We start from the raw sequence: 121896 nt of genomic DNA, 5'->3' as shown, positions 1-121896 counted from the left end.
TGTTACAGTGGGGCATTGCACAGTGCTCTTACATAGTGGAACATTGCAGACTGCTGTACTAAAGTGGAGCATTGCAGACTTCTGGACCTAGTTTAAGCGTTTTAGTTTTCAGCACAAGTGGTGCACTGCATACTCCAGTCCCAGTGGTGCATTGCAGACTGTAATACCAGTGGAACAAAGCATAGTACATAGCCTAGTCCCGGAGCAGAGCACTGGACAACCTCGGGTTCCCCAGAGGCACATTACAGACCGTAGCCCCAGGGCACAGTGGACACGGCTCCAATAATGGAGCCTGGCACAGGCTGGAGTCTTTAAGTTGAATACTATATGGGGCTGAAAACTGGACCACAATCGTGAGATGGAAATCTCTTGGGATGCGTCAACGGCAGAATGCATGGTGAACTTCTTTCGTACCGTACACAGCCAACCGTGTTGCAGACTACTCTGCAGCCAGTGGTCAATGGTTCCCCCCTCATGCTGTGCAGATGAATGCTGCCGTAAGGGCATTTACAATTGAACCAATGAATGGTGCAGATCCGGTAGTGTATATTTTGAATGAGTTGGTGTTCAAATGATCAAACACTCGTTAAAACAAGGTACAAATTACAATGTGCACGTGTCAAATAGGGGACTATACTTTAATATGTAAAATAATGACGAATCACAAGCAATTGTGTTCTACTTTACATGTTTCACCTTTTAAAAAATGGTACACATGCAAAACAAAATAGCTAACTTTTAGAAAGGAAAAAAAGTAGCAGTAATCTGCAAACATAGCACTTGATTTGACTGCTTCAGCCACTACTTTCTCAAGTATATCAACGCATTCAAACAAAATACAATTCACTCTTTTGGGTATTTTCTGTATTTTCTAACAAAACCGGGTTCTCTTCGTTTGGCCCTTGTAGCAGACTGCGACCAAGGGCGAGGAAAAAATGAAATTGTTTGTGAACCTTGAAATGCAGCTTTAGCTCCCAAGTGGCATACACATTTAAATCACAATAAACTGGTGACATTCACGGGTATCTAGATGTGCAGGGTAATTATTAAACAAGCATCAACAGACGCATAACCTTGATCTGTTACCAGCGGCATTTTTAGGGCAAGACCACACGTTTGCATGTGGCACAGCTACCAAACCTCGCGGTGACCTCTAGTGGCTTGATTTCCCGAATTTAAACGTGCATGCAATTTAGTTCTTTACAATCTATGGATATCGCAAAGCTTTCTATTATTGCATGATCGTTTTCGTGTGAGCAGATCGCTCAAACTATATTCCAAATGGCATCCGAACAGAACATTAAATTGTGTTCTTAATTCAGGACTCATCGTTACAGAAGCCAAACGAAGCGACGTCTGAAATTATTTCAGAATAACAATTCTAGTTTAACGCATCATTTAATAGGATGGTTGATCTCGGATGGTACAAACGCTGGACAATTAACCAATCAGTATTACACGCCTGCTAATACTTTCCTTCCGAAATTATTTATATCCATTGTAATTTTGTAGGAACCAGTATTTAACATTGACAAGCAACCAATTATGGTTATGGCCAACAACCAAACGCATATGGCAGTTAGGACTGTCCAGCAACTTAATTCAACCTTAGAAACCAGCACAATTCACAGCCCACATCTACGACATATAATAAAGGATAAGGGGGAGGGAGCGGAGTTATTATTGAGTTTATTTCAGAAACCTGCAACTGCACATTTTGGATATTACCAAAATACAGGCGGCATTTTCGTTACGTTGTCAACAAATTAATAACAATGAGCAACTACAGAAACTCATATTTACAAGTAAAAAAAATAACCACTTAACAAAAAGCACGCACACACAAGTACTTTATATGCAAAGGGACTACAGGAGCAGGCTTCAGGATAAAAATGTTCTAATCACGGCTGCGAGACTCCGTCTCCTGCGCACAAGCACATGTCTCCACCGAGCCAGGCAGGACCGCCTCATGGTGTCTAACGAATCAAATTCCACGTCAGCAACGTCTAATAATTTTTTTAAAGGGGTCCATATGGAGAGCGGGGCAAAAAAATTTATAACGCCATTCATCAGTGACAAAAACATCCACCCTTTGGAACGTGTTATGGCCAGATGCTGCTGTTGGGTTAAGATGCCAATGTATCAGGACTAAAAATTATCAACCCGATGTATCACAATGAACGGTTATTTGGGGCATTTTTTTTACATAAAGCGTGAAACGTCCATTATGATATGCAATTTCAGACAATGAAAAATCTTGAAATGTTTATTTTACAGTAGAATTATGAGCCATAAATGGGCCCATGCAGTATAGCTAAAAACCAGTCAGGATAACCATTTTTTCCCAATATATTCTAAAAGGCACAAATCAATTGAGGCCCTAAGCTTAAATATGGAAAGAGGTTCCCTCCCCCCTTTGGGACTTTTCTAGCAGCCAGATGGTGACAAGGGCTGCGGTGTACTCTTGGTGGTGTGGGGGGGGGCGCATTGAGTGGGATTGTGGGGTGGATGGTTTTGCGTTGGTAGAATGGTGCGTATGACTCCATGCCAGGCCCCAGCATCGTGGCACTGCCAGACCCGAGTCCCCCATCCACCCCTCTCAGTCCTGAGCGCGAGTGTGAGCGCGCAAAATGTCCATTTTATAACTTTTAGCGAAATATGGAGAAAAACATACATTAATTTCAGTTGTCAAAAGTCATCTTCTTGCCCTTGAACTCCTGGATGCCATCCTTCCTTCCTGAAAAACAATGTCAGGGATAATAGGTTTAGTTCAACTGCAGAACCCAATAAACTTAAAATTATTAAATATTTGACATCTCCCTGTTTGCAGCCCTCGGTGACATCCCAAAAAACACCCCAACGAACTCCAGGATCAAGAGCAGTCCAACCCTGCACTAGGATTTTAACTCAATACAACTACGTTAAAACCACTACTAAAGTGCCAGCTGGCTGGACGTATTACAGTAAATTAGAAACGCACATCTAAAAATGGATTGGTTCAACTACATTTCAATCGACTATAGACCAAGACCATGATATACACCAGACTTACCACTGCTACCACCACGACCACCTCTGAAGCCACCGCCTCCACGGCCCCCCCTGAAGCCACCACCACGGCCCCCACCAAATCCACCACCACCACGACCGCCAAAGCCTCCACCGCGACCACCAAAGCCTCCACCACCCCTGCCGCCAAAGCCACCACCACGGCCTCCACCACCACGGCTGGGCGTCGAGCCCTTGGGACGGGCGAAGTCCACGTAGATCTGGCTGCCGTCAATTTCCACACCCTTCATGGCGTTCAGCGCAGACTTGGCCTCGTCCGAAGAGCTGAAGTCCACATAGGCGTACCTAGAGCAGCGACAAACACACACTGGTCAACTCGGATGAAAAGGCCCTCAAAACAAACCAAAAGCAAGATATCCGTGAGCAGACACTTGGATTATAAACATCCTCCTAAAGAATGATGCATTCTAGGTTTGCTCTATGAGGAACCTTTCCAAAACAAAATGTTATGCATGTCAGATATCAGATCAATGATATGTGCAGTTATGCAACGATATGGTATATTAATGCATACCCAAGAACGCAAAAGTAAAACACGGCTAATGGGTCTGTGGCACAGCACCATGGCGGCAGACAGCCACAGGACATTAAGAAAGAGGTCCAACTGACGCTGCCGTGGTGATTTTGTGCTGAGCGTTCGTCTCCTTCTCCTGCGAAACCAGAGCTGCCATCACCAGGCAAGCGGGGTCTCCACGTGCCCAGTTACAGCCCGGTGCTCAAAAAGGAGAAGGGAAGCACACAGGTAATGACTGAATAAAGCACAAAGCTTATTCTGATTTTACTAACTAGAAGGGTGGCATGTAGTGACAATAAAGGTCCCGATTACACAGGGAATCAAGGCCCCACACACCACCAGTGGGGAAAGAGGATAAAAAGAGCAAACAGCAGTGAACACGTACCCCTTGGACTGGCCCGAGTCCCTGTCGGTAACGATACGTGCGGCCGTGGCTCCCTCAAACGAGTCCATGAGCGTGTCCTCAGAGGTGTCCTCGCCCAAGCCTCGCACGAACAGCGTGTTGGTCGCTTCACCTGCATCCCACCCAGCACAGTGTCAACCATTACCAACATGCCTGTGTACAGACGCGTGTGTGTTGATCAGCCTTTGTGGAGGCTGCTCATAATTTGCATTACTAAGCAGCTGGAAAAACTGCTCCTCCAGCAACATCAAGGTGGAGCGACGCTCAAAATGATAAAAGCAGCAAACTACATCAAGTTGGCAGTGCGGAGCAGAGGTAACTGTACATCTGCCAGCCGTTTAGTTAACCCACTACCAAGCAAGCCATTGATACTTTACGACGCTCCATTTCCCAGCATGGAGATTTACATCAATAATGACCTCTGATACTTCTCAAAGTTCAACTCAATACATTTTCTGCCAAGTTACACTCTTGTAGCCAGGGTTTCGGCACAGGGCCTCCCATGGGTAAAGGGGCTCCCTGTTTCCTGCCCTGGTCACTGCTCTTAGCCACCACTGGACAATCTCCGGTCAATGGGACTGACCGGGATCATGGCGGGCGGCTGGCTCGGAGTACACAGCTAGTTTTAGCTACACAGGCATTAAAACGCCCAAAATCTCACCAGTGCTGACAGGCCTAAACAAGCATGTTCATCAATATAGAAAGCCCAAGCCTCAGGATTTTAAAAAAGGGTCTTTTGCAATGAGATGTTTGTCCATTTCCCCTGACACGAAGCCAATAGGAGAAACCAGCCGTCATAATGTATTATAGACCACATGCCAATTTTATGGCCCAGAAGAAAATGAATCAAGTAAACTGCCATACACCATTCTATTAACAAACCTGCCCTCTGCATTGAAATATACATTTCCATTAACATTTTACAAATTATCTCCTGCATTGAGAAAGCAGTGTCCTGTGGTCCGATTGACAGCTTGTGGTCTGAAGAAGAGTGACAGCGCAATAGCCGGTGAGCGAGTTAGGATAGGACTACAACGCTGTGCGGGTTCTCACTGGGGGCGGGGGCGCCACGCGGTGTGCTGAACTCCAGGCGGATGGCACGGCCCTCCACCTCGGCACCGCTGTGCGCCTTCATCGCCGCCTTGGCATCGTCAATGCTCGCAAAGTCCACAAATGCCATCCTGCCACATCACGGGGACACATGCAAGGACCCCGGTCAAGCGGGAAGAACGCCACATCACGCCTGTTGCAGCCTACTGAATACCTCATAACACAATCGCGTTCTAAGGGAAGACATTACGCATCAGTAGCCTACCAACTGGGAAACAAGTGGAATATTTCAAGATATTTGCTTGCATCTTGGAAGGAGACGATTTCACCAACTGGACATGAGAATGACATTTAAAAACAATAAATTACTGGATCAGTACGACTAATTCTCTTTCATAAGATTCAGCTCAAACATTCACAATTTCCAGCCTTCGGCAGACTTGATGCCCTGCGATGCACTCATTTACACACAACGGAATCAGCTCAAGCACAACGGCATAATCTGCATTACACACCTTCAACCACGTGCAATGTGCACCGCATTACTAGTACACAATGCCAGCAGCAGTGCACTAAATATGGGATATTACAATGATGTTGATCAGGAGGGGGATGGATGTCACGACAGGTGTCTGTGAAGGGAGACTCACCCACGGGGTTTGCCAGTTTCGCGGTCCATTAGCACACGCACCGCCTCGGCGTTCTCAAACACCGATCGCAGAGAGTCCTCGTCCGCTTGGAAGGACAGGTTCCGCACCATGAGCGTGTTGCTCTCGGTGCCCTGTGGCTTTGCTGAGAGAGAGGATAGACACAACACCATAGTTATCGCTATGACCAAATAAGGCTTACATAAACGCGAGTGTCTGATGCAGCAAAATGTGGGTCTTTTACACAACACCATCCCTATACTGGGAAACTGGTAGTGTTGATTTAAAGTAATACAATCAACTTGGATAATGCGTTCAGGAAGTTAATTTTGATCTGTAATGAGTTGAGCACTAAAATGGCGAGCTGAGATACAACCTCAAATTCATGAACCTGCGCTTGGAGGCAAATTGCGTCCAAGCATGGAAGCCACTGGGCAACCTTTGCCACAGTAAAAAGACGTTGCTATGATAGACGTACACGTTGTGTAGACGGGGTTTCGGCACAGGGCCTCCCATGGGTAAAGGGGCTCCCTGTTTCCTGCCCCGGACATTGATCTTAGCCACCACTGGACAATCTACAGTCAAGGGTGTGAGACTGTGACTGTGGCGGGTGGCTATCTCAACAATTGTCATTTTCATCAAGTAGTTACAACGTTGTACTAGAGGTTTGTACAGGCCCTATGGCACAGCACCGACCGATTCCGTTTAACAGTGTCTGACATATGCAATGTTTAATGTACTGCGACATTGTCCCTGCAAAGTGCTCCGGAATCAACTGTGAATACATCAAACTCGTGTTGGATGCAACAGTCCAGGTACAACTGCCAAGTATGGGATTTTAATAGTTGTGTATCTTCCTTCCACTCTCCAATAACGGGGTACCCCACAGCTGGGACAGCCGTGACATTTGCATAAACTCTTGAAACGGCTACGTTACAGCGCACTGGACTACGTGACAAGTGTGCGCGTGGCTCCACGCTAGAAGGGGGGGGTTGGCGCATTGCGTTACCTCCGAAGCTGGCCTGCTGCTGCCCCGCACCCTTGTTGCTCTTATCCCCGACATAGTCGAGGAGGACCGCGCGCCCGTCCACGTCGGCACCCTGGTACTCCTTCATGGCCGCCTCGGCATCCTCCTCCGAGGGGAACTCCACGTACGCGATCCTGCGACGGGCAGCCACAAACATGCTCGATCTACTCTCCAAAGTACAACAAGCTATTTTTGTACATCCACTGCTGGATGACCATACATTACCACACTGGTTAGTGGGGGCTGAAGACACATTTTGCTGCATTTGCCTCTCCTACCAACATAGCCCCATACATAGGAGCCTACACTACCTCATGTTTTAGGCATGTGGTCACCCATCCAACTTCCCAGGCTCCACCCTGCTTAGCTTCCAATAAGTGACAATATTGGGTGCATCCCAGCTGAATTGACCATATGGCTTTACGACGCTCCATTTCCCAGCATGGAGATTTACATCAATAATGAGCTCTGATACTTCACAAAGTTCAACTCAATAAATGTTCTGCCAAGTTGCACTCTTGTAGCCGGGGTTTCGGCACAGGGCATCCCATGGGTGAAAGGGGGCTCCCTGTTTCCTGCCCTGGTCGCTGCTCTTAGCCACCACTGGACAATCTCCGGTCAATGGGACTGACCGGGACTGTGGCGGGCGGCTGGCTTGGGAACAATAGTTTGTATCAACGGTCACTGGACTGTGGGTCTGTGCAGGCCCCATGACAGGATTGTTTCACATCCTGCATAACTGTAGCTGCTCAATTGTCCATAACTTATTTTGGCAGGCAGCTGGCTCAGCGAGCCAATGGGCCATGCCTACAAAACCTTGGATTACACCAATGCGTGTTACAGAGCACTGCCTAAAGTGGACTTGAATTAAAAGGTACATTATGCCCGTTCCTTACCCACGGCTCTTCCCGTTGGGGCCCAGTGGAATCCGCACTTCAACAGCTCCCTCAAAAGCCTCCGTCAGACTTTCCACCGTCGAAGTCCATGCGATGTTCTTCACAAATATAGTCTTGGCGTCACGTTCTGTAAACAAAACACATGTGGTTAACTTCCAAGAAAATGATCAAGACAAATTGTCAATAAAAAATGACCAGCTCAATAACCAGTTAAGCACTAATGGCTGAACGCAATTTGCAATCATTTTGATATCAATTACAACTAGGTACATTGGACCAACTAGCCTCCCCCATTCTGTGCCACTCCATGTCATGGTACAAAATGTGTGGAATCTGTGCAGTAATAAGTCACATTCCAATATTTAGAAGTCTCATTCGCACAGTTGCTAAGAGAAAGTCAAGAACACCACAGTATAATACCTTTCTTATCGCCAGTATCAACTTTCTGTTTTTTGGATGCAGAGGCGGTCTTGTCCTCCTCCTTCTTTCGCTTCTCTGCCTTGGCCTTGGGTGGAGGTTCTGTACAGACAGAGCAACAGCAGAAGTGCACTTTACACAACACAATTTGACTTCCACAACTCATTTGGCAATGTGCCCAAGTAATGCGTAATGGAACGACGATAACATCTGTGCTATAAATTCAATGCGGCATCCGTTGCTAAATGTGGCACAGCACCATGGCGGCAGGCAGCCACAGGACATTAAGAAAGAGGTCCGACTGACGCTGCCGTGGTGATTTTGTGCTGAGCGTTCGTCTCCTTCTCCTGCGAAACCAGAGCTGCCATCACCGGGCAAGTGGGGTCTCCACGTGCCCAGTTACAGCCCGGTGCTCAAAAAGGAGAAGGGAATAACCGAATAAAGCGCAAAGCCTATTCTGATCTGCGTAATCGGGAACTGTGGGGCTCAGTAAAAGTTCGTCCAATCCCCAGCATGGCATGCAGCTACCACATGGTTGATACACAAGTTACCCAAAAAAATTGTTAAATATTAAAGCTTCAATGATTTAGCTATTTTTGTACCACTGCAGCATTTAACTCACCATCGGCATCTTCGTCATCCTCTTCATCGTCGTCATCCTCATCATCATCCTCCTCTTCCTCAGACTCTTCCTTTGCCTTAGCACCCTTGGCTTTAGGCGCAGGGGTCACGTCCATCTCCTCCTCGGACTCCTCCTCCGAATCATCTTCATCCTCCTCGTCGTCATCGGATTCTACCGGCTTGCCCTTTGCTGGGGTGGCCTTAGCTGGGGTGGCCTTGCCGGGAGTGGCCTTGCCAGGAGTGGCCTTGGCAGCAGCTACTGCTTTCTTGGCCACTGGCTTCTCATCTTCTTCATCATCTGTGCAAGAGGCACAAAGGTCATACCCATCAGGACCCCGAAGTAACTCTTGGCACAGCTACACGAGTAAAGAGTTTATAAATTAATTACTTGCACTATTCATATTTTATAATACTTTCTAACGCAGTTATTTGTGACCAGAACCATCAACTCACTCCTTACAAGAACTTGGCTCTATTTCGGGGAAGTGTATTTTTTGGAATGTAAATTCAACAAAATACCACCTCTTACTTTCATTAAAACACCACAATACAGGCCAACAGTAAAGCCAACGTAATGCATGAACATCAAGGGTGAGAATAAAGATGCCAAAAGATGCATGCCACGGTCCACCATTTCAGATAGAAGTTCAATGCTTACATTAACCTTGCACGCCATCTAGTGGACAAAGGTAACAGCACAAGCCAAAATTTAGGCGCCATTGCAAAATGTCTTCAACTGCAAGTCCCATATCTTCCTATCCCCCTCTGCACCGATGAGGAATTGCAGTGTTAAGCAAAGTATTCAGCAGTTATTCTACTGCAGTCACACAAATTAAGAATGGCCAACCAGAGATTGTCATGCCCTCCCTTTGCGTGCATTAAGTCGAAACCATCTTTACAAGGCATGTGCGTGCATGCATATACATCTGAAGGCTTGGAACGCACAAAATGGTGTAGTTGGTGCAAGGCTGAGCAGGGAGATGCATAGACTTGCAAATGGACTGATTGCATGCGCATAACTACCTTCAGAGTCCTCATCTTCGTCATCAGCTGGTGCTTTCTTGGCAGGTGTTGCTTTGGCAGGAGTGGCCTTTGCGGGAGTGGCCTTGGCTGCTGTTTTAGCAGGCGTCTTCTTTGGTGGCGGTGGTGCCTCCTCCTCAGATTCCTCATCATCATCCTCCTCCTCCTCATCTGCGGGTGCATATAGGTTGTCAATGGCAGACCAGTCAACAGTAAATGGCCACTACCGTGGAAAAAAGGCACCAATGATGCGAGTACTTTAAGTAAATTCCTAAGGAAGGTGTGATGTCAGATATGCTGATGCACTCATAGCGGGGGAGCATTAACTCTTGCACACTTACCAGACTCCTCTTCGGAGCTCTCGGCCTTCTTGGGTGCTGCCTTCTTGGCAGCCGGCTTGTTGTTTGCCACGGCCTTGCTGTTGGCAGCAGGCTTGCCCTTCTTGGCAGGAACCACCTGAAAGAGCAAGTCATAAAAACACACATCTAATGGTTCTGCCTCCTTGTTATCAGTTCTATTCATCATTTCAAGTGCACGTCAAATTGCCCACTGTAATTACATCACCATTCTTTATGCAATTCCCTTTTGTTAATGCACAAATGAAACCCTCCCCACACAATGCCCTTCACGGAGATGGTTTGATCATTGTAAACCATGCTAGTAAACAGGTTCTAGATATGGGGGTTCACAGGAGCAGTTCATACATCATTTACCACTGACACCAGGAATTTGAACGATTGCTACCAAACAGGCCTCAGCTATGGGAAACGAAAAATAACTTGAGCCAGCAGTGCTCAAAACACCAAATAGATTGGGATTAACATAATTAATTGTGCAATAGCCACAAAGTGATACGTACCACCTCCTCCTCGCTGTCGTCCTCAGACGCCTGCTTCACCGTCACCTTGGCTGCAGCCTTTTTCGGCAGAGGTGTTGCCTTCTTCACAGGGACCTGCACAGCGCAGTGATTTTGTTTGTCAAGGTCGCATTGGTCGTGCTAAAATGTCTGCATATATCAAACCTAGCACCGTCAGTGTAAGAATCGACTAATTGATCAACTCAACCGCTACAAGGTTACATGTTAATGTATAGACAGGCCAGCTTGGTGGCACGGTCACGTGGGCAGCACTTTCACATTTGTGAATGGTAAGCAGGCACATCAGTAAGTTCCATCATCAATAGTCAGAATTAAGTCCCTTGAACTACTCATCACACGTGCCTCCAATTCGATTTGCAAGATACCACCCTGTGTATACTGCACAAGCAGCCAATATGAATTGCCCATGTGATTTAACACCAAAAATGCTAGGTAGGAAATACAAATGCGGAAAATATTACATCTCAAAAGAACACTTACAATCCATTTCACCAACAATGCACCAAGGCTTACATTCATTCGGTTAACTTAAAAAAAACTTTAAATGCAATTTAACACAGACAACTCAAGCTGTGGCATAGGGCTGCTTCCACGTGGGCTCTTACCTCTGGCTCGGAGTCATCCTCCTCCTCGCTCGACTCATCCACCTGTTTGGGCGGAGGTGGCGCCTTCTTCTGAGGTTTGCCATTCTTCACAGCAGTTGCCTGCAAGGCACACGCGCGTAACGGCGGTTAAGTCACTCATTCTACAGGGATGGAACCCCCAGTTATTGGGGACACTATGGGGGACGTACGCTGGGAAAGAAGCCAACGTAGGTGTCTAAATGCAAGTCCCACGTGTCCCTCCCATGCGCCTCAAACAAATTTAAAGCATCTTCTCGGTTCTTTCGGTAAAGTCACGTAGAAGGGAAATAATAAGATAATAAGTAATACATAACAAAATACAATGTTTTTTTTATGTATTATTCTTTTATTTCCCTTCTACGTGACTTTACCGAAAGAAACAAGATGAATGCCTACAGTTACGAAAGTTTGAAATCGAAAAATTTAAAGCAGTATAGTATTTCGGCGATTAGTCACTGTTACAACCGCGTTAAAGAATTGTTACTGTATTCCAAACAATTTACTCTTAAAATAAACAGGCAAGTGCAAATAACGTATTTTTGTGAATGTAAAAAAATAAAAGTTAAGCATCTAGCAACATAAATTTAACTTCAGGCAACTTAACCAGGCCAAAATAGTTTGCCCGTACATAAACTAAAAAAATTAAAGGCTAAACAGTTTTTCGTAAAAACTAAACTTTTTTTACAAAAAAAAATCTAATATTAGTCTTGCTTTTTAGTTTAAAATTAGTAAATACTTATACTGTTAAAACTATACTTGAAAGGTTATCGGCTTTCATGAATGAATACATAGAGGTACAGTACACTTAGCGAGCACATGTTTCGCCAATGCACTGTACAAGCACGTGGCCAAAAAAGTCCAACTTGCGTTAAAACTGCACGAACAGTACAAAGTATCTCCAAAGACAAGCACTAACAATATTTATCAAGCAAGTTCATTAAAAATGTCAGTTACTTAAGATTTAAGCGCTAAAAAGTCTAAGTTCGCAACCGATAACGTGGTGGGGGTCTTCTCCCGTAAGCCGCCATTTGCTCTGCACGTGTTCTTCCAGGGGGGCCGTGCTCGCCACGTGTCCGCCACGCCGCTCATATTTCAACCACGTTTTGTCTAAACTAGCGCCGTAAAGCCAAAAACCAAGGCCGATAACCGTACAAATCGAGCAAATCATCAGCCCCGTCAATGTAGCGTTCGTGTGCCGTTACACCGCCACGTGTCCCAGGATCCGAACCCGCGTTGAGGCCTCACCCACGTGGGGGGTTAGCGCTTAAACGTCGCGAACAGCACAGCCGACGGCTCAAGCCACGTCTAGCACTCTGCAACTGCGCGTGAACAAGAACTCGCTGCGAGGCCGCGTTCAATCAACACGGAGCGAGCGTCGCGATTTCACTTCGCTTGCGCGATGCAGGCCTAGGCCTACCCCCCTCCCAGCCACTCCACCCTTGCCGCCACGCATCAAACTTCCCAACGCCGCCGCCACGACCGAGCACGCGAATACAACGAAAACGTAACAAAACACAACGTCGAACAATTAACATTCATCCCGGCAAACGCGACAGTCTTGAGACAGTCGAACGAAGGCTCCTTTCGTTTGCGCGAAAACAGAAATGGCGGCAATGGCGTCCGTCCGCCCCCCCTCCCCTCGCGGTAGCCCCGCGTCTCTCCGCTCTTCTTCTACAGCAGCAGCACAGCTGCACAGCGGACATCTCACCTTGGCTGCCTTCACCATGTTGGAAGTATTGTGTTGAAGAAGACGACGGGAGAGTTATTCTCTGGGTCTCTTGTGTAGAGGGGAGCGTTGACTAAACGCGCCTACTGCTTCGAGTGCGGGGGGAAAGGAGAGCGTCAGTCCACGTGACGGCCTTATAAAGGGGCGGGTGCAGCAGACGACGATGCGTGATTACGTCACGGGCAGAAATCAACCAATCACAAGCGCGTTGCCTGAGAAAGAGGTGACGTCACCGGGCGTGCGTAATGACGTAGACAGGCGATTACGTACGGATTTTTTTTTTTACGCGCGCGCCAAACGGATGCGTTCGCAGGGGAAAGCGTGCTGCGTGATGACGTCACGTAGTTTTGCGGCAATGGAAATCGGTGGAAAAGTTACGACGTGGTTACGTCACGCGTGCGTAATGACGTCGGCATATATTAGCTTAGCTGTTTTACGCGGGAAAGCCCATTATGAATAATGGGTTACATCACGTAAATATACTGTATTATGTAGAAATATACATATGTGACTTTACCGAAAGAACCAATAAGTATAGCAATTCCTGCAGAAAGTAAAACAAAATAAATTGTAATTTAAATAAAACAAAATAAAATGTGATTTAATTTAAATAAAACAAAATAAATTGCGATTTCATTTTTTTTTTTATACCCACGTGACTTTACCGAATGATCCAAAGAGTAATATTCAGTATATCGATACACCGATTATTGCTGAAATAACAGCAACAGCACTTGCCCCGAAAGTCCTGTTAAGGCGCATATATACGACGGGATCTTAGTCTTAGATCCATCAGCTGTGTCGGGTTTCAATTGATTCAGTGCTGGTGAACTGGCGATCAAACCCACTCTTTACCTTATCAGTGCCCTATCTTATTATCTATCTATCTAATTATCTATCTTGTTACATACCAATGCAGACCTTATTGGTCACCCCGTGCCCCTTATACATCTCAACGTTCATCCTACAAAGTTCCATCACAAGGGAGAAACACAAACAATTAAAAAAAAATGATGTTGCTAAAAAAAAAAGATTTATGTATTAATTTTGATCATTGGTGTCAATTATACTGCTCATGCTATACTGTATGTTGGCATTGCATGCTGATGCTTGCTTGATATGTATGGATTGACATCTATGCTTTACGATGTGCGGAGAGATGAACATATGAAGCAGACACTACTTATTTACTATATTTAAATGTCTCCACAACAACGCTTACGGTTATGTTTCCTTCTACTTATATGACTTAATTTTTCATCCTAACACCTATAGCGTCCCGGCGTAGAAGATACGGGGTGTTGAGGATGCCATTGATTAATATCGACAATCATCAGCTACGCACTGCTAGATGAAGAAATGTCTTTTAACCAAGTCCGAAGAATTGTAAGTGCATATAAGAATGTTTTAACATTTCTGGCAATAAAACAGTTGTGTCAAGATGTTCCAACACAAAACAGAAACCTTGTGCAAGGAATCATGTCTGCATTGACTACAACAATATTGTGGTGAACATGCCAACAAAAACATGCGCTGGTAATATTTGATGCATTGTCTTTAAAACGGATTGGTCTACACCAGAGGCAACCTACTTTAGGGCCTTAGTCTCACTGCCAGTATTAGACCAAATAACCCCTAAGTGGAGATGGAGCGATTAAATGAGCTCGTGTTAGTTGAAGCAGGGTGGATTAGGGCATCGTAAGGCCGTGGGACGATGGGGGAACACCTTCATCCAGCAGTGGATTGGCCATGGCTGATAATGAGCACCTATTAAACAAGTCTGGTCGCTTAGCAAATATAAAGTCCCCTTTTAATGGAAACCTTGTCGATAGTTTTGTTGTTAAGCAAATATATATATCCCCCATGGGGTTCATTGTTTAATTAAATTACCATATAGTATCTTACCTGAGTAAAAGAAAGGGGGAAAAAACTCTTTTACTTGCAAATGTATTTGTTTTCAGAGTGTTACTTCATACGAAACAGCTGCTGCTGGGGTGGCCAGCTATAGATAGGGACATTGTACGGCGCGCAACAGCTGTGAAGGAGATTAAAAGACACCTCCGATTACCCAAAGCCACCCTAACCAGCCTGCTTAAATATGGCCAAACTCCGACATGGCATGGAGAGATATCTTCATGCAGCAGTTGATTGACACAGGACTATCATTTGTTATTATATCGTAAATATTATTTTTAATTTTACCATGTAAGGCCCCCTGAGCTATATAGCTTTTTTCAGAAGTGACCTGGCCACAAATAATAGCTGAACAAAGTGGTTTATCACGTGGAAATGTATAGCAGCCAAATACTCTAAACGCGTGGTGATGTTGATTCTCAATGTGGGGAAAGAGACACCGCAAACTCCAAATATGCAGCAAGCGTCAGGGTCGGGATCAAACCCATGCCCTTCCTGTATACCAGGCGAGGCAGTTAACATCTCGCCCCAACAATCAATTTATAGTACTGTATTGTAAAACGCAAAACAAATTTGGTCAATGGGCCTTCTTTAATAATATATACTGTTGACATACTGCATACTGTAATTCAAACACATTTACAGTCTTTTATATACATCCTGTATACAAAACAGAGCATAATACATACCTAGCTATTACTATCACTCTGCATGTTTACACGGCTATTATAAAGCAAAGGGTAATTGCATATACATAATTACGTCGTTTTCTTTATTGCATCCATAATAATGTCTGGATAATGTGTTTTAGCATATTACACATTCTTTGTGAAAAATCTGAGCAATGTATCATCTTTCATGGTAAATAACAGAGGTAATGCGATAATAAATGATCATGCTTACTCAAAATGCATAAGTAGATTTAAATTGTTAAATAACATTCACCCAACATGTATCATGCCACAGCAGGAATTTATTATATACACTGCATTATGGAAACCATATACGGTATGCAATATAAGTGTACGGTGTATTGTGCACATGCTACAAGGCCTTATTGCCGTATATTTATTCATTTGCATGGGTCGGATAACCACAGGCACATTGTAAGGGTTCATTCCTATTCATAGCCATACATCTACACGACAATTCTTTAGCCCACAATCCCACAGCCAACTCTATCATGTAAACATCCCAAATTAATCGTATTATTGTACAATATCTTAATAATGTGCTCATCAGGTTATATCAAAACGTGGAGGTTTAATACGCCGTATAATATTCGGGATATCAGTGGTGCTTGAAAGGCTGTGAATTTATGTGTGGCTGCAAGTGTATTTCTGCATGGAATGCGGATTTTAACAGCATTGACGAGTCCTCACTTCGCTGTGTCAATAAAATGGCCTCTCTCATAATTGCTTGGAAGCTCATACAATATTTACGAATCGCAACTACATGACAATCTCTCAAAGATGCAATAATTCTGGAAAGTTGTTTAAAAAAAGAGAGCATCAATAGAGCAAGGGTTTACTTATTGGAAGACTGAGCCCATTCTGGCCCTTGCCCCTTCCGATATAACTTAAGAATTGTATACAACTCTTTAAAGTGGGATAATGTATATGATAGGCAGGCTACCACTGCATTTAATCTCACACACAAGTGCTATGTATGTTACGCTTACAGTATATGTGCATCAACTTACTCATGAAACCAGTAACCGTGTCCGAGCAAAATAACAAACGACCTTTAACAGTTAAAACAAATGCCTTCATTGTCACTGCTTGCATAAACACGGTTGGAAGCACAGAGCACGTGGTGCTGTAATTCCTGAATTGAATGTGCTTTCAGAGGGATTAACCTTATCACTGATGGTAATGTCATGAATACATAAGAATAGAAATGCCTTTGCAGTGATGGGGAAATAATGTCCTTGAAACCAAATAATCCAATGAGTTACCTCGACTCTTGTTAAAGAGGGTCCTGCAATGGGATGTTTCAACTTTCTCCCTTTTTAAGCCGTTACTACAGGCAGGCCAATTCAGTGGGGGTTTTTTTATTAACTGGGAGTACCCAGAAAAAGCCACGTGGTTGATCACTTGACAATTACATCTGAACCCATGCAGATGCTTCAGGAGAAGTTAGTAAAGTTACACTAACTTAAATAGTATTACAAATTTGGTTTACAGTGATTACCCAAAGCCTCTTTAGCAAAGAATGATGATGATAAATGGGAAAATATATCACAAATTACATGTTCTCATATTGCGCTGTGTACATATCTTGGTGTTCGTTCAACAGGGAGAGAGTCCTGCCTAGGCACCTCATCAAACCGTTAGCGCCTGTTACGACGCGCTCTAAGCTCACAAATCGTTCAATAGAAAATCGCCCTGGAGCTCTCTGGTTCTCTGCATCCTCCAACCCCTGCATCCGAATAACAGCTTCCATTGCATAGTGAGTGTGGTGTCTTGCTGCCAGAAAGCTAGGTAAGGATCAGCACACCTGTAACAATGGCAACACAGTTCATCCATGCTGACAGCCTTCCCCTAACACAACCCCTCTTGGGGGGGAACGCCGTTGTGACATGTAGCATGCATACTTTGTGACCAGGGCATGATATCAGTAAATAATAGTCAACCTGGTGTATATGTGAGTACTATCATTATGACTGTCCGTCGTGGAGATGTGTTCACACAATATTATTGTATATGAAAAATGTGGCATTTTTTAAATATACAACAATTGTGGCACATTTTTACTGCTTTACGTGTATATGAAAAAGTACACTGTATATGCAGTAACTGCATAGGTGCACAACTTTCTATATCTTGCATACATGTCTATACAGCACTGTGTGTGTGTTCACAGAGAAGGGCAATGTGATATCATTCACAAAAGCAGGCGTTGCTGTACCAGCCGCTATTGTCGGTGTGTAACTTCCCACTACTGGGTAAAGGCCTCCCTCATTGTCGTCCATTATGGTATACCAGCGACATGACCCAAATCACAAATTAAAAAATTATTTGTAAAAAAAAATGGAGACACGTGTAACAGTCCATTCCCTGCATAGCTGCTTCGTCCCCGTTACGGGACATTGTTTCGCACGAGGAAACTAAGGGTCCATGTCGATCCCAAGTCTTCATTACAGCAGGGGGCGGGCGGGGGGTGAACGCCACTCCTGTTCACGGACTTATGTGCGGCTCTCGCGCTTGCTTTCCGGCTTGTTTCCCAGGATGTTGTCGATTTCGGCGACAATGAGGGGGTTCAACTTGGGCAGCACCTGCAGCACACCCACAGACCGACACGGGGCGCCTTCGTCACAGCGCCGGCAGCTCGGAGGGTCTCTTTCAGGAAAGGGGCAATTGCAGCTTGGGCACAGCCCATTTTTAAATGCCAAACAATGCCCATCCACTGATGATACATCGAGTTACGTGCATTGTTGATGCATGTGGTGGGCAGCAAAAGGCAGTGGGCAACACAAGACAAACAAAATCAATTGTTTTACTGTATTTCTATGCTCCAACACCTATGGTCCCCACCTTCACCATCTCGCACTGACCAGATTGGTGAAATATTCAACTTGACTAATTTTTACTTAAAATTTTACCAGGTAAGGTCCACTGAGCTATACGGCTCTTTTTCAGAAGCAACCTGGTCAGAAATGATAGCTCAACGAAGTGGCTTATCACGTGGAAATTTATAGCAGCCAAATACTCTAAACGCATGTTTCTAAATGTGGAGGGAAAACCCGGAGGACCCGGAGAAAAATCTACGCGACCACGGGGTGAACTTGCAAACTCCAAATGTACAGGCGTCAGGGTCCTGATCGAACCCACGACCTCCGTCATACCAGGCGAGGGAGTTAACATCTCACCACCAGACCACTTTGGCGAGATGACCCGCATAATGTGGGGAGGTACTCATACAGCAGTAAAGTTACATGTACACATGTAATTCATCAAGTGCACTGATGAATGACTGGTTTGGTATTTCCCTGAAATCCATGGAGATCTTTTCAAGCTGAACATTTGACTGTATTTTCGTTTTTTTGAACCTCATCTTGTTTGTATTGCCACATGCAATCGCGATAAAATATATATATGATTTAACATTTCAAAATAGATATTTAGCAATGTATATCCGCTCGTGTCAATCCCACCTGCACGGCCCCCAGGTTCTCAAGCAGCTGCTCCACCTTGGAGGCTCCCAGCAGCACGGAGCTAACCCCGTCGCTCCTCAGGCACCAGGCTGAGAGGGTGGGGAGCAAGGCGAGAAGCGATGTGTGCACGGACATAACGGTGGGAATTGCTCAGAGCGAGCGTAGCAATCTGCAGTGGGAAATTTTATGGTACATTCTTTAGTAATTGTTTTGTGAGACGGTGACTGGGTGGCTGGCTCACAGGTCAGTGCACTTCAGCTGGCATTGCTAATATCCTGGCTTCGAATATGAGCCTGTGGCTAAACTGAATAAGATATTATTTTAGCATGATTTTGCATTACATTTCTTACAATGACTATTCAAATTCCGTTCTACACACTCAAGCGCAGTGAATAGACTGCATAACAAAACTACGTTGAATTCAGTTCTGCACTTCATTTGCGTAAATTCTTGCTGATTATTTGAGAAAACTGAGAGACGTGAAGCAGTAAAATAAGAACAGAAATTTAAGATCTTAAATACCTCAAATGTAATAATTACAATGTAAATACAAAAAAATACTGCGTAATTTCACACTTATTAGGTTTAAAGTGTAGCATTGTACACTTCATCCATCTGCTCCCTTGATATAATGTATTGCACAGCAGGTAATGTAATTGGTTATGGGTCTCCCCCAATGTAAGTCACAACAATGGGGACATTCTGGAGAAAGCAGGTTCCCCACGCTTTTCCTGTGGGTGTGTGTCACACGTTTTTATAATGTACATTTATTATAATTAGGAATCTGCTTAAGGTAACACAGAACAGTTGTAAAAAATGTGTACATATTCAGCCAAATATTGCCTTCTTGACTCGTAAACATCAAAACATGATAATGATGCATATCATTATCATCATCAGAGTTGTTTCTTTTTGTTTGCATTTTGACTGCTTGTGTTGTGGTTATTACAAACATGATGTCTTGTATAAAGGTGTCAGTTTTTGTACCAGTTTAAAGGGTAAAAACTTATTACTCTATATTGCCACTGGTAAAGGAGGTCTCATAGTGTAAATGCTTATCCCAGAGCTCTCAATACTCTAATAGTGCGCTGTCTTTGAGTTGTACGCCTTTTGGCGTCATCTGGTCCAACACCAATGGAAACTAGGCTCTAAGAAAAGCTGTCTCGGGTGTGAACCAATCAACTTTAAGGACAGTGCATATCATTATCATCATCAGAGTTGTTTCTTTTTGTTTGCATTTTGACTGCTTGTATTGTGGTTATTGCAGACATGATGCCTTGTATAAAGGTGTCAGTTTTTGTACCAGTTGAAAGGGTAAAACCCTATTACTATACATTGCCACTGGTAAAGGAGGTCTCATAGTGTAAATGCTTACCCCGAGCTCTCAATACTCTGATAGTGCGCTGTCTTTGAGTTGTACGCCTTTTGGTGTCATCTGGTCCAACACCAATGGAAACTAGGCTCTAAGAAAAGCTGTCTCGGGTGTGAACCAATCAACTTCAAGGACAGTGCATATCATTATCATCATCAGAGTTGTTTCTTTTTGTTTGCATTTTGACTGCTTGTATTGTGGTTATTGCAAACATGATGCCTTGTATAAAGGTGTCAGTTTTTGTACCAGTTGAAAGGGTAAAACCCTATTACTATCCAAACATGAGTTGAGTCTCACCGATGGCGAGCTGTGGCAGCGTGCACTCGAGCTGCTCGGTGAGGGTGTGGAGCTCCTTGAGCTGGCCCTGCTGCCGACGGCCCTCCTCGCTGTGCACGCGCTCCTTCAGCCACTGGTAGCCCTGGCACACACAAAGACAAAGATCCCCCCCCCGTATAGCCTTAACATATTGTTGGGGCAAGTGCTGTTAGCGAGCACCCATGAAGGCTGGTACGGCACACGAAGGGGGTGAGCGGTCAACACCACGGCCGGCCGCCTTTGTCTCCCCAGTGGCGATGTTTACACACCGTACTAGGGACTGATTTGAGGCTGAGTCGACCTAGGGGAGGCCCAGGAACAGTTCAGATAATCGTCACTGTTATTGGCTGTGAGCGGGAATGGAATTCGGGTCGCCGGGCTCGTAGCGCAGTGCGCTAACCGCTACCGTACACATCATCACCATCAGCATCATCATGGATAAAAAAAAACCGTGTGCGCCGCGAATGATCAAATAAAATTTAGACTTTTGTGACTGCAGGAATTCATATTCTAGATCGAAAAATAATAATAAAAGTGAATACTTTTTTGTTAAATAATAAAAAAAAACTCGTGTAGACTGTAGCCTGGAGTGAGTGTACACTCACTCCGATTAAGAGTGAGTGTACTGGCAATCTATAATATAGATTGTCACTCCGATTAAGAACGAGGCTTCAGTCTACATCAGTGTTTTTTTTTGTTATTTTATTCTTTTTTTATTTTAGTTAAAAAAAATTATTAACTTTATTTTATTATTATTATATCTACGTGACTTTACCGAAAGAACCAAAGAAAATGATCAAATTACCCGAAATGTGCCCGATCTCATCAGCTCTTGGAAGCTCAGCAGGTTTGAGCTTGGACAGTTGCTTGGTGGGCGACCACCATGAATGTCAAGGTACCGTAGGCTGCTGCGGGGCTACGTTGTGGGCAGCAGACAGCAGTGGAGCAAAATCCATTGCTGTACTATATTGTATTCTAGGATCTTTCGGTAAAGTCACGTAGAAGGGAAATAATAAAATAATAAAAATATAACAATTAAATTCTCACGATGTTTCGATTGCAACACAAGCAATCATCATCAGGTGTGAAAAACACAGCAATACATTTTAAGAAAATACTGGCGGTTTTCACATCTGATGATGATTGCTTGTGTTGCAATCGAAACGTCGTGAGAATTGAATAGTTTATTGATATTATTTAATTATTTCCCTTCTACGTGACTTTACCGAAAGAACCAAGAATATGAATCCCTGCAGTCACGAAAGCTTTAAATCGTACTAGATTTTGTTCCAACGTCCGTGCTTTCCGCCTTCCACCAACCCGCACCGGCCGGCACGATGAAATATGGTAAATTAACACGGCGCGGGGAGGCCCTCATCCAGCAGTGGATTGACAAAAAATGGCTATACAAGTCTCTCATTACAGGTCTCTAGTTTCATTTAAAAAAAGGTATCTTTTACAGGACTAGTGAACTGAATTTGACAGTACAGACATAAGTGGAACTAAATATAAAAAGTATTAATATATGTGTGCAAGCCCTCTAATCATTGGGGGGGGGGGGGCTGGGGGGGGGCTGAGGGGGGCTGAGGTCCCCCCCCTCTAAATTATTACAGCCAATCCAGTGATCCGTGTCGCAACCTTTCCTCATACACATAGGGGGTGGCGGCCAGAGCAGAATGCACGATAAACAAGAGCAGTTCGTATTGCGACCCGTTCTGTTTAACGTTGGAACATTTTCTAAAAATTTGCTTAACACTGTGTTGTCCCCCCATCCCCTTAGTTTTTATTCCCTTTAAACAGGCTCACGCCGCTAGGCAGAAGCGTGCCATCGAATTAGAGAGCGACCAATGACATTAATTCAGGCCCGGATTAACTTCGGGGCAGTTGACGCAGCTGTTACGTACGTATGTATGTTGAACTTATTTTGCACCGTACATAGCCAACCGCACTAACCGGAGGTGTGGGAGAAGGACAACAAACCAGAGGTGGGACAAAGTCATTGTTATGCAAGTCCAAGTCGAGTCGCAAGTCATCAAATTCATGACTCGAGTCTGACTCGAGTCCAAGTCACATGACTCGAGTCCACATCTCATAGGTGGGACAAAGTCATTGTTATCCAAGTCCAAGTCGAGTCGCAAGTCATCAAATTCATGACTCGAGTCTGACTCGAGTCCAAGTCACATGACTCGAGTCCACACCTCTGCAACAAACTCAACACAAAAAGCAGTTCTAAAGAAATTAGTTTTCAAACTAAATTTAAAAGTGCATATCTCCAGCGGCTTCCTAATATCGAAAGGAAGAGCATTCCAGACGGCCGCAGAAGCGCATCTGAAAGCGCACGATGCGGCGACCGCCTTGTTCAATGGCCATCCAAAAGCCGCTGCGAGGTTGACCGGGGTTCACGTGATGGTTTATGCTCCTTGACGAGATCAGCAAGGTATTGTGGTTCATTTGCGGCAAGCACTTTGTGTGTAATGATGACTGTGAGCCCGTGGCTGTTTGGCGAGGGGACGCACTCCCGTTAGGTCTATGCACACGCGTGTGCACGTGGTGGGTGTACGTGTGATGCTGCTGCCACTGTTGCTGGTACAGTCACCTTCAGCCCTGCTCGGCAGGAGTTTGGGATCCCGTCTTCGTACTTCCCAGTCAGGAGCCCACACGCCAACGGGGACCATGTCATGGCACCCACGCCTGTGCCACACACACACAAAGACACAAAGACATATGAACCTCATGCAAACTAACGATGGCTATACAGGGTGCTTAAAAAAATTGTAACACTTCTGAGAATTTGCAACAATACCACAAGAAATGTGCCTCCGGGCTCTGGAGACCACCTGGAGAAGATTCCAGGCACGCGTTGACAATGATGGCGAACAAGTAGAGACTCTTTGAATTTTTGAAACTATTAACATACTTTTGTTATCATGTTACAGTGTATTATCCGTTTTTTTTTTCACTAAAACGATAGTCCCATGTAAGTGTTAAACATTTTTTGAAGCACCCTGTACTTTACAGATGATTCACAACAAGGATGAAACCGTATACATATATCACATTGTCCGACCACTGCTGCCTCAAAATAATATGACCATAAGTGTGTCTGTTTTGAATAGGTGTTCTAAAACAAGGCTGTGTGCATGCACTATATGTGCAGTATTGTCAGAATCTTTATTTATCCCGGAGAAATCGGATGAGCTGTAAAGTTATTCTTTTTTTTCAGATGTCCACTAAGGGCAGATCAGCAAGTTACAACAACAAACAATGCAAACAAATATTGTATTGTGATGTTACTTCAAATGCAGGGTGTGATGGGAGGACCGATCCAATAGAAAAGGAGTTCAACCCCCCAAGTTAAAGAATGACCCACAGAAGCGGACATCACAGAACTATGCATCTGATCTTCATAGTAGGGGGCAAGACCTTCCCAGAAGTTTAACACGTAGGTTTTCGCGATAAATATAATCCATAATAGAGGTTTTTTGGGTTAGATGGCGTAAATATATAAATGTGTTGTTAAAACCCGCCACCACCCGACACAACCAACTAGTAAGGGCTGTCACGTAAACAGAACGTGCAGTCACCTGAAAGTAAATATAGCCACTAGACTTGAAGACCACAATTTAATCGCCAGAGTGTCTGGATTTTAATTCGAGGTCTCCATGGTCAAAGTCTCCAGAATCAGAACATTTATTTATACCGGAGGAATCCGATGAGCTATAAAGCTCTTTTTTCCACAAGATGTCCAGTAAAGCAGCAGTCAGTCACCCGGCCACCTCAGCTGTCCATGAAATGTTCACTGATAATCATAATAATGATCGTAAATGTAGGCCCTCCTGGCACAGGGAGGTCTCTCACCGATCTTGTGGTAGAGCTCTGGCAGCTGCATCTCCACTTTGTCGCGCTGGAAGAGATGGTACTCGGCCTGCTCGCACACCGGTGGCACCAGGTTGAACTGACGCGCCACCGAGTAGGCCTCCTGCAAGAATCGGAATCTTTTTTTGCATTGGAGGAATGCGATGTGCTATAAAATCTCTTTGTGCACGGATGTCCAGTCAGGCCACGTGGTCAGAACGTTACAACAACAACAAACAATATCAAAATAAGAAAGAGGGTGCAGATGAAGACAATATTCACGAAGTGACGACCGCACGGGCCACCCGCTTCCCGGTGAGTTCACCCTCGTCACTATCTGGTATCTGTTTTCAATCAGCAACGATGACCATATACAACTGAGTGAAATCGTGCAGTCTCCTACGTCTCACCCCATGGTCCCGTGATCCCAAGGGACCACTTCCTACGTGGACACGGCTCCAGTGCTGTGTATCGAGGGGTTTTTATTGTTGACCTGCAACACCACCGACCGGCAGTAAAACATCTGTGCTCTTTTTGCACAGATGTCCAGTAGGGACGGGTCAGGATGTCACAGCAGCACACAATACGAACATACGATAGGAGTGCAAAGTGTAGGAAAGGTAATAAAATCACTAAAACAAAATACAAATCGATGTTTATTTTACCAGGTAAAGCCCATTTAACTATTCGCTTCTTTTTCAGAAGTGACCTGGCCACAAACGATGGCTTAACGAAGTGGTTTATGACGTGGAAATATAAAACAGCCAAACATTCTAAATATTCTAAACAGAGATCTCCTGTGTGACCTACACTGATTGTAGGGCCAAGTGCTGTTAACGAGTAGCACCTATGAAGGTCAGCACAGCACACGAGGGAGTTGGTGGCCAACACCACGCCCGGCCACCTTTGTCTCCCCAGTGCATACATACTACGCCAAGCACTTGTACGGAAGGCCCAGGACCAGTTCAGATATCATTTTCCACTGATGTTAACCATGGCCGGGAATTGAACCCAGGTCCCCGGGTTTGGAGTAAAATGCACTACCCACTTTCGCCACTTCCTTCTGAGCCGCCCCGACCGGGCATCAGTGAAAAAGAGCTGCATAGCTAATCGGATTATTCCAGCCTAAATAAAGATTCGAACATACACGCACCACGCACGCTAGTGTGTGCAGTGAGATACAACGCTGTACCGTGCACTAAGTCAACAGGTGTGGGTGCTCATCTCCATCAGTGATTCCGAGCCGAGCCAGCACGGAATCGGACAATTTTCCACTGGCTATGAATATTTGCCGCGCCGAACCAGAACCAAAGCGTCATATACCAGCCTCACAAGGTACGTGAAACCAGCTTGGGGCCAAGCAGGGTCAGGGATGGGGCTGATCGCAATTTAATTGCGTGTGATGTCGGTACACAGCGAGGGCACAGCGTCACCATGTCATCGACGTGCGTCTCGACTCACTGTGCATGCGACATCGGCAGCACGGCTCGGCTTCTGCAGTGGAAACACAATGTGGCGTCTCCTGAGCCGTTTGGCGCAGACCCGGCGTGGCTGGGTTGTGCGGGGGGGGGTAAACCACGATAAGAGACACCGGCTGTTCGCGTGTGCGGCGCTGGGGCCGTACCATGATCTCGGCGCTGCTCCAACGCGACGTGCCCCAGTACATGGCACGGCCCTGCGCGATCACGTGGCTCATGGCACGCACCACCTCCTCCATGGGCGTGTTGGGATCGGGCCGATTCGCGAACACCACGTCCACGTAGTCCAGCTGCAGCCGCTGCAGCGAGCCGGCCAGCCCTGGCAAAGCGCGACGGGTTTGGTGGCAACACGTGGGGGTGGTTGCGGGGCAGAGGGAGAGAGAAATTGAAGGGGGAGTCACGAAGAGTGGCCGCGCAAGGTAGGGGGGGGGGCGCAAGGGACAATGGGGCCGGAGGTGTGAATAAAGCCGACGAGGTGGGGCACGGGGAACAAAGTGGCCGTAGAGGGGGCAGACAGCAAGGGAGGAGACAAGGGGGTGCTAATGGCGTGGGACACGAAGTGATGTGGGATGGTGGTGGTGGCGGCGTAGGTCGCAGAGACGCTTAGGAGCGGGGTTTGCCAACACTCCCGGATTAGCCGGGGAGTCTCTCCCGGAATGGGCGTCGATCTCCCCGTTAACTATTGAAATACAATCCGGGAGATTTTAACAACAGGATCAGTTTTAGAAATTACGTGAATATAATGAACGCACGTGATTCGCACGGAAGTTCATTCATTCTGAATACATCACGGATTCGTTTTTGTGGTCCTTCCCCGCACCTCCGATTAGCATGGTTGGCTACGTACAGTGCGAAAGAAGTTCAACACGATACAAACATACCGTCTGATAGAGTTTATTTTATTTTATTTTCCCTTGCCAGCATAAATGACACAACACGGAATGCATCGTGTCATTGCGTCATGTTTCAAGAGAAGGGAGAGAGAAAAACGTTCCCGGAAAAGCTTCAGTCAATAGTTGTCAATCCCACGGTAAAAGGTGCAATCGTTATCGCTGCTGTCCACGATCTGTCTCGTGACCCAATCGGCCAGAATGCTCCCGATCTCGTCAGGCCTCCAAAGCTAATCAGGGTGTAGCCTGGAGAGTGCTTGGACGGGTGACCACCGTGCACAACAGGTTGTTAGAGGCTGCTGCGAGGCCATCTGATGGGCAGTGCAGCGAAATCATGTGTTTGAACTGTACTCATGTGCTCCCACGTCTATTGATCCCTGCCTTCACCAAATTGCACTGACCAGCCTGGTGTAGTATGGTGAAATATGTGTATGTACACACATTGGACTTCTCTCCCACCGTTACATAGCCAAGCCTGACAATCGGAGGTGCGGGAAAAGACGACAAACTATACACAAAATAACCACTCTGTGACCCACACAACGTCGGCAGGCCTCATCCAGCAGTAGATTGACAAAACAGCTGTGCGTGTACACGTACATACTGTATTGCACGTCGCAAATGTGTAACTAATGTAGAAGTTGCATACACCAAAATAAGAATATTATATACATGTGGACATATTGGCGGTACACCGATGCAGCATAACACAGCGGTCCACATACAACAGTCTAAAATCCAAATTTGAACTGACATTCGTCTTCCGACTGCTTTGACATCGCGATAACTGATTTTGACGCACCACCGCCCCGCAAGATTTTCTGACCGGGGTTTGCGAATCGCGGGGAAATAAGTAATTATTGCGAAAATTTTGCTTCTTTGTTTTTTTTTCTATATCCCACGCCCCACCGGTGTACCGCCAATACGTCCGTACAGAGTACTCAGAGAGGAATGAGAGGAGATCTCAGGCCGCAGAGTCTGCAGCACTGCACGGTGTGGACTCGAAGCGACAGTTCGAAACGCTTCAGGTAAATCACACGGAGTCGCACGACTCCGGCTAGGACGTGATGGGAGAAGCAGCAGCCGTTCATCGAGCAGCGACGGCGGCGGCGGCGTGCCGCGTGCTACTCTCGGCGACTGCGGTGCTGCGGTGTTGCGCGAGCGGGGCTCGTGACGGCGGTGTCACCTTCGATGATGTGCTTCCGCGAGAGGCCTCGCTCCGTCTCCGCTCTGTGCGGCAAAGAGGAGAGGCCAGACGCGTGTCATCATCATCATGCCATCATCATCTGATATCTTCATTCACCATCGTCTTCATTCATCATCATTCAACATCGTCATTCATCATCATCATTCAACATCGTATTCATTGATCATCTTCATTTCAACATCATCTTTATGAGCTTCGACATTCACCTTCATACTCTCTGGTTCTTTCGGTAAAATCACGTAGATAGAAAAAAAAAATAAGACACGACGTTTCGGTCGCAACACAAGCGTCCGTCTTCAGGTGAGAAGAAATGATCTGGCTCTAAATAAAGCCACAACAGCAGATCATTCTTTCTCACCTGAAGACGGACGAGTGTGTTGCGACCGAAACGTCGTGTTTTCTTTCATTAATAAATCAGACAGCAGTCTCCTGACCTGGAGCCAGCAGCCTACTGACGCGATCATTGGGACTCGTCTAACATATTACCAGATGTATTAGAATGTGGGAATGTGTAGGAGATGTAAACTGGTTTTACTTACCTCCCTCCCCAGTAGATTTTGGTCGTGATCACCAGACTTGATCGCCTAGAACACAATAAACAAACAGATTAACATAGCTTGTGACAACCTACCTACCGCAACGATTTTCAAAACCAAACAAAGTCTTTTGGTGATCCGGATATCGTGGTGGAAATTACACATTCCCATGGCAAGGGCCAGTCTATCCGTAGCACACCACACATAGGGCTTGGGCAGAGCTCAATTGGTAGAGAAGCAGCCTGGGTTTTGACTTGGGCACATCATCTCTCCTGGGTTTGGTAAACTAAGTACCATCTCGTAAACAATAACCCTGTGGTAAGTCAACCGAAGTTGTCCCACGGAAAAACTGGTCCCGCCATAAGAACGTGGAACTTCTGCCACTGGATCGGAGCCCCCCGTTGAAGAAGAGCAACGGCCAGTGCTCATTGGAACGCAGAGACACTTTTTTGGCAGCCAGACAAAGCCACGAGCAAAAGTTTACTCGAACATGTTGATGGTTCCGAGGGAATACTCAACATCAGCAAGGTACAAAAAAGTGCACACGAGGTCATCTTCAGCACCTTCCTACTCAGATCAATGACACTCCAAACGCTGCCCTGCCCACTGCCCCTAATGTACGGTTTGCAAGTTTGTCATAAATGTTGATGTTGAATTATTCATTCTGTCCTGGTACATATTTCATGATTCATGTATCGCTGTTTATTGTTGTGTTCCTTAAGCTGCATAGATATGAACAATGATCGCAGTTAACGACTATTATCTGCAATAAAACATTTTAAACGAATATCATGGGTGGCGTTTGCGGGGAGGGGCGGGGGGCACGGGGGAGGGACAACGCCCCTCCCAAACTGTGCACCTTTATTATTTATTTTAAATCATTTACAATTAACATTTGTAAGAAATTACATGCACCCGCGATTCCTAATGTGCGGGACAAAGCGAACCCCTGCCGCCCACTCCCAAAGCCGTAGAAGTCAAACCCGGCCTTTGACAAACATGTATTTTAACTACAAAAGAGAGCACGTGCGTGTGTGTGTGTGTGCCATCAGCAAATGCAATGCCGCTCACTTCCAGCCCTTTTTCTTGATGATATTCCCCATGATCACCTCTGCCCTGCGGAAAAAAAACTTAATGAGGTCAACGGACACTAAGAAAGCAAAGAGGCTAATCAGTACTGTGAAGTGAAATGATGGACAGACAGCGTCTAACGCAACGAGCAGAGATCGAGACACACAATTATATTATATTCTTGCTCATGGCAATGTGATCAGGAGCTAAATGCCAAAGTCGAGGTATGCTGCTAGCCACGAGAAGGCTTCGGGAGAGAGTTTGCGTTACATGTCTACTCCTCAATGAAAGAAGCACAGACTACATTGGCGTAGTGTATGGTCCATGGTTTGGATTGCATGGCCACGATCGCACCGCTGTGGCTTGCGTTTTTAATTTCCCATTCATGAAGGAGATGTGCGCATTGGCCTGCTGATGACGTTCCCATGCGGTTGATGGTGACACCAGTGGTGAGTGGCTGGGTGAATGGCTGTGTAAGTAAGTGCGTGGATGAGGGGTTGATGGTTACACCAGAGTCGTAGAGGATTGCCAAAAACAATTTACAAGCACGTCACTTTCACAACATCTTTTTTTAAAACTACGTGTCTCAGCACCAGCTTAAAAAATGTCCCCATGTAATATCAACTGTCGATTCTATTTATAAGGCATTGTTCATGCGTATAATTAATTTCAACTAAATATATACGGGTAAGCAAGGGGGAGAGGTGGCAGTATGGTGTGCGAGGTGCACAGTGGACCTTAGTTTGATTGCCAGCCACAGCTGATATCAGAATCTTTTATTTCTATTTAAAGCTTTCGTGACTGCAGGGATTCATCTTCTTGGTTCTTTCGGTAAAGTCACGTAGAAGGGAAATAATAAAACAAGTCTGTTCGAAAGACAACGTCTGAAACATTCAGACGCTGTCTTTCCAACAAACTTGTTCTTCACCTGAGGACGGCTGCTTGCGTTGTGGCCGAAACGTCGTGAGAATAATTTTATTATGTTTAATTTTTATTTATTTTATTATTTCCCTTCTACGTGACTTTACCGAAAGAACCAAGAAGAAGAATCTTTTATGTAAACTGGAGGAATCCGATGAGCTGTGAGGCTCTTTTTCACAGATGCCCAATGGAGAGTGAGGTCCCTATTTTTCTTTGGCCTCGCTATCACCAATTTGCAAGAAGCAGGGAATGGTCAATCAGCCTCCTGTGACTATCACGGTCGGAGAAGGGAGGGAAAGCCTTCATCCAGCAGCAGATTGAAGCAAGGGTTGAAAATTGTTATTAAACTATCTTTTTAATTGTTGCGTATGTCACATCTCTGCGTATCTGATGAAATAATGCTGTGGTCACAGCGCTCAAATCACAACCGATTGGATGTCCGTTCAAATAAAAAGTCGGGCGTCCACTCAGCCTGTCATCCCTTTGCGCTGGGTAAGTTGGGTATCACTTTGAGGGGAGTCAAGCCTGATAGTCACATGGAGAGAGTGTAAACGCAGAATTTCCCACTGCGACTCAGGGCCACCAGCAATGATGAGCACCACCACAATTGACGCACCCTACACTCTGACCTCAGCGCTGTCCGCAATAGCGCTGCCATGAATGTGGGGGTATCCGTTGGTGCGTTATTATTTTAATAACATTATTGTTGATAAATATATGACTACCACGTACTTCCCCGCAGCGTACACCTCTGCGGTGTCGAACAGGTTCACGCCGTGGTCGTACGCCGCCGTCATGAGCTGCTCCGCCACCTGCGGAAATCCGCACGCGTAAACACAGCGAGCGGTCCTAGACGTTTCCAGCACCACGGCTACCGTGCGCGCACGCCGCACATATATCACCCCTGCCTGCATGCTTGCTCGTACACGCACTCACTGGCAATCGTGCATGTGAATATATCCTGCGAAGCTGCGCGCGCAGGCACCCGTGGCAGATGCTCATCGCGTGGCACGACGCAGATCTCACAGTCGTGAAGTCAACAGCGGCCGTCTAATAGTGTGACTGGTCCCTGCTGTAAAAGTGACAGAATTTCCGCCACTGGCTTAGGGCCGCCAACAGAGATTAGTGGCACCCCGCTGCTCAAATGGGCACAGTGGTGGCACTAATCCAGTGCGGCGGTAATCCACTGCGGTCCCACGAGTGCATCGGTTTCATTATTCTGCAGTCCCTCTTAGTTCTTGCACCCACCATCTGTGGATCACAGCAGACGTTGGTGCCAGCCGGGAAGCCACAACCTTGGTGACAGCAGTTTATTCATTATCACTTTTACACTTGCTTGGCCAGGAAAGCCTAACTCAAGGGCCTTTATTTTGAAGGGCCCTGTTGCTATGTGAAATCCCAGTTGAGTAATTGGCAGGTCATATTTAAGCATTGGGATGTTTGGCCAATTCCGGTTACATTGTGGGAGTTCTTTTTTTTTAGTGATTAGAAACACTGAGAACCCACAGTAAACTCCCAGAACAATGGGGAGAACATACAGAACTCCACACAATAAATGCGCCCAAGTCGGGATTCGAACCAAGGTCACTCTCGCTCTGAGGCATAAGTAATGCACGAAATAAGTACATTTGTGCAATACGCTCTTTGATAGTAACCAACAGAGGTGTCATTGTTATGCAAGTCCAAGTCGAGTCGCAAGTCATCAAATTCATGACTCGAGTCTGACTTGAGTCCAAGTCACATGACTCGAGTCCACATCTCATAGGTGGGACAAAGTCATTGTTATGCAAGTCCAAGTCGAGTCGCAAGTCATCAAATTCATGACTCGAGTCTGACTCGAGTCCAAGTCACATGACTCGAGTCCACACCTCTGGACTAACCAAACACACGTATCAATGTCTGTTGTCATTTAACAACAGCAACAACGACAACAATAACATGCTAACTTCCACCACCTCATGTGGCACAGAAATGTGCAACACCTGGCCACAGACTCCCTTGCAACATTAATTTTCAGTGTAAGCCTGTCCGTCTCTTCAAGGGACCCGTGCTACGCAAGCCCTCTCTCGTGTATTTAAAGTGAGCGGGACGGGTGATTTGCCTTGTTGGTTATTGGTTGGTCTCTGGTCCACGTTCGGCCCCTTTGTCTCTTGAATATTATTCCAATGGAGTTGTCTCTCCACTGTTGGGCATGATGAGGGAATGAGAGCTGAGCTGGCACCCCGGAGAAGGGGCGCAATTTAAACACAAAGGGTCCTTGGACAGCAGGGGGCAGTACTAATGCAGTCTAACACGGAGGAGGCTTTCGCGACCAATATCATCCATAATAGAGGTTTTTGGGTTAGATCGCGTAAATATATAAATGTGTCGTTAAAACCCGCCACCACCCGACACAGCCAACTAGTAAGGGTTGTCACGTCAACAGAACGTGGCCAATTCGTCACTAGTACAGCACGCCGGTTGTGTGTTGGAGAGCCAAGCCTCAACATTTACAGAGTACGACGTTTTGCATTGTAATTACAACTAGCTTCATCAGGCGACAGCCATATTTGTGGAGAAGTCCACCTGTTTCTGTCCTTATATAGAGGCGTAGATGAAGTGATTAGGTAAAGTGATGGGAGAAAATGTGACGAGAGAAAGTGATGAGAGAAAATTATCAGGTAAAGTGATGAGAGAGAAAGTTATGAGGTAAAGTGATGAGGTAAAGTGATGAGAGGGAAAGTGATGAGGTAAAGTGATGAGGTAAAGTGATGAGATAAAGTGATGAGGTAAAGTGATGGGAGAGAAAGTGATGAGTTAAAGTGATGAGATAAAGTGATGAGAAAGAAACGTTATTTTCATGTATTTATTAGCCTATATTTGTATTTATTTATTGGTTTTCGAAGGCCAATGTCATTGTCCGCGAAATTTGCACTTCACGAGCATCCCCGGAACGTATCCTTCGCGAATTAACGCGGGAACGCCAGCACGTGGCACAAATCCACGGCGTCTCCCTGCGTGGAGCAGAGCAGTCGTGGAAATTCAAAGATCCCCAATGGTGGGGACCCGGTGCCTCATTGGGTCAGCCAAAGCGGACACCCTCATGAAGTTGTACGGACAGTATTTTCTTGACCCACGAGGGAAAATTAGTTCAATAAGCACATTCACCACGTTTCGAACTCGCAAACCTTCCGACAACCGGCCACGTCCTCTGGTCTAGCACCGTTTGAGACGAGGCTCAAAAGAAAGCTGTCTCTGGTGTGGACCAATCAGTTTCAAAACAATGCATATATTATAAGAGTGTGTTTTTTTTGTATTCTGACCACAAGTATTGCGGTTAATGCAGACATGATTCCTTGTAAACAGGTTTCAGTTTGGTTGCCAGAAAAAAGGGGAAAACCCCTATTCTTATATTTTAGTTCTGGCAAAGGAGCTCTCATGATGTAAACACGGAACATATCAAGGTGAATAAAAAAATCTCACAATACTGGTACAGCCACCTCAACAGTTGGCAACCCTGGCTGGAGTGGCCTTAACAGAATGTGGGGAGGCAGTGACTCCAGTCTGAGAACTGGCATTGGCTAATTGAGATTAATGCCAATAACAGAGCAAATCAATTTCCTTAATTGAATTCTAATGTACCCGGTTTAATCAGAACTGATACCACCTGCTAGGCCCTTAACGGAGAGGCTGGCAGGCGGTGGCATTGCAATGGTACGCAGATCGTCTCGTTAGCCTCCTGCATGTGAAAGTCAGCGTGGTACGCTAATTGGGACAATTGGCTGCCCACTCAGCCTGTAAACAAGAGGAGCCTCGCGTCCCTGCCCACCTCTTCACTGATCTGCCCTCCAAATGTCACCCACGTTCCTGCGAAGAAATGCACAAACACGTAATGAATATCTTAATTTTAGAACTTGAATAGACATTGACTCTAACAATGATCATTGAAAGCTTGTAAAAGCGTTGCCCGCTGCACAGTATTCGCTCACCCTGGACGAGAGTGAATGACTCAAGAGGGACGAGGAGGAACCACAAACAGGCGGGAAAGACAGCAACCATACAATGAGCCGGAGACAAACAAGTTCCCAAGCTCTACGGTCCTCTGTTTATTAAGATGTGGTCATTAACGAGTGTTTGTACGTGTGGGAGGAAACCGGAGCACCTGGAGAAAATTCGCGCGTGCGATGGAGCAACACTCAATCCCATTACAGAAGGGGCAGGTGAGATGAGTCTGCACTATTCTGGCACGCCAGGGTACACGGTCCCTTCTCGACCCTCGCGGGAAAGGAGTTTTGAAACGTTTGTGCGAACCACCAACACTCGCTGCCTCCACAGTGCTGGGTAACAGGCACGCGTGTGTAGCGAGCATTGTGACAGAGATTTGCCCACATTTACTTCAGAATGGTTCAATTGCTGAGGTTATTGGGATGAAGTGGTTGAAATGTATAAAAATTAAGTGGTACTCAAACGTTGGTTTTCTCATCAAGACAATAGCACGTCCCTTCATGTTTAACAATCGACATTATTTAGCCGTGTTGCACTGCAGCACAAAGGTTAAGTCAGAGGCATTCATACGGTAAGCACGGTGATTGTCATTATTCTGCCTTTGTTCTCGAGGTTGCCGCGGCGGCGAGAGGTAAACTCCCTCTTCTGGTATAAAGGAGGTCGTGGGTTCGATCCCAATCCCGACCCTGACACCTGCTGTGTATTTGGGTTTGCATATCTCTCTGCCTGTGGTCGCGTGGATTTTTTTTCTCCGGGTCCTCCGGTTTTCAACCTCCATGTTTAGAATCAACATCACGCGTTTAGTGTATTTTAACTGCTATAAATGTCCACGTGATAAGCGACTTCATTGAGATATCATTTGTGGCCGAGGTCGCTTCTAAAAAAGAGCTACATAGCTCAGTGGGCCTTACCCGATAAAATAAATAATAGTTTAGTTTAGAGTATCCCATGGCTGTATGTTCATACAAGTGGATTCTTGTATCATTCGTGTGGAGTTGTTTGCTTGTATGATTGAGAACACTTAATCAATTAGATTTAGAGATATATCTGATAACACGCAATCATCATTGCCTTCGTTTTGGAGAATATAAGTAACAAAATCAATACACAGGGGCATATTTGCAGCTTTTTATTGTACATGCATACCCCCGTTTACGCCCATGATGCGTTCCTGAAAACCAGAAAGTAAATACTTCAATCGAAGCAAAGAGATGGGATGGTGGATCATAACGTGGTATAGTACCTACTAGTAGTAGTAGTGGTACTACTACTTGAAATGTGATGGTAGATCGTACTGTGGTGCAGAACCTAAACAGAGCATGCTCAGTAACCCATAGCGCATCTATCCTGTACAACCATCGGTGTGAAAAGCAAATGCATATTATTAATATATTAAGATATATTACCTTGTGTATTGTATTATGTACATGATTATTATTCGTTGTTGATCACGTAAATATTGTTTTTAGACTTGTGCGTAAAAAAGTAGTCGCCATAAATAGGTAAGTGGGGGGAAATATGAATAGAGTAGCAAGTGTGGGGCCGTCCATAAATGACGTCACGCACCTAGGGGGGGGGTCAGACATTTGTAACGATGTGTGACGAGGGGGGGGGGGGTGAGAAATGTGACGTCACATCAAAATGCTCAACTTTAAATAAATATAGACAACACGTTATACTTATCTAAATAGACTTTTTAATAAATGTTTTCTCCTACAACATCAGAGTGCAGCGCCACATTAAATACGCACTACAATGATAATAGTTTAAAGCGATTTGAAGCATGTTTTATTTTTGGGGGGCAGAGCTTCGTGACATCATATTTGAGGGGGGGTCTGACTTTTTGTGACGCTGTGTGACGATTGGGGGGGGGATCAAAAATCGTCCAAAATCGCGTGACGTCATTTATGGACGGCCCCTAAATAATGTTGGGTCTCAGCAGTAAAGTTCGTAAATGTCTAGTACGTTACGGAGAGGTTACCACCGTACATGGGAACAATAAGCCGAGTACGTGACAGAGAAAATACGTAAATCGGGAGGGCATAAACCGAGGTATTTCTGTACGCAGCATTCCCTCGTTATTCACGAACTTGTTATCCGCGATGTTAGCGATCCGCGAAACGCATCTGGAACTCTGCACCTCTCGTTAATTAAACCTCAATGCGTGCCAGGGCAATATGCCCGGTCTGCCATTGTTACTTTTTAATTAAATTAATCCGAGGCAAAGAAATTATCTTCATGTAAAAGTGTTTTTTTTACTGTATAGTGTGGGAATCCCACCGATTTAACCGCTGAAAAAATGAAATAGATTTTTTTCCTATTAATTTTATCCCGTTTTGTTTTACGATCCACCCATTGTTGGGGGTTTTTTTTAGCACCACAAGACATCTGCCTCTTGCCGTTTCATGTACGCAAGCAAATTATGGCATTGGCAGCCTCGGAAGGTCAATGTTATGTTTGAGCGCTCATAATCACAAGCATAAATATCACAAAGCACATCATACACGCCGACTTTAGATGTAAATGCTACCCGTCACTCACCCAGTCCGAGGCAGGACACACGGAGACCCGATCGCCCCAGGTTTCTGCAGACGCGCGCACATACACACACAGGAACACGTGTGAACACGTTGCGTGTGACATGTGGCGTGTGTATGTGGAGCTCCGTGTAAGCCGTGGGAAGCGGTAGTGCAGCGGTTAGCGCGCTCTGTTACGAACTCGGTGACCAGAGTCCGATTCCTTATCACGGCCAACACCAGCGGTCATTATCTGAAACGGTCCTGGGACTACCCAAGGTTGACTGATCCTAAAATGAGTACATGCAGTGGTGTATAAAGATCACCACTGGGGAGACAAAGGCGGCCCGGCGTGGTACTGGCCACCCACCCACTCGTGTGCCATGTCGGCCTTCATAAATGCTCGCTAACAGCACTTGTCCCAATGGTCTATTAAGGCTATATGAGAGATGTTTGTCTTTATCTTTGTCGTGTCCCTGCAGTGGCGTGTTTGCTGCGTCTCGTGGAGATTCGCAGTTTGTGACCCACGGCCGCCCCGGTTAATATGGAAGGCGAATTAACCACGAAAACTCGCTGTCCGCTTCATCGTGAATGTCGAAGATTGCGCGATGTTATTCGAAAAGGAAACGGCCATTATGTGCCGGTGACACGGTCAACATTTTCCCCAATTTACAATTTAAATTGCAGATCTCAGACTGTAAACGACTTTGAAACATAGCGCCGTTGTGGTAGCCTTGCACTATAAAACAAATACGCGGATACCATATGTACTAACGATTCGATTCGATTTATTTTGCACAAAGTAGTGATCGCTTCATTGATCCTGGAAGTCACTCCCCAACCGAGACTTGAACTCAAAATCTTTAGCTTTTTAGTGAAGAACTCTAACCACATCACCGCCAGCCGGGTGGACATGCAACACCAGATCACGTATAAACATCACAAGTAATGAACGCTATGCAAAACATCTCATGAGACAAAGTTAAACATAGAGCCATAATTACGTACATTTGGGACGCGTTATATCGCTACATGTCATGGAATTGCAAAATACCCTTTGAACTATAAATTTTTAAAAAGGAGCATGTTAGAAATGTAGCAAGGCTCTGTGATGTTTTGAATTGAACATTCATAGCATTTTGCTGATGATAAAAAAATACTTCTAAAATTAATGACTTTGTTGTAAAAAACTGCAACGTGTTTGTTACGTCTCTGTTTGGACGTTTGAAAATTGCTTACACAAAGTTATGCTCGGCTCCATGTAAATGCTGACGTTGATTAATGTTTGGCCCGGTGTGTAATGAGGTTTTTGCGATAAAGCGCTTGCTATCTATTCAGGAAAGTAAATTGGCTCTGGCAGGACACATCGCCAGATGAGACGACGGCCGGTGGACGAGACTGGTGACGGAATGGCAGTCAGAAGGACAGACCTCGCCCAAGAGCAGGAGTAGGCAACCTTTCAAAGAGGAGACATTTTATTTGTATTTGTCTTTGATAAAAAAAAAGTGTTTTAAAGCCGCATCACACGCAGAGTCACTTGCACACAAGCATGGCAACTGGTATACAGCAAATGACGAATACATTCTGACTTAAATAAACAAAATAGGTTATGGAATAAACTGCGTTTATTTTGTTCCCCCCCCGCCCCTTAGTTATTCTTTAACAATAATAATTTGATTGTTGTACATTTTGTTGTCACCAAGACATTCCATAGTGACCCATTCCCCTGCCTTTATTTAATACATTTTATTTTCATTAAATAAGATTTAAATAAGATTTAAGTTTACAAAACATTATAACAACTTCTGTCCCCAAAGAGCCGCCGATTACCAAGCCCTGCCCAAGAGGATGACCACTGCGGATAGGAGCCTGACGAGATCGGCTCGTGTGCGGGAGCGAGATGTACCGTGTGGCATCGCGAGACCGCTTGGGATGGTAACGGTGGGCGGAGGCCTTCAACCCATGGCACCCAGTTCTGTCCCGAGACCCTCCTGCCAGCGGGCGTTCGACACTTCACACTTCACGTGGCCTCGAAGTGCACATAGCCTGGCGCAAGCGCCGTGGTGACGGCACCACCACTTAGTGGCGAACGACGGTTGTTGTTGTTGGGGAGACCTTCAACCAGCAGTGGACGAATCAGGGCTGGTGATTACAATGACTAATTAAAAAGAAAATCAGTTGAAAGGGCAGTGCTGTGATTCAACGAGACACATGAGCACGCAATTTATAAAGGCGCACTTCGAAATGCCACCGACGGTGTAGGCACGATCAGAGAGTGGCGTCATTATTCACAGTGGGAGCCAGTGTGGAGTCTTACGAGAAAAGTGACTCCCACCCAGCCTGGGAAGCCTCCACATAGGGACACCCTCCTCTCGAGCATCAGGCACAGCAGAGAAGCAGAGCGGTTTGGCTGAAAGTACAAGCCAGTGGCTAGCATGCGTGCCAATGAGGTGGGAGACGTACAGGGTTCATTGGATGAGATTCCACCTTTGCCTGCAATTTTCTGAAGGGCTTTGTCTAAGTTCGCTGCCAGTAGTAAAGTGGACGTTACATGTTAAGGTGTTTTCTCAAGAGAAAGGCAATATTTGCCAGGGTCATGTGTACAACTTTACATGAAAAATAAGGGATGTTGCCGTGGTGTCAAGGTTACCATGCTGGACTTGCAATTTAAAGGTCGCCAGTTCGATCTCCCGGCGTGGCAGCTGATCCAACGGTGCAAGTTTCATAAATCCCCCCCACCCCCGCCTCGGCCCACCCAGTAGTATAAATAGATACACTAAGGCCGTAATTATAATAGAAATTAGGGGAAACACATACCCCCCAATAATCAAATATGCTCAAAATGTCCCCCCCAATATATTGCTATCAAACAGATTTCTGTTTAAATGATTGTGGTTATGGTTGTACTTTATTCATCCCTAATCTCTGCCATTACATACAATGAAACAAGAAAATGTTAAAAAGAAAAAACAGAGCAATGTAATACAAAACACTATTAGACATTATTGTAAAAAATAAACTAAAAGTCCATCCTTCGTGTTAGTGAATTTTTTACTATTTTAGGCAGGAAATTAGTTTTCAAATTTAGAATTTTTCTGGGCGGGGGGAACCCCCAGACCCCCTGGAAGATTTGGTCCGCCCCAGTGTTGACTCCATGGCTACGGCCTTGAGAGACACCACGGGTCGTGTGTGGTGGGTACAGTGTGGGGACATCCACCTCTACATTAAAAAAATATGGGACCAGCGTGGAAGAGAAGGCCAAAAACACCTCTCCAGAGCTCCCGACTAGTGCAGGGAGCATTGGCGCGGGCAAGACATTTCATGGCTGCACCTTGATCTCTAACTGTGGAAATCAATTACGTGCAGGGACACCCCGGGTTACGTCGGGGATGCGTTCCTGAAAGGTGCGCCGACGAATATCGAAACGACGTCAATCAAAGCGATTCACAGGGCAGCGGGTGGTGGAGGCGAAGGCTGAGAGGCGGCGATGCCCCTCGGCGACGTGGGTGTGTGTGGGTTGAGGCGACGTGAGTGTGTGTGGGTTGGGGCGACGTGAGTGTGTGTGGGTTGGGGCGACGTGGGTGTGTGTGGGTTGAGGCGACGTGAGTGTGTGTGGGTTGAGGCGACGTGAGTGTGTGTGGGTTGGGGCGACGTGAGTGTGTGTGGGTTGAGGCGACGTGGGTGTGTGTGGGTTGAGGCGACGTGAGTGTGTGTGGGTTGAGGCGACGTGAGTGTGTGTGGGTTGAGGCGACGTGGGTGTGTGTGGGTTGAGGCGACGTGGGTGTGTGTGGGTTGAGGCGACGTGGGTGTGTGTGGGTTGAGGTGACGTGAGTGTGCGTGGGTTGAGGCGACGTGAGTGTGCGTGGGTTGAGGCGACGTGGGTGTGTGTGGGTTGAGGCGACGTGAGTGTGTGTGGGTTGAGGCGACGTGAGTGTGTGTGGGTTGAGGCGACGTGAGTGTGTGTGGGTTGAGGCGACGTGAGTGTGTGTGGGTTGGGGCGACGTGGGTGTGTGTGGGTTGAGGCGACGTGAGTGTGTGTGGGTTGAGGCGACGTGGGTGTGTGTGGGTTGAGGCGACGTGAGTGTGTGTGGGTTGAGGCGACGTGAGTGTGTGTGGGTTGGGGCGACGTGGGTGTGTGTGGGTTGAGGCGACGTGAGTGTGTGTGGGTTGGGGCGACGTGGGTGTGTGTGTGTTGAGGCGACGTGAGTGTGTGTGTGTTGGGGCGACGTGAGTGTGTGTGGGTTGAGGCGACGTGAGTGTGTGTGGGTTGAGGCGACGTGGGTGTGTGTGGGTTGAGGCGACGTGGGTGTGTGTGGGTTGGGGCGACGTGAGTGTGTGTGGGTTGGGGCGACGTGGGTGTGTGTGGGTTGAGGCGACGTGGGTGTGTGTGGGTTGAGGCGACGTGAGTGTGTGTGGGTTGAGGCGACGTGGGTGTGTGTGGGTTGAGGCGACGTGGGTGTGTGTGGGTTGAGGCGACGTGAGTGTGTGTGGGTTGAGGCGACGTGAGTGTGTGTGGGTTGAGGCGACGTGGGTGTGTGTGGGTTGAGGCGACGTGGGTGTGTGTGGGTTGAGGCGACGTGAGTGTGTGTGGGTTGAGGCGACGTGAGTGTGTGTGGGTTGAGGCGACGTGAGTGTGTGTGGGTTGAGGCGACGTGGGTGTGTGTGGGTTGAGGCGACGTGAGTGTGTGTGGGTTGAGGCGACGTGGGTGTGTGTGGGTTGAGGCGACGTGAGTGTGTGTGGGTTGAGGCGACGTGAGTGTGTGTGGGTTGAGGCGACGTGGGTGTGTGTGGGTTGAGGCGACGTGAGTGTGTGTGGGTTGGGGCGACGCTAATCGGGTAGCGGTGTTAATAATAAAGTGACGACGTATTTGCGAAACGAGGTAAACGGGGGAGCCTTACATCGGCTGCTGCTGTATTGCTACATAACAAAAAATCACGAGGACTTTCCTTTACTACGTTCGTCGCACGTCTGCTCGCGCCCGAGGCAATGAGTCAAAACGTCGACCGAGCAGCGTAAGCCAGTGTTTATCTTCGCCGTGATAAAAATGTCCACATTCCCATGGGCAAGGGCGGCAGTCCATTTACAGGACAACCATCGGTGACTCGCGACATTTTGATCGATCCTCGACGGACGATGCGCCGAGGCCAAACCCCAGACCGGCATTTGAACTCTGACCCCCTCAGCGCCACGCGATAGGGTTGCAGTCGAGGACACGTCGCCACCGGTTGGATATTTGCCAAGGCAAAGAAAGTAAAAATATATGCGGACCAAAAATACCCTCATTCGATTCCCTGACCGTTCAGTGAAAGTGTACGCCTCTGCAGGATTTGATTTAAACATATTATTATGTATGCGAAAGGGCACGGTTTGGAGTGTTGAATGGTTAACCCTTGATGCGTAAAGAGTGCATTCTATACGTTCCTGCGTACAGTGTGTATTGCATTGTTCTGAAGGTCAGCCCACAGAAAATGAATAAAGAATGTGTAATTTTAATAAGTTTGCATAACAAGTAAATGCTCATTGACTTGGCTAAACGTATAATTACCATAATCAATTACGCATATACACATTTACCAAATATACCCACGTTGTTTCTCCATGTATAAGATCTCTGTGCCATCCCTAAGGCAGACGTGGCATCTACAGCAACGTGTTCAGTCGCAGTAATGTCAGTTGTTTATCAGCCTGCCCTTTCCGTGTACGAGACGAATAATCATCACTATTTCAAGCGATAACCATTCATCATCGTTTCACGAGTCCAATTAAGAGCCACGCGATGACTATGAGTAAAGGCCGTGGCAGAAAACCATTAGGGCCCCTTTCCGTTACGGGTAACACTGGCAAGTGTGACTGAACAATATGCGTCGGCGTTAAGTGCTTCGATCTATAATTGCCATTGTTGGCGTGAGTCGAGTCACAGTGTCTCTCTGCTCACTGAGAAAAAGGGAGCAGCAATCATCTCAGTTGGTGGCCGAAGCTGGTGCTTTAAATTCACATTCCTGTAGCAGGGGGCAGTCTTTCCGCAGGGCGGCCATTTGTTCACTTCCCCCCCAGGATGGTGATCGCCGTACCGGTCGCTCAGGCGACGGCGAGGATGTTAATCCCCTCGCCTTGTATGCAGGAGGTCGTGGGTACAGGTCCCGACCCTGTCGATGCTTGTTGTATGGGGCGCCAAGGTGGCGAGATGTTAACTACCTCGCCTGGTATGCAGGAGTTCGTAGGATCGATCGCGATCCTGAAGCCAACAGCTATATATTTGGAGTTTGCGTGTTCTCCCTGTGGTCGTGTGGATTTTTCTCGGGGTCCTCTGGTTTTTCCCTCCACACTCAAAATCAACATCACGCGTGTAGAGCATTTAGCTGCTATAAAATTCCAAATGATAAGTGACTTCGTTGAGCTATCATTTATGGCCAGGTTGCTTCTGAAATAGCTCAGAGGGCCTTACTTGGCAAAATAAAAATTGTTTTAGTTTTATTGTTGTTTTTTTATGTCAGGCGTACCAAGACCAGAGGGACCTTGACAACACCGTCCTGCAGGGCCCAATGGAAGGGATGAGGAAGAGAGAGTTTGGCCATGGAGTATAGGCATAAAAATACAAACATAGTTTTGAACGCTAATACACCGCACGGTTTTCACTCCTCGCTCTCGAAGAGAGAGAGAGAGAGGAACGACTGAGAGGCAGCAGCCACGCGATGAGCCGGCACCACATTTTCCCGCAGCTCTGCGGTCCCCTGTGTGTTAAGGTGTTACCAGCCAATGAATGACTGTTTACATGTGGGGAGGAAGCCGGTGAACCTAGATAAAAACCAGCGCGTGCGAGGGTGAAACACTATCTCGTACCGACGGAAACGCGTGTCGTCCACAATTTGCTGTTGCTGCATCCCCCTGGCGAGCCAGGGTCTGGCACCTCGAGCCCCATCAGAGTTAGGCTTAAGTGTATTTTTTACACGGGTGAGCCAGTTACTTGCCTATTTTACAAAGGAGATCTGTGTTGGGTGACTATAGCAACAACAACAACAAAGGGAAAAAAACATCAACATTGCAAACACCGAGTACAGGGTAATTTATATTGCACAGCTAACAAACGAGGTCGTTAACGGCCATAAACAAGACACACGAATACAAAAGTGCAAATATAATGAGCTCAGGAGGTCCCAGAAAACGTGAGGTACAGGTGCAAGGCAGCTCTACATTCTAACCTAACAGTGACACAAGCACACGTAGATAAATAACAATACAGTGTGCAAACTTGTGAGAGCTAAGAGGCACCAAACAAAAAAGTTAGGTACAGGTGCAAATACACCCTGGGTTTGTGTCTAATAGGGACATACAGCGGGGGGTGAAGGGAGGGAACCAAGCTGCAGATGTCCCAGAAACGTGGAGCAGCAACGCAGAAAGACTTGTTGCCAAACAAAGTATTAAGACAATGGAGTTTTTTTTACTAGGAATCAGACGGTCCTTCTGAGATTATGGGAGCTAGAGGAACAAAGTGGTCCTCTTTCGGTAATTTGCTGTGGATTTGTTGAAGAGGACCTTTAGGATAAAGCCCAGTGATGGTCTCCCCAGATATCCATGGGCGACGGATTTGAGTTAATGCACAGGTCGCAGTGGTAAGCGCGATAGGAAATTGCGTTTGTTACGATCCGCCAACTGTCGCCTCCACGCACACGCACAGAGCTGGGCTACAGATTGTGTGCCACGTGGGGCACCAAGAGGGTGCCCCCCCCCTCGTGTCGGAGCGACGTACGAGTCCAGCAACGGAGAGGGTGAGATGGACGCGAGTGTCAGCCAGCGAAGGACAACACGAGAGGGAAACTGGTCCACGTCAGGGATGTTCAGGTACGATATTAAAGTTTAACACGTTGTCGTAGAAGGCTTTCGCGACCAATGTTATCCGTAATAGGGTTTTTCTTTTTGTTGAGGATTTTTTTGTTGGGGTTAGATCGTGTAAATATAAATGTGTCGTTCAACCAGCCACCACCCAACACAGCAAATTTATAAGGTTTGCCACGTAAAAATTCTGGCGATCACCTGATGAGGCTGGTTCTAATAATTACCGGTGAAACGTCACACTCGAATTGTAGATGTAGTGGGTTTACTCTCCAACACACCGGTGTGCTGAACTAGTAACTAATTTTGATTTAAAGCTTTCGTGACTACAGGGATTCATATTCTTGGTTCTTTCGGTAAAGTTACGTAGAAGGGAAACAATAAAATAATGAAAATATAAAAAATAAAAATTCTCACGACGTTTCGACTGCAACACAAGCAATTATCATCAGGTGTGAAATTGTGAATGTTTTGTTGACGTGGCAAACATTGCTATTTGGCTGTGTTGGGTGGTGGCGGGTTTAACGACACATTTATATTTCTGCGATCTAAAAAAAACCTCTATTAGAGACGATATTAAAGTTAGCGCCGTCACGATTCCTTCCACGTGTTCTTCCGACGCAACACCATTCTTCTGCCTTTGAAGAACGCAGCTCACGCGCGTGCATCAACCGCGGGGCGGTCACGGGGCGTTGAGCAGCGCTCATAAGTAACGCCCGTTCACGGGTGAGAGAGTTTGCCGGGGCAGGCCGACTACTGCATTAGGGCACTTTCCACGAGAATGTGTTTCCCAATAACAAAAACCGGCGCCTCGCGGCCCCGGAGGGGACACTGCGATAGAAAGCGGCGTCTGCACCCCCCGCTACGTTGCCCTTGGCATCGCCCCCCCCTGTGGCGGGCTGCGGAGTCTGGTGCACGGGGGTTTGACAGCTTTACACAAACACAACAACTAGGTTGAAGTTTACCGACATCAATATGATATGGCGGGCGTGCGACCCCAGCAATGAGTCTTTAACAAGAGGCTCCCTTCCTCTTATTCACAGGCAGCAGCAACAACAATAACAAATACATCAACGACAACCCCCATTCGCCACGCAGCGGTGATGAGCTCGCCACGGTGCTTCTCCATTCCCTGTGCAACAACGACAACAACAATCGCCATGCGCCACTAAGCGGCAGTGAACTCCCCGCAGCTTCTGAGCCCGGCTAGACGCACTCACTCTGGGGCCACCGCTGCACGCGCGTGCGGGTGCGCATTCGTTTGTTATCTCCAACATTATCACGGACCACCTTACAGGCGACGCTATGTAAGGGGCGGGCACGAGGGAGTGTCTGGCGTTCTCGAAATGCAAATTTGGTCACCACCGCGAAAAGCCTCACCGAGTCGCAAAAGTTTCTTCAGAGATGGATATTTAAGTCGCTTTGATGTTTGGCCGAGGTTGCAACACGGAGAAAGCCCCCACGTAAATGGGGGAGTCGCACACTCAACGCAGAGGGATGTTGGCTTGAGTGAGCAAGCTGGAAGAGCATTCTGGAGGTGGCTCTGTGGGTTTGATGGCTCTTGGCTGCTGTGAGAAGATGAGGGTTCGACCGGGGAAGCATTAGAAACACCTTCGGTCTTGTATTTATTTGTTAACATACAAGTTGCTTTTTTGTGACTCTCCCCTGCTTGTGGTAGTTGTCTAAATTATCGAATGACGATCTGTGATGCAATTGTATGAATGACGCTCTGTAAAAAAAAAATGATCATCCTCTTGAACTTCTTTCACACCGTACATAGCCAACCGTGCTAATGGGAGGTGCGGGGTGGAAGGGCAACACACTGACACACAAAAATCAGCCGCACACTTACAACTAATTGGAGTTATTTGACCATACTTCACTATACTGGTCAGTGCGAATTGGTGAATAAGAGGAGGGAAGAGGGGGGGGGCTCGTAGCGGATCAGATATCGTTCGCTACTGACGTTAGCCGTGGCTGGGAATCGAACTCAGGTCGCCGTGTCTACAGCGTCATTGCGCTAACCGGTGCAGCGCCACTCCACCCACCCCCATTGTACACAAAGGGGGGCACACATTTACACTGAAAGTCACAGGAGTGCGGCTGTAGCCGCGCAGCCCAAAACTCTGCACCAAATAGTAAACAACTGCAGCCTGAGCTCCTTCAACGGAGGGAATAGCAAAGTTGCACAAACTCTCTCCTGAAGCCCTCTCGTCGTGCTTAGCAGCAGACCGCGCGACGCTGCCATGTAGTTTACCTCAACATATTTCCATAATAATAGGGGTTTTCCCCTTTTTTCTGGCAACAAAACTGAAACATTTTTACAAGGATTCACGTCTGCATTAACCACAATACTTGCAGTCAAAATGCAAACAAAAAACACACCAATATATGCATTGTCCTTGAAACTGATTGGTCCACACCAAGGGTCGAGGCTTTCTTTTGAGCCTCGACCCAATTTGTGCTCGACCAGAGGACGCCAAAAGGCGTACGCAAGCATAGAATGGTACTGTAGAGCAAGCGCGTAACGCTTTGTAATATCTTTGTTTCATCCACGCAACAAACACGGATTGGTCACTGCGCACGGCTGGCAATCACCGCTCTGCGTATCCCCCAAACGTTCACATCGTTATCCCAAAGTGGCAAGAGACGAGAAACGCACTACGAATTGAAGCGTCTCCTCCCGCTGGTATTATTGTTGCGTGGCGCTCACCTCTGACGGTGGCCTCGAGGCAGCGGTCAGAATTCCACATTCCCATGGTTGGGGCCCAGTTTGTCCACGGAAAAAAAAAACGAAAACTTACGTTGACTTGGCACTAAAGTGTGTTACAGTATAATGGGTTTTTTTTTATCAACACAACGCTGGAGGATGATGGGCCGAGTTGATCCTCAACCGGCATTTGAATTTAACAACTTTTCAATTGCGCCGTGAGCTCTTACACCGCAGCAGCAGCAGCACCCCACCAGGCATTGTTATTCGTGTGACTTCTCTGCCAATATTGTAAATGAAGCAGTCATTAGTGTGAAGAGAGTTTGGAAAGTTCCACAACTTAGTATTGCTACTCAAATCAGGAGCCCGCCGTTACTTCACGTTCCAAGGTTCCCCTTTTATTTTTCTTGTCAGGCCGACTCGTGCGTTGTGAATGAAAGACGATGGGAGATATACGGTGGCCACAAAGCTGTGTTTGGCTGCCAAGATAACGCGAAGACTTGGGGGGGGGGGTGAGGATTTTGCCTCCCACTCGGGGCAATCCACCACCGTAGGAGCAGCCGCATAAATTATTTTGATTCGCACGAACAGGAATGTATGCGCCCTTTGGCAAACTGGCTTTCCAAAAATTCATAACCAATAGACATTATATCATCCTCTGCTATTCATGCAGTCGCACTCCGGCGTTCACTGAAACTAATTAATGTCGGTCTTAAGCCTTGCCGTAGCTTAGCTCTGGAACCTGCCGTCATCACAAACCGGTGCAGGGTGCCGCCAGGTTGTTGTTCTGTCGCGCCCGCTACACACGGCGACAGGAATGTAACGATGCATCGTCGTCGGTGCATTTATTTAGGATAAGGATTCGCGTTTATCAACACATTTAAAGGTCGGCACGTCACACGAGGGGGTGGGTGGCCACTGGCTAACACCACTCCCGACCGCCTTTGTCTGCCCAGTGGCGATTTTTTCCACCACATCAGGTACTAATTTGAGGCTAAGTCGACCACACACACACACACGTGTATATATGTATGAATACGACGCTGAAACCAAGGATTTCAGAGGCACGACCGCGTAGGTGTTCGTCCCATAATGTTCATGTTCGTTCCGCATCACCCTCCCACGTGGCTTTGGGCTGCACCCTCATCTCGCTTCAAACTGAAGAAGCTCCACCGCACACTCGGGTCAAAACGTCGGACGTCTGACCAAAGCAACACGCGGCGCGGCCCAAAGAAACACGTGGGAAAGAATGTCAGCGGTCTACGCTTCTTCCTCTGATACGCCATCAAGCCATGTAAAAGTGCTGAGCCACCCAGTAATGCAATGTTACTCCCGCCGCTGCGAGGGCCTGCATTGCAAATCTCCAAAACATCTGCTTGAACGATGAGCCCTTGAGTGTGTGAATCTGGGTGAATAAAAACGTAACGGAGGAGGAGCCCCATTCGTAAATGTCACGCGCGTGGAACGCTTTGTGTACCGTCGTCAGACTGAGCCATGCAAAGCGTTCAGCGCTGCGCGTGCAGCCCTCCCGTGCGTTTCCGCGTCCTACCCCACGTGGTCAGCTCCCGGAGAAGTGTCCCGCACAGAGCGCGTGGAGCGAAACGTCGGACGGAGACCCCGAACATATATATACGCAAAACCACGACGGAGAGGCAGCCCAGGGAGTCCACGCGTGTACTGTTCGCCACGGCGTGCTCACGAGATATCAGGTAATTACAGCTCTTGGACAAAGCTGTCATTAACATACAACTCAACTACTTTTTATTTTACCAAGTAAGGTCCCACTGAGCTATGTAACTCTGTTTCAGAAGCGACCTGACCACAAATTATAGCTCAGCGAAGTGGCTTATCATCATCACGTGCAAATGTACAACAGCCACATACTCTGAACGCACGTTTATTCTAAATGCGGAGGGGAAAACGAGAGGACCCCGTGAAAAAAACCCACGCCAATACGGGGAGAGAGACACGAAAACTCCAAATATACAGGCGTCAGGGTCAGGATCGAACTCACGACCTCCTGCATACCAGGTGAGGGAGTTAACATCTCGCCTGCGATCCCAGTATTGTGTGGGCTCGGCTGCTCGAATTCTCTTTCTCCACGAGCTTTTATCCTGCGCCTCTTCTCTGGTCACATCCACTCTCCTCGTATCTCATTTCACCTCGCTCTTCCATTACCCCCTCGGTCTCCCTCCGCTCATTCACAACCCTTCTGTCTCCTCTCAGCGCGTGCCCGAACCAATCGAGCCTCGTCTCCCTTGCCGTCCCGGGAATACAAAGCGAATCCGTATAAACGCGCTGGGGGAGAAACTGCACTCTTGAAGCACGGCAGCATGGCGTGTTATATAAGATGTCCTCAATGCGCTGCTGCCGCTCGGCTGTCTGTGTGTGTTTGTGTGCGTTCACGGCTCACGTTGTACCGGGAGTTCACTGCGAGCCATGCCTCATCTCATTTGTCCACTCGGGAAGCATTGTGCGCACGCCACACGCTGACACGCAAACCGCACATCGCACGCAATGCAGTGGTCAGTTTGAGCGCTTTTAAATCGAGATTGAAAACTCAGACTTAAAAAAAAATGCTTTTTGTGTTCAGCTTGTTGACCTTCCCTCCGCACCTCTAATTAGCGCAGTTGGCTACGTACGGTGCGAAAGAAGTTCAACATATATACAGTTCAACATACATACAAGTCGAAGGATCTCCATGCTCGAACGAGCACGGGAGGTGGCACTCATCCCCATTGGTGGCCATGGGCCAGAGTGAACACTCCACATTCACTTGGCAGGGACCAGTTTATACGATGGATAAACACTGTGTACACTGAGATTCAAAGGGCTGAGTCGTCCACTCCAGTTTGAGCATAGCAGAGAAGAGTGTGAAACTGATTCTGAGCTCTCGTTCACTCAGGGGCACCAAGTGGCGAAATGTTAACTACCTCGCCTGGTATGCAGGAGGTCGTGGGTTGATCCCGACCCTGACGCCTGCTGTATATTTGGAGTTTGCGTCTTCTCCCCGCGGCCACGTGGCTTTTGCTACGGGTCCTTCAATTTTCCCTTCACATTTAGAATCGACGTGTGTTTAGAGTATTTGGCTGCTATAAATGTCCACTCGATAAGCCACTTCGTTGACCTATCATTTGTGGCCAGGTCGCTCCTGAGAAAGAGCCGCATAGCTCAGTGGGCCTTACCTGGTGATAAATAAAACCGTTGAAGAAAGTTTAGTTTTTAGTTTATGTGAGATGGCACCTACTTGGGTAGACCTTCATCCAGCAGTAGATTGTCCACGGCTCGTGATGATGATGGTCATGGAAGAGAACATTTGTCTGATTATAATTTTATTAATACGCTCCGACAGTCAGATTTAAGAGAGCAGCGTTTGTCCCGTGGAGTAAATTGACCCTGCCATGGAAATGTGGAATTTCCACCACTAGCTCGGGGTCACGGACAGAGCCTTCGCATTGTTGATTTGGGCATGGAGATTCTTTCGGGCGTATGACTTGAACACAACGTGAAATCTCTTCACTGGCAATGACTCTCATCGTCCCATATTGGAGGGCGGATGCTTTGTACAATTAAAGTGGAGCGTGTGAGCAAGTCAGCACCCAGTCAGGCACTTCAAGTACCCTGCACTTGGGGTTGCCTTTGCTGCGGGGTAGAAACTCGGTCTCCCGGAACTATCTGAGCTCACAGTCGCTCGCTCGGCGAACGCACTGCGGAGGTGTAATTCGACTCCTCGAAGCAAAATTAATTAATCGCCGACATTAGAGAACTCGCTCGAAAGCGAACTCGCGAGCGAGCGGAGCGTCGCCATGAGGAATCGGCGCGGAACAAATTGTTAACTTCTACAACCGTGGAGGCGGCGAGTGGTCGAGTCAAGAGATGATCGTTGTCCCCCCCCCACACCTCCGACCAACACGGTTGTCTCACGTACACTGTGAAGGAAGTTCAACACACGGACAGGTATCCGACGGCGTGGATGACGATGGCAGCTGGGCCAAGGAGGTGCTCGATGTAGGAGACGCTGTGCAGATGGACGCAGGACGTCCAACAGAGTTGAGATAAACTATTTAAAAAATCAACTCTTTTTTAGTTAACATCTCCTAGCCACCGCTGCGCCAAATAAATAAACTATTCACAGGCAAACGCCATTCCTGCTGTTCCCGCTGTTGCCGATATGTGCCACCGTGGTGCCCCTAAAAAGAGACTACAAAAAAACGATTCAATAAATTGGTGTTCTATCAGCCTGTGGGACTTCTGAACCAGTGCTCCCCAGCAACATTTGTTTAAGCGAATGAGGTTTTATTTTTAACTTTAAAATGTTTCCTAAGCAATGTTCGCAATTTATGTTTTTGCCACTAAATGTGAAGAGTGGGACGGATCCTTTGTGAGGGTCTGCCACGGCCACAGCGAGCGATTTCACATCCACTGATGAGGCCTCGTCACCACGGTCGTCAACGCTGCTCTGGAGGCCCCCGGCGGAAAGAGGGGAAGTATCTATGTCTGTTGTGGAACTTCTTTCGCACCGTACGTAGCCAACCGTGCTAATCGTAGGTGCGGGGGAAGGACAATAAACTACACACACAAAAAGCAGTTCAATAGAAATACGTTTTCCAAATAGATTTAAAAGTGTTTAGGTCCAGTAGCTTCCTAATATCAGAAGGAAGAGCGTTCCAGACGGCCGCAGAAGCGCATCTGAAAGCGCGCGATGCAGTGACCACCGTGTTTGTTCGATGTTTAGCCAAAAGTCGTTGCTGTGAGGATGACCACAGTTCGCGTGACGGCTCATGCTCCTTGACGAGTCCGGCGAGGTATTGTGGCTCATTTGTGGCGAGCTCTTTGGGTTGTAACGAGTGCCACCTTCCAATCGTTCGGCAACCGGAAGCCAATGCAGGGAAGTGTGAACGTTGGAAGGACAGGACTAGGCAGTAGATTAGAGACCACGCGACGTCACCGCAACCCTCGCCGTTTTTGCCGTCGCCGATCGCAATCTTGCCCGTTCTCTGCTCTCAGTGCCCTGAGAGCAGATAACGAACCAGAGCAGAAGGAGCAGCACACGGCCCGCCGCGTTTTGTTCCGTGATTTCCTGTCCAGGTCTTATCCATTGAGCCTACAGCACGTGGGGGACAGCACCACGGTTTCCGCACATACGTTCCGCGCACCGTGTGGATGCGCGCAAAGGCTTTTCGACGTGGGCACAGCATGTCAACCAATTTGCACTGTAATTAGAATAGAATCAATCTGTCCACATCTCTAGATAACGGTGCCGGACGTGCAGCGATGGTTGTAAATGGTGCATTTTACTTAGTTTATCGAGTTGATAGAAAAGAGAAGATAAGCCATATTTTGTAAGACCAAATTTTGTAAGACAAAATATGGACAATAACCTTCCAAATTACACCCCATATTCTTTCAACTTGAAAAAATCCAGGGTCTTCACGGCGTTGGCATATTGGACGTGTTTGCCCAATTTAGCCAAGCATTGAGCCACTGAGCCACTCAAGAGCTTCACACACTTTTGATTTAAAGCTTTCGTGACTGCAGGGATTCATCTTCTTGGTTCTTTCGGTAAAGTCACGTAAAAGGGAAATAATTAAATCATAAAAATCAAACATAATAAAATACAATTCTCACGACGTTTCGGCCACAACGCAAGCAGCCGTCCCCAGGTGAAGAACAGGGCTGTCGGAAAGACACTGTCTTTCCGTACCATGGCCAAGCAATGGGGTTTCCTGTCTCTGGGAAGTTTGATTTAATATTTGGAATAACAACCACCAATAAATTGCCAGATCAGCAACGATGAGAAGTGACATCACCAACCGCTTCTATTGTCGAACCTCTTCGTGTGCCGTGCCCTCTCTCAAAGACGTCAGCGATCGTGGTCTCCATTTAGCTCCATCCAAGATATATTACATTACTCATTTTTTGATATAAGACCGAGACGTTGTCTTACTTTTCAATTAGAAGGTACGTAATTATTTATATAGTCTACTTCGTTATTCACAGCATCCTAGATGCATTTTAAATACATCACTTATGGAGTTGTAAACATTTGCCATGGCCTTGTAAAACCTTTCATGCGCCAAATAAATTGTATTTCTTATTCAAAGAGTGCTTATTTCTGCAAAACAAAATCATGGTGCAAATACGATGAATGTGACATTTTCTGTCCATTAAGCTTAGTTCGAATTGGCCCATTGTTTATTATTTAATGATATGAAATAGTTTCATCATCATCACCAGCTATGAACTATCCACTGCTGCGTCAAGGCCTTCCCAAGCAGTTGCAACGCTCCACGAGCACCTGGGCACGAGCTGATTTAATCGCTCCATCTCCACGGCGCACGTTCCCTGTCGTGCGCGTTTCTCTCCTTTGGTTTCAACTCCATCGTTGGTCTCGACCAGAATCAGAATTTGTATTTATACTGCAGGAGAAATCCGATGAGCTATGAAGCTCTTTTTCACAGATGTCCAGTCGGGGCAGGTCCAAACGTCACAACAACAACAAACAATACAAAGATACGATAGAGGTTGCAACTGAATACAGTATTCATTCTGCGGAGCTTCTTAAACCTACATTAATAAGTGACGACCGCACGGGCCACCCGCCTCCCGGCAGCTCTGCGTTCACCCTCGTCACTAAATGGTTTCCGTTTTCACTCGGCAACGATGACCATATACAACTGTGAGTGAAACCGCGCAGTCTCCTACGTCTCACCCCATGGTCCCGTGATCCCAAGGGACCACTTCCTACGCGAACACCAGCCCCGGCGCTCTCGCCGATTACGTGCGTATCGACGCGTTTTCCCTGCTTGCACGCAACACCACCGAGCGGCAGTAAAATAGGATTTTAATGAAATATTTGCAGCGCGAGTGACACACACCGCAAAAGTGGCTCTCACTGGCACATGGCGCCGGAGAGGACTGTTACGTGGGGGCACGTGCTTCACCGCCCGATTCACTTGTATAATACGTCTCTATTTTTATTATTTGTATTCGATAGCTCCTTGAGAAATCGCACAAAGTGTTGCCTTTCACACGACCGCTACAAAACCCACTTCCAAAATAATCACTCCTCAACCGCTGGATAAACGAACTTGACAACTTTATTTGTGTCGCACGCGCAGTGCCTGATCACACCTCGTCACCACTGCCCGATGGCATCTTTCACCGCATCGCGCGGCGCTTTCGGACGCGCTTTCTGCAGCCGTCTGGAACGCTCTTCCTTCCGATATTCGGAAGCCGCTGTGGAGCAACGCACTTTTGAATCATCTCGATTGAAAGCGAATTTCTTTAGAACTGCTTTTCGTGTCTCGTTTGCTGTCCTTTCCCCTGCACCTCCGATTACCACGGTTGGTAACGAAAGAAGTTCAACATACATACATGTGATAATTGGTTTTTTACCCTTTTATCTGGCAACAAAACTGACACCTTTTTTACAAGGAGTCATGTTTGCATTGACCACAATACCTGCAATCGTAATGCAAACAAAAAACATAACTCTGATAATGTATGCACTGTCCTTGAAGTTGATTGGTCCACACCCGAGACAGCTTTCCTTAGAGCCTAGTCTCACATGGTGTTGGACCAGATGACGCCAAAAGGCGCACAATTCAAAGACAATGCACCATCAGAGTATGAGAGCTCGGGTAAGCATTTACACCATTGGAACCTCATTTGCCAGTGCATACATTATCAGAGTTTAGTTTTTTGTTTGCATTCCGACTGCAGGTATTGTGGTCAATGCAAACATGACTCCTTGTAAAAAAGGTGTCAGTTTTGTTGCCAGAACAAATTGTAAGAAACCAATTACCATACACACATGTGTACGTAGATATATTTCGTCAGTTGCTTTTCAAACGCCATACAAGAGAGAAAGTAATTGTGAAGAAGCTCAATTTCGCTTGGCTGGGAAGTCGGCGTGTAGACTTCTCAAAGCTGCTCTCATCAAAAGCACGGAGAGCCTCAACTAAAAACTATTTAAAAGCTAAACAATGTTTCTTTATTTTACCAGCTAAGTCCCCACTGAGATCTAAATCTCTTTTTCAGATGCGATCCTGGCCATAAATGATAGCTCAACGAAGTGGCTTATCACGTGGAAATCTATAACAGCCAAATACTGTGAACGCGCGTTGATTCTAAATGCGGAGAAGAAAACCGAAGGACCCGGAGACAAAAAAAATCGACACGACCACGGTAGAGAGCGAGACACGCAAACTCCAAATATACAGGAATCGTCAGGGTCGGGATCACGCCCACGACCTCCTTGCATACCAGGCGAGGTCGTGAACGTCTCCTCGCCACCGTGGCGCTTCGCGACAAGTGTACAGCCGGGGCGCGCACGTCACGCTCGCTCGCTCGCACGCTCGCGGGATCCCTTGCAGAGTCAGCACCACAAATCGTTGCCGGTGCAGCTTCGAACGGCCGTTGGTCAGTCACATAAAACATCATGAGATGTGCGTATGTACTTTGGGCTTCTTGTCGCACCTTACGTGGCAAAACGTCGTGCTGATCGAAGGTGCTGGAGGAAGGACAACACACTGGACGCAAAAATTCCTCAAATTTCTATCCGAATCAGAATAATTATGGTAGATATTCTATCTAAAGTGGTTTATGAAAATGGTCGCGGGCTCTCCGAGCTGCCTGGGAGAGCCCTCATAGGCTGCCGGACTGATGAGCACCAACTTCCCTTCACTCTCAATGACAAATTAAGGGGCGCTGGACACAGGAACCTAAGTAACTTCATAAGCCGCTCGCAAACAAAACACAGCTTCACGTGGCCAGGCCCTAGCTGAAAATCAGTGCATGAAATATCTTCAGTGATAAGATAATCTCTATTAGCTTCCCGATGTTACGTCGGTATTAAGGGGAAATTTCACTTCAGGAATTTTATGCAACTGGCTAAAGGCACCTCATGAAGGCAGCGGCTGGTCACATTGAACCCCCCTTGAGTGATTTTTCTTTTTAGCCTAACAATGTTTTAAATGGCAAAGAGAGATGTGGGGGGGGGGATATCTTCATAGTATTCTATGCTACCAGGTAGGCCACCCAGCCTCAAATTTTACATCAAATCCCTTGCTGCCAGCCAGCCAAACGAGCTGGTAGCCAGCTCGGCAAACGAAGCAACCAAACATCCAGCCAGAGAGCGAGCGAGCCTACCCATTGTGCCAAAGCCATCGAATCGCTCCACTTTTGAAAATGCCCTTTAAATCACGGGCAAGCGACACTCCTCCGCCACTTCCCAACGCGGTTGTCTGCCTCAAACCCCCTGCACGTGAAATCGTAGCCGCCGCTCTGCGTCTACACGAAGCGGCCGCACAAACGAGAAAATGAGAACACGACGAAGACGCGTTAGCCCGGCCCTGCATTCGAGCCCAGGATCTCAGCCGGGCCAGCGAGCCGGCCAAGCCGGTCGGAGCGCGCCACGTTGCACCGACCTGTACTTCATGCTGCTGTGCTTCCCTGTCCACTCCCGGGGCGGCCCGGCGCCGTGACCCCCGCCGCCGCCCCCCGTGCCAACGGGGAAGGCGGACGTCACGCTGCGCGCCACCATCGCGATGGCGCGGAACTTTGTGCGCGCGCCGTTCCCCAGGCCGGGGCCCGGGCTGTTCTGCGACGTCTGGCGCCGCTCATCGCCGCCCGAGGACCCGCCGGCGCCCCGGCCCTTCATGGCGTGCTCCGTGCACGCGATGGACACCTGCATCTTCTAGCCGCCCCTCTCCGAGGCTTTGTTGAAACGTTTCCGACGCTCGTATCCCCACACACCCCCACCGCAAGGTTTTAGCGCAGTCCGCACGTTCCGAGCCGATCTACCCGGTCCGGGCCGATGGGCCGACGGTGGCCGATTCAGCAGTTGACGGCTCCGACCGGCTGATGCACGCGCGTTGAACTTCTTTCGCACCGCACGTGGCCAACCCTGATAATCGGAGGCGCGGGCGAAGGACAACAATTTAGTCCGATGCCGAGGCCTGGTGGAGTTTACTCAGGGCCGGAGTGCCTGGCGAGTCGGAGAGTGGTTGCCGCTGTGTGTGTTGCCGATCAGAGGGGTCCGTGTCCCTCCGCGCCGGGTCGCCGTGGTCTTGCCGAGGCCTGCTTGAAATTTGTCTCGAAGCCGTCTTGCGTTGTCAACGAACGATCTCCTCCGGGTGATTCGTTTGAAATTTATTTTCTGACAGGTGTTCCACAATTGCGTCTTCTTAACACGATCATGGTGGATTCCCCCCCACCCCACCCCCCTCTCCGCAATATTTAGCAACTGAAATGTTTACGAATTCAATTACATCCAGCTCTCCATTGAAAGTTACTCTTTCGACCTTTGTAATACCAGCCTATTTCATATCATCCCATTGCATCGGTTCGCTTTCTATCAGTGCTTCATCAAGAGATGCTCTCAACATGGACCTCGAATGCTTCCGAATGTTTTTTTTTCAATCCTCGCATTTCATTGTTTCCTGGAAGCAAATGCCTCTCCAGCCCTGTCAGACCGAGTATCCTCCGGCCAAATTCCGCCGCCTAAAAATAGCAACAACTATAATATTTCTGTGCGTTAGGGAAACGCCTCCCACGCGGCTCGTAGTACTCATGCGTCTCAACGGCAACTAAAATAGAACTCGGCACATTTCACGCACGGTCCCTGTATAATTGCAAGCTCATCTATTGCCCGCTATTGAATGTTATCAAATCTTCCAGCAATGGTGAAGACAACGCGAGTGGTCTCTCGGCTGAATGACAACGCGGCATCCGCAATTGACACAAACGCACGATTCGTACGGCAAATGTAAAACAAGAAGCAAAAATCACGAAACTTCGCGCCCTTGGCTTTTCCGTGCGGGTAACCTGCCTTGGTCAGACGCAAAGATCCCCAACTGTTAAAGAGGCCATCGGAGTGAGAGAACAAAAACAAACTTTGACAGCTGTCCCGCTGTGAGTTTCAGAAGAAAAAAGAAGCACGGCTCCTGCACTCATTCACCCAATGCTTGCGCCCCCTCGACCGGCATCATTTGAAGGCGTTCGCTGGAAAAAAAAAACTGCGTGGGTCCGACACGGGCGCACACTACGAAGACAACGGATTCCCCTCCTCTCCCCCGCCTCCACGTACAGCCTCAACAGACTGTTGGGGTGAGTGCCGCTAGCGAGTAGCAGCACCGATGAAGGCCGACACGGCGCACGAGCGCACGAGCACCACAACTTCCACTCTTCTCAGGCTCCAGCAGAATCCTATTCACGCGCAGCGTTCGCCGCTCGGCAGACGGTGGGGGCCTTTATAGGGAGACACGGCCCCGCGGACGAGTGGTAGCGCGCCAGCACTCTCCCTCCCTCCACCACCCCCCACTCCACACGAAACCCCCACCCCCCAGGACCACCAGGGCATTCATGTGCACGAGTCTCCACCTCCTCCTCCTCCCCTTGCCCGCTCGCCACTCCCCCTGTAAACCCAGCCCCCCCCATCTCTCCCCCATCCAAACCTCACCGCACATCAGCACCCGTTCAATCGGACCCCTCATCCCCACCACCTACAAATCCCCTCTGCCACTCCCCGTCTCTCGCTCACTCCCTCGCTCTCCCCATTCGCTCTCTCGTGCGGCACGCGCAGTCCGCGTGCTTCAAATCGCCTCTGATCGCGTTCCACTGGCGAACCGCCTCCGGCCACCCCTCCTCACACGCATTATGCAATCATTGTGCCGATGGGCTCCATTAATGGCATGTTCACGCAACTCATGCAGCTGCTCGCCGTGTCTGCCGGTGCAATTTGCGGGCACGCGTTTCGCTACGCCGCAGCTTAAAGGGGCAGTCCATAAATGACGTCACGCGATTTTTACTCCCCCCCCCCCTTCGTCACAAGGCGTCACAAAAAGTCAGACCCCCCCCCCTCAAATATGACGTAACAAAGCTCTGCCCCCCCCCCCCAAATAAAACATGCTTCCAATCGCTTTAAACTATTGTCATTGTAGTGCATATTTCATGTGGCTAAAACGCTTCCACGCGAGAACACTTTTGGCACAACGCGGAACGCGCACCATTGTAACGTGTACCATTGTAACGTGTACAATTGTAACGCGCACCATTGTAACGTGCACCATTGTAACGTGTACCATTGTAACGTGCGTCATTGTAACGTGTACCATTGTAACGTGCACCATTGTAACGCGCACCATTGTAACGTGCACCATTGTAACTTGCACTATTGTAACGTGCACCATTGTAACGTGCATCATTGTAACGCGCATCATTGTAACGTTTACCATTGTAACGTGTATCATTGTAACGCGTACCATTGTAACGCGCACCATTGTAACGTGCACCATTGTAACGTGCACCGTTGTAACGTGTACCATTGTAACGCGTGCTATTGTAACGTGTACCATTGTAACGTGTACCATTGTAACGCGCATCATTGTAATTTGTACCATTGTAACGTGTACCATTGTAAGGCGCACCTTTGTAACGTGTAACATTGTAACATGTACCATTGTAACGCGCACCATTGTAACGTGCATCATTGTAACGTGTACCATTGTAACGTGGATCATTGTAACGTGGGTCATTGTAACGTGCACCATTGTAACGTGCACTATTGTAACGTGTACCATTGTAACGCGCACCATTGTAACGTGTACCATTGTTACGCGCACCATTGTAACGTGTACCATTGTAACGCGCACCATTGTAACGTGTACCATTGTAACGTGTACCATTGTAACGTGTACCATTGTAACGCGAACCATTGTAACGTGTACCATTGTAACGTGTACCATTGTAACGCGAACCATTGTAACGTGTACCATTGTAACTTTACCATTGTAACTTGTACTATTGTAACGTGGACCATTGTAACGCGGACCGTTGTAAAGCGGTTTCTGAGCGGTCCATGACGAACTACTGAACGGCACAGCGATACAGTACGCGGAATCACACAAGAACGCAGCGGCGTACCCTCGGTGATGTGTCCATCTTACTGTGTGTGCCTAGCGGTTACATCGTATCTCCACAACGACCCTATCCTGGCATTTATTATCACGGGGAAATTGTCGTCGCTTAACACTGGCGCCTGGGCTGTCGACTTTCCCCTCATTGTCCCGCCTTGATGACCTGACGACGATGCGTCGTGAAGGATCAAAGTGTCGCGGGTGTCTGTTCGGTGAGGTCCCTTTGGTTGTCGTCGAGATCAGAAGACTCAGAGGGCGGAGGTCCGCCTTGTTCCGCCGCGCTCCCGATCCTTGCCTTGGTCCTGGGACTGAAGTCCTGCTCACAGGGCAGCTGTGAGGCCGCGTGCTTGCTGACTCAGCCCACGGACTTGCAGTGGCGTGGCTGACTTGACCCTGCCACGTGCAGTGGAGTGGCTGACTTGGCCCTGCCACGTGCAGTGGAGTGGCCTGACTTGACCCTGCCACGTGCAGTGGAGTGGCTGACTTGGCCCTGCCACGTGCAGTGGAGTGGCCTGACTTGACCCTGCCACGTGCAGTGGAGTGGCCTGACATAGCCCCGTAAGGAACTTTGCTCTTCTCTGAGTGACCGCCTACTTGATTGTGAGCGCAGCCTCTGCAGCACTGTCGCGGGTATGCCCCGTGTGTGCTGGGTGTGAACACCTCAGCTGGTGTGGAGAGGTCTCAGCCATCGGTGGGGGCCTCGTTGTCAGAGAGCCGCTGTTGCCCAACAAGCGTGGGTGGGTGGTTGTCCTCCCTTCCACCCACGTGCCTCTCTACCTCTCTGCCGTGCTCTCGCCTCTCACCCAGTCCCCCCCCCCTACCTTTGCAGTGGCAGCATCGGCGCGGTTAGCCAGCGACCCATGCAGGATTACAGCACAGCCCGTGTGTGTTTTTCTTCTTCTTCTGAGACCGAGACAGGAAGACATCTTCACAATTCCAGCAACTCGCCTGATGATGCTGGTTGTTGTAATCGCCCACGAATTGTAGTACTCGAAGCGCAAATGTTGTGGGTTTACTCTCCAACACACCGGTGTGCTGTACTCGTAACTCATTGCCACGTTTTGTTTAGGTGACAAACCTTGACTAATTGGCTGTGTCGGGTGGTGGCAGGTTTAACGACACATTGATATACTTACGCGATATTGGCCGTGACAGCCCACGTGTTAAAGGGTATAGAAGGTGTGCCCCTCGATGTGGCTACACAGAGGAATAAAACATCCCTAGAGGCACAACGAAAAGAACGATAGTTGCGTTTCGTCATCTCACTGGTGGTGCACCGCTCGCTGTCAGCAGCTGCCAATGGCAAAACAAAATCCTGCGGTCACGAAAGCTTTGTTGTGTTTTCCTTATAAGGCATTGTCACCGCACGAGAAGTTGATAGGCAGGATGAACAAAACGCATGAATCACCCACAAGCCTGTGGGCAGGTGTGATGCCCGCGAGGGAGTAGTGTAATTGTGCGAGCGTTGAGGCATTGGGTCCGCGATGTTGTGAGCCTCAGCTAACGCTGCAGATTTCATTGCCAGGTGCAATTACTTTGCGCGGGGCTCCCAGCGCCACGTCTCTCTTTCTTCATGGAACATGCGCCGTTGAGACAAGAACAAGCCAAACATTGACTCCTAAAATGAATATTCATTACGCCGGAGTGTCGGAAACCTTTTTTGAGTACAAGGTTTTTAATTAAAGGGGTTAACCAAGCACGCCGAAGAGGAATATATGTTTGAAATTACACGCGCAGAAAAAAAAATCCGAACGTCACGCCCACCCGCAATGACAAAGACGCCCCGTGTAGCCTGCGTGACCTGTCGGGGCAAGTGTCGTAAGCGTGCACCGAATGAAGGCCGGCACTGTGGCACACGAGGTGGTTAGGTGGTCAGCACCACGCCGGGCCGCCTTTGCCACCCCAGCGGCGATGTTTACACATCGCACCGGGTACTTGTTTGAGACTGAGACGACCTAGAGGAGGCCCAGGACGGATGTTGGCCGTGAGCGGGAAATCGAACTCAGGTGGCCGGTTTCGCCCCAATAGACTGTTGGGGCAAGTTAGCGAACACCTATTAAGGCCGAGTGAGTGACCAGCACCACGTGTGACGATTTCACGCAACTAACACATTTTCCTGCGGAGGGAGCTGGTAGGAACGTTGGGTTGCTCGGTCAATGGTCAGGGTCAACGGCGGCGTGGTGTATTCCGCAAATATGACCGACTGTGAGGGCGGGCACAAGCCGGCGTGAGTAGGTTAAACGTTGAGTTTTATAAGGGCACCACGGGGTGACCAGCCCCTCCCCACCCAGCCCCACCCCTCCCACCCCCCACCCAGCCCCACCCTCCCCACCCAGACCCTCCCCACCCTCCCCACCCAGCCCCTCCCCACCCTCCCCACCCAGCTCCTTTCCACCCTCCCCTCCCCACCCAGCCCCTCCCTCCCCACCCAGCCCCTCCCTGCACGACGGACGGACGGACACAATAATCCCCTGTAGGCTGGTGTAACCAGGAGGTTCCTACCAGCATTATTCTACTTGTGTAGACGCACATCACACGCACACACATTCGTTGTGTACGTCTTGTGCGTGAGCTCGTCAATACAGGCTCGACCCACGCAGAGAGGCGGGGTGGTGGGGGGGGCGATACGCAGATGTCAGAGTGACCGAGCTGGAGTGATGGCTCATGAATAAGATAACGAGGGATATGCATTCAAGCGGCCCGTGGATGCACTTCATGCGGAATGTGTTCATATCGCAAGAGGAGCGGTCTCAATGAAGCGCGGCTACCAGAGGGTACTTCACGATGGGTTAATCATATTTGCCGTCTCATATCAGCGACGGCACGTGGCCAGTACATTGCTGAGCCATACTTCACCAGACTGGTGGTCAATGCGGGTTGGTGAGGTAGGGGAACGGGGGGGTGGGTGACGACTGATTGCGTTCTCGCTCGCCGCAGACGATAGCCACAACCGGAAATCAAGCTTGTGTCAAACCACCGTGTCACGTCTCCACCCAGAGTTGAGGACATTTGGAAACGATTGCATCCCAAGCGATGACATTGCAGGACCACGGGGGACGGTGATTAATTGGATTGATTATGGCCGCTCATGATGATGAAGATGATGATGATGAAATCCCAAACGAGACTTTTGCTCTGTGTCGCAGGCTGTAATTGCATTTGCCGTGGAATCGACCACAGATGACGAAGCACAACCGTGCGCTCGATTTATTTCATACATTGACCGCATCCTCTGGATTATAATCACACGCTCCGGAAATTAGGCCTCACCGCAAACGTGTGCCCCATGTCAGGTCGCGCAAATCTGGTCACACACGCACACCCATACCGGGAGATGAGGCGCTCCAGCAACTCTTTCTTGATATCGAACCCAAGGGCGCCGCGGTAGGGAGATGTTAACTACCTCGCCTGATACGCAGGAGGTCGTGGGATCGATCCCGACCCTGACGCCTGCTGTATTTTTGGAGTTTGTGTGTCTCTCTCCCCGTGGTCGCGTGGATTTTGACGGGTCCTCCGGTTATTTCCTATACATTTAGAAGCATGCGATCAGAGTATTCGGCTGTACATTTCCACGTGATAAGCCACTTCCTTGAGCTGTATAGCACAGTCGGCCTTACCTGGTAAAATAAAAATATAGTTTAGTCGTTTATTTGGAGTCCACCTGTTCTCTTCCTCCCCATGGTGGTCACGTGGGTATCTCCTCAGGTCCCCAGGTTTTGCCCTCAACATTTAGAATCAACATGATGCGTTCAGATGATTTAGCTGGTGCGATGCATTCCCACGCGTGACGAAAAAGCCACCGCGATGAGCTATTACCACGTGGGGCCAGCTCGTATCTGAATATCGTTCACGGCTCAGTGGGCTTTACTTGGTAAATAAGATAAATGTTATTTCTTTTTTTGAATATTAGAGGGTAAAAAGGTGTGTGTCTTAATGTCCGGGAAATGGTTGTAAAATATGAATCTTTCAAAAGAGAAATATCTCCATGGGCTCTCTCGTGGCTGTGAGGAAATGAAATCCCGTTAATGCAAGAGGCTTACGAAACAGCATTTATGTGTTGCACTCAAGCACTGTCCTTCCTTCGATGGGCACTTAAGGCTCCACAACAGATGATGCCATTCTCACTGCACCAGAATTGCACATTATGAGCTGGTTACAACTAAGTGGTGGAGACAATGGGAAGTGGCTTTGTTGTTAATGGGGGGGGGGGGCACATTAGCTGCTATGGATTATCAATATATCCGCTTGCGTGGATGACGATGGCGGGTCAGATTGGGGAACTGGTACAACAACAACAAGGGATGGACACCTTTGTTAATTTATTTTCAGAAGTTTACAATTAAGATTCATAAAAGCCTATGCACCCGCGATTCCTAATGTCAGGGACAAAGCGAACCCTTGCCCCAACCCCCCCCCCCCCCCAAATATAAAAGTCAAATCTCCACCCATGCCTTCGAAGTTCGATCAGAGGCATCTCGCGTGCTGCTCAGCGTGGTGGTGGTGGTGGTGCCGAGAGGTTTTTTTGTTGTTGTCACCGTTGTCACGAGCGGTGTATCGTTCATCCCCCTGCCTTCGTGCCACGAGACAAACGTCTCCGCTGGGATCTATCGGCGATAAATGCTCCGAGGTCCCCTTCAGGTGACCTCTGTTCCGCAGAGGTGGGGCGGTGGGTTCAGCACTTCCCCGCCCGCTCCGCCACTTAAGAGTTACGTTCGTCGTGCGACGGTCAAAACCGATTTTTTTTTGTTTAATTCTCAAAGCTATAATTTTGAGAGCTTCGCCGTTGTAAGGGGGAGCAATAAACTCGGGAAGGGGGCTGTGTTGGGGTTGCGGGAGGAAGTCGGTCAAAAGGTTGCTCGCATCGGTTAATGCTTTTCGTGTAAAATTGAGGCCGCGCATCGGTGTCACCCCCGTAAAGCATCAATAATGCACGCGTCCCCGACGTGCACACGACGTCGGATTTTAAACCACACTCCCTGCCCCCCCCCCCAGTCACCCACCGGAGCCGAGCGGCAAAATTCACCTGCGGTGGCGCGCAAAGGCCGCCGCATCAATTTTTCAGCACGGCTATTTAAAAAACTCAAAATCCATAGCGCGCCTCTACTTCTTCGCCGTGCCATTGCGCTAACCGCGGAGACGTTCGCGGATTATTCGCAGCCATTGCCCCCTTGACTCAGCGATGCCCCCGTGCGCCAAGCCGAGGGGCGTCGCGTTCGGGTTGGCGGTCGGCACGGACGTCTCTCGTCGAGTGGTGAGCGAGTGCCGCGCTCTGTCCACACTTTCAGTCGACGCTTTCCCAGGACGCTCTTGCAGATGAGACTCGTCCTAGTCTCGCGAGATGCGTTGCCTGCTGCAACAGAATCGACTTGAACTGGAATGTCAATCAGCGTCAAGGTCAAGAGGTCATAGCGGGCAGTACCAGCGATGCCACCAGACCCTCACCATCGCTTCCACCCTTCGGCTAGATCGCGGCGACTGTCAAAAAGAGCTTCATAGCTCATCGGATTCCTCCGGTATAAATACAGATTCTGATTCTGACTGTTGCACAGTTGACACGCAACCCCGAGGTCAACACGTTGATGTTTATTCAAGCGATGATAAATACTTGATCTCGTCTATCATTTACCATGGATACCAATCACTATTCTTACCCTGGTATCGCTTGTTATGCAGGAATACACGTCGCGTAGCTATACTGGTAGGAACCCACTGGTTCCACCAGCCCACAGGAGATTATTGTATCCGTCCGTCGTGCAGGGAGGGGCTGGGTGGGGAGGGTGGGGCTGGGTGGGGAGTGGAGGGTAGGGAGGGGCTGGGTGGGGAGGGTGGGGCTGGGTGGGGAGGGGAGGGTGGGGAGGGGCTGGGTGGGGAGGGTGGGGAGGGGCTGGGAGGGGAGGGTGGGGAGGGGCTGGGAGGGGGGGGAGGGGCTGGGTGGGGAGGGTGGGGCTGGGTGGGGGGTGGGAGGGGTGGGGCTGGGTGGGGAGGGGAGGGGCTGGTCACCCCGTGGTGCCCTTATAAAACTCAACGTTTAACCTACTCACGCCAGCTTGTGCCCGCCCTCACAGTCGGGCATATTTGCGGAATACACCACGCCGCCGTTGACCCTGGCCATTGACCGAGCAACCCAACGTTCCTACCAGCTCCCTCCGCAGAAATGTGTTATCGTTCAGGTGCCTCAGTGGTAGAGTGAGCTGCTCAGCATCAGAAGGTTGCGAGGTCAAATCCTGGTTGGGAGTTGACTCAGCCCATCAACCCTGCAGGGTCAACAAAACAAGAACCACTCTGTGGAGAAGCCATCAGTGGTTATCCTCCCTCGCCATGGGAATGTGGAATTTCCACCACTGGCTCAGGATATGAGAACTGCCTCAATGGCCACTTGAGCAGGGAATCACTTTTGACTTTGTAGCGTATGTACGGCAAGGCGGGTAGTGTGGACTAAATTGAGCAGCGATTATCCCTACATGGGCGGCACGGGTGCACGGCGTGTGTATGTTTAACTTCTATCGCACCGTAAATAGCCAACCGCGATCATTATCATCGGAGGTGCAGGGGAAGGACATCAAACTAAACACTAAAAGCGGTTTTTAAGAATTGAGTTTGCCAATCTAGATGATTTAAAAGTGCTTAGCTCCAATAGCTTCCGAATATCAGAATATAGAGCGTTCCAGACGGCCGCAGAAGCGCATGCTGAAGCGCGCGATGCGGTGACCGTCTTTGTTCGATGGCCAGCCAAAAGCTGCTGCTGCGAGGATGCTTTATGTCCCTTGACACAATCAACACGGTATTGTGGTGCATTTGTGGAAAGCGCTGTGGGTGTGTAACGAGTGCGACCTTGGAACGAATTCGTTTGGCAACCGGAAGCCAACGCAGCTCGGCGAGCACCGGACGGACACATTCGGATCGTGCCGTGACCCCGCCACGACCACGTGCCAGAGAGTTCACGCGCTGCCACCCTGACGCAGTGCAACAGACTCCACTGCGCGGTCTCCGTCAGCAGCTCGCTCGCTGAGACCGGCCTCTTTCTACTTGAACCGAGCCATCGGCCGCACGTTCGCCGGCTCTGCGGCTCCGCATCGTCCTTCCGCAGAAGCACCGAGCGCTAGGACTTGGCGCCGTGGTCGCGCTGTGCAGACACCGCGGATATTCGTTAGATTCAAAATCAAATGACATCGGGTATAGACAACACGTTCTACTTAATTAAATAGACTTCTTAATAAATGTTTTCTCCTACAACATCAGAGTGCAGCGTCACATTAAATACGCACTACAATGAAAATAGTTTTAAGTGATTTGAAGCATGCTTTTGGGGTGGGGGGCAGAGCTTTGTGACGTCATATTTGAGGGGGGGTCTGACTTTTTGTGACGTCGTGTGACGAAGGGGGGGGGTCAAAAATCTTCCAAAATCGCGTGACGTCATTTATAGACGGCCCCATAGACACACAGAGACCCAATGCCTCTGTCGAGGCCTTAAGTCGAGAGAGGGGGGGGCAGAGAGAGAGAGGTGGGTCTGTTGGGGCAGAGATATCAGCATGTCAATGAATCCACCCCGAAGCGACCGAGGGAAAGAAGATCGAATGGCCCTGTGAGAGCCTGGTGAATTTTTAGAGCGATAAATAGTTTGAGAAAACAAAATTTAGCAAATCGTTTGGAAATGTAATGGAATGCAACACAGAGAGCCGGCTAAACAAAAAGTGCCAATTAGTTACGAGTTCAGCACAGCGGTGTGTCGGAGAGTAAACCCCACAACATTTGCAAGCTGATTACGATATTTCGGTGGCGATTAAACGAACATACAATGCACATACGTAGAGCAAGGCACCCGAGCTTTAGACCTGGTCACGGAAAGGTGTCGATAGCTGAACCGGCGCTGGGCTTCCCCGGGGGCCTTTCACCAACCAGCACTGACCAGGGGTCAAGACAACCACGTGGTATGCGGAGGGCCTTCATCCATCAGTGCCACGTGGCCTATGAAAGTTAATGTACCCTTTTAAACGTGGGTGTAGTTTTCTTTTTAATTAAATGATCGGCAACTAATCCGAGACGAATCAGAAACGTAAACAAACACAACTCCCCAATCGCCGTCACCACGTGGACACCTTTGACAATGCGCTGCAGTTGAATTCCAACACAATATTTAATGGCCATAAAACGAATGCATTCGTGCAAAGTGCATTGTGATGAGCTCAAAGCATTCTCGCTTAATGCGTGCGATCGTCACCGCGCTTTCCTTTGTATTTACGTCTCCCTCGCTCTCCTCCCGCCTTCCCATCTCCCCACTGAGCATTGATTAATTCTACTCGAGTCAGAAATCACCGGTTGGGAACTGCAGCGTTCTCCAGCTTCGCCCCTCCACCCCCCCCGGGACCTCCCGCCACTCCGACCGCGCCCTAGACAAATAATTAATCTGCCGCCCTCGTCCGGGGGAAGGAACCTCGTGGTGTGTAGGGGGGGTGGGTGCGCTCGAATAATTGCCTTCGATTGAAAAGGAACAAAAAAAAACTTGTGCTGAAAAACACAACGGATCGTATCGGACGACGTTGGAAATAGAGAGCGTTAGTGAACACGTGCGTTCGTTAGTGGTCACGTGCGTTCGCGCACAACCAACGAGTTACATGACGCCCTGCCGAGCTGCAAAGTGCTTACGTTCGCCGTTGAGGCCATCTGGGCCGACCAAAAGATGTTGTCGATGCAGCCAAAAGTGTAACAAAGTGATGGCGAGGCTCTCCCGCGAAGAGAAGCAGCAGCGCTCTCTGCGTCTCCCCGAGTCAAGGCCCCCGTCTCGTGGCCCACGGCAATACATCAAAACGCACCGCAGCCGTCCGCGCTTAACACACAGCGAGCACTGTGCGTAAGCAATTCACTGTGATAGCCAAAGGAAGGCCGGTGTAGTGGGGAATGGGGGAGCGCTACAATGAACAGGTAAGCGTGGAACCATTTGCCGGATGCGTTTTGCTCTTCGTTTGTGCTGAGTAGCCAGGAGAGTAGTTTACGGAGAAGTCGACGCACCCGTGAATAACACGTTGTGTGTGTGGCCTTAAGAGGATGGCGATATAAGAGCGATATTCTTGGTTCTTTCGGTAAAGTCACGTAGATAAAATGTTTTTTAATACAATAAAAATAAAAGCCTAACATTTTATTTCATGAGTTTTATTTTATATCTACGTGACTTTACCGAAAGAACCAAGAATATGAATTGCTGCGGCCACGAAAGTTTAAAGTCAAGAGATATAAGAGCTCTGATGGGCAACGATTCTCCTGCGCAGTGTTTTGTGTGTGCGTGTGTCCTCCACGCGCGTGTAGGCGCTCCGACGTGGTGCCGGCTTCGTGCCGCGCGTTGTCCGACGTTTCGCTCCACGGGGTGCCACCCGAAAACAAGAGCAAGGGTTAGCGAATCATGGGAAGTAATCGAGACATCGGAGCACTTCGCAGTACTTTTCGCGGCACCGAATGTGGGATTCAAATCGCGAGTGGTCATTAATCGGGTTATGAATCGCTGTACACGACATGTGTCGTTGTTTGTACGGATGTGGAACTTCTTTCACATTGTGAGCAGCCAACCGTGCTGATCGGAGGTGTTTATGCCGTAGAATTATATTATTAAAGTCGCTTAATTTGTGTCTTTGTGCGTGTTAGAAGGGTGTGCGTGCACACCCGCATGCTGGTGAATGCAGCGCGTCAATCTACCGATGGGCGAAGCCCCCCCCCTCCACGCCGCCCCCAGCATGTATCTGGCACCGGCGTGGTTTGACCATACTTCACCCTGCTGGTCAGTAAGAGTTTGGTGGAGCCAAGGATTGGTTCCGGTGTCACTCGCGGCTCACGATAGCCGTGGCTGGCGCTTATCGAGGCGCGTCAGCACTGCCCCCAGCGCGCCTCTTTCGTCGCTTTGACTCAAACTTCCCTGCGTCCGGTTCTTTGGGTCTGTCGGTAAAGTCACGGAGATAGGTTCAAAGAAAATGACAAAACATCTACGACGTTTCGATCGCTTGTCTGGTGATCGAAACGTCGTAGATTTTTTTGTTATTTTCTTTGAACCTATCTACGTGACTTTACCGACAGACCCAAAGAATATGAATTCCTGCGATCTTGATTTGAAGCTTTCGTGACTGCGGGAATCCATACTCTTTGATTCTTTCGGCAAAGTCACGTAGGTAGAAAAAATAATTGATCACGACGTTTCGATCGCAACAACAAGCGACCGTCTTCTTGTTGCGATCGAAACGTCGTGATATATTATTTTTTCTACCTCCGTGACTTTACCGAAATACCCAAAGAGTATGCATTTCTGCGGTCACGAAAGCTTCAAGTCAAGATTTCCCTGCGTCCTATCGAGCATTTTCTGCTCCACTGCCTTTCTGGTCTCTTTCCAGACATCCCTTGCCGAACTTCCTCCGTTGAGATTTCACCTTTAATTTTTTTTCCTTCTGCCCCCCCCCCCCAATCCATATGACTCGAATAAAAAAAATGATAACGAAAATGTCTCTCATCGTTAATCATTCGCCATAATTTTTCCACTTGAGGATAAAGGTCTCCTCCCCAAGCCATTGTCGTTCCCCTACGGCTCCTGCGATGTCGCAATCCACCAAGGGGCTACACAGAGGCGCTGTAATATATCGCGATGCGCTCGTGATTAGTGGCGCTGCGCTTAGGCATTCCGCGCTACGGCGACGGTTATTGTTGAACTTCTTTCGCACCCTACGTAGCCAACCGCGCTAATCGGAGGTGCGAGATAAAGGGAGTAAACTGAATACAAAACGGAAGTTCTAAAGAAATTAGTTTTCAATTCGATGTTCAATGCTCCCGGTGGCTTCCTCACAAGGCCGTAGCCATGGAGTCAACATTGGGGGGGGGCACCAAATCTTCCAGGGGGTCTGTTTTGAAAACACATAGGATGGACTTTTTTTTTTACAATAATGTCTAATAGTGTATTGTATTACATTGCTCTGTTTTTTTTACCTTTTCTTGTTGCATTGTATGTAAAGGCAGAGATTGGGGATTAATAAAATAAAACCATAACCACAATCATATTAACAGAAATCTATTTTTCAGCAATATATTGGGGGGGGGACATTTTGAGCATATTTGAATATTGGCGGTGGAGGGGGGGGGATCTGTCCCCCCCAATATATATTATAATTACGGCTTTGCTTCCTAATATCTGAAGGGCGTTCCCAGACGGCCGCAAAAGAGCATCTGAGAGCGCCGCGCGATGCAGTGGGACCGTCTTCGTTCGATGGCTGAGCCAAAAACCGCCGGAGTTGGCCCGCTGCTTTAGACTCCTCGACGAGATCAGCGAGGGGGTAGCGTGGTTCATTTGTAGCGAGCGCTGTGTGTGTGTGTGTGACTTATTCGTTCGGCAACCAGAAGCCAGCGCGCAGCTCTGCGAGCACGGGACGGACAACCGTCTCCAGCTCACGAGTCGGATCGCGGCCAGTCTGGAGCGGGTGGGGCAGGCGATGGGGGACGTCACAACACGCGCGCGGTTGTGCCAGGATCGTCCACCTCTGGGTTTGATTCGGGGGTTGGGGGGGGGGCGCTGGCTCAGCAGGAAAAAAAGCAAAATCTCCCATCGACTTCCTCGACCGAGAGCGCCAACGGCGCCGTGCGCGCGCAGAGCGCCGAGCGCGCTTCGCCACTGGCGGTCGGGCGCGCTGCCTATTTATAGACGTGGCCTGGCACTCGATCCGGCTCGGTTAAAGCGACCCAAGCAGAACGGCGTCAACAGTAACTGCGACTGTGTGCAGATATGGGGGGGGGGCGGAGAGCGGGGGAGAGCGACCGTAGCGAACATCGCGCCAGACACAGAGAGAGGGAGACACGTAGAGAGGTGGACTCGTCGTTTTGGGAGCCCGATAAAGAGTAGGGAGTGTGGTGGGGATGGATAAATGGAACCGTGGTTTGCAAATTGAAATTGATTCCTGGCCATAGCTAACGACGGTGGTGATTGATATCTGACCGAAATCTATTCAACTAATTTTATTTTATTTTCCCAGGTAAGGCCCACTGAGCTATCGAGCTCTCTTTCAGAAGCGACCTGGCCACAAATGGTATTAATTCTAGATTTGAAGCTTTCGTGACTGCAATGATTCATACTCTTAGGTTTTTTCGGTAAAGTCACGTAGGTAAAAAAAATAATTTCTATTATTACTTTTTTTATTTTTATTTTTTTTTACCCACGTGACTTTACCGAAAAAAACCTAAGAGCACAAATGGTATCTCAACGAAGTGGCTTGCCAGCTCTGAGCCGGCCGTGGAAATCCCACACCCCATCGGCCAGAGCCAGGCTCTCTCCACGGCACAGAGCGATTGTCATCTTTTTAAAAATCAACCACGGAGAGAACGCCAACTCAGCTGATTGACAGCAAATGAAACCTGATGTGAGTTGGACATTGCGTGACCTCCCCCACTTGGGAATTGAGACCATTATTCAGCAATAACTACCACTTTGTCCCGCACCTCCGATTAACACGGTTGGCCACGTACGGTGAGAAAAAAGTTTCACGTACATACATACATACACGTAAAAAGTGGTTGCTCAACAGAGAGAGAGAGAGAGCTATGATAACGAGGAATTTCCACCGCTGCTTCAAGGGCCACTAGTCGAGATGAGTGTCGCCCGTGTGCTTGTCTGAGCTTAGACGTAGGATTTGAGATGCTTCACGGGGCGGCCAAGGGCTTTCCAGACGGCCTCACGAGACGGCCCACACCTCGGGAACCTCCTCAGCCGAGCCGGGGGCAGCTTCAGCCGTGCTGAAATTTTACAGCGAAATGAGTTCCAATTGACGTAGTTGGGGCCGTGGCGGCACACACAGAGTAACCCAAGAGTAAATTATCTCGCGAGCAACTGCCTCGCACCTCCACGGCGCGACAAAACCACGGTCCGCATCACAAGGCGACGAATCTCCGTAGGCAGTTTGCCATCATCATCATCAGCAGCATCGTCACCAGCCACGATATATCCACTGCTGAATGAAGGCCTCAGCCAAGTCTTTCGCGGTTTCGCGATGCACCGACGATCTATCTTAGCTCCTGCACATGAGATGATTTCATCACTCCCATCTCTGCGATGGACGTCCTCTCTGGTCTATCTTCTCCGTTGTGTGTATGTTGAACTTCTCTCGCCACCGTACGTAGCCAACCGTGTTAATCGGAGGTGCGGGAGAAGGACAGCAAACTGAACACATTGGTAGTTTCGATCATCGGCCCTCGTGTCTTCTCGCGACGTGCCCCGCCCAGAAATTTTAATCAGCAGTCAACATAATGCGTGTGTATTTTTTTTTCTGACACTGGCCTTCATCCAGCAGTGGATTGACCATGGCTGATAATGATAACGGCTTAGGACAACACATTGAGACAATGATCAGGGAGATGCTCTGGCGTTTGATTTTGACCTAAGAGCAGTGATCACAGAATCCATGGCTTGACACAGTGGGAACTGCTGTGCTGATTTATCCAGAAAAGCCACAGTCGTCTGAATATTTTTTCGGGAGAGTCCTGCTGCTAAAGTTGACTTAAAAATATATATATTTGCATCCAAGTATTACATCTACGAGTGGGAGGGGGCAACGCTGTATCCCCCGTACAGATGGAACAAACAGATGGTGATTAGTCCACTCGCTGTACTGCCTCCTCCTGGCCAGCCAAGGTATGGCACCGACGGGAAGGAAGTTTTACCACATTTGTGCGGTGACCCACCAACCCTCAGTGCTCGAGTACAGGCCGCGCACATAGCCACCACCACACAGCCATGTCAGTAAGTGACTGGAGCGGTGAACATTGGTGACTGTACTGTAATGACGAGTCCTAATAAGGACAAAGACTTATTAGGACCGCCGCCTGTAAGTCGGCCACACTTGCTCACTTTAATTGTTTTGATGGTGACCTAGGATGAGAGGACCACAATGCAGTTCTTTAGGAACTACTGTTGGGTTTTTTTTCTTTCACAAAGGCCTTTGATCACTCACTCCCGCGTACGCGCCGCCGCGTGTGTACGCGGGAGCAGTCTCGTTGCGTGTTTAAGGAACGCGGCGTCGAGTAAAGAACATCAAAATAATGGCATGGGCGAATCCGTTGAACTTAGCTCTTTAATGAAAAGGGCTTCAGGCGAGGCTTTAATGAACGCGCTCTCTCAATGCACGTGTGTCGGTCCACATCCCCTAATGGCCACTGGGGAAGTCGGAGAAGTGAGAAGCGCTTTCACGGTAAAGCCATTACTCATAACCGCTGTGTCAGCAGTCAGCCGTGCTTAATGGGATTCTCAGGACGTGGCTGTGAGCTCATTCAGCCAACCAACCCACCGACCCATAGCACCGTAACAGTACCGTTTGCAAACGCAGTAAAATGAAATACCAAACGAAAACGGCTCAAGTGGTACCAACAGTGTTCGTTCACGTAATTTGACCCCAATCAGCTGTCACCTGGCCTCGCCGTGTTATCGTGGAGCCTTGTTGCAATGTCAGGATTGGTAAATTATATATCGTTTGAGACACGCAAACGGGAATGATTTAAGAGTGTTTGGTGTTTTGTAAGTTATTCAGGAGGCGGTGTCAAAATGCAGTGGCCGCGGTGGCCGGGATGGCTGGTAGACGGCTACCAGCGTGTCAGCGAACTTCGCGATGGTGTCAGGGAAGACCTGGGATGCATCCCAAAGGCACGGCGGGTAGGCGATGGTCATTGCCATACCCAAACTGGGCAAGCCAACCGACGACCAGGGAAGCTATAGTCCGATATCACTCCTGTGCACGACTGATAAACTCCTGGAACACATCATCATCATCATCATCCTCCAGAGAATCGGCCGCCTCGTCGAGTCAGTGATCCCTGAAGAACAAGCGCAAGATTCCGGCCTGGACACAGTTGCTGTGACCAAGTTTTGGCTCCTTGCGACGCACATCGAGGCCGGATTCCAGAGAAATCCAAGGCCGGTGAAGCCTTTTTGGGCTTGTCATCGGCCTACGACACCATCAGGATTGATGGCTTGATGTTGAAGCTCGCAAGGACCATTCTCTGCCTCAAGTAGAAGGGAATGCCTGGTGCCTCCGAATGTCCTTTCTCCCTTGGAACCAATGTTCGCATACTAATTTTATCAAATTACGAAAGTATGATGGTAATATGGCTTCCATAGATTAAATTATTCTTTAGTATGGCTGATGTAGACACAGAGCAAACAAATGCCAATTCACATTCAGGTTGTCAAACCCAGATTACCTCGGCAGGAGTAGCGCAGAGTGTATCGCTGTGATGTCTACCTTCGTCTTTGTGGATCGGCGCATTGCGTCGTTATACGTTGTATGCGGTCTGTTCTGGATTACCACAGTCGCAGACTACTGGTGATGTTTACTTTTCCATTCGTGTATCGGGTATCCGCATCTGCCATGGTTTGTGCAGTGGATGCGGTTAAGGGTGGACCATGAGCAGCTTCGTGGAAGATCAAACTCCAGGGATCTTCTGCGTTGGGTCTTTCAGAAGGTGTTTGTGAGTTTTTTTGAACTCCATTCAGCTCTCCAATTCGCAAAGCTTCACTGAAAACCTCGCACTGGCTCCCCATCACATCAGGGACACTGCAACGTCGCTATCATGTACCACCAAACTTTATTTCAAGGTCTCTGCACTTCTTCACCATTTTCACTCCACCGACGACGGCAAACTGCCACGTCCTCCGGAGCACGTCGAGGAATCGGCTCACCGTGCCCATGACCTGGCTGAGCGACGCTTCTTCAATAGCTGCACCAGCAGCCATCTGGAACTCTTCCTCACTGCACATTCGCTGCATCCAAGCGCCGTCCACCTTCAAGCAGCAGCTCAAGGCCCTCACCCGCTCAGGTTCTCACCTGTTCAGGCTCTCACCTGGTTCAGTCTCTCACCTGGTTCAGTCTCTCACCTGACCAGGCTCTCAGCTGATTCAGGCTCTAACCTGTTCAGGCTCTCAGCTGATTCAGGCTCTAACCTTTCGAGGCTCTCACCTGTCCAGGCTATCACCATTCTAGTCTCTCACCTGTGCAGGCTCTAACCTATCGAGGCTCTCACCTGTCCAGGCTGGCATGTGACGGACTCTGAGCTCAGTCAGCGCCTTCGAAATCTCGATCAGTCCGAATTGTGACGTATGTGCGAGGATTATAAACTGTGTTTTATTTATTTATAATGATTATTGTTGTTATTATAATAAAGGATGATTAATCCACTACCCTGCTCACCACCGTCAGCAGGGCTGCTTTGTTTTCTGCTGCTAGAATATTGGGAGCACCATACAGACTCTTCGCCAATGGCCAAACCTCCAAATCAGATGACCCCGAGTGAGACGCACCTCGTCCGATCGCAGAAACTAAACTGGGTCGAGCCCGGACAGCGCTTCGGATGTGCGACCGTCGGGCTCTGTGGCGGGCAGTGCAGCAAATTCCACTGTTGTACTGCACCGCTATGATGCCGCTTCCGTCTCGCATGCCTTCACCAACGTGGAGGACGGTCAAATTAGCCCCCCTCCCCCCCCCAAAAAAAATATCTCTACGTGTTCATGAAAGGGATGAGATGATGTTCTGATGTTAAGTCCCAACCCGGGCTTGGACTTTCGTGAAACTAACCGCATTAAAAACGGTTTCTCCAGGAGGCCCATTAACTCCAACGCAGAGACAAAGATCCCCCGTGTAGCCTTAACAGACCGTTGGGGCAAGTGCTGCTAGCGAACAGCGGCTATGAAAGCCGGCACGGCACACGAAGGGGTGGGTGGCCATTACCACGCCCGGCCGCCTTTGTCTCGAGTCGACCTAAGGGAGGCCCACGTCCGGTTCAGATAATCGTCACCGGTGTTGGCCGTGAGCGGGAATCGAACTCGGGAACGCCAGGGATCGGAGCGCAGCGCCGCTAACCGCGACACTACCGCTACCCTCCAGAACACACAAAGACAAAAATCCCCCGTATAGCCTTTAACAGACTTGGGGCAAGTGCTGCTAGCGAGTAACACCTATGAAGGCTGGCACGGCAGACGAGGGGGTGGGTGGCCAACACCACGCCCGGCCACCTTTGTCTCCCCAGTGGCGATATTTACACACCGCACCAGGTACTCATTTGAGGCCGAGTCGACCTAGGGGAGGCCCACTACCGGTTCAGATATTCGTCGCTGGCGTTAGCGATGAGCGGGAATCGGACTCGGACCCGCCGGGTCCGTAGCGCTGACCGCTACGACTTCCGCTGCCCTCCATCACGCACGAAGACAAAGTTCCCCCGTAAAGTCCTCAACAGACTTGTTAGGGCAAGTGCTGTTAGCGAATAGCGCGCAACACGCAGAGACACACGCGGAGCCTGCCCGCGTTCCTGACAGCGGGTCATCATCGCGACACGCTGTGTGTGGAGCAGCCCGCAGCTAACAAACAAAAAATGCGACGCGATGGGGGGGCACGGTTTATTTTGCGAGACGCTATTTTAATTTCCATTGTACTTGGGCTCCCCCTACCCCCGCCCCGTCGTTAGCCGCTGGTAACGCGACATTGACCCCTGCGCGTGTGTGTACACGCAGCGCCGTAGCGGCGAGCTGAGCGCGCTGCGAAAACCCCGGCGACCCGAGTTCGATTTCCCGCGCGAGCTCACGGCCACCGGCACCGGTGACGATTAACCTTGAACCGGTCCGACGTCGACTCAGCCTCGACTGAGGAACCCGGTGCGATGTGGGGAGACGAAGGCGGCCGGGCGTGGTGGTGCTGGCCACCCACACACCCTCGTGTGCCGTGCTGACCTTCATAGGTGCTCGCTAACAGCACTTGCCCGAAAACACAGTCTGTTACGGGCTACACGGGGAAATTTTGTCTCTGTCTTTGCAGCACTGTAGTGATTAGCGCGCTGTGCTACGAACCCCGGCTACCGAGATTAACTCCCCCCCCCACCTCTCACCCCCTGTGGACAATAACGGCGAGTAATATCTGAACCGGTCCTGGGCCTCCTCTAGGTGGACTCAGCCTCAAATCGTTACCTGGTGCGGTGTGTAAAACATCAGCTTTGGGGGAGACAAATGCCACCAGGTGTGGTGCCCTCCCCCCCACTCGTGTGCCGTGCCAGTGCTATAACAGCACTTGCACCTCCCCCCACCCCCAAACAACATGGGGGGATCATTGTATTTGTGCTCGTTAAACCGTAACACCCGAGCCCGTCCTCCTGACCTCCTGCAGCGCCACGTGGCCTCGAACTGCATCGAGCCTGGGCACAAGCGCCGCGGTGACACCACCACCACCACTTGGAGACCAATGGGAAGCAGCAGCAGCTGCCGCTGTTGTTGTCGTTGAGTATCTTCGTACATATCCGTTCGTGGCTACGAGAATTTAAGAGGCGGCGCCCATTTATAACTGTGAGCATTGGTGGAATTCCATATTTTTACGTCGCTTAGGATTTGTGGAGGAACAGCTTTGGTCTAAGCATAGGTGTCGTGGTAATGCGGTTGCACCAATTTTACCGGGGGCGCGTGGGTTCACAGCTGATCGGTCAAAATAGGTGCTCTCAAACGCTGCGTGTTAAAAAAATCTGTCTGAGCTCAAAAACTCCGGTCACGGCGCCTCCACGCTCCGATGAATGGAGGGAGACTCCGAGCAGATCCAGACTTGTGTAAATTCCACATTCCCATAACAGGGGCCAGTTATGCCAAAAAATTATCTGTCGTTGACTTCCCACAAAGTGGTGCTCTTTTTAGTGACCCCTGAGGCATGATGGGCTGAAGCGACCCCGAAATGGAGTTTCAAATTAGCGATACTGATGATTGTGAATCGAACCCTCTGTGCCAGCGGAACCCTGTCCCGATCCAGACTGCCACGAGGACCACCATTTGAATGAGAGTGCGTGAGTATGTCTGGGGAGTGATAGTGTAGAGGTTAGCGCTATGCTGCGCTACGAACCCGGTTAACTGAGTTCGATTCCCGCTCACGGCCAACACCAGTGACGATTATCTGAACCGGTCAAGGGCCTCCCCAAGGACGACTCAGCCTCAAATGAGTACCTGGTGCGGTGTGTACACTTCGCCACTAGGGAGACAAAGGCGGCCGGGCGTGGTGTTGGCCACTCACCCGGTCGTGTGCCGTGCCGGCCTTCATAGATGCTCCCTGGCAGCACTTGCACCAATGGTTTGTTAGAGGCTATATGGGGCGGTGGTTTTTGTGTATAGATTCATCATTAAAATGAACAGTACGTATGTATGTTGAACCTCTTTCGCACCGTACGTAGCCAACCGTGATAATCTGAGGTGCGGGAGAAGGACGCTATACTACACACACGAAGCTGTTCTAAAGAAATGAGTTTTCAATCTAGACGATTTAAAAGTGCATAGCTCCAGTGGCTTCCTAATAGCGGAAGAAAGAGCGTTCCAGACGGCCGCAGGAGCGCATCTGAAAGTGCTGCGCAATGCGGTGACCACCGTCTTTTTCCGATGGCCAGCCAGAATCCGTTGCTGTGAGGATGACCGGAGTTCGCGTGATGATGTTTTATGCTCCTTGACGAAATCAGCGAGGTATCGTGGTTCATTTGTAGCAAGAACTTTGTGTGTAATGAGTGCAAAAAACAGTGACAATCTGGGGCAGATCGTGTCGGCCCGTGCAAAAGTCTTGAGTAGAACGTTGAAATGTCTTGATTTATAATCTCCCAGATTTTCCTTAAGATCGTCGCCCGTGGTCTGCGTGAAGGCCTGAATGGGAATTCAGCTCAGTGATCGCACTGGGCTTTGTGAAGGTCTCACCCACTCCCACCCCAAGCGGGTCGTGGGGGAAACTTGACCATACTTCACCACACTGGCCAGTGCTGTTTGGTGAAGGTGGGGAGCATAGATGTACAGTGCAACAATGGATGTTTTTGCACTGCCTTCTGCTGGCCGCAGCGTAGCCCAGCAGAAGCCTATAACACCTGTTATGCATGCTGGTCACCCGTTGAAGAATTGTCAGGGCTCAACCCCTGGCTCAGCTTCCGAGACTGGAGGAGATCGGGCGCATTGAGAGTTGTTTACGGGCAGGTGATTTAATAAAGCGCTGCACGTTATTATGATTCGTATTATTATTATTATTTTAATCACTATGTGAATAGCGATTTATTCCAAAATAAACATTCCACGCATGTCAGTTTGGATATTGCTTTTACTTAAAATCTGTTTTAAAAAAAACCCCAGTGTGAAATGTCACGAAAGGTCGTGTTAGCGGGGCATGAATTAAACATTTAATGCGGCCGGCCTGACCAGCGCTGCACTCAAGCGACCTGAGCCGAAGAGTCACTTTTACGCGACCCACCGACGCGGCCACAAAGCCCCCAGCCACTGGGCACGAAAGCGATCGACTGGTTAAACGCGACTCTTCGGAAGGTTAGGGTCCCACGTGCGTTTGCCCATTGTGCTGGCTTGGTCATCTTCTACCTTGCTCGCCCGTCACTCTCTCGTCGGCTTCTTCTCTTTCCCATCTTCTCTCTCACTCTCTCTGTGTCTACTCCATGCTGTACTTTCCTGCCGCAGCTTAAGGCTAGATCATTCTCTTCATCCATTCGTCTGCAGCTGACGCGGTGACTCTTTTATATAAAATTGTATTTGCTCTGAAGAACGTTCATTGTCCAAAACGTCACCGATTAAAATTGAACTAAATTACTATTACATTTTACCAGATATACACCACCACCAACGCAGTAGCAGCAGCATCAACAGGTGAGTTGGTCTATCATTGAGGCTGCTGAATAATGCGACACCCAATGAGTAACTAGACCCGCGCGATTGAGTTTAAGCGCCCCGATGCCCCGAGCTCGGACAAACAGTTCTGATGAGTACCTGCTCGGCTTATCAGACACCTGGCACCTCCGCCATGAAAAATACATTAACTCCGACGAAACAAATAACAGTGCCAATCATGAGGCCTTTGTCTGGCGCATTGGCAAATTTATGTTGTGCATATCAATTACCGCGTATAGAGCCGGTGGTGAGTGGTGTACATTATAATGAGGAGGGATGCAAAGCTAGAAATTGGCACAAATATTGTCATATAATATAACTCATCATTTGAAAAACTTGCAATTTTAATTGTTTACATTTTGTACCGTAACCCCAGGAGAGTTTGCATCTGGAGGTATTGAAGGGTGCGGTATCCAAACATTAAAAAAAATGTTTATCCAAACACCAACATGTCAAAACAGGGTCGCTAAAACTTCAGACGTGGAGGGCTTTAGAGCTGTAATTTGGCAAAATATTAGTTAAATTTATACAGACAACCAGATGAATTAAATATTTTTCAATTATAACCCTCCAAATTGGGTGGCAAACACATTATGAAGTATTCTGCTGTGTCTTGGAGCAAAATATGCTTCACGAAGCTCAACGACACCAAATGTTAGGTCCTTTGTACGGAATGTGGGTAGCAAGCGGGCAACGTTAGCGACCAGTTTCGAGTACCCATATAAATATAGCAAATTGTATCAGCGCGTATGATATTCTATGATAACCTCAATAAGGGCCACAATGAAAATTCACACGACTAACTAGAATTGAGCCAATTTTTTTACGTTTGCGTTCAAGTGGATGACCGGGTGTTGTTACTAATCCCCAATCTCGAGGGTCTGCTCTTACAAACTAATTTTTATTCTACCAGGTAAGGCCCACTGAGCTCTATAGCTGTTTTTCAGAAGCGACCTGGCCACAAATGGTATTTAAACGAAGTGGCTTATCACGTGGACATGTATAGCAGCCAAATACTGTAAACACGTGATGTTGATTCTACATGTGGAGGGAAAAACCAGAGGACCCGGAGAAAAATCCATGCAATCACGGGGAGAGAGAGAGAGACACGGAAACTTCAAATATACAGCAGCAGGCATCGTCAGGGTCGGGATCGAACCCACGACCTCCTGCACACCAGGCGAGGGAGTTAACATCTCCTGTCCGCCCGCGGCGCCCTCCTTTTACGAGTTGCCACGAACTGGCCGGCGTTTACCAAAACACAAACGGAGCCTGCGACAAGTCAATGGGATCCCCACACACGCTGCCGGCGCAGTGTCATCACCGCCGCACTCCGCGGCGGGGAAACCCGCAAACCCGGCGCGAGCGCTCGAAGGCGTTTGCGAAATATTAACCTAAAGCCGTTTTGCATGTTTTTTGTTTTTAGCAAATGTGGGGTCCAAATGAATGAATGGTTCTCGTGGCTGGACTACCGGCCCCGTTGGGTCGGTCAACGAAGTGCAACGACTCGAACAGTGGCAGTGTCTGCCCCTTTGTGAAAGCACTTGCGGCGCTGAGCGATGTACAACGAAAAATGTGCTCAGTAAACGCACAGAACGCTCACCACTTAAAAATAGAAAATAGGAGAGGTCTCAGATGCAACTTTTATTTGCGTGACTCCCAACCGGCTTATTATCTTCTTGAGTTTACATTTGAATGAACATTTAATAAAGGAATTAACTGGATCTCATTTTTGTTCTGCACGAGGGTGTTTGTTTATACATTATACCAAAAACAAATCCATCACACGCTGAGTGTGTGTGTGCGTGAGACTTGGTGCGTATTTCCCGTATAAACAATTTCAAATTGCTATTAAAGCTTATTCAGTATAGTAAATTTACATGTATGAATATAAAATGTATGGGTATTATAGACTATTTATATGCACACATATGCAGACAGGAAGGCGGAACGGAGAACGGCTTGGCGACGACACCAGAGATTCGTGCCAGAAAGATGTGGCCACTACTTGAGTGTATTGGCACATGGCAGAGGAAAGTGGAAGCAATTGACGAAATATGCGGCGATGGGCACCTACGGCCTATCTGCCCATGGAACGTGATGATGATGATGTTGATGATCTATAAATATACTGTACAACAATCTTCTTCATCAATAGCCATGATCAGTCAACTGCTGGATGAAGGCATCCCCGTCACTCAGTGTAACTCAGTGTAACTCCTGCGTGCGAGCTGATCTCTGCACTCCATCTCCACAGTGGTTCGGCCTCTTGAGCGCGTTCCGTCTCATGGCTGCCGCCCCGCCACCAGTCGCGTTCATCAGCCACCACCCCTCCGAGCGGCGAGTCCTGCCCAAGCCCACTCACTCGAAACGTATCCGTGTCGTTGAACTTCTTTTGCACCGTACGTAGCCAACTGAGCTAATCGGAGGAGCGGGGGAAGGACAACAAACTAAACACGATAGTGCAGTTCAAAAGCAATGAATTTTTTATCTACTTTATTTTAAAGTGCAAAGCTCCAGTGGCTTCCTAATATTGGAAGGAAGAGCGTTCCAGACGGCCACAGAAGGGCATCTGAAAGTGTGTGATGCAGTTACCGTATTAGTTTAATGGCTAGCTAAAACTAAACTCTAAACTATTTATATTTTACCAGGTAAGGTCCACTGAGCTACGTAGCTTTTTTTTCAGAAGCAACTTAGCCACAAATGACAGCTCAACAAAGCGGCTTATCATTTGTAAACTTACAGCAGCCAAATACTCTAAACGCAAGTTGTTTCTGAATATGAACAGAAAAACCGGACGATGCCGAGAAATATCCATACCACCACGGGGTGAACGTGCAAACTCCAAGCATACAGGCATCAGGGTCCGGATCGAACCCACGACCTCCTGTATACCAGGCGAGGGAGTTAACATCTCCGAGCCACCGCGGTGTCTCTTGAAATTTGTCCTCTGATCCACGTGCTCCTCTCTCTTTCTCTCAGTGTGATTCTCAGCATGCGTATCTACACGGATCTTTAGTAAAACTTTCAGCGTTTGTTCAAATATCTCTGTCAGTGTGCATTTTCCGATCCGTACAGGGGTGGCCCAAAAGTCAGGACCTATAGGGTTATTTACAGGTAGGAACAACAGGTTCCACACTGCTCACCAAGGATTATTTGTCTGTCTGTCGTGCATATTTGTCTGTCGTGCACGAATGCGCTGTCCAACCAAGTTCCTACCTGCCCACTCCGAAGGAACGTGTTCATTTATGTGCAATTTCCAGCCACTGACTCAGTGCCACCAATGCAGAGGGTCACAAGCCCAATGCACATCTCAGCAAGGAGACAATCTGCTTTTATACGTAGCCATTTCCTGCCTAAAATATTAAAAAATTCACTAACACATGGGATGGACTTTTTATTTATCTTTTACAATAATGTCTAATATTGTATTGTATTACATTGCTCTGATTTTTCTTTTTTTCCTTTTCTTGTTTAATCTATTTTATAGCGATATATTGGGTGGGACATTTTGAGCATATTTGAATATGCTCAAATATTGGGGGGGGGGGATGTGTCCCCCCCCCCCAATATATATTATAATTGTTCACCGGGTCCACTTTGCGATGAGTTTAACTTTATTGGGCGCTGTGGTGGCTAGGAGATGTTAACCTTCTTACTTGGTCTACAGGAGGTCTCGGGTTCGATCACGACCCTGACGCCTGTTGTATATTTGGAGTTTGCGGTGTCTCTCTCTCTCTCTGAAAGTGCGGGGCCCGTAGTATATGTAGATACTTTGCTGCTAGGATAATCCGGCACTGGGGGTTGGCCGCGAGTGAGAATCAAACCCGGGGTCGCCAGTTTCGTAGCACAGTGCGCTAACCACTACACTACCGCTCCCCACATACATATACAAAGATAAAGATCCCCCGTATAGCCTTAACAGACTGTTGGGGCAAGTGCTGTTAGCGAGCACTTATGAAGGCTGTTACGGCACAAGAGGGGTGGCCAACACCACGCCCGGCCGCCTTTGTCTCCCCAGTGGCGATGTTTACACACTGCACCAAGTACTCATTTGAGGCTGAGTCGACCTAGGGGAGGCCCAGGACCGGTTCAGATAATCGTCACTGGGTGTTGGCCGTGAGCGGGAATCGAACCCGGATCGCCAGGTTCGTAGCACAGCGCGCTAACCACTACACTACCGCTCCCCACATACATACACACACTTACACTCCCACCCCTCTCTGCAATGTGAACCGCAGGCTCCGACACTCTCTCGCCATTGCCACCCGCTACCGAGCGGAGACTCTGCGATGGCCTTGCGCACTGCGCACGGGTCAGCGGCCGTGAATTATTTAATGGCACCACAGCTCCTGGGGCTTTGGCGGCAGAGAAAGGGCCCTTTGTGGTGTCAGTGCACGGACCAGAGGTCCCGGGGGTAACCGGATGCGCCAGCATGGCGTGGCGGGGTCGGTGGAGGGTGGCACGATGGAGAAAGGGGTGGGGGGGGCATCGTGCAGGGCCGTATGATCCAATAGGACCTGCGAAAAAAAATGTGCCATGTGTTTTTGTTTGTATGATACAATTTTTTTTGTTTATGAATGGAATGCTTTCAAAGCTGCGTCATCCGACGTAATTATAGTGAAAAGAATAGTTGAAGAAATGTTTTGCCTACTAATACCTCGGTTTTTCCCCCCAATAATTTAAAATTACATTTGCTTATCTGCGGCACATCGAGTTAGCACGCAGGCTTCACAAATGAACGTATCGGTAACGACATCTGTCCAGCGGCTGGACTTAAGTACCGCGTGAAACAAGCGGAGTGACGGCGGCAGCAGTAGCAAGCAGCTGCAGAAAGTTAATCACTGAAGGCCGACAAAACAGAAGTGCCTAGGGCCGTACAAGAACCTTCATCCGCCCTGGCATGGTGCACCCCGTATCCGCACCCTGGGAGTTTGTCGCGGCTGCTGGGGCCGGAGAACTCGGGAGATGACGGGTAGAGGGGGTGCGTCCCTGCCGAGGGAGGGATTCCCATTCCCTTAGGTGACCCTCCTTGTGCTTAGTACAGATAATAAATAAGTAAAAGCTCACATTCGTCAACAACACTGTGATCTTAAAAATGACAAAAATATATGAGGTTACGTTTCAGGCAATGGGCCTTCTTTACAGCGTTTAGAGAGGTATATCTAAGTGCCAATGTCTTTCTTGCCTGTGCTGTGGAGAAGGCCCGTTGCTCGAAACGTCCCCTATGAACTAACTATTTTTATTTGACCAGGTAAGGCCCATTGAGCTGTGTTACTCTATTTCCGAAGCGACCTGTCCACAAATGACAGCTCAACGAAGTGGCTTATCATGTGGAAATGTATAGCAGCCAAATACTCTAAAGGCGTGTTCCTAAATGTGGAGGCGAAAAAACCAGAGGACCCGGAAAAAAAAATCCACGCAACCACGAGGAGGGCATGCAAACTCGAACATATATGCAGGCGTCTGGGTCGGGATCGAACCCACAACTACCCGCATACCAGGCGAGGAAGGTAACGTCTCACCACCGCACATTGTCAATGTTTAAGGCAGTGCTTTACTGACGAACGCGTTGAGTTACTGTGTATTGTTATTTGTGCTGGTGCACGACTGCTGGCGCAGTATCACCAAATAATGTTCGTGCTCAGGACGCTCAGCCAGGCATTGTGGCAGCTTGCACTGTGTCCTTCGGTGCGGGTCGACGACTCGACGGGCTAGCGGGCTAGCGGGCTAGCGGGCTAGTGGGCTAGCGGGCTAGCGGGCTAGCGGGCTAGTGGGATAGCGGGCTAGTGGGCTAGCGGGCTAGCGGGCTAGTGGGCTAGTGGGCTAGCGGGCTAGCGGGCTAGTGGGCTAGTGGGCTAGCGGGCTAGTGGGCTAGCGGGCTAGCAGGCTAGTGGGCTAGCGGGCTAGTGGGCTAGTGGGCTAGCGGGCTAGCGGGCTAGCAGGCTAGTGGGCTAGTGGGCTAGCAGGCTAGCGGGCTAGCGGGCTAGTGGGCTAGCAGGCTAGTGGGCTAGTGGGCTAGTGGGCTAGCGGGCTAGCGGGCTAGCGGGCTAGTGGGCAGCACTCACCGCACAGCCGCTCTGTGCCAGGATCTGCTGGTCTGAATCCTATAGCCCGCAGGACATGAAGTGTGATCCTTTCTTTTTGAGTTATCGGGTGCAATTGTGAACAACAGCCATATCAGACATTGGTACATCTAATCGAGCATTGTCATGGGTTCACTGCAGTTCGAAGACTCACTCAGTCCCCGCAAGGCGTGCGGTGAAGTGAGGAGATGTCTCAGGTGTCTGTGCTAGACATTTGAAAACCTGAGGATCAGAATCGGTGATTTTGCCGATAGTGTGCGATCATCAGGGAAGCAGTTCCATATCCGGACACAGAGTGACAGAGGGAGCTTCTGTCCAGGGAGCAATGTTCTGGCAGTGGATGTTTCAGGCCCTGGGACGTTATATATATGTAAGAGCGGGCCGTTGTGTGCCACAGAGGAATTATTGGCAGGTCACGCACATAATACATAAATAACTGCCTATTCTCGATGAAGGCCTCCCCACACTGTGTTGGTCGTGGAGTTGTTTTTTACAACAATTTTTTTCTTGTTTTTTTAAGAGCCAATAATTTAAAAAAAATATAGTTATTTGTTACAAGATGTAACAAGATGAAACAAATAATAGGCCAGATATATTCTAGATTTAAAGCTTTCGTGACTGCAATGATTCATATTCTTAGGTTTTTTCGGTAAAGTCACGTAGGTAAAAACATTAAAAAGTAAAAGAAAATAAAAAATAAAAATCACGACGTTTCGGAGGCAACACAAGCTTCCGTCTTCAGGTGGTACCGTCACAGCCACGACAGCTGTATCAAGTAAATGAGAGATTGCAGGAGTTACCACTGCGTTTATATAATGGTTAGAGAAGGTGGTGGGGCAAGGGCCGCATACTTATTATTAATATGGTAAGGTGAGGCTTGAGACTAAGAATAGACTGCATAAAAAAGGCTGAGCCTTTGTTATGGAGAGGTGCGGTTTGTGACTCAACCTGTAACAAGAAGACCACCACTAAACCTGGTTAAACAGTAATGGTTGTCTGTCAAATAAGATTGGCAAATAAGTGTAGTTAAATCTTTTTTGCATGGTTAATCACATCTTTCCAATGATTACTCAGTTTGTAACCGTCATCACGGTTGAAATTATGTCTGTGTTTGTATATTTGTATGGCTTCGTGTACAAACCTTTGATGGTAGCCAGGAGGTTTGCAGAGAACCTTGGTCTCGGAAAATACAATTTCATGAGAGCCCACCGAGTTGTAGCAATGATCGGCAGCCTTTGTTATGCAGTCTATTCTTAGTCTCAAGCCTCACCTTACCATATTAATAAAAAGTATGCGGCCCTTGCCCCACCACCTTCTCCAACCATTATATAAACGCAGTGGTAACTCCTGCAATCTCTCATTTACTTGATACAGCTGTCGTGGCTGTGACGGTACCACCTGAAGACGGAAGCTTGTGTTGCCTCCGAAACGTCGTGATTTTTATTTTTTATTTTATTTTACTTTTTAATGTTTTTACCTACGTGACTTTACCGAAAAAACCTAAGAATAGGCCAGATATAATGCAGCCTCATTGTTAGGAGAACGGACGAGAGAGCGGTCGTGGATTTTTGTTGTTGTTAAAACCTCGCTGGTCAGTGCAGGTATTTTTGAAGAGCTTGGAGGGCAGTTGCCACTATTTCTGTTCCGTCATTACATGCCGGTGTGTCGCTATCCGTGGCCAGCAATGAAACTCTGGCTGCCGGGCTTGGTGAGCACGGCGCACTATCACCAAAACGTCCCCAGTAAACACGCCGACGCCGGGCCCACGTTTGTGGTTGGAACGGTCGGAACGACGTTGACTCGACGTCTGCCCAACATGCCACATTCGTTGTGGGCGCCTCCGCTCCACCCCCCGAAGGCAGGTTATGATGAGACGCTTGATCTTTGGCCGGGATACACGGGCGGGCAAATTTATGTCGCGCGCACATTTTATTATTTCCGATACGTGGTCCACAACGGGTGTGGGGGTGGGGGGGACCGACGCGGTCAATAAAAACACAACATTTAAGCAAACACTGAATTCACGAATGCCGACTTCAACATAAATAAACTAAAGAGGCGACATCGCAGGCCGCTCGTGACAGCTGCTCCACGCGGCTCTCCGGTTACTGCTGCCTGCGCGGAATCAATCGGCCCGAGCAGAAAACGGAGACGAAAATTGCAGCGGCGGTGGCGGTGGTGACGGTGGTGGTGGCGGTGGTTACGATGGTGGTGGTGGTGGAAGCGGCCCGAGTTGATGGTGGTGGTGGTGGCGTCCGCTTGGAACTCGATCGCCGTGCCGAGGCCACGGGCAGCCCCAACGGGCACGGGAAGCCAGAGACAGAATCAGAATCCACTTGATCATCCGCTATCCGGGGCGCGATTATCCAACATCCGTCGCTACCGGGCCAATCCGGCAAGACGAGCAACACCGTTCCAAGGGCTGTGACCCAGTCCGGCGATCGGCACCACGTGCATGACAAAAAACGTAGCGATGCTTGATTTAACTGTCAAATGTTATATATACTACATGATACACTACGTACAACTTAAACAATGAAAACACTGCACGTATATACACATCACCCCATGCAGAGTCTTCAAGATTGGAGTGGTAAGGTACAGTAAATACGGTAACTTTTTACAGTAGGATATACATTTTTGTCTATTTGTATGTTTATTTAAGGAAATTTCATGCAGAAAACTAATTAAAAACACTAAATAAACATATACACAACACTTAACATAAGCAATAAAAAATGATGAGATATCCCTAGCAGCCGAATATAATCTACCGTATTTATACGGGAGAAATACGATAACCTATAGAGCTCTTTTTCCACCGATGTCCAGTCGGGGGCACGGGGTGAGAATGTCACAACAATTAACAAAAACACGATAGTAACGTGCAAAGTACAGGAATGACAAATCAAATAACCCCCAAAAAACCCCATACTAATACAACTAATTAATCCCCCCGTCCTAGCAGGCACGGAGACGCGGGCATCTCTCCCGACCGGTGGTGGCACTGGGCAGCAGCAAACGAAGCAAAACACCCAGGAAGCTGGAGGTGCCCCCGGATTCGTGAAACACCCAAAATATCAGATGGAACGCCCATCCTCGTGGAAATTGATGAAAGCTCACCGTTCTGCATTGTAAGTGTGCGTGTACGTTGCGCATCTTTAGCCAACCGTGCTAATCGGAGGTGCGGGTGGAAGGACAATCAACTAAACACAAAAAAGCAGTTCTGAAGAAATGAAATGAACTCGTATTGGGTTGCCATAACGATGACACAGTGGATAGCGGAATGCGCTCCTAACCCTAAAACCTGAGTTCTATTCCTGGCCACAGCCACTCATGCTGACCAGCGTGGTGAAGTATGGTCAAACAACCTCAATAACTGACACGGTGTGGGGTAGGCCTTCATCCAGCAGTGGATTGGCAATGATCTCTGCACATTTTACACACAAGACACACACATCCATAATTTAGATTTTTTTTGGGTTAGATCGCGTAAATATATAAATGTGTCGTTAAACCCGCCACCACCCGACACAGCCAACTAGTAAGGTTTGTCACGTAAACAGAACGTGCAAAATTTGTTACGAGTACATGAAGGGCTCACAAGTGATGTCATCACATGCACCCCTCTATTTAAGGAAAGAAACAATAATATTTCTCCACGAATCTGGCTGTCGCCTGATGATGCCGGTTGTAATTACTGGCGAAACGTCATACTCAGATTGTAAATGTTGTGGCTTGGCTCTCCAACACACCGGTGTGCTGGACTAGTGACGAATTGGCCACGTTCTGTTTACGTGACAACCCTCACTAGTTGGCTGTGTCGGGTGTTGGCGGGTTTGACGACACATTGATATTTATGCGATCTCACCCAAAAAACCTCTATTATGAATGATATTGGTGGTGAAAGCCTCCGTGTTAAACACACACACACACACACTGCGAGGGCGGGCTGTGTATCGTGAGCTACAAGCGCTGGCTGCCACTGTGCTCACATCCACAGCACGCGAGAGTGATGACACAACCGCATGTTCCCTCGCCATAGTTTTAGGCACCATCTTCAAAAGTAAAAAAAAAATTGTAAGTAATGATAAAAAGGGATCAACCATTACCTGCTAAAAAATATATAAAAGTAGTACGACATACAGAGTAATCTCCGATCAGGACGGTACATACATACACTTACTGACTCACCCACTCACTGTCCCACTCACTCACCCACTCACGGTTGGCTACGTACGTTGCGAAAGAAGCCCAACACACGCAATCTCGTATCGAATTACGGGTGACTGAAATGTCCCAACTGGGGAGCGAAGCGCTCGACTCACAGTGCCCCCCTCGCTGTCGGCTCCTGCGTAAGCGAATGCAAGCGTGGAGTATCTCCTCTCGAAGGGGTAAAAGCCTCAAAAGGTGCCTGGGCAATCCAACTGCAATCTATAGCACTCTGTCGAACAAATAGGCGATACAGTCAACGCAACAGAGTTACATCTCATTTCTGTTTAAAACTAAAATAATTAGTAAAAGCCTCATTGCACGTATGTTCAACTTCTTTCGCACCGTACGTAGCAAACCACGGTAGTCGGAGGTGCGGTGGACGGACAACAAACTAAACACAGAAAGCAGTTCTAAATAAATGAGTTTGTTAAAATAGATAATTAAAAAGTTCATAGCTCCCAGTGGCTTCGTGATATCGGAAGGAAGAGCGTTCCAGACGGCCGCAGAAGCGCATCTGAAAGTGCGCGCGATGCGGCGACCGTCTTTGTTCGATGGCCAGCCAAAAGCCGCCGCTGCGAGGATGACCGGAGTGTCACGTGACGACTCAGAAGTGTCCTGACTTCTCAATGGCGGTTTACAACAATTTTCAGCAGAATTGGCGGCATCCCGCCGTTCCCCCCCCCCCACCACCAAACGATCATCGGCCGCTGCTTTCCAGCCAACGAGTAGACCCGGGCAGGGGAGTCCCCTTGGGGAACGAGCGTCTCATTCTTCACGGTTGAGTGCTGCTTCCTCGGGTGGGGGAAGAGGCAAGTGTCTTCCACGCTGCATTCGTTTCACATTTAATAAAATGCCAAGGATGAAACTGTCCCCCGTGATCGAACGGCGGGCAAAGACGCCTCAATACTGGCGAATGCTTCACAAACCAGTCGTGGAAATGTTATATAAACCTTATGGCGGTACCCCTGGATTCCAGAGTACCCCGGGGTAACCGCCATAAGGATCATGTCTCCATGGCAAGATCCAGTCCACCCATGGAGCAATCAATGCTGCTGGCTTTCGGCCAATTGGTCTGGCATCACTAACCAGCACTGTCCAGCTTAGTGGAGTATGGTCAAAACAACCCCTATGGCCGGGTGGATCGGCACGGTGTCCGACGTTCCGCCCCACGCGCCGGCACCTGCTTCCGAAACTGAAATTAAGTTCGTGGGAGTGGAACGTCGGACATTGTGCGAAATAACACGCGGTGCAATCTGAGCACACTTCGAAGTTGATGGTCTTACGTGTGTGTTTGTACATGTATGTATGTACATGTATGTTTGTACATGTATGTTTGTACATGTATGTATGTACATGTATGTTTGTACATGTGTGTTTGTACATGTATGTTTGTACATGTATGTTTGTACGTGTATGTATGTACATGTATGTTTGTACATGTATGTTTGTACGTGTATGTATGTACATGTATGTTTGTACATGTATGTTTGTACGTGTATGTATGTACATGTATGTTTGTACATGTATGTTTGTACATGTATGTATGTAACCAGTCCTGGGCCTCCCCGAGGTCGACTCAGCCTGGTCTGGTGTGTAAACATCGCCACTAGGGAGACAAAGATGGTCGGGCGTGGTGCTGGCCACCCGTCATAGGTGCTCGATAATAGCCCCAACAGTTTGTTCAGGCTATACGGGGGATCTTTGTCGTTGTATGCTGAACTTCTTTCGCACCGTACGTAGCCAACCGTGCTAATCGGTGGTGCGTGCGCGGGGGGGGGGGGAAGGACGGAAAAAAAATTGCTGCACAAAAATCAGTTCCAAAGAAATGGATTTTCAACCTCGTGCTCGTGAAAATCCCGGCGGTCTTGTCGACAACCCGTGACCGACCGCGGGAACGACGCGGCAACGTTCGCACTCCGCCAGCGAGGAGCGTTTCCCATTTCGGAGAGTGGCCGCGCCGAGCCGACATCACCGCTCGACGCGCCGCTGATTGAACGCGCGTCGACCTTTGACCCGAACGCGGGCCCACTCTAAGCACGAGGCAATCAGGTCAATGAACCCTCTCAACCCTCCCCTGCACACTTGACGCCCGGTCATTAGCCGCGGAGCCGAGCCCAGGCGGACCGAGGCGCAGTGACTCTCTCAGCCCCTCCGACCGATCAATGGGGCCACGATACACACGACGACAACGCCGCCGCCGCCGCTGCTGCCGCCGCTGCTGCTGCTGCTGCGGCAACATTTACAATTTTCGCAGCAACAGCAGCGCGCGCTGCCATTTCCGCCGAATCGCCAACTTTTGGGCAAACGTTCACGGCGCGCGTGGCGATAAATCGCGAGCGTTCTTTGGGCCACGCGCCGTGAATTTTCCTGCAAAAGCTCAAAATATATCGGCTCGTAAAACGCACGCTCCGAAACCTCTCATGCTGTAATCACGGTATAGAGTGACGGTGTATTTATAGTTACACCATATATATAGCGTCTAAATGCGATGGCGGTGTTGTTGGAACATTTGACTCGCAAATATGGGGTGCCAATTTCAACTCCGGTAAACAATTTTGTTGGGAGTCAAACAGCGATTGTCCCGTGGGCGGGAACCGACTCCTGGCACAGGAATCTGAAATTGACACCGCAGGCTCATGACTGCCATGAGAGATAAGTAACAGCCCCGTGCTCATTTGAGCAGGGAATCCACTCGTAGTGTTGTCTATACAGATAATAATAATAATCATCATCATAACATATCCTGGATATTCAAGAGGAGCCGATGACGAAATCGGCCCAGAATATTCCCCCGATCTCGTCAGATCTTGCAAAGTTAAGCAAGATTAAGCCTGGATCGTGCTTGGATGGGCGACCACCGCGGCTTGAACATATTCTACGTCGGGTGTCGCCAGTCGAGTGCAGTGCAGCAAAGTTCGCCGTTGTCACTGGACTATGTCACAGCGTCTATAGGCACTTGCATTGTTTTTGCTCCATCAATATCCTCGCTTTTGTCTACTTCGTAGTATTGCGGTCACCCTTTATCTATTTCACGTTTCTACAGCTTTAGTGGCTTGTCATTTTTGCTCTGGTAAGTGCTGAGGGTAATCTGCCCCGAGCTGATTTGCGCCGCGGGTGGGATTTAATATTTAGCTCCGATTTAACGTTGATATAACTTTGTAGTATTTTCTGTTTCTCATCTGACAGTTTGGTTTTTTTGTCGGTTTTTTTAAAAAATGTGTGTTTCTAATTGCTTTACCCTCGTCGCCGTAACTTCCCTTGCTCTTGTCATTGTTAGGGGCCCAACCCTTGCAGAGCGAGTCGTCGAGCACTCCAGCCCGGTGACACGAAATCAACTTAAAAACCGCGAACCGTGTGCACCCACCCGCACTGACCGGCATGGTGAAGTATGGTCAAACAGTTCCCACGATCCGCGCAGCATGGGGATGCTCTCATCCAGCAGTGGATTGACGTAGCAAAATTACTTTTTTATATCCACCATCGGAACTGCAGTGGTCCATGCGCGTTCGTGTAAGCGCCAACCCAATAAACGTATTCCATAAATAAGCCATTACAGATAACTTCCATCAACATGACATCCGCTGGTTAGGTCAATTAGACAATTTTACCGTGACGTTGCAAATTTTTGGAATTGCCCGGGTGGTTTATTTCAGTTCGGTAAAATCAAATGCCGCTGCGTCTCAAGCCTCTCCATTTTTGTGCTATAAAGGGCCGTTGCCGAAAATGTCACCAATTATAGCAGTTTTATTTCAAGGCAGTGTTGTTGGAGTTTTTTTTGTCAATTGTGCTTGTGCACAACTGTCAACGTAACAGCATCTCCTAATCACGTGTTTAACTCACAGCAGTGGTGTTCATGACAAGATCAGATAGATTTGCCAAAGTTGTCATGAGCGTGGCCTTATGACGGGAACATGTTACGGGCAATGGCTCTTCTTCAGAAACAAAACAAATAAAAGACCGCTGCCTTAGCAATGGAGCCAGCAATGTCGATAGTTGTATAACAAACGCGAACTATTGCAATACTTTTTAATTCAATTATAGTTTTTGCTGAGATCACTGATAAGTTGGTGCTAAACAGGGCATCACATGTAAAAGTGCAAAGAAACGAGACGTACATTGCAAAGTAATGCCGATGACCCAATTCCTTTTGTGCATTTCCTAAGCGCATCAGACGTCGTAATGCGTCGCAGAGCCATCCGCCGTCACGCGGTCGACACGATGAGCGCTCGACACGAGGAGCGCTCGCACTCCACGTGGCCGCGCGCTGCGGGGCCTCTGTCCTCTCGCGCATTCGGCCACTCGCAAATCGGCACGGCCGCCCCGGTTTCCAACAACGGTTCAAGTCGCATGCCAGTGGAGAAATTCGTGCCAGCGCGCGAAGCAAAGGGCCAGTGGCAGTCGGGAAAGTTCAGAAAGTCTGCCGGAATCTTCAGTTTCCACGCCTTTAAATCACATTTTTTTAACTAGTGCGTTTGGTATTCGCATTAATTTATAGCGCAAAGGCTAATCACGAAGATGCTCTGATGTTGCGGTGAGCTTTCCCGATTAAATAATGGTGCGAGTAACTTATAAAACATTTAAAATGTATATTGTGGCACCGACAGACGCAGCCTACTGTTTGATTTTTTATAACGTCACGGCATCTTTAACGTCCACTGTTAAGCAGACGACACGGCTAATACACCCGCAGTATCAGCAGAATCAGAATATTTTATAATACTGGAGGGATCTGATGAGCTAATAAACATATTTTTCACGGATATCTAGTTGGGGCGTTTCAGGACGTTACAATAACAAGCAATACAAAACCCCGACGGGAGTGCAAACCATTGGAGAGGTAAACACATCACTTCAACAATATACAAATACAACAAAGCGATGTTGTATCTCACCAGGTTAAGCCCACTGAGCTATTAACTTATATTTCAGAAACCTACCTGACCGCAAACGATATCCCGACAAAGTGGCTTGTCACGTGTAAATTAACACCAGCAAAAAATGTAAAATGCATATTTATTGATTAATTTAAATAAATGTAATTATCTAAACCAGAGCTGCCACTGGGCCAGGTCTCCGCTGTGCTCGGTGTGGGTCTCACAGCGAGCCGGCAAAGTGTCCACAGCAGCCGCTTGGCTTTGCGATCTTTGTTTCACGCGCGCGCCGGTTGGCTCGCAACGCTGCCGCAGATATCAAAAGCGGCACAGCGTGCAGCATTAATTGGGCCCACGCTCGAATCGTCAGACGGTGACCACCAGCAAGATAGAGCCGCACTACTGCACTCCTACCCTGCCAGGGCCACCCCCTCTCACTGGAAATCCAACAGATGATTTGGTGACACCTCTGTTGCGTTGGCAGTGATTCACACAAAGAGAAAATAACAAAACCAACAACTCAACGCATTCGTCAATCACACCGTGGCCTTAAAATGAAGAATGTACATTAGGTGGGGTGTCGTGCGATGACCTTTCTTCGTAGCACATACATCTCCTGCATATATTTATGAATCTCATGGCGCGATGCTAATCGCACAAGATGGATTTAGAGTAATGGTGGAATGTGACCAAAGCATGAATGTCAGAATCCGTCCCTGGTTTTCCAGCCTCAAAGCACGCGCAGATGGCACGGTCGAATGAGACTCGGCGCACACGTGTCATTACCAGCCATGGTCTATCCACGGCTGGATTCAGACGTCCCCGACCGCTCGCATCTCTCACGAACCGTGCGATGCAACAACAAGGAATATAGCTCCCGGAGGGGCCGATGTCATCGCTCCAATTCCACGATGGACAGACAATCGGGTGCGTTCCATCCTTGGGCTCATATTCCATGCCAACATCGCACTCAGTGCTGGAGAGAAAAGGGACGTTTCGAGGGCTCGTGGTGATGGGAATGGGCCCCTTCTGTTTCGCCGTTATATCAGGAGTTGGGCCGCCCTCTGCTGGTGAAATGCCGAGTCACTGAATTTCGTGAATTCTCCCAACACCGAAGCGGTCGGAGGTCAACAGCGCCTCTCCATGCTCACGCAAGCAATGCGGTTGCTCTCATCTCCACCGGCAACCTTGCACCAGTGATGGAAATTCCACATTCCCATGGCGGGGGCCAGTCCCCTCCATAGCATGTATGTACGTGTGTTGAAATTAACTCCGCCAGAAATGTGTTTCTGCCTGTCACAGGCCATGATAAAAGGAGAAGGGTTGGCGTCTGGTGGAAACCGGCCGTAAAACCCTAAAGCCAAAGCATGGAAAGTCCTTGCAAACGAATGGCCCTCAGTCCCCCGCAGCCCCTAAGTGGGCAGAGCGTGCGGAGAATCTCGGGACCCAGTGACTCTGCCGCTGCAGGGAGTGCAGACCCGGGAGGTGGTAGCTGCGTTGCGTGCACATATCGAGACGGAGAAACACAACGGAAAGAGCAGAAGGTTGCTCGGGAGGAGGATAAGGTTGGCCACGTGGAATATTGGAACAATGAAAGGAAAGGTCAGGAATTAGCGGACTGCTTGAGAAGAAGGAAAGTCGACATTGCATGCATCCAGGAAACAAAATGGAAAGGCAGCAAAGCGAAAGAGATTGGCTGTGGTTTTAAATTGTTATTGCATGGAACCACAACAAGGAGAAATGGAGTTGGAGTTGTGCTAAGTGAGGAGATTAAGACAAAGGTGGTGGAAGTCAGAAGAGCGATTAACAGCCTGATGATAGTCAGACTCGTACTCGACAGTGGGGTTGTAAATGTGGTGTGTGCGTATACCCCGCAGATGGGCTGCAGTGGGCAAGTGAAGGATGCATTTTGGGAGAGCTTAGACCAGGAGTTCTAGAGCTTACCGGTAGATGAAGCAGTGGCCATGGGCGCAGACTTAAATGGAAGTGTGGGAAGAGGTAAGGACGGATATGAAAGGAACCGTGGAGGATGCGGATATGACATTAGGGATGCGGGAGGAGAGGGCTTTCTTCGAACGGCCCAGGCAAATGATCTTGCAGTGGTGAATACCTCCTTCCAGAAGCAGGAGGGACATCCGATGACCTACCAGAGTAGAGAGGTGAAGGGCCAGATAGATTTTATTTTGGTGAGGAGGAAGCACCTGAATGGAGTGAAAAACAGCAAAGTGATCCCTGCAAAGTTTTGTGTGACTGGACAACAACACAGACTACTGGTGGCAGATTGCGTAGTTAAAGGGGGTAGGAAGGAGAAGACGAGACAAAATAACTGCAGCAGGGTGAATTGGTGGCGACTAAACAAGGAGAAAGAAAACTTCTGCAGGCAAGCTGTGGAGAAGTTCAAAAGCGTAAGGCCGAGGAGGAGCGTGAATTAAATGTGGTAACGACTGGCGAGTGGAATACTGAGAGCAGCAGGTAGTAGTACGGTGGGAGCGAGCAAAGGAAGACCGATGCAACATACGGAAACGTGGTGGTGGAGTTACGAAGTGCAAAAGGCAATAAGAGAAAAAAAGGTCAAGTTTAAGAAGTGGCAGAACACGAGAGAGAGAGAATGACCATCTGGATGAATGCCTGGCAGCGAGAAGAGAGGCAATGCGAGTGGGAGCAGTGGCAAAAGGAACAGTATTTGCACAACTCTACCAGAAGCTTGATAGCAAAGAAGATGATTTACCGTTTGGCAAGAGCCAGAGAGAGATAAAGACCATGGACATAGACCATGTGAGGGGAAAACCGGAGGACCCAGATTAAAAAAATCACGCAACCACGAGAAGAACGTGGAAACTCCAAATATGCAGGTGTCAGGGTTGAGGATCGAAGCCACGACCTCCTGTATACCTGTCTAGGTAGTTAACGTCTCGCCACCGGAGGTGAACACTGGCAAAAAAAAGTCCGCTGCTGACACACAGGTAGTCAAGTTTCAAGTTTATTTCCCAGGAGAAAACTCGCTCATTCCACGACGCTGTACACCCTTTATCAAGAGGCGATGGCTGACGATTCATCCCGAACAAGAATTGTAACTGCTTCCGTAACACGGAGGCTTTCGCGACCAGTATTATCCATGATGTTGGATTTTTTTTCAGGATTTCTTCACAACTCTGGCTGTTGTCGCCTGATGATGCTGGTTGTAATTACCGGCCGAAACGTCGTACTCGAATTGTTAATATTGTGGGTTTACTCTCCAACGCACCGAGTGTGCTGTACGAGTAACGAATTGACATGTTTTGTTTACGTGACAACCCTTACTAATTGGCTGTGCCAGGGTTGTGGCGGCTTTAACGGCACATTTATATTTACGCGATATAACCATAGAACATAAACATCTATTGTTCTTCCGTAACGTTGAGGCCCGTGTGCTTGGACTAACACACGTGACCAACTAAGACTTGAGAGAGGTTGGGTTGCCTGCGTTTGTGGATCCAAACTACGAGTTTCACTGACGCAATACACAAAAGCAATGGGATGAATAGGTCACCAAACATTGCATCATCGCGCATGAATTCGGATTACATCCCTGATCGTGACCACCCCACCCTGATCGTGACCACCCCCACCCTGATCGCAACGACCCTACCGCAAACCAACCCACCACCGCTTGACCCCTGCGAAAGACGTCCACCTGCCGGGTTGGTTCGTCAGACCGCCTCTAGATGGCAATGCTCGCGGCGTTATCGAGATGCAGTTTCATGCCCCATCGAGCGCCGTTGGGCGATGCGATTTCGGCACCGGAGTTCAAGAATTTATTCCCTTTTTTTGTGTCGCCAGCACCGTCTTTGTTTGTTCTGTCTAGAGCCTCGCCTCGCATGTCCCGTGTTGTTTGTACTGCCACGTTGACGGTGTTTGTATTGACTCATATTCCTCGTCTCGTATTTCTTCGTCGTGTTTGTTAAGAAGAGGGAACTGCACTTTTGTACGCTGCGACTCACTCTCGCGGATAACCACAGCGCAAGTGAGTCTACGCGATCATTTAGATGTGTCGTGAATAATTAAATGTTCGCCCTTACTTCATCCAAAGGAAGCTTCACTTGACCTCAAATCACTTTTGTTTCACGACCATCTTGCGTTGGAATGTCTGGACAAATTTACAGCAATGGCCCCTCTCGCTATGCAGAAGGGCCAACACCTGAAACGTCCCGTTTTTATAAAAATATAATTTTAAGGCCACAGTGTGATTGACACACGCGTTGAGTGGTTGTGTCCACTGCGCACCAAATATGCCCTAAACAGACTGTAGGGGCAAGTGCTGTTAGCGAGCACCTATGAAGGCCTGCACGGCGCACGAGGAGGTGGGTGGCCAACACCACGCCCGGCCGCCTTTGTCTCCCCAGTGGCGATGTTTACGCACCGCACCAGGTACTCATTTGAGGCCGAGCCGACCTAGGGGAGGCCCAAGATCGTTTCAGATAATCTTCACCGGTGCTGGCCGCGAGCGGGAATCGAACTCCTGTCACCGGTTTCGTAGCGCAGCGTAGCGCTAACCGCTGCACCACCGCTCCCCATTGCGCACCACTGGCCAACTCGGCAGCATGACCAAACATTTCTTTAAATTTACAATTCTTAAAAAAATATTTCCGATGTTGAGAGTAACTGGAGCGCCTCGAGCAGTGTTCTTCACTAATTCTCATGGGGGTGGGGCCACTTTCGCCGGTAAGACGAGGGCCGCCACCCCACTTGAAACCATCTGGGGGTTTGAGAGCAGCACGATGACGGTGATGGAGGGTGTAGTCATCTCGGTCATCTCAGTCACTCGACCCGTGGCACCTGGGTCTGCCCCGTGACCTCCTGCCAGCGGGCGTTCGACACTTCACGTGGCCTCAAGGTGCACATGGCCTGGCACAAGCGTCGTGGTGACGTCACCGCCACTTAGTGGCGAATGGCGGTTGTTGTTGTTGTCACCATTTGTGTGCTGTCAGGGGCCGCAAGTCACAGGCCGCACTAAGAGGCCATCATGGGTCGCCAGTGGCCCCCTGACATTGTGCTGAGGGACACTTGCATAGAGATCCAAGTATATGAGATGATCAAAGTGGAAGGTCCTCCCACACCGGTCATAAACCCACTTGCTGTACTGCCGTACCCCTGCCACATCTTTCCCCAATGGAGTTTGGAGTCGCAGCACCACAATCGAAGTGTGGATTCACCAACCCCTGCCTCAAAAGAACCGAATTTACAGGATTGCAAATCATGTGCGTGTGTGTGTAGCGGTTAGCGCTACGCTGCGCTACGAACCCGGCGACCCGAGTTCGATTCCCGCTCACGGCCAACACCGGTGACAATTATCTGAACCGGTCTTGGGCCTCTCCTAGGACGACTCAGCCTCAAATGCGTACCTGGTGTGGTGTGTAAACATCGCCACTGGGGAGACAAAGGCGGTCGGGCGTGGTGCTGGCCACCCACCCCCTCGTGTACCGTTCCGGCCTTCATAGGTGCTCGTTAAAAGCACTTGCCCCTACAGTCTATTAAGGCTATACGGGGGATCTGTTTTATGTTCTTGTAACAATTGAACCCCATTATATTTGTGAAATTAGAAAATGTAAAGAGAAAATAACCAAATACTGAGTGATCTGACATTACCATTTAAATAGCCGTCGTCATAACCCTTACAGCAACCCGTCCAGATGTTTAAAGCCATAAACCTCCTCGCGTGAATATTACAAAACCAGTCGCTAAATATTTAAAAGCTTAGCCTGCAACCTCACCAATTCACACACAAAGATGCCCCGTGTGGGTGACTGCTGCCTCGGTGCTGTCATTGAGAGAGTCTATACAGCTTTGTGGCCACGGTGTCCGCAGGTACTTTACAGGTGCGCCGTGTCTCCCTTGCTCACATTTCGAATGCCACTGTAAGCATATTTCCCCGCTCTTTCGGTTAGCAACGTTGGCTACGTACGGTGCGAAAGAAGTTCAACGTACACGCGTACGAACGAGTCCACAACAGGCGCGCGAGTTGCCCGGCAAAGAGGCGCAACGCGACGGTGCTCACACGCCGGTCGCGCATTTCCTACAACGGCGTCTGCGGCTTCTCCATCCCCCACCGCCCCCCTGGTACGTGCCACGAAACGCACGGGGGGGGGGGCGTCTTCCGGACACGCCACCTAACTCCGCACGCAACAAAGAAACGAGCGCGAGGCTGTTCCCCCCCCCCCACCGGGTGGACTCTTCTCGCACATCGTGTTGCGCGTGAAGCCGCCGTTTGCCGCTGCGCGTGCACGGACGATGTCACTTGCGCCCAGTCCACTGCGCGCCGACGAGGGCGTGATGTGCGTCCCGCGTCGATGTTCTATGCGGTCACCGCGACAATGAAGCTTGTGTGGGTGTTTGTGCCGCCGTAATATGTTGCGTAAACTAACGGGGCGGAGGGGGGTTCGAAAGAGAATGGCGGAGGTCGAGTGCATTGGTCACCGGGTTCCGTGGGGCAGCGTGCTCACTGTTGCGCTAACGCTCCCCCAGTCTCATCAGAACCACCACCACCACCAACAACACCATCACCAACAACACCACCACCAACAACACCAACAACACCAACAACAACACCACCAACAACACCACCACCAACAACACCAACAACACCAACAACAACAACAACAACCGCCATTCGCCACTAAGTGGCGGTGACGTCACCACGACGCTTGTGCCAGACCATGTGCACCTTGAGGCCACGTGAAGTGTCGAACGCCCGCTGGCAGGAGGTCACAGGGCAGACCCAGGTGCCACGGGTCGACTGACCGAGATGACCGAGATGACTGGCTGATGCACCACCTGTGCCCCCTACTGTACCAACTTGCTGTGCTTTAGCCACCCGGCGCTCCGCTCGTTGTTGTGAGCGTCGCTCCTCCGCCCTCCGTTGTTGTTGGAGGGCGACTGCCTCCAACTGCCCAGTAGCGTCCTTCACGAGCCTCCTCCACTGAGGCCGATCTTGACACCGCTGGTACCAGTCATCGGCAAGTCCACTCAGCTCCACGTCCTCCTGTACCACATCACTCCATCTCTTCTCTAGCCCGTGCCGCGCCCGTTTAGCCCCCTCGATCCGGCCGAACAAAAGCTGTTTAGGCATACGGTGGCTGGGCATGCGGGCTACATGACCCAGCCAACGCAGCCTTGCCTGCCGGAGGAGCTCACTGATGGGACTTTGCCCAGATCTTTCAAGGACTTGTGAGCTCCTCACACAATCCAGCCTGGTTAAACCCAGGATGGATCGTAGGCAGGCCAGCCAAAATGTTTCTAACCGGTGAAGATGCTCCACTAGGGGGGTCCACGTTTCGCAAGCGTAGAGAAGGGAGGGAATGACCGTGGCCGAGAAGACCTGAAGCTTCGTGCGGAGCGACAGACCAGGTAGCTTCCACACAGCGTTACGCAACCAATGAAAATATATTGCCGCTCGACTGATTCGGAGTGAGACCTCTGCTGATAAACTGGAGCCGGTCATAAGCACACTGCCCAGGTATGGGAAACTCTCCACTCTCTCCACAACTGCCCCATCACCAATTGGGAGTTGTGGGGGTGGAGTGTCCGATGGTACAAAATACCCAGGCAAACCCCATTTGGCGGAGCCAGGAGATTGCATTTTCACCCTCGGGGCTCCTCCAGAAACAACGAAAAACCATTGCGGATGGCCACGTGAAATGTTCGAACGCTCACTGCGGAGGAGAGGCTGCCACTCCTCTGTCGGGAGCTGGACCGGTACCGCCTGGATCTCTGTAGCATTCAGGAGGTCCGGTGGACCGGTTCTGGATCCTGCCACCATGAGGGGTGGACAGTCCTCTACTCGGGGCAGGAGACTGCCAAACAACAGGGTGTGGCTCTTCTTCTGAACAAAAGAATGAAGGGGGCGTGGGAGCGTGGCGGTGAGGTGTGGGAAGCTGTAAGCCCCAGGATACTTTGGGCTCGCCTTCCCATCAATCAGAGGCGAGGAGTGGTGGTCGTGGTTACTTATGCCCCCACCGAAGACGAACATCCGTGGAGGGATGCAGGCAAAGCCGATGAGTCAGACGCTTTCTATGACCTCCTGTCACAGGTGCTGGCTAAAGTGGCCACTCGGGACAGAGTCATCTTGTTGGGTGACTTCAATGCCCGAGTTGGTCATGATGCTGGCACCTGGTCTGGAGTGATTGGAAGGCATGGGCCAGATCAGCTCAATAATAACGGTAGGAGGCTGCTAGATTTTTGTGCAGCCCATGGGCTTGTAATTACCAACACGCTCTTCCGGCATCGGCGCATCCACACAACATCATGGATGCATGCCGGGTCCAAGCAAGAACATCTGCTGGACTACATAGTGACGGACCAGCGGATGCGAGCCCATGTCCTTGACACCAGGACCTACCGGGGAACTGATCTGCCCTCTGACCATCGACTAGTCATCTGTAAGATGCGCCTGCCTTTCTTCCACTCCGGTGGCGGGTGTACACCCAGGAACACCAACAACACCACCACAATCACCACCAACAACACCACCACCGTCTGAATCGAGGTCTTCCCCTTGATGGCAAACCTCTGGGTGCCACTCCAATGCCTGTCTCGGTAACCTGCCCTCCTCCACCCTGCACGTGTCCACCCGTCACAACATCCTTGTTAGATTCGCTCATGCATTCTGCTGCAGGGTAAGACAAAGCATTGGTAGATGTGGCCACAAGCGATGCACAGACAAGATGAAGGTAACTGCATCTAAGCTTAAAACTAAACTATTTTAAAAAAATTACCAGGTAAGGTCTACTGAGCTATGTAGCTCTTCTTTCAGCAGCAACCTGGCCACAAATTATACTTCAACGAAGCGGCTTATCACGTGGAAATTTATATTAGTAGCCAAATACTCTAAACGCGCGATGTTGATTCTAAATGTGTCGGGGGGAAACCGTAAATCTCGAAGAAAAATCAACGCGACCACGGGTAGAGAGAGAGAGACACGCAAACTCCAAATATACAGCAGGCGTCAGATTCGGGATCGAACCCATGGGATCCTGTAGACCAGGCGAGGCAGTGAACATCTCGTCACCGCAGCACCTGCATGAACTCTCAAGGTCAAGGTCGAGAGGGCATCACGACCAATATCATTGCTGCCGCCACACCTCCCCATCGCCTATTTCCTTCTGCCAGATCCCCCAGCTGTAGTGCAACCGACACCCGACCTTTTTACAACCTCAACAAAGACCCCCTGTGTAACCTTTAGCAGACTTTGGGGGCAAGTGCTGTGAACAAAGCGCCTATGAAAGGCGGCACGCCACGCGAAGGGGGTGGTGGCCAGCACCACGCAGACCCAGCATTTGACTCCCTCGTGGCGATGTCTACACATTGCACCAGGTACTCATTTGAGGCTGAGTAGACCTAAAGGGAAAGGCCCAGGAGCCGGTGAGATAATCGTCACTGGTGTTGGCCGTGAGCGCAGCGTGCTAATTGCTGCGCCACCGCTCCCCAGGTCTTTCACTTGATGGCAAACCTCTGGGTGTCACTCCAATGCCCGTCTGTGTAACCCGCCCTCATCCTCCTCCCTGCACTTGTCCACCCATCACAACCTCCTCATGCTGATTACATCTACAACGTGATCTTGTCACGTTATATTCTGAACTACAAAGTTTCTTAGCCTGCCATGAATTTTTTATCATTATCCACACGCACCCATGTTCATTATTGAAGGTATAAATTACATGTACTCCGACCGTATAATTAGCCTTTGCAGAAGCGCCTGCATTTGTGTTTGAAATTTCCACCTGTTCTCCGCTACTTCCATATACCTCTTATGTGCAGCCGGCCCTGTGTTTATGTTTTACACACATTGCTGTGACGCTCATTTATGTCGCCTTGTTTAAGGCCTCAGAAATGCCATGCTTTTTTTATTATCCGAAATCTTGTGGATGCCTCTTAGCCATCTATACACATTTTGTAGTTGTTCAGACACTCAGGACACCCGTAGTGGCTGTGTACATGGATGCACTCGCCCAGATTTTCAGCCAGCCGCCTTACCAGCAGTATAGCTAGATACAGTATCTACTCAACCAGCCATTCATCCAGCCACCCAACCAGTCAGCCGCTTACCCAACAAACCACCCATCAAGCCACCCTACCAAACCAAACAGTCTGCCACCCACCCGATCAGCCATCCAACTAACCAGCCATCTAGACAACCAAATCATTAGCACAATTGGCACCTCCAATTTGCACGGTTGGCTACGCACGGTGCGAAAGAAGTCCAACAAACAACCGGCCACCCAACGAGCAATCCACTAAAACCACCACGCAGCCTCCGAGCGAGCCAGCCAGTCATGCTAAGCAGCGCAAGCCACGTAGCCCCCCCCACCCCCACCCAGCCATCAATCCAATCGCCCACCTAACCACCCAGCTAGCTGAACCGTCGCCTCGCCTGTAGCGCATGCCCGTGCGGGTGGCCGCGCTTTCAGCGACCCACCAATCCAATCGCCCAGCCACCCACCCACCCAGCCATCGGCTCACCTGCAGCGCATGCCCGTGTGCGTGGCCGCGCTGTCAGCGATCCATCAATCCAATTAATCACCCAGCCAGCCAGGCAACCACCCACCCAGCCACCCAGCCACCCACCCAGGCACCCAATCAGTCACCCACCCAGTCACCCAGCCACCCAACCAGTCAGCAAGCCAGCCACCCACCCAGTCAGCCACCCACCCAGTCAGCCACCCAGCCAGCCACCCAGTCACCCAGCCAGCCACCCACCCAGTCACCCAGCCAGCAAGCCAGCCACCTACCCAGTCACCCAGCCACCCACCCAATCAGCCACCCAGCCAGCCAGTCGCGCCACCACCTCACCTGTAGCGCATGCCCGTGCGCGCCGCCGCGCTGTCTGCGAGCGAGATTCCGTGCACGTTGAGGAAGCGCTCGACGTCGCGCATCTTGGCGAGGGCGCGCGCGTCCCTGGCCGCCCGGCTCCGCGCCTCGTCGCCCGAGTGGCTCCTGCCGCCGGAGCCCATCGCGGACGAGGAGGAGGGGGGAGCCCCGGGCACCCCGCGACCCACGCCCGAGGTCGTCGCCGCCGATTTGTGCTTCTTCACCGGCGCTTTGATGCGGTAGAGGTCTTCGATGGCCATCGCGGCCCCGCGGCCGGCAGGCACGGTGGGGTTGGCGGGACGCGCCGTGAACATGGTCCTGCCGGTCGGTGTGTGTGTTGTGTGTGTTGTGTTGTGTGTGTTGGGGAGCGCGCGTGTGCGTGTGTGTGTCTATTCAGCTGTATGAGTGAACTGTTGGACTGTATAAATTAACTTTATCTGCGCGAAAGTTTGAGACTATTATGTGTGTGTGGAGCTCTATATGTGTGTGGGGAATTCTAGGCGTGTGTGCATGTCTATTGAGCTGTACGAGTGAACTTTATCTGAGTTTGATACCCTATGTGTGTGTCTATGTGTCTATATGGAGAATGCATGTATTTGTTTGTGGGTATCTATTGGGCTACATGAGTGCTTGTTTGTATTTGTGTGTGTCTATTGGGCTAGATCTATGTGTCTCTATGTCTAATAGGCTTAATATGAATGTGTCTGTTGGGCTAAATGGGTGATGTGTGTGTGGCTAAATAGGTGATGTTAATCTCGTGTGTTGAAGTGTGTTTGAAGTTAAATGGAATAAATGTTTTTGTGTAAATTGGGCTAAACGCGTAATCTTGTCCGTGTATCTACAACATTAAATCATATATGTTTGCAATCTTATGTCCATTAGGCTAACGTGAGTATCTGTGTGCGAATCGGTGTTTGTATACAAATATAAATAGTACATTTCTGTGTAGTATGTACTGCATGTATATATGACTAATCAGTTATCTGTGTTGGTGTGCGTAGCCATGTGTGTCTATGTGTCCAAAGCTAAATTGCGACCTCCACGGTTGTGTAGTTGCGTGTCTCTCAAAAACTGATTGAGTGACCTTTGCCAACAGCCTGGCATTACGATAGCGCACACTCGATGCTGCTGTGTGTTCACGATGATTTTTGTCTAGAAGCGCGTGCACGGCTAAACGTGCGATCTTTTGCTAAACTGCATGTACGTGTGTGTGTGTGTGATTCTAGGGTAAACGCAGTAGTGTCTGTGTGTGTGTGGCTGGATGTGGTGCTGACAACACCACCCCCTATGCATATATCGTGACGACGTTAATAGGCGCTCGCTAACAACACCTGCACGTCCCGCGGAGACGACTCGACACGTTCAGCACCGCGATCCTCCTCGGCTTTGCATCTCGGCACTCGCTCGCAACGCAGGTGGCCCCTATGACGCTGGCCGGAGTGAAACCTTACACTTAACCACGTAACACTACATTAAATACAACAGCAGCAGCAGCAACAACAGCAACAACAGATAACACTGGGACCACTTTCAGCGTTGTCCGCCGGCTGGAGGTCGTAAATAAAATCGGTGTTTTAAACAACGCGGCCGAACTGCTCCCTCCCACTGCCTCCCTGCCGGAGGCGCTGTCCTTCGAACTGAACCGTAACGAGTCGGGGGCCGAGAGAACAAGCGACTTCAACTTCACAAGCAACGGCGCTCGTCCTCAATATCCCTCCTCCTCATCCTCATCCTCCTCCCCATTTGTCCCCATTCCCCACCCCTCATAGAGCGGTTGATGTAATTAAGCTGACACGGATCCGATGTCCCGCGCAGAATGGCCAGAGGTAATTAAATTGAGTGACCAACTTGTTTGAAATCGCGACACGGCCGTGTTGAAACCAAAAGCCGCGCTCCGAGCGTGCCAGCCCATGTAATTATCACGTAAGCGCCGTGCCAGAGGCTCCGCTTGTCTCGTGTGCACAGGGTACCCCCTAGGCGACCACGCGGGCTACAGGTGAAGACAAAACAAATGTCCCCCTCTCCCCCCCTCGCCCGCATAGGCCTTTAACAGGCTGTTGGGGCAAGTGCTGTTAGCGAGCACCTATTAAGGCCGGCAAGGCGCACGGGAGGGGTGTGTGATCAGCACCACGCCCGGTCGAATTTGTCTCCCCAGAGCTGATGTTTGCACACCGCACCAAGTGCCTATTTAAGGCCGAGTCGACCTATGGGAGGACCGGGACCTCTTCAAATGTTCGCCACTGTCATATTAGTCGTCAGCGAGAATTGAACTCGGGTGGCTGGTTTTGTAGCCGCCCTCCACGCCCAAGGCTCATCCTTCTTATCGGAGTCAAATAAAAACAAAATATTGCTACAATTTAATGTATTTTATACCTACGTGACTTTACCTAAAGAACCAAAGAGTACTGCTACAATAGTTACAGAGGGGGTGAGAGCCAGAGCAGAATGCACGACAGACATTAGCAGCAATAGCGCCACGATGGCGAGATGTTAGCTCCCTCGCCTCGTATACATGAGGTCATGGGCTCGATCCCGACTCTGACGGCTGATGTACATTTGGAGTTTGCGTGTCTCTCTCCCCGTGGTCGCGTGGATTTTTCTCCGGGGTTTTCCCTCCGCGTTTGGAATCAACATGCGTTGATCCAACCCACGACCTCCTGTATACCAGGCGATGTATTTAACATCTCCCCACCACGGTGCCCATTAAATATAAAACCATGCTTAGCCAAACCCAGCGACGTATGCGGTAGGCTGCCCGTTAATAAAATTCTCCTTATTTTTGTTGACTGCGTACCAATTTTAAAATAGAACCACGCCACTTTACAAAACCTCACGATTGTTACGAGACATTTTTTTTAATACTAATAACTTCTGTAACGATATTAGCCCATCGGCCTATGCGTGTTTCACATGTGTGGGGGGGGGAAGAGCTTCATAGTTCATCAGATTTTTCTCCAGGATAAATAAAGATTCCGATTCTGCTTTCTGGGTCTACGTGTTACAGCGGCATTGTATAAAGCAACACACTCTGATCTGGTGTTTTTGCTTCTCCAAGTCTCATCAGCAGAGTCAGACCTGTTCGAGAAACGCTTTTGCAAGCTGCTGCCCGGTGTTATGGACAACACGGGGGCCCTGCCCAGTGTGGCACAGAGTCATTGTATTAACATGTGAACTGTGGACGGTTGCATTGTAAACAAACAGACGAGGCCGCTTCGTCGAGTAAAACAAATCCCACGAAAGCAGCTCGGTGCATCCGCCTGCGAGCGTTCTCAGCGGCGTGGGTAGCGTGGCCTCTGCCGCGACTAATGAAGCGCTTCCTCGACTCATCACGTTGGCGCGACGTTGATCCAACGTCAATCAACGTTGGCTCAACGTCCACCGACGTTGATCCAATGTCAGTCAACGTTGGCCAAGCGTCAGTCAACGTCGATCCAACGTCAGTCAACGTTGGCTCAACGTAAACTAACATTGGCCCCGCGTTGCATCTTTACGGGGCCTGGCTAGTCTCCCCTCCTCTTCATAGCCCCCCCCCCCCCCACCACGTGCAGCTGCGCACACTGCCCACGCGCGCGCGCTGCGAGCGTCTTCTGGGGCAATGCCGCTCCGAGTGGCAGCAGCCACACACCTGGCGGGCGGGTAAGGTGAGACGGTGCGGGCCCTGGCGCGCATGGGTGCGGTGGGTGGGGTGGGTGGTGTGGGTGGGGTGTGGGTGGGGTGGGTGGTGTGTGTGGGTGGTGTGGGGGTGTAGGTCGGGTGGGTGGTGTGGGTTGTGTGGGTGGGTGGGGTGGGGGTGTGGGAGTGGTGTGGGGGGTGTGGGTGGGGTGGGTGGGATGGAGGATGTGGGGGGGGTATGGGTGGGGTGGGGGTGTGGGTGGGGTAGGGGTGTGGGTGGGGTGGTGGGGTGGGTGGTGGGGGTAGGGGGATATCATAACATCTGCACACAGATCAAACTTCATCGAGCACACGCGAAATGGATATAAAAAGGGTGGACACGGGAAGAGCCAACAGGGCGCACGAGAGGAAACAAACAGACGGAGCTTTTGCACCACGGCTCGCTCGCTCGGCCATACATATGGGGGGGGGGGGGGGGTAGAGGTGTCGTGTTGCCGGCACAAATAACATAACTGCAATGGACGCGCCGGGCTGCAGGGGATTAATTAAATCGACGCTCGCGGGCGCAGGAAAAATACGAGCTGGGCAAGGCGGTCTGATAGCTGAACCTCCCGGGGTTATTCATTGTTTATATACAGACCCGGTGGATCGTGTACTTGGACGAGCTGGCGGCAGCTGGCGGCTGTGTTGTACTAAGAGAGGGGCACGGGTGTGGAGAGGTTCCTGGGTGAAGGGCACCGCAATGACCAGCACCGGTGGTTACGAAAATTCCACAAACGCAGCGGTGGTTTGTGGTCAGGGCTTTATTGGAGAAACGGTGTCTTGAGCGTGTCATTTGAATGGGATGGGTGGGACGAGGGTTGCCACCTCTGGGGTACAAAATGCCAGGACAAAGAAGAGGTACATCTCAATACTGACGGTGGGGAGAATTACACGTCACATGCACTGTCTCGAGAGGTGTGTTATTACGCAGCTGACCAAGACTTTAAATGTCCCCCGGGAAAACGTTTTACATAATTCCGAGGATAAATTTCCTAGCTACTTCCAGAAGGGATCGGAAGCACAGGTTTCGGAAGCTCAAGTTGGGCACTTATCTTTCTAGAAGATGAGCGGAGGCGTTCTCCCAATTAACACACACAGAGACACACAGCGGATATGGGGAAAAGCCATGCGCCATTCATTGTCTCAGCCCTTCCTCCGCGTATGCATTCTATTGGTTTCCTGACAACTATTTTCCACCGCGCGTTACGCAGACCTGCCCTTGCATTGCCCATATCACTCTCACAATGGCCGCGCACAATTGACTCCCAAAGGCCAACAAAGCACTCGGCTACTTGGCAAACACCTGCCATGCACGCGTGCGTGCCTCTGAATGGACGAGCGGATAAACACCCCCGTTGCACTGAGCGGTGACTGCTGTTCGTGAGCCCGTCGCACTGGACAGCGGCCTAAGGTTAATAATAATAACAACAACAAGAAGAAGCTTGTGTCACCTGCTCATTGGTCGCTGAAGATGGGCCCGTGTACGGCCAACCTCCGCAGCTGAGGCCGCAAGTGACCACTCACTCTGTGGACGAGGTCAGAGACAGGCCGTGGCCCCTGACAGGACCCGATGGTTGTCTCAGGGGCCCATCCTCCACACCGTTGATGAAAGCGGCTGACGCCTGGCTCGGCAGGACGATAACGCGGACCTTTTTAACTTAAAATCCTCGCGATTTGGGTCACGCAAATTTATTAGAAAATCACATCGATGCAGTAGATGCATCCAATAAAAACAATCCCTCTATTGGACGAGTCTGGCCGAGAAATCTCACGTTGTGAGTTGAGATTGTATCAATGTCTCCCAGCCTCTGGGGCGCGCACGAGTCATCCTTGTTAATCAATCTGATGGATCGCCGTGCTGTTGTGTTGGCTTCCACTGCGTCAACAAAAGTCACCATAGCCGATGCTTGCCCGTTACTGCGCATAGACGACTCGCTTTGCCAGGAACCACATTTCTCAGCAACCCGGACCCTTTTGTCCAGGTTTGGGCAAGTCCCTTTCGATGCAGAGTCCCGATCATAGACCGCATTCGGGACTCCACGGGGAACTCTTTGAGTTGAGTTGCCTTCCGATGGGTTTGCAGAACAGTGCCAGCGACTTTCCAAAGCTAAATAGAACTCGTACTTGCAGGTCTTCAGTGGGACACGTGTCTTATTTACCACGATGATATCGTTTTCGGTCGCTCTCTCGAAGAACACGTGTGTCACCTAAGTTACGTGTTTTTTTTCCCCGATTTAGAAATGCTAAATTAAAGCTAAAGGACTCCAAGTGTTAACTTGGTAAAGTCATCTGTTTGCCAGTTCAACTCGTAGGCTTTCGCGACCGATATTATCCAAAATAACGAAATAGGAGGACTGCCTTCACAATCCTGGCTATCACCAGCGAAACGTCGTGCTCGAAATGTAAACGTTGTGGGTTTACTCTTCAACACACCGGTGTGCTGGACTAGTAACCAATTAGCCACGTTTTGTTCCCGTGACAAACCTCACTAATCGTCTGTGTCGGGCGGTGGCGGGTTTAACGACGCATTTATATGTACGCGATATAACCCAACAACAACAACAACAAGAACCCCTCTATGATAATCTGTGTGCTACTTGGGTCCTGTGGTTGGTGAGTGGCCACAGGCCCTGAGAAGACGGCGTTTTGTGCGGACACGGGCCCCTTCCTCTGACAGGCTCCGACATGCGTGTATGCTATTGGGCTGCGTGTCTTACCATTGCCACTTTATTCCGAATTTCACCACCGTTGCTAAGCCCCTTCACGAACTTACCGTGGTGGGAAAAAAAAATCAAAGATTTCATTGGGGACCGGCAAAAGGGACCACCGTCACGCGACAGAGGCTCCCCACCCCCCGCCCCCTGGAATACCCAAATCGTTGCCCTCCCGGTTGCCCTGAACACGAGAGGCCGACCGAAACTGAATTTCAGGTTTCGGGCGAAAACGAAACCAGACCGAAAGTAAAAAATTACTTTCGGCCAAAACCGAAACTATGCCGAAAGTTAAAAATGTACTTTCGGCCGAAACCGAAACTATGCCAAATGAGGCCATTTGCCAACTTTCGGCGCCGAAACCGAATTTCGGTCGGCCTCTACTGAACACTCGGAACCATTCTCTCACAAGGTGGTCGTAGGGTCCGGTAGCCGTGTCCCGCCACCAGCATAACGGCGCCATTGCGCCACCCGTTGAGAACTGTTAGCAGGAGTAGCCCTACGCACGACACATTCACACGCGCGCACTGATCACGCGGCTTGCGATCACGCGCTCCGCGTCGACCAACCCAGCTGAGATGGGTCTAGCGCCTTACAGGAATGCGCCTACGTAGCGGTACGTCACAAGGGGTCTGCGTCACGCGACAGAGGCTCCTGCGTAGCGGTACGTCACAAGGGGGTCTGCGTCACGCGACAGAGGCTCCTACGTAGCGGTACGTCACAAGGCGGTCTGCGTCACGCGACAGAGGCTCCTACGTAACGGTACGTCACAGGGGGGGGGGTCTGCGTCACGCGAATGGTGGTGCTCTGCTCGCGGTCGACCCACTGCCATGCTCCCCTGCGCGTGCGACACGGCGCAACGCAAGACATTCGTCCCTAACGCGGCTGAGATCCTCACCCCCAGTTGGTGAAAACCATTTTAATTAAAAAAATGTATTTTACCAGGTCAGGTCCTCATCTCAGTTGCTATATGAGCTCTTTTTTTTCTAGAAGCGACCTGTCAAAAAATGACAACTCAACGAAGTGGCTTACCTTGTGGAAATGTACAGCAGCCGAATGCTCTAAACGCGTGACGTCGATTCTAAATGTGGAGGGGGAAACGCGGACGACAATGGAGAAAAATCCACGCGACCACGGAAGAGAGAGAGAGAGAGAGACACTGCAAACTCCAAATATACAGCAGCAGGCGTCAGGGTCGGGATCGGACCCACGACCTCTTTGTACACCAGGCGAGGTAGTTGACATCTGTATATAAACTAAGAAGGTAAGAATTACGACGTCGCCGTTGGTATGTGCACCCCACTCACCATACGTCCATGCCACGCCTACCATTGCATCGCTTCCACCGTTCACCCGCCTACGCAACCTCTGCCAGGCTCTGGAGATGCCTGTCACTTCACGAGGCTCTTGTGTGCCCCCCCTCCATCCCCCCATGAGTCAGACGTCCTTCACCACAATCCGCCTCGCGTGGTGGACGGTCAGCAGGACACCTTCACGACAACTTCCGTGGAGACTTTGCCCGCAGGTCGTCAACCCTGACCCTCAGTTGCCAACTGTGTGGTTGGCCTGCACTGTTAACGATGTCACGGTCACGTTCATAGCCGTACCTCAACCGCTCACATCTAAATGTAGTCATTTGTCAAACGTTTCGCACTTACACCAAAAACAATTCTTCATGTTGCGCAGATTTTTTTTTCCCATGTTCTCCCGGATACAGAGCGCTGCGACGAATCAACGTTCTACGGGGTCGTGCTAAGCGAGGTCTGCCTGTCGTTGCAATGGCTGATAGAATGTCCAGGAAGGGAGGTGTGGGAAGAGTATATAAGGGATGGAAGATCAGAGTTCGGGAACCGTTGTAGATCTCCCCCAGTACGAGTAGGCTGCTGTTGGTGTACCTCCTCAACACTTGTCATACGTTGGACCAACGTTGACCCAACGTCTTCATGTTTACAAGGCAGCCCTCCCCAAGCCATCACCACCCCGCATCATCTTGCGACGTAACGATTCATTTCGCTCCCCGTGACGCCATCCTCTCATGGTAGACGTGTCCTCGCGGGCGTTTAGAACTGTTATAACAACTGATGAAAATTCGCTCGTGAAATGATATCAAGAATTTAACGAGAAAAGCCACGAGGTGACGCTCAACGTGAATATCAGGGAAACAAAAGTGGCGTACAACAAGTCGGCTAAACAATTAAGAACTCTGTCTGAGGGACATAAAGGGTTACCTGGGGCAGTTATTGAAGGTGTACAGTGATCAACATGAGGGAATTTAAACACATTTTTAAACTTTTTTATTTACCAGGTAAAGCCCACCGAGATACATTTTGACTTCAAATTTTCGTGACTGCAGGAATTCATGTTCTTGGTTCTTTCGGTAAAGTTACGTAGATAAAAAAATAAAAGATAATAAAATTCAATAAAATAAAAATAAAAAAATGGAAAATAATTAAAAGCAAAAAACCACGACGTTTCGATTGCAACACATTCGGTCGCCTGATGAAGGCCGCTTGTGTTGCGATCGAAACGTCGTGGTTTTTTGCTTTGATTATTTTCAATTTATTCTTTTTTTTTTATTCACTTTTTTTTTATTTTATTTCCTATCTACGTGACTTCACCGAAAGAGCCAGGAATATGGACCCACCGAGATATTTATCTCTTTTTCAGAAGTGCACCTGACCACAAATGATGGCTCTAACACAGTGGCGGCTCCTGCAAAATCTCTCAGGGGGGGCAAATGTCTGGATGATTTATAAGGATAAGGTCCACCCATGCAAAGGATAAATTAACAGCTTAAGCATGTAAAGGCAACTTCACTTCTTTAATATTAATGAAAAATAAAGTGACTCTTACAATACATCTTGTTTGTTTCTATACTCACTATTAAAACAAACCACTCAAGTTTATTTTATTAAAGATTCCACTAGGTGGCGACAAATTATATTGTTGATGAAACGTGCTTACGTATGATGACGTAAGCACGTATGATGACGTAAGCACGTTAGGGCGAGCCCTCCCGGAAGCCATAGAGAATGCATTGCAGCGCCCCCCGTTCGAAAAAAAACATCTTTGAATGTAAGTCTATGGGAACACTCGGGGCGATTCTCAGCCGGAGTGAAATCGCCCAAAAAGAGGCGGTACTCCACAGAACGTAGCATGACGCTGATTGGACTATATCCAGAGGCACAGTGACGGCTCGCGTGACTCTGTGGTTGAATGACATTGGTGGTGCGTCGCCCAATCGCCCTAATGAAGAAACCGCCCCTGCTCTAACACGTGACCACAAATGATATCGAAGTGACTTATCATCATGTGGAAATGTATAGCAGCCAAAATACTATCAACACGTAACGTTGATTATAAATGTGGAGGGGAAAACCCTGAAGGACCCGAGCAAAATCCACGCGACCACGGAGAGAGAGAGAGAAAGAGACGCGCAAACTCCAAATATATAGCAGCAGGCGTCAGGGTCGGGATCCAACCCACGACCTCCTGTATACCAGGCGAGGTAGTTAACATCTCGTCAGCGCGGCGTCCATAAGCCGAGGTGGACAATTGCTGATTGATAAGCTTTTGCAAAACCCGATTTTTTTTAAAGTGCAAAACATACCTATGAGCCTAACGAACAGCGTATTTAATCAGCGTATACGTTACCTGTTGTGACATGAATAATGAATCATGAATAGTGCCAACTCGTAACGCGCCACGGCACACAGTGTTCGCGCGCGCGCCAGAGACACAGAGAGAGACAGAATGACTCAGAGGCGCGAGGATGAACCACAGCAAGCGAGACGGTGGCACCCACCTTCTAAGTCTTGCAATGCTCCAATTATGAAGGTGTTATCAGCCCGGTAATGAGTGTGTCTACGCGTGGAAGAAACCCGGAGCACCACGCCGGGCGCGAGCAATGAAATCGGCTCGTGGGTTAGATGCGAGGCGGTGAAATCGGCTCGTGGGTTAGATGCGAGTCGGCGAAATCGGCTTGTGCGTGAGACGCGAGGCAGTGAAATCGGCTCGTGGGTTAGATGCGAGGCGGTGAAATCGGCTCGTGGGTTAGATGCGAGGCAATGAAATCGGCTCGTGGGTTAGATGCGAGGCGGTGAAATCGGCTCGTGGGTTAGATGCGAGGCGGTGAAATCGGCTCGTGGGTTAGATGCGAGTCGGTGAAATCGGCTCGTGGGTTAGATGCGAGTCGGTAAAATCGGCTCGTGCGTGAGACGCGAGGCAGTGAAATCGGCTCGTGGGTTAGATGTGAGGCGGTGAAATCGGCTCGTGGGTTAGATGCGAGGTAGTGAAATCGGCTCGTGCGTGAGACGCGAGGCAGTGAAATCGGCTCGTGGGTTAGATGTGAGTCGGTGAAATCGGCTCGTGGGTTAGATGCGAGTCGGTGAAATCGGCTCGTGCGTGAGACGCGAGGCAGTGAAATCGGCTCGTGGGTTAGATGTGAGGCGGTGAAATCGGCTCGTGGGTTAGATGCGAGTCGGTGAAATCGGCTCGTGCGTGAGACGCGAGGCAGTGAAATCGGCTCGTGGGTTAGATGTGAGGCGGTGAAATCGGCTCGTGGGTTAGATGCGAGTCGGTGAAATCGGCTCGTGCGTGAGACGCGAGGCAGTGAAATCGGCTCGTGGGTTAGATGTGAGTCGGTGAAATCGGCTCGTGGGTTAGATGCGAGTCGGTGAAATCGGCTCGTGCGTGAGACGCGAGGCAGTGAAATCGGCTCGTGGGTTAGATGCGAGTCGGTGAAATCGGCTCGTGGGTTAGATGCGAGGCAATGAAATCGGCTCGTGCGTTAGATGCGAGTCGGTGAAATCGGCTCGTGGGTTAGATGCGAGGTAGTGAAATCGGCTCGTGGGTTAGATGCGAGTCGGTGAAATCGGCTCGTGGGTTAGATGCGAGGCAATGAAATCGGCTCGTGCGTTAGATGCGAGTCGGTGAAATCGGCTCGTGGGTTAGATGCGAGGCAATGAAATCGGCTCGTGCGTTAGATGCGAGTCGGTGAAATCGGCTCGTGGGTTAGATGTGAGGCGGTGAAATCGGCTCGTGGGTTAGATGCGAGGCGGTGAAATCGGCTCGTGCGTTAGACGCGAGTCGGTGAAATCGGCTCGTGGGTTAGATGCGAGGCAATGAAATCGGCTCGTGCGTTAGATGCGAGTCGGTGAAATCGGCTCGTGGGTTAGATGTGAGGCGGTGAAATCGGCTCGTGGGTTAGATGCGAGGCAATGAAATCGGCTCGTGCGTTAGATGCGAGTCGGTGAAATCGGCTCGTGGGTTAGATGCGAGGCAGTGAAATCGGCTCGTGGGTTAGACGCGAGGCAGTGAAATCGGCTCGTGGGTTAGACGCGAGTCGGTGAAATCAGCTCGTGCGTTAGACGCGAGTCGGACCGTTTGTTCGCCGTCGCGAGGCAGGGAGAGAGAAACAGCAACGGCTTGGGAGGAATGCCTTCGCCTGGAACGGCGATGAATCAATGCACGGTTACAGTGAAGGTGGCGAGTGTGAGTGAGTCAGAGGATAACCACTGTGAGACGTTCCACACACAGACCCACTCATTCTCCAGCCCCTGGATGGATGTTGCGCTGAGTCGACACCCCCCCTACCCCCCCCCCCCCCGACCAGAATTTGAACTCACACCCTTCCGATTGTGAGTCACAAAATCACTATGGCTGGATAATTGGTATAAATAAATGACACTGTAAGAAGAGATGCACTTGTTTATTATTCATCGCACAAAAAAAGTTGCAAGAGTCATCGAAACATGACTTGCGCCGCAATCCTCCCTACCTGCAAAACTCTGCCCACTCTCTTCAGTGTGCGGAAAAAAATGCGCAGCATCACCTTCAACATCACAGCGAGATGTTGACTACCTCACCTGGTATACAGGAGGTCGTGGGTTCGATCCCGACCCCGACGACGCCTGCTGCTGCTGTATATTTGGAGTTTGCGTGTCTCGTTCTCCACATGGTCGCGTGTATTTTGCTCCGGGTCCTGCGGTTTATCGCTCAACGTTTCGAATCAACATCACGCGTTTAGAGTATTTAGCTGATGTACATTTCCACGTGATAAGCCACTTCGTTGGTCTATCATTTGTGGCCAGGTCGCTTCTGTAAAAGAGCTACATAGCTCAATGGGCCTTAAGCGGTAAAACATTTTTTAAAAGTTTAGTTTTTAGTTTAAATGCAGTACCTTCATGTTGTTTGTGCATCGCTTGTGGTCACGTTTACCAATGTTTGGTCTTAACCTGCAGCAGAATGCATGAGCCAATTAACAAGGATATTGTGACGGGTGGACACGTGCAGGGTGGAGGAGGGCAGGTTACCGAGACAGGCAATTGGAGTGGCACCCAAATAAAATAAAATAGTTGAGAGTAAATTGACCATGGGGTTTGTTAGCGCCGGCTCCAGCTCCTCTCGGATGGCGGTCAGTGGGGGGGGGTGGTCCCAGTCGAGCCTCGTGTGGGGAGGCCACCGTGGCGGCGATTCACCACTAAGGTGGTTGAGTGAACTTCATAGCTGTCAACCCCTTATCAATGCCCGACCCAGTATTTGATTTGTCTCGCACGGTGGCACCGAGGCTATATATCGCTTCTGCTCATATTGCCTCGTCGCATCGTTACACAAGTTTGCTGTTATTTACACTACAGGGTGATTGAAAAAATGTTTTAACGCTTATATGGGACGCTTATATGGGACTATCGTTTTGAATGGAAAAAAAATTAACCCGTAGAAACAAAGTTTTTCACTATAAATCCTTTATATGCGTGGCGGCTAGAGTCCTCTCGCCCTCTGGCTTGAGATGGCTGCCACCTATGGGTCAGATGATTGCCTGCCACCATTAAGAATTGGTAATTAAATATCTTTTTTTTTTCCTAAAAAGTGTAAAATTTTGGAAAAAAATGTCCACGAACATTAATTGTCACGCACAACGAGTCTGTGTAGAAAATGTCAGCTCGATTGGATCACGGGAAGTGGGTTAAAAAACGACCGAAAGATTTGCACGGTCGTAAGCGCGCAAGCAAGCAAGCAAGTGAACTTAATATAAAGGATTTAAGAACGGATAATACACTGTACCGTGATAACAAATGTAATGTTTACACCATTGGAACCTCATTTGCCAGAAGAAAAAATATAATAATTGTTTTTTACCCTTTTATCTGGCAACAAAACTGCGCCTTTTGGCGTCATCTGGTTCAACATCATGTGAGACTAGGCTCTAAGGAAAGCTGTCTCGGGTGTGGACCAATCAACTTCAAGGACAGTGCATATATTATCAGAGTTATGTTTTTTGTTTGCATTACGACTGCAGGTATTGTGGTCTATGCAATCATGACTCCTTGTAAAAAAAAGGTGTCAGTTTTGTTGCCAGATAAAAGGGTAAAAAACCAATTATCAAATGTAATGTTAGTAGCTTCAAAAAGTCAGTCTTCACTTGTTCGCCATCATTGTCAACGCGTTGCCTGGAATCTTCAGGTGTTCTCCAAAGCCCGGAGGCGCACATTTCTCGTTGTTGCAAATTCTCGGAAGTGTAATATTTTAAAGCTCCCTGTTAAATACAGATACCATGGCGGTTGTCAAGAACGGGCCCCAACTGGTAGCTGTGGCCACAAGGGGGGTGGGAGGGCGGGCTGTGTTTGGTGCAGGGCACCCCCAGACCCCCTACGCTCGTGACGCCCCTGCTCGTGGGGGTGGATGAGGGTAGCATGTAGTGTCCGGGCAGCGGGAGTCTTCTGCTGACACCCCGTGGGACAGGGCTATTGACACTCAATGTCTCGATACCGACGTCCAGGCACCATTGATCGATCGAATCTAAAAAAAATGAACGTAAACTCGCATCGTAAACACTCGCTTGGATGCCAGTCAGCCAATTATCGTGACAATCGCCCTACTCGACTCAACTCTGCCCGACATGATAACAACACGTTACTCATCGGTGTCACACGTAAAGCCCTTTGACAATCCACTGCTGGATGAGGGCCTCCCCATGCCATGCGGTCATGGGGCGGGGGGGGATTAGACCATACTACGTCACCGTGCTTTGTGAGTGCAACATTGGCGAATGCGGACGGCAGAGCCGTGGACGCGTAGACTTTGCAGTTTGTTTATTTGGCGAATGCTTTTTCACAGTCAAAACACCACCAGATACATGAACAAAATATATAGAGAGATACATAAATCAATGTTCTTTAAGTGGACGTCAGACACCCCCACACATAGCCACAGAGCCACTCTGCAGCCTCCTCCGGCACGTGCTGGGCCACCGCCCTGCGCGTCACTCCGTGACGTGGT

At 49.2% G+C, this 121896-nt stretch overlaps 2 protein-coding genes and 1 non-coding gene across 4 annotated transcripts; all 3 read right to left on the bottom strand.

The window, feature by feature from the left end:
- Window positions 1–624: 624 nt before the first annotated feature.
- LOC144942700 (uncharacterized) lies at window positions 625–13029 on the bottom strand. Its single transcript, XM_078869539.1, has 14 exons — window positions 12873–13029; window positions 11147–11245; window positions 10524–10616; window positions 10006–10120; window positions 9668–9835; window positions 8646–8942; window positions 8027–8125; window positions 7607–7733; window positions 6693–6844; window positions 5687–5828; window positions 5040–5167; window positions 3969–4098; window positions 3053–3354; window positions 625–2737 (listed from the first exon to the last, which is right to left on the bottom strand). The coding sequence occupies exons 1-14, from the start codon at window positions 12888–12890 to the stop codon at window positions 2682–2684; spliced, it is 1926 nt and encodes a 641-aa protein (XP_078725665.1). The 5' UTR covers window positions 12891–13029; the 3' UTR covers window positions 625–2681.
- LOC144942875 (small nucleolar RNA SNORD82) lies at window positions 10819–10884 on the bottom strand. The gene has a single exon (XR_013639422.1). It is a non-coding gene; the product is annotated as a small nucleolar RNA SNORD82 (small nucleolar RNA).
- A 4647-nt stretch (window positions 13030–17676) lies between the features above and the next one.
- On the bottom strand, window positions 17677–107791 carry KCNAB1 (potassium voltage-gated channel subfamily A regulatory beta subunit 1). Of its 2 annotated transcripts, none has more exons than XM_078869535.1 (13): window positions 107234–107791; window positions 37131–37174; window positions 34414–34451; window positions 31338–31417; window positions 29685–29729; window positions 28617–28661; window positions 28057–28100; window positions 26127–26299; window positions 24506–24626; window positions 23244–23338; window positions 20630–20750; window positions 18961–19049; window positions 17677–18081 (listed from the first exon to the last, which is right to left on the bottom strand). In XM_078869535.1, exons 1-13 carry the CDS (start codon window positions 107563–107565, stop codon window positions 17992–17994), a joined length of 1317 nt encoding a protein of 438 aa, XP_078725661.1. In that variant the 5' UTR covers window positions 107566–107791; the 3' UTR covers window positions 17677–17991. The 2 variants fall into 2 exon arrangements, with proteins under 2 accessions (XP_078725661.1, XP_078725662.1); XM_078869536.1 differs by lacking the exon at window positions 107234–107791 and adding an exon at window positions 57078–57798.
- Window positions 107792–121896: the final 14105 nt, after the last annotated feature.

This window comes from Lampetra fluviatilis, chromosome 28 (genome assembly GCF_964198595.1).
Source record: "Lampetra fluviatilis chromosome 28, kcLamFluv1.1, whole genome shotgun sequence".
NCBI lineage: Eukaryota > Metazoa > Chordata > Hyperoartia > Petromyzontiformes > Petromyzontidae > Lampetra > Lampetra fluviatilis.
The sequence above is the reverse complement of the archived record's forward strand: the minus strand, read 5'-3'. Positions and strand labels throughout refer to the sequence as shown.

Bases quoted from the DNA above. Each gene is read 5' to 3' on its own strand.
- LOC144942700 (XM_078869539.1), bottom strand. The intron at 10,617-11,146 runs GTAAGAGCCCAC...TGCGCTGTGCAG, and splicing joins AGGATGACTCCGAGCCAGAG to GTCCCTGTGAAGAAGGCAAC. The intron at 5,829-6,692 runs GTAACGCAATGC...CCTCTCTCTCAG, and splicing joins GCAGCAGGCCAGCTTCGGAG to CAAAGCCACAGGGCACCGAG.
- KCNAB1 (XM_078869535.1), bottom strand. From the start codon at position 107,565: ATGTTCACGGCGCGTCCCGCCAACCCCACCGTGCCTGCCGGCCGCGGG. The intron at 28,101-28,616 runs GTAAGTAAAACC...TTTGCCGCACAG, and splicing joins AAAATCTACTGGGGAGGGAG to AGCGGAGACGGAGCGAGGCC. The intron at 19,050-20,629 runs GTGAGACTCAAC...CCACCCTCTCAG, and splicing joins GCTGCCACAGCTCGCCATCG to CCTGGTGCCTGAGGAGCGAC.